Source organism: Ischnura elegans, unplaced genomic scaffold, assembly GCF_921293095.1.
Source record: "Ischnura elegans unplaced genomic scaffold, ioIscEleg1.1, whole genome shotgun sequence".
Classification (NCBI taxonomy): Eukaryota; Metazoa; Arthropoda; class Insecta; order Odonata; family Coenagrionidae; genus Ischnura; species Ischnura elegans.
In genome coordinates, this window is record NW_025791724.1 from 17,047 (window position 1) to 159,991 (window position 142,945).

Here is a 142,945-nt window from a genome sequence, read left to right on the forward strand (position 1 = left end):
TGGAGTGCCGGCGGATGTCGGCTGAGGTACAGTGGGAGTAGGTCTTGGGCGAGGCTGGGCTAGAAGGGGAAAGCCACTTTGGTCCTTTTCGGGACCTCGTGACCAAGGATTGAAGGCAGGGGCAGGAGCAGGTTGAAAAGTTTTCCCTTGGGCTGATCCTTGGGATTTATTTTCGCGAGCCAATTTCTGTTTTTGCGCAAACTTAAAAGCCGCGCAACCCTGGTAATTGGCAGTATGTTCTCCTCCGCAATTAACACACTTCGGTGGTGTGGAGCGGTCAACTCGCAGACATTCAGCCGTTTCATGCGACCCGGCGCACTTAACGCAACGTGGCCGAATGTTGCAGTAATTATTTGAATGCCCGAAACCCTGGCACTTATGGCACTGTAAAACACCTTTAGGCTTTTGGTAGTGAGATACTTTAACACGCATGCCAAGCAAGTAAAAAGGTTGATCAAGATTAATTTTGTTAGATTCTTTGGTAAATATGACATGGTACACGGGCGTGAGGCGCTTCGCGACCGAATTAACTCCTCGGTCTCTGTCTCTCTGAGTGGGCCTCGTAGTTGTCAATTGGACAACCGATTTAGGGAGAAAACCTTTTTTCTCTAGAGCTTCCTTCACTGCGTCAGCCGGGGTGTTCCGCTGAATGTCACGGAAACAGTAATCCGTCAGCTTATCCTCGGTAGCTTGGTAGGAATGGAACTCCATCTTCCTTCCCGTCAGCACCTTCCTGGCCTCGTTGTAATCTCTCGGGGATGAAGTTGAGATTACCACCGTAGTAGGGCCTCTCAGTTGACATTTTGGCGGAACCACCAGAGTTTCCTCCAGTGCAGCATACAATGGGACCCACTCAGAGACTCCATATACCGTAATGTTAGGCATTTTTGGGGACTTAGGTTGTTCAATTGTCCCAATTGGGGACTCAACAGCATTATCAGTTAACGTTTGAAACGAGTTTGCCGTGGGGACGGGCGCAACCGGAGCTACTCGGTTCCGCATGCTAGCGGCCTTTTTCCCTGAGACGACAGTGTAGCCGTCGTCTCCTTGGACATGCGCGGTTTGCGTAGTGTCGTGCGGCAATGAACGTGCAATAGGGGGGGCAGTACTCACCGCCGAAGAGGTGTATTTGGCCTTTCTCGGGTCCTTGGCGGCCTGTCTGGCGTATTTAGCGGCTGCTGCGGCGGCTGGAGAAGGCGGCATCTGGGGCGTGGTGACCGGCATTGCTGCGGTGGATGTCCCGGCAACAGGGAGGCCAGGGGTGGCTTCAGGGGCGGCTACAGGCGCCGCCTGGATGTCCGACTGGACTGTTGGGTTGGCCAGTTGGCATGGAAGTGGCCCAATCAGCGTCGTGGTGGAGGCAGCTGCAGATGATGGTGCAGTAATTGCCAGTTGGCACTGTTGTCTCGCCTTGTCCATGATCCACATCACCTCAGGAGTCACCGGCGGTGGGCTAGGCATGGTCTCGGCGCCAGAGGCGCAGAGGCCGGAAGGTGGACCGCAGTCCGTATATAATTAGAAAAATTTCCGTCGGAAATTTTACGTGAACGGTCTCCGAAATGGTACGATACCCTCAGTACCCACGGACCGCTATCCTTAAGTTGCGAGAACGGTCTCCGAAATGGTACGATATCCTCAGTACCCACGGACCGCCATCCGTAAAGCGAATAGCGGTCTCCGAAATGGTCCGATACTTTAACTATGGTCTCGGAAGAAAATTTAAATTTTTGCAGGTTTACGGAAACGGATTAAGCGTTTAGATCCTTAAACCGGCAGAATCGTTGCGTAAATTCACCACGACGACGACGATCCTCAATTTTAACGGGCTTTTATACCCTTGATTCGTCCAACCTCCGGTGCGTATATATACCACCTCTCCGGCTGTGGTGAATTTACGCAAGTGCGTAAAAAGGGAATTTGACTCAACAAGTGTATAGGGACCAGTGTAACCTTTCCAGTGTAAGTGAAGGAGAATTAGAAAGACAGGCTTCTAGTGAGCGCGTGCAAAAGCACTCTAAAAATTAATAAGACTACAAACTAACGGCATCGGAAGCCGGGAACGGCCCTTAATGGCCCCAAAATGACATTACAATTTTTACAATAATTATTTTTGAGCTTTTATTATTTTTATCATTTTTTTTGTCGCATACAATGCGTGTTTGCTCATTTTATATTTTTTTTTGGTTCATTTTATCAGTTTTAATATTTTTTTTGTCTGATTTTCAGCATTTTTATATTTTTTTTTTGTTTAAGTTTTTCCATTTTCTTTTCAAACCACAATATAATTAATACCATAACAATGATTAAATTTTTGAAAGAAAAGACATAGGATAGAATTCGTTATCAGCGAAATAATATTTCTTTTGGAAGTCTGTAGCTTTTGAAGCGTTTTGAATGTACAGGGTAATCCCATAGTGTTTTTGTAAGCGTGTTACGTGGAAGGGAGTTCTGTAGTCTCACAGCTTGTGACTTGATGAACTCGTGTATTTTGGGTACTTTGTGAGCGCGTCTTATTTCAGTCATTGGCATGAGTCTACGTTGGTTTGTGATGTAGCGCAGAGTACGATTCTGGAATGTTTCTAAGTGTTTGATATTCGTGAGGGAAGTGTTGCCGAACACTTCGCACCCGTAAAGCAGCCGAGGACGAATATAAGATTTATACAGCGTCACCTTGTCCTGTCTAGAGATCCTAGATCTATTGTTAAGCATGCAGCTAAGAGAGATTTTAGCTGCAATGGCAGATTTCAAGGCTTGCTTTACGTGCAAGGACCAGAGCAATTTGTTATCGAAATGTAACCCTAAGAATTTGTGTGATGAAACCGTTGGTACTTTACAGGAATTGAAGGTAAGGGATTGGGAGATAGGTTTTTTTCGCCGTTGAAAGACGACAAGGCTGCTTTTGGCAGCGTTGATTGTCATCTTCGACGAAACAGTCCACTTTTCAAGAAGAGAAAGATGGGTTTGGATTTTACGCAAAGCGTAAATGCCGTTCCAGGATTGAGCCGCTATTGCGGTATCATCGGCAAACATGAAAGTTTGAGTTTGTGGAGAAGAAGGAAGGTCATTGACATATAGGTTGAAAATGGTAGGTGACAAAATGGCGCCCTGGGGAACGCCACAGTTCGTTTCTCTCGCTTGCGACAATTCACCGCCTTCGGCTATCTGGAATTTCCTCTTGTATAGGAAGCTCTGAATGAGTTTCGAAAGAGAGGGCGGAATGTTTGCCCTGCAAAGCTTGAGGATTAGGCCCTTGTGCCACACTTGGTCGAATGCCTTGGCGACGTCTAGGAAAACCGCTGCCGTATACCTACGGCGTTGAAAACCTTGGGCAACAAATTCGGCTAGTCTTAGGACTTGGTGCAAAGTTGAGATTCCTTGGCGGAATCCCATTTGCTCCGGGCGGAGAACGTCATTTGTCCGTAAGTAAATGTCGAGACGTTTTTTGATGACTTTTTCGAACATTTTTGAGATGTTCGAAAGCAAGGAAATAGGACGGCGGTTGAGGGGAATGGTAGGATCTTTGCCAGGTTTAGGAATTAGGACTATTCGCGCTGCTTTCCATGCAGATGGAAAATAACTGGCGGCCATGCAGTTATTAAACAGCGCTAGGAGGTGGAGAATGACAGGTCTAGGTGCATTCATCAATTGTCTGTTCGACACCTCGTCGAGTCCAGACGCTTTTCCAGGATTGAGATACTTGACGAGTAATCTCAATTCCGTCTCAGTCACAGGAATAAATGGAGGAGTTGGAGTATTCGCAAGTGCGGTATACTCTATTTCTGCTTCTTGGTCGTCGTCAGTCACCGACCAATCAGCTTTCATCGTCATTGTGGCCTGAAAGGCGTCAGCTAATATCTCTGCTTTGTCTTTAGCGTCATGGATGAACATGTCGTTTTGTCGTAAAGGAACCTGAGAAGGCCCTTTCTTTGATAGGTATCGCGCCAACTTCCAAATGGAGTTGTCGCTAACGGAAAGAGAATTAATTTTGTTCATCCATAATTCCCTACGATGTCGTCCAATTTCTTGCTTCACACGAGCGGCAAGGAAATTGTAAAGTCTTCTGTCAGTGACGTCATGTCTCCGAATCCAACGTCTACGCACTCGGTTTCGTTCCTTCATGAGTTCTAGGGTATGATCGGGAAGGATATTTGGATCGGCCGGTGGCCGGAAATATGGAAGGGAAGAAAGGGCATGGGCGTCAAGGAGTTTTGATGTTATTAACTCGACATGCGCGTCAATTGCATCAGGAGTGGCTGAGTTTGGGATAGGAATTTGGGAAAAGGAATCGTTGGAGTGATTGACAAAAAATTGCCAATTCGTTTTCGCTGAAGGCGAAGGAATGAACTCTTCCGGCGAACACCAAATATGCATTTGGATTGGAAAGTGGTCGCTTGAAAGATCGTCAATTACTTTGGGAGTGGAAAGTCGGTGGATATTTTTAGTCACACAGAGATCGAGAATATCCATGTTGCCGAAGGTATCAACATGCGTCGCCGAGAGCGGCACTTCGACATTACACTCGCCATCAGAGACAAAACTATTAAGAATCATCCCACGCGAGTTAGTGCGTTGACAGCCCCAATCAACATGCTTTGCATTCCAGTCGCCGGCAGCTATGATTCTATGGTCGGCGGATAATAAGAAACGAACTTCGTCACTCAGGAGAGGTTTGGCCGCGGATTGGTACACAGAATACATATATAAATCACCCGTTGGAGTAGGAATACAAATACAGCGCACTGAAACAATGGCGACGCACCCAAGACCCCATCGTGCGGAACTTATATAAGGCCCTTAGGAACCGAGTAACGTCAGCCATAAGAACCCACCGACAGAAGCTGTGGGACGACAAAATTGCATCATTGTCCCACAAGGATCATTCCGTATGGCAGCTTGCCAGATCCCTCCGAAATCGAAAAACCCCTCCCCCCCCGGTGAACTTCAACGGCACACAAGCCACCACGGACGAAGATAAGGCAAATCTATTCGCCAAACAACTGGCGGAAACGTTCCGTGACGCTGAACACTCTGACGCTAATGAAGAATGCGAAGAGTCCAACTTGTCCATTTCTCTTTGCCCTAGCCCAACATTCCCTCCAGTTTCTCCAACCGAACTCCAGTCACTTATTCAACAACTACCAAAGAAGAAAGCCCCAGGACCGGATAACTTTACCAACCATCTGACCAAACAGCTCCCCCCGAACTTTCTCCTCTACCTTCGCCACCTCTTCAATACCTGTTACAAGATGTCATACTTTCCAAAAGACTGGAAATCCGCCAAGGTTATCCATATTCCGAAACCGGGGAAACCTCCAAATGACCCGAACAACTATAGGCCCATCAGCTTACTATCGGTTTTCGGCAAACTACTGGAAAAATCCATCCTACTCCGATTACTCCCAGAACTTCAAGAACATCACCTCATCCGGGACGAGCAGGCAGGTTTTCGCTCCAGCCACTCCACCGCTCACCAAATTACCAGGCTCGTCGCAGCAATCCAATTCAGCTTCAACATAAAAAAGTACGTCGTAGGTGTCTTCCTGGACCAGTCCAAGGCTTTCGATCGTGTATGGCACAAAGGTCTCCTCCACAAACTTCACTCCACTCCCATTTCCATGTACCTAACAAAAATTATTCAATCCTATCTATCCGACCGTACCTTCTTCTCCTCCGTTAACCTCGCACAATCCCCACTACAACCAATCTCCTCCGGAGTCCCACAAGGCTCCATCCTTTCCCCATTCCTCTTTAACATCTACATCAATGACATTCCCTCCCATCCGAATACAGAAACCTTCCTCTATGCTGACGACCTTGCCATAATATCCAAATCGTTCGACCCAGACACGGCCGCGGACCGGATCCAGGAACACCTCGACGACATCGAAGACTGGATGTCAACCTGGAAACTGAAGCTCAACCCGGCAAAAAGCCAAGTGATGCAGTTCGCCAAAAAGACCAAACGATCACTATCAACCCCGATTTATTACGGCAACAGCCGTATTCCACGCAGCAACACAACCAAATTTCTGGGCGTTATCCTGGATGAAAAGCTTACATGGAGCGCAAACACCAAAGCAGCAGTGCAAAAGGCAAAGAGTGCGTCTGCAGCCATATTCCCACTCCTCAAAAGTCCCCACCTGGGTCTACACACCAAGAAAATACTCTACACGGCCATGATCAGGCCGATACTCACATATGGCTATCCAGCGTGGGGATCCATAGCCAAAACACATTCACATAAACTCACAGTAACACAAAACAAAACACTAAGAACAATCACGGGAGCTCCCTGGTTCGTTCGAAATTCTTACATACACGATAACCTAAAAATTAAAACAATGACACAATACCTAAACGACATAGCAAAATCATTCGAACAATCACTCCATAAAACACAAAACGACCTACTGACTCCTCTATGGAACTACACAGACAATCCACACTTCAAACACCAAAGACCTAAAACAGCACTTACACACCCGATGCAATAATCTCATAAAAGCCACTTAACACAAAACCGCCAACTTCAAAAATAACGCCAAAACGACGATTACCAGCAACGGCTGAACATCGGAAACATAACTGCAATGCAGTTACCAATACAGCGTCAGCGTCAGCGGAATACAAATACCAATGGTTTCTAGTGTGCTAAAGGCATTCGTAGGCAGTGCTTTGTGTTTGATGGAAGATTTTACTGCGATCAGCACTCCACCTCCACGGATGGAGCGATCACGCCGATAGAGTTTGAAATTAGGAATGTGGATATGCTGTGAGGGAATTAGATGCGTCTCCTGAAGGGCGATCACATCAAAAGTGCCAGAGTTAATAAAATTTAGAAATTCCTGTTGGCGGCGTCGGATACCGTTGCAATTCCAACAGAAAAAGTTAATACCGCTGAGACGATTAATTGTCATTCTCGAGCAGGGCGCACATCTGCCTGAGAAGAAACAATTTCTTCTCATTGGTCGTCTTTAGAAGACTCAATTGATCACTGATGGTCAAGAAGAAGGTGAAAAGGTTGTCGGAGGAGTTGTTTTCGGGTTGTTGGGTCGGGCAAGATGGAGTGCCGGCGGATGTCGGCTGAGGTACAGTGGGAGTAGGTCTTGGGCGAGGCTGGGCTAGAAGGGGAAAGCCACTTTGGTCCTTTTCGGGACCTCGTGACCAAGGATTGAAGGCAGGGGCAGGAGCAGGTTGAAAAGTTTTCCCTTGGGCTGATCCTTGGGATTTATTTTCGCGAACCAATTTCTGTTTTTGCGCAAACTTAAAAGCCGCGCAACCCTGGTAATTGGCAGTATGTTCTCCTCCGCAATTAACACACTTCGGTGGTGTGGAGCGGTCAACTCGCAGACATTCAGCCGTTTCATGCGACCCGGCGCACTTAACGCAACGTGGCCGAATGTTGCAGTAATTTTTTGAATGCCCGAAACCCTGGCACTTATGGCACTGTAAAACACCTTTAGGCTTTTGGTAGTGAGATACTTTAACACGCATGCCAAGCAAGTAAAAAGGTTGATCAAGATTAATTTTGTTAGATTCTTTGGTAAATATGACATGGTACACGGGCGTGAGGCGCTTCGCGACCGAATTAACTCCTCGGTCTCTGTCTCTCTGAGTGGGCCTCGTAGTTGTCAATTGGACAACCGATTTAGGGAGAAAACCTTTTTTCTCTAGAGCTTCCTTCACTGCGTCAGCCGGGGTGTTCCGCTGAATGTCACGGAAACAGTAATCCGTCAGCTTATCCTCGGTAGCTTGGTAGGAATGGAACTCCATCTTCCTTCCCGTCAGCACCTTCCTGGCCTCGTTGTAATCTCTCGGGGATGAAGTTGAGATTACCACCGTAGTAGGGCCTCTCAGTTGACATTTTGGCGGAACCACCAGAGTTTCCTCCAGTGCAGCATACAATGGGACCCACTCAGAGACTCCATATACCGTAATGTTAGGCATTTTTGGGGACTTAGGTTGTTCAATTGTCCCAATTGGGGACTCAACAGCATTATCAGTTAACGTTTGAAACGAGTTTGCCGTGGGGACGGGCGCAACCGGAGCTACTCGGTTCCGCATGCTAGCGGCCTTTTTCCCTGAGACGACAGTGTAGCCGTCGTCTCCTTGGACATGCGCGGTTTGCGTAGTGTCGTGCGGCAATGAACGTGCAATAGGGGGGGCAGTACTCACCGCCGAAGAGGTGTATTTGGCCTTTCTCGGGTCCTTGGCGGCCTGTCTGGCGTATTTAGCGGCTGCTGCGGCGGCTGGAGAAGGCGGCATCTGGGGCGTGGTGACCGGCATTGCCGCGGTGGATGTTCCTGCAACAGGGAGGCCAGGGGTGGCTTCAGGGGCGGCTGCAGGCGCCGCCTGGATGTCCGACTGGACTGTTGGGTTGGCCAGTTGGCATGGAAGTGGCCCAATCAGCGTCGTGGTGGAGGCAGCTGCAGATGATGGTGCAGTAATTGCCAGTTGGCACTGTTGTCTCGCCTTGTCCATGATCCACATCACCTCAGGAGTCACCGGCGGTGGGCTAGGCATGGTCTCGGCGCCAGAGGCGCAGAGGCCGGAAGGTGGACCGCAGTCCGTATATAATTAGAAAAATTTCCGTCGGAAATTTTACGTGAACGGTCTCCGAAATGGTACGATACCCTCAGTACCCACGGACCGCTATCCGTAAGTTGCGAGAACGGTCTCCGAAATGGTACGATAACCTCAGTACCCACGGACCGCCATCCGTAAAGCGAATAGCGGTCTCCGAAATGGTCCGATACTTTAACTATGGTCTCGGAAGAAAATTTTCGAAAATTTTTGCAGGTTTACGGAAACGGATTAAGCGTTTAGATCCTTAAACCGGCTGCGTAAATTCACCACGACGACGACGATCCTCAATTTTAACGGGCTTTTATACCCTTGATTCGTCCAATCTCCGGTGCGTATATATACCACCTCTCCGGCTGTGGTGAATTTACGCAAGTGCGTAAAAAGGGAATTTTGACTCAACAAGTGTATAGGGACCAGTGTAACCTTTCCAGTGTAAGTGAAGGAGAGTGAGAAAGACAGGCTTCTAGTGAGCGCGTGCAAAAGCACTCTAAAAATTAATAAGACTACAAACTAACGGCATCGGAAGCCGGGAACGGCCCTTAATGGCCCCAAAATGACATTACAATTTTTACAATAATTATTTTTGAGCTTTTATTATTTTTATCATTTTTTTTGTCGCATACAATGCGTGTTTTGCTCATTTTATATTTTTTTTTGGTTCATTTTATCAGTTTTAATATTTTTTTGTCTGATTTTTAGCATTTTTATATTTTTTTGTTTAAGTTTTTCCATTTTCTTTTCAAACCACAATATAATTATTACCATAACATTGATTAAATTTTTGAAAGAAAAGACATAGGATAGAATTCGTTATCAGCGAAATAATATTTCTTTTGGAAGTCTGTAGCTTTTGAAGCGTTTTGAATGTACAGGGTAATCCCATAGTGTTTTTGTAAGCGTGTTACGTGGAAGGGAGTTCTGTAGTCTCACAGCTTGTGACTTGATGAACTCGTGTATTTTGGGTACTTTGTGAGCGCGTCTTATTTCAGTCATTGGCATGAGTCTACGTTGGTTTGTGATGTAGCGCAGAGTACGATTCTGGAATGTTTCTAAGTGTTTGATATTCGTGAGGGAAGTGTTGCCGAACACTTCGCACCCGTAAAGCAGCCGAGGACGAATATAAGATTTATACAGCGTCACCTTGTCCTGTCTAGAGATCCTAGATCTATTGTTAAGCATGCAGCTAAGAGAGATTTTGGCTGCAATGGCAGATTTCAAGGCTTGCTTTACGTGCGCGGACCAGAGCAATTTGTTATCGAAATGTAACCCTAAGAATTTGTGTGATGAAACCATTGGTACTTTACAGGAATTGAAGGTAAGGGATTGGGAGATAGGTTTTTTTCGCCGTTGAAAGACGTCAAGGCTGCTTTTGGCAGCGTTGATTGTCATCTTCGACGAAACAGTCCACTTTTCAAGAAGAGAAAGATGGGTTTGGATTTTACGCAAAGCGTAAATGCCGCTCCAGGATTGAGCCGCTATTGCGGTATCATCGGCAAACATGAAAGTTTGAGTTTGTGGAGAAGAAGGAAGGTCATTGACATATAGGTTGAAAATGGTAGGTGACAAAATGGCGCCCTGGGGAACGCCACAGTTCGTTTCTCTCGCTTGCGACAATTCACCGCCTTCGGCTATCTGGAATTTCCTCTTGTATAGGAAGCTCTGAATGAGTTTCGAAAGAGAGGGCGGAATGTTTGCCCTGCAAAGCTTGAGGATTAGGCCCTTGTGCCACACTTGGTCGAATGCCTTGGCGACGTCGAGGAAAACCGCTGCCGTATACCTACGGCGTTGAAAACCTTGGGCAACAAATTCGGCTAGTCTTAGGACTTGGTGCAAAGTTGAGATTCCTTGGCGGAATCCCATTTGCTCCGGGCGGAGTACGTCATTTGTCCGTAAGTAAATGTCGAGACGTTTTTTGATGACTTTTTCGAACATTTTTGAGATGTTCGAAAGCAAGGAAATAGGACGGCGGTTGAGGGGAATGGTAGGATCTTTGCCAGGTTTAGGAATTAGGACTATTCGCGCTGCTTTCCATGCAGATGGAAAATAACTGGCGGCCATGCAGTTATTAAACAGCGCTAGGAGGTGGAGAATGGCAGGTCTAGGTGCATTCATCAATTGTCTGTTCGACACCTCGTCGAGTCCAGACGCTTTTCTAGGATTGAGATACTTGACGAGTAATCTCAATTCCGTCTCAGTCACAGGAATAAATGGAGGAGTTGGAGTATTCGCAAGTGCGGTATACTCTATTTCTGCTTCTTGGTCGTCGTCAGTCACCGACCAATCAGCTTTCATCGTCATTGTGGCCTGAAAGGCGTCAGCTAATATCTCTGCTTTGTCTTTAGCGTCATGGATGAACATGTCGTTTTGTCGTAAAGGAACCTGAGAAGGCCCTTTCTTTGATAGGTATCGCGCCATCTTCCAAATGGAGTTGTCGCTAACGGAAAGAGAATTAATTTTGTTCATCCATAATTCCCTACGATGTCGTCCAATTTCTTGCTTCACACGAGCGGCAAGGAAATTGTAAAGTCTTCTGTCAGTGACGTCATGTCTCCGAATCCAACGTCTACGCACTCGGTTTCGTTCCTTCATGAGTTCTAGGGTATGATCGGGAAGGATATTTGGATCGGCCGGTGGCCGGAAATATGGAAGGGAAGAAAGGGCATGGGCGTCAAGGAGTTTTGATGTTATTAACTCGACATGCGCGTCAATTGCATCAGGAGTGGCTGAGTTTGGGATAGGAATTTGGGAAAAGGAATCGTTGGAGTGATTGACAAAAAATTGCCAATTCGTTTTCGCTGAAGGCGAAGGAATGAACTCTTCCGGCGAACACCAAATATGCATTTGGATTGGAAAGTGGTCGCTTGAAAGATCGTCAATTACTTTGGGAGTGGAAAGTCGGTGGATATTTTTAGTCACACAGAGATCGAGAATATCCATGTTGCCGAAGGTATCAACATGCGTCGCCGAGAGCGGCACTTCGACATTACACTCGCCATCAGAGACAAAACTATTAAGAATCATCTCACCACAGCCGGAGAGGTGGTATATATACGCACCGGAGGTTGGACGAATCAAGGGTATAAAAGCCCGTTAAAATTGAGGATCGTCGTCGTCGTCGCAACCACGATTCTCTCACCGAGACAGCAGCAACATGACCGGACGTGGCAAGGGAGGAAAAGGCTTGGGGAAAGGAGGCGCCAAGCGTCATCGCAAGGTTCTTCGCGACAACATCCAGGGCATCACCAAGCCGGCCATTCGCCGTTTGGCCCGCCGTGGAGGAGTCAAGCGTATCTCCGGACTCATCTACGAGGAGACCCGCGGTGTCCTCAAGGTGTTCCTGGAGAACGTGATCCGTGACGCCGTCACCTACACCGAACACGCCAAGAGGAAGACCGTGACCGCCATGGACGTCGTGTACGCCCTCAAGCGCCAGGGACGCACCCTGTACGGATTCGGTGGTTAGATTTCCATCGCGGCAGCAGCCCATTACATCTGGCAGCTGCAGCATCATCGAATAACAAAGGTCCTTGTCAGGACCATAGAACATGCAGGATATTATTTGCCATTGCTTACACTCGTCGCAATCACAGAAATGTGATGTCATCGATAATACATGAGAACTAAGGTACTGGTTGAGTAAAGAAAATAAAATGGATGGAATTGTCACATGACAAGTTACTATTATGCGAGTAAACCAAATACTTTCATTCATATTGAAAGTTGATTGAGTAAACTGCTGAGGGACGATCAATATGTTTCTATTTCTTAATCCAACCCATATTACCGACTTCAACAATAATGGTCACTAAGTGTTCTATTTCCGGTAGTTATTGTTACATTTTAAAGCGGCACAAGCCGTTAACAATGTCGTCCATTGATAGTGTTACTTAGCAACGACCAAACGCCTTCGTCGATTTTCAAACTATTCTTCGACCGAATGCGGTGATTATGACACATTGTTAGACATCGCCTACCTGTTGCTAAGAAACGCACTGCTGCCAACATATTTTCAAACGGCTACATAGTATTCGGACTTTTTGGATATCCATTCAAATGTTCCTTTTACAAGGCGAAGCTATGGTATTGCAACATGTTTTTCCCCCATCATAATACTAATCCCTTAATTACTGTTCATTCATCATCACAGTTTCTCTAACTCTGTTTTTTCCACAGAGCTTTTTCTTCGGTGTTGGTATGCTTTCGTCACACTTGCTATCGTTCTATTATGTTATAATTTTCAAATTTTATAACCACTTGACAACTCGATCCACGACCTCTCCACCAGAGAAACAGAAAGTAATTTCTAGACTTTTTATGTGCACATTCTGGGAAGAGTACCAAATTCTTTGACATAGTCGTAAGACTGACAGACCTAGATGGTTTGCGGTCCTAAAAAGGACCATTTTTTTATTCTCTTCGTAAGAAGAGAACGCTTAAGCCTTCTTCTCGGTCTTCTTGGGCAGAAGCACGGCCTGGATGTTGGGCAAGACACCACCCTGGGCGATGGTGACGCCAGACAGGAGCTTGTTCAACTCCTCGTCGTTGCGGATGGCCAGCTGAAGATGATGGGGAATGATCCTCGTCTTCTTGTTGTCACGGGCAGCGTTGCCTGCCAATTCCAGGACTTCGGCGGCCAGGTACTCCATGACGGCGGCGAGGTACACGGGGGCACCGGCACCAACGCGCTCGGCGTAGTTGCCCTTGCGGAGCAGACGGTGGATACGTCCCACGGGGAACTGAAGTCCGGCCCTGCTGGAACGGGACTTGGACTTTCCCTTGACTTTGCCTCCTTTTCCGCGTCCAGACATGTTGAATCGAGTTGCTTTCGGCGGTACGGTGTAGACCTCTCGACGAAATGTTGATTAGAACCTAACGCATTAATTGATGCGCCGAAGGCGCGATTATAGCTGTACCGGTGAACCCAATTCACCCTAACCAGCCAGGTTACATTAGAACAATTTTTGTGCGCAGTTGTTTGTGTTGTGAGGGTAGTGATTTGTTTGTGTGAGCAGAAACTTAAAACTATTGAGGAGGTAGATATTTAAATTGGGATTAATTTAATACAATATTACATAATAACAGGTTATCTTTACCTTGATGATAAGGAGTTTGTTACATTTTGCTATGGATGATGAGGGTGGAGTTACTTTACTCTCTTTTTATACATCTTTATATTTTTTTTTTTTATTTTATGTTTTCTTTTATAATTTTTTATTTTTGTTTTCCATATTTTATCATTTTTTTTTCCTTTCTTTTCTTTTTATATTATTTAATTTTTTTTATTATTTTATTTTATATTTATTTTTTATTTTTATTTATTTTTTTTTCTTTTCTTTTCGTTTTATAATATCATCATTAATTGTTAGATTAGATATGACATTTTTTTTTTTTTTTTTTTTTTTTTAATTAAACTTTCTATTGAGAATTACATATTGTAATGTCTTTTTACAGTATTACTATAAACCGTTAAACGAGGTGACTAAATCTACAAGAAGGAAAGATACAAGATAGACTCATAGGCGAGTAATTTGTTGAGGCAGTTTGTATGTGGTGAGGGTAGTTGGGTCATAGTCCCATAAATCTGTAATTGAAGTGTTATGAGTTGCCCCGAGCCTGGACTTAAAATTGTTGGCTAATTTAGAAATGAATTGGGTTACTGTGGGAAGGTTGTGAAATTTAAGAACGTCTGCGATTCTGACATATCTAGATAAGTTTAGGAGATGGCGAAGGGAAATGTTTTGGAAGCTTTCCAATTTACGTCTTATTGTTGGGGAGAGTGCAAATATCTCGCAGCCATATAGAAGAGTAGGTCTAACCGTGGAGGTGTAGAGTTTGACTCTGCCGCTGTGAGAGAGGGGGGAGGTTTTGGAGCATAGTGCGACAATTGCCTGTCTAACTCCTCTGGCTTTGTTGGTGCAGTATTTCAAGTGAGGGTTGTATGATAACTTTTCGTCTAGCAGAACTCCAAGGAATTTGTGGGTTGATGCTCTTGGTATTCGAGTTTTGTTTATGAAGGGTGATGTTTGTGGTGCGAATTTACGTCTTTGTGAGAAATGAATATGTGTGCTTTTGGCGGCGTTGATTTTTATTTTCCATGTTTTTGTCCAGTTGTTGATGTGTTTTAAGTGAGTGTTAAGTTTGTTAATGTTGGTGTCTCCCCGCCGTGACGTCGCCGCTATGGCGGTGTCATCAGCGTACATGTGAAGTGAAGTGTTTGATGTATGTGGCATGTCGTTTACGAATAGTGTAAATAGTAGTGGACTGAGAATTGATCCTTGCGGAACTCCTGCCTCCATTGGTCTGAGGGATGAATGTGTTTTAGCTTCGGCGACTAGGAATTGTCTCTTGAGAAGGTATTCCCTTATGAATAGTATGTCAGGAAGAGGTAGTTTTATTTGATTAAGTTTGAATAATAAGCCTTTATGCCAGACTTTGTCGAATGCGCGCGCAACATCTAGGAACACCGCGTCCGTTACAAGGCGGCGGTTGAAATTATGGCTTATTTTCTCAACAAGTCTGAGTATTTGGTGGAGGGCTGAGGTGTGTTTTCTAAACCCATGCTGTTCGGGTCTGATTATGTTGTTATCAGCGGTGAATGAGTCGAGTCTGTTGAGTACTAGGATTTCAAGTATCTTGGAGAGATTTGATAACAGGGATATAGGGCGAGAGTTGCCCGGGATTTTTGGGTCTTTCCCTGGTTTGGGAAGAAGAACGACTTTGGCTTTTTTCCAGGTTGCAGGGAAGTGTGGAAGATTGAAACAGTGGTTGAGTAGGTTAGAAAGGAGAAGGGGGAATTTTGGACATCTGGCGGCAAATCTGAGTTGAGAGTTACTGATATTGTCGAGGCCTGGAGCTTTTTTAACTGGGAGAGAATTTAACAGAGCTAGGATTTCGGAAGGAGTGGCAAGAGTGATGCTGGCGTTGGAGCTTAGAGGCAGATTTTTCGTAAAGTTGTTGACCTCAACTTCAATTGGTGAGGAGGATTTGTCCAGTGACATGGTCATTTGTAGATGATCTGCTTGAATCTCGACTTTTTTACTGGGATCGAAGATAAGAGTAGAGTTTACTGATAAGGGATGGTACATAGTTTTATTTGTTTGTTTTAAGGATTTAACAGTTTTCCAGATGGGTATTTTGCCGTTAGGGACAGGGTTGTCAAATGTTAGTTTTTGTATGTGTCTTTCCCAGTGGTGACGTTTCACGATGCAAATTTCAGACTTGACTTGAGTAGAAAGGCGGTTGTATAAGGTCTTGTCTAGGGGATCTCTGTGGATTTGCCATAAACGGCGAGCAATGTTGCGGCGCTTTATGAGGTCGACTAAATACTGGGGGTGTTTGTCGTGGCATTTGTTACGGGGAGTGAATGAGCGTGAGGCTCTTTGTTTGGCTGAGTTCAGAGCGGATGTAATAAGGTTGACTTGGGTGTCAATGGTTGCAGGGGTTGGAATTTCAATAGTGTTGATTTTAGAAAGGGAGTCATTGAGGTATGTGATGTATTTGTCCCAGTCCGTGACGTTCATTTCGGATGGTGCAATGGGGTAATAGTGTAAAGGAAGTGAGAAATATAAGGGGAGGTGGTCAGATGTGAAGGAGTAGATTACAGAGGGAGTGAATGAGGTTGGGAGATTGTGAGCAAGACCAAAGTCAATCACGTCACATGATTTTCGGGCATAGTGAGTAGGGGAGAGTGGAGCTAAGATTTGAAAATTTTTGTTTTTTATGTAGGAGTGTAAGATTTTTCCGTGCTTGTTAGACGTGTTACTATTCCAAGCTGGGTGTTTGCAATTCCAGTCGCCGAAGTATATGCCGTTTTGGGTGGAGAACAGGTGATCCAGATCGTCCACTGAAAATTTTGTGTGTGGTCTGCGGTATAAAGAGTAAAGGTGTAACGGACCGTCTTTAGTGTTTATCGAAATACCAAGAGCTTCGAATTTGTTTGGGTCAGGTGAGTTTAGAAGGGCGTGGGGAATGTGTTTACGGATTAGGATGGCTACTCCTCCGCCTCGTGTTAGGCGGTCCAGTCTGTAAGTGTTGAAGTGTGGTGCGTATAACGATTTGTTTGGTGTCAGGTGAGTTTCCTGTAACAAGATAATGTCAGTGTTGTTGTCAAGGGCGTACTGGAGGAGTTCATGTTTTTTAGCCAGTACGCCGTTGCAATTCCAGGAGATAACGTTTAGTGTATTCGTGTTTTTTTGGTGTGTGTTCATGATTGGTCCTGGAGGAGTAGCAGTTAATTCAGGAGGAATTGTTTCTTTTCCACTTTTGAGTGGAGGGAGGAGAGGTGGGTGCTAATGTTGCTGAACCACGTGAATAGTTCGTTGTCAGCGGGTTGTGGAGTGGCGGATGGATCAAGTGGAGGGAATTCGTGAGCGGAGGCGGCGGCGTATGAACGAAGTAGTGAGGGAGGATTGGGAGTGGTTTGGTTGGTTGAGTTTGCTAGACGTCGGGCTGCCATAGCGGCTTTTGCCGCTCGATGTTTTTCACACCCTCGGTAACTGGCGGTGTGATCAGAGGTGCAGAGAGCGCATTTGGCTGGTTCCTTGTCAGTTTTTGTGCATTCAGACGACATGTGGTCGCCTGCGCATTTCACACATTTAGGGGGGAGGCAGCAATGGTTCTTGGTGTGACCTATGGCCTGACACCTATGGCATTGAACGGGAATGGCTGGTTTTTTGAAGGTATCTATTTTAATACCGAGACCAACAAGATGGTTGATTGCCATGAATTTGGCTGCGTCTATTGTGTGTTCTGTTATTACATGGACAACCTTTGTTGGGTATTTGGGGACTGAGGTATGACCTAGGTCTCGCTGCATTTTAGACGGTCGGGTGGAGAAGATTCTGGAGCATGAGATTACAGGGAATCCTAGATTTTGTAGTTCGGTTAGTATTTCATTGTCATCAACTGAGGCGAATGTACCTCGCAGAGAAAATTCTCTGCGCCTGTTTTCTTGCAGGCAGTATGTGTTGTAGGGGATATTTAGGTTGTTCAATGTTGCTTTGGCTGCAATGAAGTCGGCTACGTTAGAGCACTTGATAATTGCAGAAGAGTTCGATGTAGCGTGGGAGATTGGAGGAAATTGGCAGTTTTTAATTAAATGGGCATGTAGAACTGGCCATTTGGAAGTATCTGCTATTTGAATGGGGGGAATTTTCTGTTTTTTATTGACTGCCATCGTTGAGTGAAGCTCCTCTTGTGGGGTGGATGCATTGCAATCCATTAGATCGCCTGTTGTGGGGTTGACATTGGTGCTTTTAGCGGCCATTGTGGTATTTACCGTGTTAGGAGGTGTAAGCATGTGATTGGCAGGTATGGATTGGGTACCAGAGGGCGTTTTTGCTGATTTTGTGATTTTGGCCCTCTTAAGGGCCTCTACTGGAATGGCTTGTCCGAGGGCCTCGGGAGTGGTATCGTTGGACTTGTCATTGTGTGGGGGTTCAGTTTCAGTAACAATCTGGTAATTGGCCCTCTTAAGGGCCTCTACTGGAATGGCTTGTCCTAGGACCTCGGGAGTGGTATCGTTGGAATTGTCATTGTGTGGGGGTTCAGTTTCAATAACAATCTGGTAATTGGTCCCCTTAAGGGCCGTGTCACTTATGGCTTGGTTAGGCACAGTGGTGGGAGTTTTTTGTCTTTGGGGTTTAGGTACTTGGTTGGTGGTCGCTTTTGACTTAGAGTTGGATTTTTTGATCGTCGTTTTGTTGTTGACGTCTTTAGTATTGGCGCTGTCGCCATTGACTTGTGCCAGAGGGGCAAATTTGTTTTTGTCAGCAAATATGGGTGTGATTGTGATTTGCTTTCCGCGGTTACGTGCGGAAGCCGACTGAAAGGTAGAGTCCAGACTCTGACATGGGGCCTGCGCGGACCTTCTCTGGCTGGCCGGGTTTGCTGGCGGGTTTAGAGTGGTTGGTGTAGGAACAGATGGTGACGCGGCCGGAACTGGGATGGCCGGAGTGGAGGAATTCGGGTTTACTGCTGGTACCGAGTTGAAAAAGGTCCCCATAAGGTCCTGTATGGCGTCTGCCGGCAGTTTAGCGAGCAGTTCCTTTACTGTCCGCAGCATGGCATTGGTGTCCTCAGCGGCTGATGACGCAGAGCTCATTGGGGCCGCCATGGACTCCATGGCGGCCTGATGGTAGCGTTGGGGAGGGCAGGGAGGGCTGTTTGGGGTCCCTAATAAGTGGACCCGGCCGCTTTCCCCGGGGGTGCAATGGGCGATTCTAACGGCCCAGAAGCCCGGGTACTAACGGCCAGGAAGACCAAGGGAATTTGCCGCAGGTGAAAAGACGCCACCCGAAGGTGAGAACCGCGACGGCTACGCCCAAATTTAGGTACAGGCGCAGCCAGCCGCAGCCCTTCGGGCGCTCTTTTGGCGACTAGGGAGTAGGCGTTTAGCCGATTGCGTTGTCTTCTTCCCACAGGGGGTTGCGTGAAGTCCGCGGCCGGAGCAGTTGATGGCGCGGCTTCTTCTGGGGTTGCTTCTGCCCAAGGTTTCAGATCGGAAGGCTCAAGCGTGTTGACGTTGCTCAACCGTGTCTGTGTGGCTTATACATTTTATGGCCTGCCGCTGGCCGACTGCTCCGTCTACTCGACCAATCCGGTGTCGGCGAGTCCCGACTTCACGGCATATAATAAAAATCTAGCCAAAAATTTTCATTCTCGCTGCTACGCAACGTTGGTACCAACATGCCACCCAAGACTAGCGGAAAGGCTGCCAAGAAGGCCGGCAAGGCCCAGAAGAACATCTCCAAGGGAGACAAGAAGAAGAAGCGCAGGAGGAAGGAGAGCTACGCAATCTACATCTACAAGGTCTTGAAGCAGGTCCACCCTGACACCGGTATCTCCTCCAAGGCCATGAACATCATGAACTCCTTCGTCAACGACATCTTCGAGAGGATCGCCGCCGAGGCTTCCCGTCTCGCTCATTACAACAAGCGCTCCACCATCACCTCCAGGGAGGTGCAGACCGCCGTCAGGCTCCTGCTCCCCGGTGAACTGGCCAAGCACGCCGTGTCTGAGGGCACCAAGGCTGTGACCAAGTACACCAGCTCCAAGTAAATTACTTGGTAGCGCCCCAACGGCCCTTTTTAGGGCCCTACATCATTCAGTGTGATGTTTCCATTGCTTACTTCAACGACAAAAACGAAGTTCCACTTTAAAATTCACAACGGTAGTCCATATCTCATTTTCAGTGCTCAGAAGGTCCTAATTGTTATGATTACTCCTTGGTTGCCATAGCAACAGATTGTTGATCATTCATCAGTTATTTCATTCCAACAGTCGGTGATTGTTGGCGTCGCATTGTCAAAGCGAAGTGTGACGGTGTCTCCGGGCTCTCTCAAATGTTCAAGTTCAAAAATCGTTTTTCCACGAGCATAACAGATACAATGTTCCCACAAATTAATAATTTATGCAACATTATTTTCTCTTTCCTTATCTTCATGGCAGATGTTTTTCCTTTCCCTCTATCGCGTACATGAATTTCTACTATCGCTATATGTAAAGTCCTCCGTAACGTCTCCACAGTTCCTCGTTGCATGACAATCCGTCCAGTGCGTTCAAATTTTGTCTACTTGCAGCCGCACGAGACGATCGTTAACGTTATTTCCTTGTTATGACAACAAAAGGCACTTTGTAACTCAGAAAACTGGTGGGACTGTTTCTCTTACGTCAAACCGTTTGTCCGTTATTCCATCATTTTCAGTTCACTCCATATTCCACGTTGGCAGCCCATTGTAATCCATCTTCGAAAGCCTCTACTTTGTCACGGGAGGTCCGCGCTTCAGCTGTCTTCCTTTCCGCAACATTTATGAAAACTAACTCTTACAGATCCATTTCCGAAACTGATACTTTTGAAATGGAAATTTTTTATGCGCCGTTGATGCTCAATTTCATTCCTGTATGACATTTCACTCCAAATTGTTACAAAGTCAGATAGTGAACTATCGAATCTAATCACCGAATGAGTATAACATTCTTCAAAAGCCATACATATCTTCGCCAACGGCCATACCGGACGGACGTGTCTGCGACGAGCTCCGTCGACACGCTCGAGCGCACACCGAAGCGAGACCGGTTTTCTCTCTGCCCGGCGTTTGCTTAGGCATCGCCGGGCTCCGCTGGCCTGGGAAAAGGCGATCGTGTTTTGTTTTTGCGATCTTGCGGCGCAGTTTTTGCGCTTTTAAAAGTTGTTTTTTGCTAGTGCGCGGAAACGCGACGGCGTGAAAGTCTGTCAGTATGCCGACAGAAAGAGTAGCAACAATCAAGATAAATCTTGCGGAAGTGGTTAACGATTTAACGAGCTATGAGCTCATGATTTTCCTTGAAGAAGAGTTGGGCGTGAAGGACGAAGAGATCGTCGGGATTCAGTTTGGACCATTTAAGAAGTCGGTGTTCCTCAAGATGGTAACCGAGGAAGCGATGCAGAGGATACTTCAGGAAGCGGAAGGTCTTGTGCCCTACCCATCCAAACATCGAAAAAGAGGACTCGTGAGAGTAGAGCCGGCCACGCGAAGGGCATCATACGTGAGGATATGCATGCTGCCCTTTGAGATCACCCGAGAGCAGGTATGTGGTGTTTTGGGAGACTACGGAAAAATTTTGGATTATTCTGAGTCAAGATGGGGGGGAGAGCACAGATTCAAGAAATGGAATGGAAACCGATCAGTTAAAATGATTGTAGAAAAAAACATCCCAAGTTATATTAATGTGTCTGGGGAAAGGGCGGTGATATATTATGATGGGCAGATTCAAACCTGCTCCAGATGTGGTAGCACCGAACACTTACGTATTAATTGTCCAAATTTAAATACTGTGTTAAAAAGGGGCTATAGTGATGCCGCAAAGTCAATCACAGTAGAGGAGGAAGAGGAGATGGAAGTTAGCTATAGACAAGCTGATTTTGGAGGGGAAGGGAGTGGTATTAAAACACTGGGTACAATTAAAAAGACAAGTGCAGGGAGTGAGGGCTTGGTAAATAAGGACTTGTCTCAAGAGAAAAAAAAGGGGGCAAGAAGAGGGGAAAGGGGAAAGAGGGAAGGGAGAGTGAGGAATCTTAGTGGTGTTTCGGACTCATCCTCTTGCACGAACGGTGATTTAGAAATTATAAGCAAAGATCAAAATGTCACTAAAAAAATGAGAATTGACGGGAAAAGCGTGGAATTTTCCATGACGCGAAATAAGGTACCTGGCTTTCAGAACCGTTTGGGGGAGGGTAAGGAGTCCTCGAGTGAGAAGGAGGGGGACTCAGACATTGGAATTTTCCACATGGACTGGGTCACTGGAATGGCAGGGGACGGAGGGGGAGAGAGGAAAGAGTGTGTCTCGGCCGACATAACGGGAAATCCTGGTGGTGAGAAGGCGGAGGGGAAGGGAAGTGTGTGCGGGGAGGAAAGTGCATCTGCCGTCACGCTTGGTCGACCGCGGGAGAAGCCGGGTGAGGGGAAGGAGGAGTGCGCTCTGGCCGCCACGTGCGTCGAGCTGCGGGATGGGAAGGGAACGGAGGGGGAAAAACCTGTTTATGAGGAGAGTGGCGTTTGTGAGTTGGTCGCTGAGGAAAAAGAACTCCGAGGCGATCAGCTGTTGAACGAGAGAGTCGAGTCCAAAACAGCTGAGAATCGTGAAGAAACGATCTCAAAAGTGGATCATAAGGATGATGATTATTGGGATAAACAGAAAACGAAAAGGAGAAGTGCTCCTATAGTCAAGGGCTTAGTTATTAGGGATTCTCAAAAGAGTCCTAATGAATAAATTAAAAGTCGGGTCCTTAAACATACGCGGTATATCCGCATTGAATAAGGTGCAGGAGGTAATAAATTGTTTCTTGGTGAACAACTTTGATATCCTATTGTTGCAGGAGGTTATTCCTGCTGATTGTTGGAGTGGTTGTATTGCTAATTGTAAATTTATATGTAATTCTAACGGTAACAGGGGAACTGGGCTTTTATTTAAAAATAATTTGAAACCTATTGATGTTTGTTTAAGCCCGGACGGTAGAATACTAGTAGTGGAATTTAAATTTGTAAAAATCATAAATGTGTATGCTCCGGCGGGCAGTAGATTGTACAAAGAGAGGAAAGAGTTCTTCTCAACTACCTTGCCTTTTTATTTAAATGGGTTCACGAAAAAGACAATTTTGGGGGGAGATTTTAATGCGATAACAGAGGCAAAAGATAGTTATAATAATGATAAAAAAATAATTTACCCGTTGAACAAAGAATTAAAAAGTTTACTCAACACTATAAACGCAGTAGACACAAATGAGCTAGTAGACGCTTCAGAAAAAATAGATTATACTTTAATCACAAGAACATATGCCACGAGAATAGACAGATTCTACCTCCGAAAGAACTCGGATGTTAGCCTGGAGACACAGGAAAGCCTCTCAGTAACATGCAGTGACCATAACTTGGTCATTTTAAAAGTATCAATAAATAACAACCTTTCACATACGAAACTGGGCCGTGATAAAAAAATAAATATTAATCTTTTGCAGGACAAAAATCTGCAAGAGATCTTTAGAAATAAATGGAGAGAGTGGAATTGCAGATTTGAACATCTAAACCCGGGGTTGAAATGGGAAATCTTAAAAACAAAATCAAGGGAATTTTACGCTCAACAGGGTGTAAAGAAAATAAGGAATATTAAATCTTTGCTAAATTTTTATAAAAAAGCCCTGAGAGGCTGTCTCAGCTTAAGGGATAACCTAGAGATGGCATATAAAATAAAAAAGAAAATAGAATACCTGGAGAAAGAAAGACAGGACTTTTGCACTGTTAAAAACAGTAGGGATTACATGGAGGGAGAAAATAAATCTTTGTTTCACTTCGTGAGAGAACATAAAGAAAGAATGGAAACAGAAATAAAAAGTCTTTATAGCCCAGACGACAACATTACATTAACAGATGAAAATGAAATAAAAGATTTTGTGTGTAATTATTTCCAAAATACGCTCTCGGTGGGCAGTAAAATTGAAAAGAAAGACTTTACCTTAGAGCATAAACTTTCTGAAGATGGAATCGAAAATATAGAAGGGGATTTTACGTTGGGGGATTTAAGGGGCGCAATTTTGGAATTAAAAGCAGGGAAAGCGGCAGGAACTGACGGCCTTGGGTCGGAATTTTACATAATCTTTAGTACTTTAATAGAAAACAGTTTATTTGAGGCCCTCACCTATAACATTAGGAAAGGTGTTTTAACAAAGTCCCAGAGAGAGGGGAAAGTAATTTTGATTCCAAAATGTAAATCCCCGAAAAATATAAAAGATTATCGCCCAATCACTGTTTTAAATACGGACTACAAGGTTTTGGCAAAAATTATAAAAAATAGAATAATGTTAAAGAGTGAAGAATTCATGCATCCGCTACAATTTGCGGTTAAAACAGGAGGTGACAATATCATTACCGCAACGGGAATAATTAGGGACATTATAACATCAAAGGATACTTTAGAAGAGGGGAATCTACAGCTGATAGGGGTAGATTTTGAGAAAGCTTTCGACAGAGTAAACATGGATTTCCTCTTTGAGGTTATGAGGAAAATGGAATTTCCGACTAGTATCATAAACCTAATAAAAACCCTATATAATGACTCCCAGGTAAAAATTAAAATTAAACCATCGGTATATACAAATTGGATTCCAGTCCAAAAATCTCTGAGGCAAGGTTGTCCTCTCTCAATGTTGCTGTTTTGCGTTCAGCTAAATCCCCTGTTGGATATGCTGATGCAAAGGGGGCTGGGAATACGCATTGAAAATAGAATGCTGCCGGCAATAGCATACGCTGATGATGTGACCATTTTGGCACGGGAAGCCCAGCATCATAGTATAATAAGTGAGGTTTTGGAAACATATTGTAAAATGAGTGGAATGAATGTGAATAGAGATAAAACCAGTTTTTTAAATTTAAGAAGTGAAGGTACCTTCTGTACCAACTTTTGGAAGGAAAACGCAACAATTAAAATTTTAGGGATTCATTGGGAGAGGGATATTGGGAATACAGTGAGGAAAAACTGGGAATTCCTGAAAAATTATATGGTAGGAGAATGCTTTCGATTAAACGATAGAAAATTAAATATTTTACAAAGGGTAGCTTTACTAAATTTAAAAATTCTGAGCAAAATGTGGTATGTCGGCCACGTATTACCGCCCCCAAACGACATTGCCGCTAGTATTATAAAATATATAAACTTCTTCACATGGAAAGAATATATCTTTAAAATTAATAAACAAAGAGCCATTCAGAAATGGGGTGAGGGGGGAATAGGCCTCATCGATTTCCCCAGCAAGGCGAAAGCCCTATTTTACGCTGCCATTGTAAAGACCATAGATGGAGAGAACGAATATAAAAAAGCTCTGTTAAAAAAATCTCTTAACGTGATGGAATCAACGGAAATTTTCAAAATCTATGTGAAAGATTTGAAAGAGATCATCCCAAAGATGGAAATGGCTGAGCTGATTGTTACAAAAAAGGTTTACAAATACCTAGTCAGTCTCAGACAGGATACTAGCATAAAACAAAGACCAAATAAGAAAACGTGGGAAAATTTAAAAAAGGTAAATATGCCAATGGAGTATAAAATAGCGATTTTTAATGTTGTAAATGATTTAGTAATCACGAAAGAAAAATTGTTTAAAATAGGGAAAGAGTTATCGGGTAAATGTACTCAGTGTAATATGGTGGAAGATTTAAAGCACAAGTTCATAAATTGTTTAAGTGTTAGGGAAGAATGGAAAAAAATTAAAAGGGCATTTAAAAATATAAATCTATTTGGTGATGGAGATACAGATAGTTGGAATATTTTATCGTTAAACTTTAAAGTGTTCCCATCGTACAAAAATGAAGTGATAGTGTTCATAATTGGTAGATACATTTATGATATAATAAATCGAAGTGGGGAAGTAAATAAAAAGGTAAATGAAAAAGAAATTATATTTTTAAACAAGGATGCTAAAAACTTATTACTTCAGTTTTACTCCGGCTAAAATGTACTGCTTAATGTTTAACTTTAGGAAAGAAATATTATGTATATGGTTCTTTTAAAGTGTATTACTAATGTATGAAATTAATTTTAACCCTGAAAAAAAAAAAAGGAAACCTCTTTCCTGTGTAAACATTGATTCATTGAGTGCTTTATATTTTCACCTAAATTGTAATATTGAATCTGAATTATGCATTTAATAATAATAAAATGGATCATAAAGACCTACCACGTATGTAGTGAGAAATTTCTTGGGGTTGGTTAAGAGACCGCGGTGGCCTGGTGGATAGAAGCCCGGCCGGCAAACGGAGGAGATGGTCGGTCGGGTGTTCGAGTCCCCAGGCCTCCAAAATATTTTATTGTGTTAATTGGTCAAGGAATGGTGTAATGTATACTATAAACTTTGTGGAATGTATAATTGTTTAAAAATTTGTAACTGTAAGTGTTACAAGATAATAAGAAATTCCGGTAAAAAAAAATAATAAAATTTTTGTTTCATATGACCATTTTGGACTTTATAAAAAGCTCATAGGACGTGTTTTAAGTGTGAATGAATGCAAGTGACGGTGGCCTGGTGGATCGACGTCCGGCCAGTGAAGAGTGAAGTGCAGTGAGTGAGACCGGACGTTCGAATCCCCAGGCCTCCTACTTCAAGATAATAGAAGAAAAGAGAGCTAAAAAAAAAAAAAATGGTCATAATCTGTATGAAAAGTTTTTTATACATTCAAAATTTTTCTTTTTTTCTACTTTTTGTATGTAAAAAAAAATTATTAAGGGCATTGAAGTGACTTGTATTATGTTCTATTTTGTATTGTTTTTGAATTCTGACATTAAAATATTTAAAAAAAAAAAAATACCACGTTGAATACACCGGTTCTCGTCCGATCACCGAAGTTAAGCAACGTCGGGCCCGGATAGTACTTGGATGGGTGACCGCCTGGGAACACCGGGTGCTGTTGGTATCACTTTTTATTTTTTTCCCCTATCCTTATGATAACTAATTACAAGTTATTCACCACATGCATGCGTTGAAGGATGTGCATTGCATTTTCTTTCGCGTGAAATGGCAGTACTCCCACTTCCTTCAAGTGAAACGATTGAAACACGCCACTTCAGTTTTCCCAGTTAACTTTTCCTTATCGCGCAGAACGCTGCCTTTGTGCAGTCCATGCCATTTCTTAGGCCCATACCATTCCTTCCGTATTCTACACGTAAGTTACTCACATCGTACATACTGAAAAAAATCATATCGCTCGAGTAAATTCCGTAAGTGTAGTAAATGACATCTCATGAAGGAAACGTCGGTGATTACAGCGAAAATTATATTGTTCCACGAACGATCGATATAACTTTTTTATTCACCACTCTTGGATAATATATTTCTGTTCCTAGGTTGATACATTCGTTATGTCATTCATAGAGAAACCGCGCTTAAAACAGTCAAGCCCGGAAAATTTAAATAAAGTAATGTAACGCCGAACAATATACTTCTCGAAATTATTCCTTGAGAGAACTGCTTTTCCTGTCTGCATTCCATAATGCTCCATTTCCAGCGAATCCATTTTTAAAATTGAATGCATACCCAAAATAATTTCGATCATGAAACAGTTGACACAACAACAGGCGACATTTACTAAGCGATGGGAGCTGAAAGAAATCGCCATTACAGTAACAAGCACACCGTTGCTACAGACATTTTTCAGAAACACATTTTCAAATATCGAGTACATGAAATAACGGAATTGAGAGACACTAAAGCACATCCGACTACTGCGGGAAACTGGCAACTATTAAACTTAAAAAAATATTTTAACTCAGCTACCACGAGCTATGCATTGCCAGAAAATGCCGAGAAAAATTCTTTAAAAAAAGAAGACGAAGGTCAATTTGTGAAATGCTTTCAACGATTAGTATTCTCCTTTTAGATTTTCTGGAAACGAAAATTAATTCATAGCGTAATAATTAAAACCCTGCTACGTGCGATTCCCTTCATTAACCGGATCGGCTATTGATCATTCATCATTCCTTTTCTTACACGTGTGTAGCGTCAAAAGGTGGAAGATACAAACGACGTAATGTCAGCTGTCACTGACAAACTTGCAACAATGTAATAATTAATCTCGTCATCCGCATCCCGGGACAAGTATTGCATCGTGAGTGCTCAAAAAGTAACACGCGCTGCCGCTAGATGGTGCGAGGGAGGCCACTCCGCAGTCCGGTGCCTGCCTCGCCGGGCGCGTGCAAACACAAGTTTGAACGTTCGATCCCCCGAGGGAGAGCGCACCCGGGCTATTGTTTACGACCGAGGTCAACAATGCCAATGCATACGCTGTCGAGTCCTCGGATCTTGACTGTCTCGAACAATTGCTATTAATGACAGCAATGGCACATAGCCTTTTCGTCCGAAGACGCAAAGCTTGCGTCCGTTTCGCACGTAAAATCACTTTTAAATTCAATCTATGAACACATCATTGTAAACCTGCACATTTCTCTCATTTCTCATCGTTGGTGAATGTTAATTTTGACTGAAGGAAATTAAATCCGGGCAATGCTATTAACTGCCGACCACCGAGCGTCGCTCGGCGTATCGCATTTCATTTTCGCGTTCAAAACTAGCGGACCACTTCCACTCCCATACGAATTGAGTTCCTGCAAGTCTCGACACGCACACTGACTAGGCAGCCGGTATCGGGGGTGTCGAGCCTGGAGAAAAGCAAAACAAAATGCTGCCGTCCGAACTTGCGTGTCATGCGATGGATAAAATTGTGCTCCCGGAACATGAAGGACGCAATTTCTTTCTTTCATTATGTCTCGTTTACGTTGTAATGGCACGCTTGCAATCGGTTAAACGGACAAAGCTTGCAGATGCATTCGAGAAATATATTAATCGCGGAGTTGTTTCGTGAACGATTCATTACATCAATTCAATTACAGATTTATTGTAACAGTTACTCATCAAACGCACGACGTCCTACGAAGCACAATTTCGACGGCCTATCAAAGACAATGAAACGCAAACGTACGATACTTACTATCGATACTTAATTCGCAACAATAAGAATTTTTCAATGCAAGCAATTAGTAGTGGTACACTTCCCACACGCAAATCGGTGCAACAACTTCAGCGTTAGTACTTGTTCAAACAATTGAAAACAACAGCAATGAAACCAGCAAACACCCGGTTGCTAAGGATAATTAGCACGTCAACAATCACATTTCTCATTCCCTTTCCCGGGAAAGACCAGCGATTAAAAAGTTTGATGTAATGACATCGAGTAATTATCACCCATGGCGAAAGCTTTTGAAATTTCGATCCCCTACGGTTACCTCGTAACAATCAGTAACGCATTGAAAGAGCACAGTTTACATTTTTTCCCGAAAATCATAACACATGCGGTGTGCGAAAATGAGTGTCGAGGACTTAAAATAGTCTTCGACGCTTTGCACAATGCGTTCCCACATTTCCGATAACCAACGATGAACATAATTTTGCAAAATCACAAATAAACTTGCGTATGAGTGCCGCTACTTACAACATTTCACGGTTTCCATTCAATCATATGACAATGGCGTTTTGCTGGTCTCCAATTTCACGAGTCTGAGGAAACGTTTGTGATTTGACGTTTTACAATTAATTCCTTTTCCATATCCGATAAAATTCTTTTGGCCTCCGTGATGCTAACACTACGCTTTTCAAGTCACATGTCAAATCAACACAGCATTACCATGGAATGTTATCGTTGCCCTAATTAATTATGTAGTTCCGCTGCGAAGAAGTTATGAAATATCACACAAGGAATTATATTCGGACGAAAGGCACGTTAACAATAATCAACGCCGGCTGACATTGGAAATGCGGTGTTCACTATTCGACATCGCTGACTGCTTTCATAACAGCAGTCCAAATACATAGCATTACACTTATTATTAATCCGGATCTGCCAATGTACATAACTTCACACATACAGAGTATACGACCACGATGTAACACCGTAAACACTTCCATTAAAATATTCCGTAATAAATTTTGTGAAACCAAACAATCCGTTGCTAAGGAATTCGCGAAAAATGTTCTTCCTTCAACTCCTTCGTCAACATTTCAAACAGTGCACAGTGCCTAAGATACAAAGTGCAAGGGAAAACCATCAACGTCTTAGCACATTCAAAGGCAAACACTTTTAAATTATGCCACGATTCACTCAACTTGTAACAATTAAGGACGCCACGACTAATTTATGTTTTCTTACGATGCACAATTAAACGCTGGGATCAATCAACCGTCATCATCGTCAAACAGTGTATTAATCACATCACAGTTCACTTTTCTACACAAAAGAGAAAGCCAAGGAATAACACAGACAACGATTATGAATGTAAAAAGTAGAAAAATAAGTAACAGCGTACTTACTCGGCTCTTCGGCTGTAGATCACAATCGCTGTTGTCAACACACTTCATTCCCGTACATTTAACTAACTTTTCCTATGCATCCAGCGACACAAACACTTTCAATCCTTTCCTCACGATTGCCAAGCGTCACAAAGAACACTACAGAACCGGCGTTATGTCAGTTACAGCTGATAAACATTATACAATTATCACTGATATTAGTTACTCGCGACGTCTTCTCACTACAGCTGCCGCAGCAAGAGCGATCGAGTGGTAATACAGATTCGGCCGCTAGATGGTGCGGGGGGAACCTCCAGCAGTCCACTGCGCGCATCGCTGTTGGGAATTAGGAATCGCGCGTGGGAAAGCAATTGGGATAATTATTCGCAACGCAGCGGCAAAATGCGAATCCTTGCCATACCTAATGAACCATCGATTGTCATTGGTCGTGAACTATTAATGTTCTCCACAACAATGGCACATCGAACGACCAAATCCCCGCCTTAAAGTCGCATATAATATCGTAAATTAAGCCAAGATTCAAGCGCAATGTGGTGAACATTTGCATAATTGGAATATAGAGTACTCTTGTACCTCAAAATATCCACCAAAACGTACCTCATGATGCAGAGTCTTACGTGGTTTTCGACGATTTCCAAGCGATTTTAAACCAATATATCAAGTACGGATGTCACTGTTAACATTCGTATGGCGAAGGAAATGATGTAGCAATCAGGAATTACTGAAAGAGGCAGTACAATCTGGGAAATGTTTGTGAGTTTGCCTTTGACGTTTGAAAAGTAATTCCTCTACTACGTCCGATAACATTCCTTGGGCTCCGTTATGCTAACAGTTCGCTTTTAAAATCACATGTTAAGTTATCACAGCTTACCATTAAACTGCCCAAATTATTTACGTTATAATATCCCTGCCCTAATATTTACGTTATTCCGCTGCCAAGAAAAAATGAAATAGCACAAAAGGAATTACATTCCCACGAAAGGAACGTTAAGAATAACCAACGACGCCTGACGGTAGGAATGGGACGTGTAATCGTCAACATCGTTAATTGTTCTTTCATTGCACTTGCTAGACTTAGCATTGACACGTATTACTAATCAAGATCTGCCAATTAAAATCACTTCACTCATGCAAATTTAAGGACGACGATATAACACGCTAAACACTTCCATTTAATTATTCCGTATTCACTAATGTGAAACCAGCAATCCGTTGCTAAGGAAAAAATTAGCGAAAAATATTCTTCCTTCCACTCTTTCGTCAACATTTCAAACAGTGCACAGTGCCTAACATACAAAGTGCAAGGGATAACCATCAACGCCTTAGCACAGAAAAGGCAAACAGTTTTAAATTAAGCCACGATTCACTCAACTTGTAACAATTAAGGACGCCACGAATAATTTCGGTTTTCTTAGGATACACAATTACACGTTGGGATCAATCAACCGTCATCATCGTCAAACAGTGAATTAATCACTACACAGTTTACTTTTCCACACGAAAGAGAAACGAAAGGAACAACACAGTCAACGAATACGAGCGTGAAAAGTGTTTAAATAAGTAATAGCGTACTTACTCGGCTCGCTGGTTGTGGATCACAGTATTCACCTGCACGGCTATCAGAATCGCTGTTTTCATCACACTATTGATTCTCGTGCATTTCACTCACTTTTCCTATACATCCATCGACACAGACACTTTCACTCATTTCCTCGCGTTTGCTGTGCGTCACAAAGAACACTACATAACCGGCGTTATGTGATTAACCACTGATAAACATGGACTAATTATAACTGATAATAATTATTCGCGTCGTCTTCTCACGACAGCTACCGCTGATCGAGTAGTAATTCAGAATCCGCCGACAGATGGCGCGGGAGGCCTTTTCGCAGTCGCTCGCCGTGGACGTCCAGAGCGGAATTTGAAATATCGTCTCTCGGTGGGATTTCTATCCCGGATTGCGACTCGGCGCAAATATGCGAACGCTAGCCACGATGAATGATTTATCGACTCATCCGCGGTCAATTGTCGTGAAATGCGGAAAAACAAATGTTGTCATTTACAACAATGAAACACCGCACTGTATTCCAACGACGCGAAGCACGGAATATATGTAAATAATCCATTCATCAAACACAGTATCGTTTAAACGTACATGATCGGAACACGACCGCCTCGTAAATGATCATCTGCCAGTGAAGTGACGACTGTCAAGCGGTGTCTTTCCTCCGCCCGCGATTTGCATTTCATTTCGGCGTTCGGAGGGAGCGGACCGCTTCGACTCCAGGCAGGAATACACTCCGTGCGGCTGACGATTCTCGGCATCGCGGGTGCAGGGCAGGGGGGCCGCGAGGCAGAGAACATCTCGGACGTAGGTGCTCGTCGCGATAACACGGATAAGCGGGGAAAGAACTCGGCTCGGTTATACCTTAGGTTAGGTGATTAGAAGTGATTCATTGATTAGCCGTAAATACCGGACCATTTCATTAGCATATCGATTCCGCGACGAATGCAGTGAGCGATTTAACTGTTTGTCACCGTTCCTTCCTACTCTGAAAATGTTTCGTGCCCGAGTTGCTGCCCGCAGTTGTCCACGATTCAATTTTACATTTTCCCTAACGGTACCGTAAGTTCTTACTACATTTTTGCATGCCACGGTGAATGACAATCGTTCTCCAGTCTCTTTGCCATCGGAGTGAAGCGGAAATTACATCCTTTCGCGAGCGATCGAAGAATTTCCTTATGCGAATTAATTATTCCTCGTGAGTAGTCAGGTCTACTTTCCTTCCTCGATTGCACCCTACATACGTCAAATATCCTTCCTCTTCTCAATAAGTGATATCGTCACTGTCTGCCAGTGTCAACGACTTATCCTTAAACCGAACTCCCATAGTTGTACATATTCGCAGTACACGAGAAAAGTTCGCAGATTTTCGGAGTATAGCCGTACATTTAGTCAGTAAAGGGAGAGAACCGATTAATTAATATCTCATGAGTAGGCAATCCACATTTCTCTACACTGTATTAAAACGCACGGAACGACTTAATCCGTAGCAATAAATTTCCGTGCCTTCTGCCTTGAGTATATGTTAATGAACACACTCGTCTCTTCCACAATGATTTTCAAAGCATAACTCAATTATTTGGAAAGCTTTTCGTGACATTGAGCAGTTTCGCTTGAGCGCTGAACGATATAGTTACCCTTAGTAACGAAGTTATTTGGTTTCCTGTTGGCTGTTTGCTACACATAAACATTTCAATGCAAGACGTAACGCGAGTACAGCAAATAATGGAAACTTTGCATCGCTAATTCTTTCAACGTTACGTGCGACGTAACATAGCAACCAACGGTGGAAAATCATGGAATTCGCTTATCAAAAATGCCACTTCTTGCAAGTACTGCTAATTTTTATTAATAGGGGAATGTTGTCTGCTTAATATAAATTGCCTCCCGAAGACATATAAGACACGGGAAAAAAAATTCTGTGGCCTGTAAGTTGACAAATAGCAATCCAATTTCATACACTTTACCCAAATCCTTTGCTGATTTCTACCAAATATTTTGATGTCCCTCGTGAACCGAAAACTTTGATAAATTTAGTCATAACTCCATAATTCTAACATAATTTTTTTTCGTGCACCGCATTGGAAACCATTCTTGCCATTGTGTTACTTCAGCATGTTAATTAGGAATGGTTTGCAAGGGAAATGCAGAAAAAGCGAGAATGTTATTGATATTCTCCCCTTCTTCGGTTACTAGTGAATGACTGCGTCTCGTATTAATATACCATAAATTAACTAATAACAAGCTGGTCGCCTATTTCGCACTTGGCTGCGAACTGTCTGAGTATGGTTCCGCCGCCGCCGCTAGATGGTGCGGCGTGCTTCTCCCGGCGATTCACAGACTTTCTCTGCGCACATCGGCCGACGGAAAGGCGGCTACTGAAATAAGAAACATTCCTTCGGGTAACCGCGCGGGTGAGAAAATCCCAGAGCGCCTATTTTCCCCTTCATTAAATCACGGGAATGAAAGAAAATTCTAAAATGTGATGCATCATTCCCAATGCAGTCCCCCGTGACTTTGAAATAAATTTTTAGCCGTGGTGGACACGGAATATCGCAAACACCTTTTCCATACACACCGGAGTCGCGTTAAATGCCGGAATCGTCTAAAATTATGCTCCCTCGTCACGAGCATTTTCTTTCGTTGCAGTTGGAAAGTATTACTTGGCGAATCAGATTATTCAGCGTCCTTAGTGGAAGATGTATTTGTATCCCTCATTCTCTAATTCATTGATGAAGACTGTTTCAGAAAAAACCAGTGCGACGTAATCCATTTCGTGCAGTCAGTTATAAACATTTCCCTCCATACCGTTTCAAAGTTTTATTCGTCCACAAATTTTATGTAACGCACTCTCTCTTCGTGCGAAGTACCGCCACGTGGAAAGAATCCGGGGGTGGGGAAATTCTTGGGTCAACGAAGACAACTTTCCTGGGAACCCGTGTGTGGGGTAGTTCCCACGCTTGGATCCGGGTGGTGGGGGACGGGTTCCCCCACCACGAACCTAAACGCAGCGAGTGGGGCAGGGGACGCCGGGAAGAAAAAAAGAAGTTCCAACGGGCGAATTTTTCAAAAGACGCAATGGCCTCCTTCGTTTGTTTCCCGTCGACGTAAAAAGTGAGTAAGTGTTTTCTATTCATGGCATCATTCAATACCTGCCGTATCGAAAGACTTGCAGGCGAGGATAATCACTCCAATGACAGCAACACATACTTTCATGGCATAGCACCATTAAAAATGTTGGAAAGGTAATCGACTGCCATTAATGGAAGTAGGGTTTTGCAAGGCTTCGAGATAACGTGTAATACTTGAAAAAAAGAAAAAACGCTCAATGTATACCGTTCCTTCGTCAACAGTACACTTTCATTACTTTCACGCAATAGTCATGTCGAGGAATTTATCAATCAATGATCGGTGTACACGTCCAATGAAGTGTTTCCATAGCGCAAGTGAAATTTTAGGGTTGGAAATATTTCCGTCGGGCATACGTTTCACGAAAGCAAATGCCAGTCGCCCGCCTGTATGGGAACATGAAGGGGACTCTTGTTCCCACGGTCGGAAATGGTGGTGGGGGAAGGTACGTCTCCCCGACCGAGAAGCGGCAGCGTGTGACGTAAGCAAGTGTCGGTAGGGGAGAACTTTGAATCGAGGTCGGCTCCCTGCCAACGGACAGTTTTTTTGAAGGGGCGCACTATCGTTCGTCATTCCTCCACGTAAATGTTACGAAATCGGTTCGCATCACAGGGGCAGTAATGCCACCTCATAATCGCAATTGGGAAAAAGAGTGAAGCGCGATAAGCGAGGAAGGATAATAATTTCCTATTCCGTAATATAACTCGGAGTAAAACCACGAATTCCTGTCTCCGTGGCAGTGTGTTGGCATTGGGAGATAGATAAATGACATAAAGAAAAATGTATGAATGTAGGGAAAAACATTTTTTGTTCCAAGAATGGTGAAAACGATTTTTTACACATTGCTTAACCAACAAAGAGCATAACACCGTCAAGTCCGGAAAATGTAGATGAAGAAATTGGAACGACAAGAATTATCTTTCTCAAATTAATTCCCTCGTTACGCATTACATAATCATCTTTTGCCAGAAAATTTCTTTGAAGAAGTAAATGCATCCCTTGCGTTACATCGATCATTAAACAGTCGAAACAACAACAGGCGACATTTACCAATGGATTAAAGCTGAAACGAATCGCCATTACACCAACAAGCACACCGTTACGAAAGACATTTTTCATAAACACATTTTCAAAGATGGACCAAAAGATATAACGGAATTGAGAATTGCTTAAGCATAAAGGGACTGTTGTCTGGAAATGGTAACTATTCAACAGAAACAAAAGCAGATACAACCGCGAAGAAACCAGATCTTCCTTCGATTCTCAAGTCATGATAACTTTTTGAGGATTCGGTCATGTACTCGCCAACGGCCACACCACGTACAATTCACCGGTTCTCGTTCGATCACCGAAGTTAAACTACGTAGGGCACGGATAGTACTTGGACGGGTGACCGCCTGGGAATACCGGGTGCTGTTGGCATTACTTTTATTCTTCAACTTGTTTAAAAAAAATATTTTCAATCACCTACCGCGAGCAATGCAGAGCAGGAATATGCCGCGAAAATTTCTTTTGAGAAAGAAATGTCACTATGTGAAATATTTTCTACATATTTTATTCGCGTGTTTCAAGAGTGACATTAATGTAGCGTTGGAGAGGAAAGGCTTTGGGAAAAATCCATTTTCAGTCATTACTGCAATCACTTCCTCGGAATTTATTCCCTAATGCGAGAGTTTCGTTGATTCCGATATGTGGTGAATGAGAGAAATAGGTTTGGGAATAATTTTAATTTGCATGCCACGCGACATTTTCCTTCGATCCTCGGTTATCACAGCGGGATTACATACTCTAAAGGCATGGAAATCGGCTTCCGCTTCCCGGTGTCCATTGGGAGATGGCGTGCAGAGGGTTTTTCATTGAATTATTAGAAATAGTTTAAACTACCCAAGTAATTAATAACGGTCATTTTCAGAAAAGATAAGGTTTGAAGATTGTTATCATACCATCGATGTTCAACGGTACATCTCCCTAACCATCCCACGGTACGTTTTCGCGAAAGCACGAAATTTCGATGCTCGATCAACAATACGCCATTACCTTGGCAACGAGGCAAGACGAGAATCAACAACACAGGCGTACGGGTAATGACAGCGCAGCACTCATTGACGTGGAATTAGTTACATTTCTTGGTTAAACGTGGCATTCTCGGATGGTATAATACATTGTATCGTATGCTGGACTCATCGCCTGCCGTTTCACGGAACCGTGTCTCGGGAGGTGGTGCGCCCTAGTGGCAGTTGCGGAACTATCGGCTAGGATTCTTGCATCACGCAAGAACCTCACGGAATTTGAGTAAAAATTGTAGGTATTAAAACGCAATGTGGAAGTGGTACTCGTCGCAAACACTGTGACAAGTGTTCCCTAATGTGCAAGTGAAGTCCCCGTGTCGATGTTGTCCCCGTGTTTGTGAAATGTATGGTAGAAGAAAGGCGGCGCAAAGTGAAGTGTTGGAAGGCGACAGAGGAAAAATTCGGAAAATAAATCCGTTATTGCGTGTGACTGAGAAAATGTGTTAACGCGAAGAAATTGGTAGTGCATACTTTCATGTGAATGTGGTAATTATGTCGTTGCATTGCAAATACAACCAATACATCATTTGTTTGTTCAGGCTGAAGTTGGCCGATGTGTAGGAGTTTGCTGATAAGAAAGGCAAACGATAGGGAAATGTGGGGCGTAATGCAGTGAATTCATACATTAATTCTTTCCATAAATTACTGATCATGTTATTAGTTAAAGGCTGGGCGTCGTTAGGGAAATATAATTTTCATGGTTAAATGTTGGAATGAGCTGTTATGTTGTCAACGCTTCGAGAGTACACAAACTGTGTCATTATGGAAATTAGTTTGTTTTATGCAATTAAACTGGTCAGGAATAAGTGGTTTACCTTTCTTAGCATTTGAAAAGGTATGTGATGGAAATCGATACCCAAGGAGAGATATCATGATAGGTGAAGTTTGCAATTTGAAAACAAGTCTTAATTGTCGGGGCATTATGCAGAATAACATTGCTATTTGATGTTCGGAAATTGTAAAACTTGACTGGAGTATGCGTTTTAGGAAGTGTATCAATGGAAGCGTTAGTCCATGGCGATAGTTTGGGAATAGAATGATGATTGGGGGAATGTTGATATGTGCAGTTGTGGCATCAGGGCTTGGAGATTACATAATATGTGATATAAATGAAATTGTAATGAGTCGTGCAATGAAACTCGTCAGGAATACGTGCATTAACTCTTCCTTCGTTTTAAAAGTGAACTGGTGTTAATCCGTGAAAGAACATAGTTTTGATAAGGGAACGGCAGACATTTGTGTGGCTGAGTAAATGAAATTCCAATTGTGATATTCAAAATTATTCATAAAAACCATAATTACCGAGGGATTCTGACGGGATGCGTTCTAAAACGTTAACAATAGTAAAACATACATTAGTGTCGAGTTTCGTAGCGTTAGAGTAATTAGTTTAAAAAATATTCCGGTTGAAGTGACTGAAATATTGCAGAGGCTAAATATTGAATAACAACATTATGTCCTATAGACAGTGAAAACCAGCGGATTCTGGTGGGACAAGTTTTAAAACAATAGGAGAGATAAGGCAATTGTCGGTGACGAGTGTCAGTGCGATTGAATCAATGGTTGAATTAATATGTTACAATGTGTGTATGACATAATGACATTAAATGTGTCATACTCAAAATTATTCATAAAAACCATAATTACCGAGGGATTTTGACGGGATGCGTTTTAAAACGTTAACAATAGTAAAACATACGTTAGTGTCGAGTTTCGTAGCGTTAGAGTAATTAGTTTAAAAAATATTCCAGTTGAAGTGACTGAAATATTGCACAGGCTAAATAATGAATAACAACATTATGTCCTATAAACAGTGAAAACCAGCGGATTTTGGTGGGACAAGTTTTAAAACAATAGGAGAAATAAGGCAATTGTCGGTGACGAGTGTCAGTGCGATTGAATCAATGGTTGAATTAATATGTTACAATGTGTGTATGACATAATGACATTAAATGTGTCATACTCAAAATTATTCATAAAAACCATAATTACCGAGGGATTTTGACGGGATGCGTTTTAAAACGTTAACAATAGTAAAACATACGTTAGTGTCGAGTTTCGTAGCGTTAGAGTAATTAGTTTAAAAAAATATTCCGGTTGAAGTGACTGAAATATTGCAGAGGCTAAATATTGAATAACAACATTATGTCCTATAAACAGTGAAAACCAGCGGATTTTGGTGGGACAAGTTTTAAAACAATAGGAGAGATAAGGCAATTGTCGGTGACGAGTGTCAGTGCGATTGAGTCAATGGTTTAATTAATATGTTACAATGTGTGAATGACAAAATGACATTAAATGTGTCACACTCAAAATTATTCATAAAAACCATAATTACCGAGGGATTTTGACGGGATGCGTTTTAAAACGTTAACAATAGTAAAACATACGTTAGTGTCGAGTTTCGTATCGTTAGAATAATTAGTTTTAAAAATATTCCAGTAGAAGTGCCTGAAAAATTGCAGAGGATAAATATTGAATAACAACATTATGTCCTATAAACAGTGAAAACCAGCGGATTTTGGTGGGACAAGTTTTAAAACAATAGAAGAAATAAGGCAATTGTTGGTGACGAGTGTCAGTGCGATTGAGTCAATGGTTTAATTGATATGTTACATTGTGTGTATGACAAAATGACATTAAATGTGTCACACTCAAAATTATTCATAAAAACCATAATTACCGAGGGATTTTGACGGGATGCATTTTAAAACGTTCACAATAGTAAAACATACGTTAGTGTCGAGTTTCGTAGCGTTAGAATAATTAGTTTAAAAAATATACCGGTTGAAGTGACTGAAATATTGCAGAGGCTAAATATTGAATAACAACATTATGTCCTATAAACAGTGAAAACCAGCGGATTTTGGTGGGACAAGTTTTAAAACAATAGAAGAAATAAGGCAATTGTCGGTGACGAGTGTCAGTGCGATTGAATTAATGGTTGAATTAATATGTTACAATGTGTGTATGACATAATGACATTAAATGTGTCATACTCAAAATTATTCATAAAAACCATAATTACCGAGGGATTTTGACGGGATGCGTTTTAAAACGTTAACAATAGTAAAACATACGTTAGTGTCGAGTTTCGTAGCGTTAGAGTAATTAGTTTAAAAAATATTCCGGTTGAAGTGACTGAAATATTGCAGAGGCTAAATATTGAAAAACAACATTATGTCCTATAGACAGTGAAAACCAGCGGATTTTGGTGGGACAAGTTTTAAAACAATAGGAGAGATAAGGCAATTGTCGGTGACGAGTGTCAGTGCGATTGAATGAATGGTTGAATTAATATGTTACAATGTGTGTATGACATAATGACATTAAATGTGTCATACTCAAAATTATTCATAAAAACCATAATTACCGAGGGATTTTGACGGGATGCGTTTTAAAACGTTAACAATAGTAAAACATACGTTAGTGTCGAGTTTCGTAGCGTTAGAGTAATTAGTTTAAAAAATATACCGGTTGAAGTGACTGAAATATTGCAGAGGCTAAATATTGAAAAACAACATTATGTCCTATAGACAGTGAAAACCAGCGGATTTTGGTGGGACAAGTTTTAAAACAATAGGAGAGATAAGGCAATTGTCGGTGACGTGTGTCAGTGCGATTGAATGAATGGTTGAATTAATATGTTACAATGTGTGTATGACATAATGACATTAAATGTGTCATACTCAAAATTATTCATAAAAACCATAATTACCGAGGGATTTTGACGGGATGCGTTTTAAAACGTTAACAATAGTAAAACATACGTTAGTGTCGAGTTTCGTAGCGTTAGAGTAATTAGTTTAAAAAATATTCCGGTTGAAGTGACTGAAATATTGCAGAGGCTAAATATTGAATAACAACATTATGTCCTATAAACAGTGAAAACCAGCGGATTTTGGTGGGACAAGTTTTAAAACAATAGGAGAGATAAGGCAATTGTTGGTGACGAGTGTCAGTGCGATTGAGTCAATGGTTTAATTAATATGTTACAATGTGTGTATGACAAAATGACATTAAATGTGTCACACTCAAAATTATTCATAAAAACCATAATTACCGAGGGATTTTGACGGGATGCGTTTTAAAACGTTAACAATAATAAAACATACGTTAGTGTCGAGTTTCGTAGCGTTAGAATAATTAGTTTGAAAAATATTCCGGTTGAAGTGACTGAAATATTGCAGAGGCTAAATATTGAAAAACAACATTATGTCCTATAGACAGTGAAAACCAGCGGATTTTGGTGGGACAAGTTTTAAAACAATAGGAGAAATAAGGCAATTGTCGGTGACGAGTGTCAGTGCGATTGAATGAATGGTTGAATTAATATGTTACAATGTGTGTATGACATAATGACATTAAATGTGTCATACTCAAAATTATTCATAAAAACCATAATTACCGAGGGATTTTGACGGGATGCGTTTTAAAACGTTAACAATAGTAAAACATACGTTAGTGTCGAGTTTCGTAGCGTTAGAGTAATTAGTTTAAAAAATATACCGGTTGAAGTGACTGAAATATTGCAGAGGCTAAATATTGAAAAACAACATTATGTCCTATAGACAGTGAAAACCAGCGGATTTTGGTGGGACAAGTTTTAAAACAATAGGAGAAATAAGGCAATTGTCGGTGACGTGTGTCAGTGCGATTGAATGAATGGTTGAATTAATATGTTACAATGTGTGTATGACATAATGACATTAAATGTGTCATACTCAAAATTATTCATAAAAACCATAATTACCGAGGGATTTTGACGGGATGCGTTTTAAAACGTTAACAATAGTAAAACATACGTTAGTGTCGAGTTTCGTAGCGTTAGAGTAATTAGTTTAAAAAATATTCCGGTTGAAGTGACTGAAATATTGCAGAGGCTAAATATTGAATAACAACATTATATCCTATAAACAGTGAAAACCAGCGGATTTTGGTGGGACAAGTTTTAAAACAATAGGAGAGATAAGGCAATTGTTGGTGACGAGTGTCAGTGCGATTGAGTCAATGGTTTAATTAATATGTTACAATGTGTGTATGACAAAATGACATTAAATGTGTCACACTCAAAATTATTCATAAAAACCATAATTACCGAGGGATTTTGACGGGATGCGTTTTAAAACGTTAACAATAATAAAACATACGTTAGTGTCGAGTTTCGTAGCGTTAGAATAATTAGTTTGAAAAATATTCCGGTTGAAGTGACTGAAATATTGCAGAGGCTAAATATTCAATAACAACGTTATGTCCTATAAACAGTGAAAACCAGCGGATTTTGGTGGGACAAGTTTTAAAACAATAGGAGAGATAAGGCAATTGTCGGTGACGAGTGTCAGTGCGATTGAATTAATGGTTGAATTAATATGTTACAATGTGTGTATGACAAAATGACATTAAATGTGTCATACTCAAAATTATTCATAAAAACCATAATTACCGAGGGATTTTGACGGGATGCGTTTTAAAACGTTAACAATAGTAAAACATACGTTAGTGTCGAGTTTCGTAGCGTTAGAGTAATTAGTTTAAAAAATATACCGGTTGAAGTGACTGAAATATTGCAGAGGCTAAATATTGAAAAACAACATTATGTCCTATAGACAGTGAAAACCAGCGGATTTTGGTGGGACAAGTTTTAAAACAATAGGAGAAATAAGGCAATTGTCGGTGACGAGTGTCAGTGCGATTGAATTAATGGTTGAATTAATATGTTACAATGTGTGTATGACAAAATGACATTAAATGTGTCATACTCAAAATTATTCATAAAAACCATAATTACCGAGGGATTTTGACGGGATGCGTTTTAAAACGTTAACAATAGTAAAACATACGTTAGTGTCGAGTTTCGTAGCGTTAGAGTAATTAGTTTAAAAAATATTCCGGTTGAAGTGACTGAAATATTGCAGAGGCTAAATATTGAAAAACAACATTATGTCCTATAGACAGTGAAAACCAGCGGATTTTGGTGGGACAATTTTAAAACAATAGGAGAAATAAGGCAATTGTCGGTGACGAGTGTCAGTGCGATTGAATGAATGGTTGAATTAATATGTTACAATGTGTGTATGACATAATGACATTAAATGTGTCATACTCAAAATTATTCATAAAAACCATAATTACCGAGGGATTTTGACGGGATGCGTTTTAAAACGTTAACAATAGTAAAACATACGTTAGTGTCGAGTTTCGTAGCGTTAGAGTAATTAGTTTAAAAAATATTCCGGTTGAAGTGACTGAAATATTGCAGAGGCTAAATATTGAATAACAACATTATGTCCTATAAACAGTGAAAACCAGCGGATTTTGGTGGGACAAGTTTTAAAACAATAGGAGAAATTAGGCAATTGTCGGTGACGAGTGTCAGTGCGATTGAATTAATGGTTTAATTAATATGTTACACTCCCTGGCTGTCGACATGAAATTCCTAGGGTCAAACTCAATATTATTTATAAAAACCATAATTACCGAGGGATTTTGATGGGAGACATTTTAAAACGTTCTTAAAGTGAAAACAGACATTATTGAGGAGTATCATAGTCTCTGAATGAATACTTTCAAAATACGCCATTTTTTGGGTTGAAAGTAAGCGAAGACTGAATTTTCAATATCAGCATTATGTCATATGAACAGTAAAAACCAGTGGATTTTGATGGGACCGGTTTTAAAACGACAAGAAAATTAAGACAAATATTCGTGACAAGTGTCAGTGCAACGGAGTAAATAGTTTTAAAAATGTGTTACAGTTGCTAATGAGTTAATCAAATTTCCATTTTCATACTCAAAATTATTTCTAAAAACCATAATTACCGTGGGATTTGGACGGGAGACGTTTCAAAACTTAGGTGTATTCAAAAAGAACATTATAGCGGAGTTCCGTAGCCACAGAATGAATACTTTGAAAAATATCCCATATTATGTGTCTGACAGCAAATGCTGATTTTTCAATATCAACGTTATGTCATATGAACAGTAAAAACCAGTGAATTTTGATGGGACCGGTTTTAAAACGACAAGGAAATTAAGGCAATTATTCGTGACTAGTGTCAGTGCGACTGATTCCATGGTTTAAGAAATATATTGTAATCCGTTGCTGACAAAAACAAATTTCCAATGCCATACTCCAAATTATTCATAAAAAGCAATAATTACAGAGGGATTTGGACGGGAGACGTTTTAGAACGTTAACATAAATTGAAACAAACATTATCGTGGACCTTCAGTGCGACGGAATTGAAAATTTCAACAATGTTCCATGCTCTGTGCCCGTCACATTGCAAAGTGTCCGTTTAAACTCAACAAGTGAGCGTGGAAACCACACTTCCGGTCGGATTTTCATGAGGCACGTTTTAAAACGTGCAGAAAAATGACAATTAATTATTTGGAGACAAAGTTCGACAGAATAATAGCTACGTTAATGCCACATACGTGGCTACTGCGACAGCGCACGATGTATTCGTCGTAGGCGTGTGACATTTCGTCATAACATGCAGATTGTCACTTCATGCATTGCAATAGGGATATGTGAAGTTCGAAAGGAATAACTCCGAAGTCGTACTCGCTCTTTTCCTTCGTAATTCCGCAATCAGACAGTGAAATGCATCGGAAATATTGACAAACGAAGTAAGTCAAAGGAAAATTGATTTGCCAAAAGAGGTAATTGTAAGAATGCCGAAACAACAAATACCACGTTTCAGGAAATAGCAAAGTTAGGTTTAAAACTTGGACGTTACCGTAGAGAGTGGAATTAATCCACAGAACAATGTACGAAAAACTAACAAAGGGAAAGTTATCGATCGGCGATGTGAAGAGTACATCTTTTCCCTTGCACGTCCGCATTCACGAATACACGTTCCTGCGGGAAAGACACATCATTTCCAATCCCGAAGTGGCGTGTGGTAATTTAAGTAATACGTGTAACGCGCTACGTCGTCACAATGTTGTAGGGAACGGTAATTCATTTTCACAAAAGTCATTCAAAATCAGCCTTCTCACACACAGAAAATCGCAGTCATCAATTTCCAGAATCGCACGCTAGACCAGAAATATCCTGCGACTCGAGTATGGAAAAGCCAGCCTCACTCGACAATCCCTCCCGTCGAGGCGTAATTTTTTTTTCACCAACCTTTCGCAATCCCTGCCCAGGAATCAAATTCACCACATTCCCCCCCAGAATAGGCACAGAAAGCGCACGGAGTGAAACGAACGGGGCGAACCGAAAACCGTAGGAGCGTCAAACGGAGTCATTCCATTTCCTTCGAATATCACGACTCGCGGCGCAATCGGAATACTCTCGCGACATTCAGCCCCCGCCGGAAAGGGGAAACGATAATCGAGTGCCGCCGTTTGTGGAATAACGGCACGAGAACAAAAATTATGGACATTCGTCCGCTTCTCCCGGGGATCGCGGGTTCGCGGCAGCGCGAACGATCGCAGTCGCACGCGGAAAGAGTGATTTCGGCGTCGCGAAAAGGCGAGATCGAGGGAAACAGTCGCGTTTCGGCGACGCCGAAGTGGCGTCTCGATCGTCGATCGAAATCGCCGCAAACTCGGATCGAAAAGTGCAACAGACGAATGCACAACCGCGGATCGAGTCGTCGCGACACGACGCCGATCCGTCCGACAGGCACATCTTCCGACCATCGTTCTCCGTCCGCGGGGCGCCGTCCAGACCGGCGCCGGCGTGCCGGCACACGCAGGAAGGTTCAGAGAAACGGCGAGGCAGGTCGCCGATCGACCACGCGAACCCGCGACGCCACGGCGACACTTTAATTATCGGGTCGGAAGGTGACATGCCGTATTTCGCTCGGGCGCCGCGGCGCCCGCGACGTTCCGGTCGCCGACGGCGGGCCGCCCGCGCGCGGCCGGGACTGTCGCCTCGCGCGTCGAGATCGGACGCCGACGTCGGAGCCGCCGGCGCCGTCCGAAACGATAAAGTGCGAGACGAAGTCGAGTACAAAGATTCGAAGGAGAACGCCGACGACAAGTTCGACAGCGGCGAACGCGCTCCGAAATGGTACGATATCTCGAAGGTGGGAAACGCGAAAATTTCATCGCTTCATACCTCTCGTCCGAGACCATGGCAGACGCTACCGCAGCAGCCGCAGCAGCGCCCCCGGCGGCCCAGCCGTCCGGCACCGCAGCCGTCAAGCCCCTGCCCGCCGCCTCCGCAGCATCCAAGAAGGCCAGCAAGGGCGCCGCCTCCAAGAAGGCCCGCGCAAAGCCCTCGCATCCACCGACCTCCGAGATGGTCAACAACGCCGTCAAGAGCCTCAAGGAACGCGGCGGCTCCTCCCTCCAGGCCATCAAGAAGTACATCGCCGCCTCCTACAAGGTCGACGCCGAGAAGCTCTCCCCCTTCATCAAGAAGTACCTCAAGTCCGCCGTCACCTCCGGCACACTCGTGCAGACCAAGGGCAAGGGAGCGTCGGGGTCCTTCAAGCTGAGCTCCACCACGCTGAAGGACAAGGCTGCACCCGCTGCAGCCAAGGCGAAGAAGACCGCAGCCAAGAAGACCGCCGCGGCCAAGAAGCCGAAGCCCGCGAAGAAGGAGAAGGCTGCCACCAAGCGGTCCGCGCCCAAGGAGCGCTCCAAGTCCGCGCCTCCTGCGAAGAAGGCAAAGAAAGCAGACAAGCCCAAGAAGAAGCCCGCAGCAGCCAAGCCAGCGGCGAAGGCAGCAAAGTCCCCATCGAAGGCAAAGAAGGCGCCCACCAAGCCCAAGGCGCCCAAGCCCAAGAAGACGCCCACCAAGCCCAAGCCCGCGGCAGCAAAGAAGGCCGCCGCCGCCCCCAAGAAGAAGTGAGCGACCGAACCTCGCAGGTTCACCGAACTTCGATGTACGCGAAGTTCAATTTAGGCCCTCTTAAGGGCCATCAAGTCATACAGATGACTATTTTCCATGCTTAAAACAAAATTCCAAACTCCTTCACCTTACCCAATAAAGTTTCAAACCTTACCCATTGAAGGAAATGAGTAGATGGACAATATTCCTTCTACAAAACCGCTAATTTTACGTCAAATTAATGCACCTTCCATTGAAGGTTGTCAGATAATTTTTTGGCAGTAAAAATTTACCTATGAACCTAAGTTTCGAAAGAGACGTCTGCTGCAGCAGAAAGCCTGATTGCTCAAAAGAATGAAGTATTTGCGTTTCACATATTTGCAACCAAGACGGTCGATTGTTGAAAACAATGAAATCTTGGCGAATGTCATTGTTGCATTAGTATTTTCCGTGACAAAACTGCTGGCGGAAAACAATCGTCGCGCATGGCAACATCTCCTGACGACATTTTTTGAGTTCGAGAGATGCCTACATTGTCGTAACTCGATAAACGATTGAGTGTACTCCTGACTTTGTTATTCTGAAAGAACTTCGAAATTTCCGTTACTTATGAAATTTAAATTGCCATTCTGTAAAGATAACATTTTCCGTCAGGAAACTGCCAGGATGCCAAGCACTCCATCTGCAAAAAAACATCTTTTCATAAGTTATATTCATACCTTCCAGTATTTTTCTATACTATTTTTCATTAGTTAATTATAATTATCATTAATTACAACTTTATTATTTTTTCATTCTCTTTCAGCTTTTCTTTATGAAATATTATTTCATTCTCGTCGATGAAAGCAATGGGAAACAATCGTCTGTATGACGTCTAGTCCTGAAAAGGACTTTTGTTTTTGTGCCGACAAGAAGTCGACAGCGACGACGATCTAAGCGCGCTCTCCGCGGATACGGCGTGCCAGCTGGATGTCCTTTGGCATGATGGTGACGCGCTTGGCGTGGATGGCGCACAGGTTGGTGTCCTCGAAAAGACCCACGAGGTAGGCCTCGGACGCCTCCTGCAAAGCCATGACGGCGGAGCTCTGGAAGCGGAGGTCGGTCTTGAAGTCCTGGGCGATCTCACGGACCAGGCGCTGGAAGGGCAGCTTGCGGATCAGAAGCTCGGTGCTCTTCTGGTATCTCCTGATCTCTCGGAGGGCCACGGTACCTGGGCGATACCTGTGGGGCTTCTTCACTCCACCGGTGGCCGGCGCGCTCTTGCGAGCGGCCTTGGTGGCCAGCTGCTTCCTGGGGGCTTTGCCTCCGGTCGACTTACGGGCTGTCTGCTTGGTACGTGCCATTTTCCTGTCGGGAAAGTAACTGAAGCGGCCGATTTCTCGACCCAATATATTGGCATGAGTGTGTAGACTCTTACATGTGCCGAAATGTGATTGGCTGAGAGTGCGAGACCGTCGAAAGACGTTATAAAATGGAAAGCCGAAAGTCAAGCAAGCACGATTCTCTCACCGAGACAGCAGCAACATGACCGGACGAGGCAAGGGAGGAAAAGGCTTGGGGAAAGGAGGCGCCAAGCGTCATCGCAAGGTTCTTCGCGACAACATCCAGGGCATCACCAAGCCGGCCATTCGCCGTCTGGCCCGCCGCGGAGGTGTCAAGCGTATCTCCGGACTCATCTACGAGGAGACCCGCGGTGTCCTCAAGGTGTTCCTTGAGAACGTGATCCGTGACGCCGTCACCTACACCGAACACGCCAAGAGGAAGACCGTGACCGCCATGGACGTCGTGTACGCCCTCAAGCGCCAGGGACGCACCCTGTACGGATTCGGTGGTTAGATTTCCATCGCGGCAGCAGCCCATTACATCTGGCAGCTGCAGCATCATCGAATAACAAAGGTCCTTTTCAGGACCATAGAACATGCAGGATATTATTTGCCATTGCTTACACTCGTCGCAATCACAGAAATGTGATGTCATCGATAATACATGAGAACTAAGGTACTGGTTGAGTAAAGAAAAAAAAAATTGATGGAATTGTCACATGACAAGTTACTATTATGCTAGTAAACCAAATACTTTCATTCATATTGAAAGTTGATTGAGTAAACTGCTGAGGGACGATCAATTTGTTTCTATTTCTTAATCCAACCCATATTACCGACTTCAACAATAATGGTCACTAAGTGTTCTATTTCCGGTAGTTATTGTTACATTTTACAGCGGCACAAGCCGTTAACAATGTCGTCCATTGATAGTGTTACTTAGCAACGACCAAACGCCTTCGTCGATTTTCAAACAATTCTTCGACCGAATGCGGTGACTATGACACATTGTTATACATCGCCTATCTGTTGCTTAGAAACGCACTGCTGCCAACATATTTTCAAACTGCTACATAGCATTCGGACTTTTTGGATATCCATTCAAATGTTCCTTTTACAAGGCGAAGCTATGGTATTGCAACATGTTTTTCCCCCATCATAATACTAATCCCTTAATTACTATTCATTCATCATCACAGTTTCTCTAACTCTGTTGGTATGCTTTCGTCACACTTGCTATCGTTCTATTATGTTATAATTTTCAAATTTTATAACCACTTGACAACTCGATCCACGACCTCTCCACCAGAGAAACAGAAAGTAATTTCTAGACTTTTTATGTGCACATTCTGGGAAGAGTACCAAATTCTTTGACATAGTCGTAAGACTGACAGACCTAGATGGTTTGCGGTCCTAAAAAGGACCATTTTTTTATTCTCTTCGTAAGAAGAGAACGCTTAAGCCTTCTTCTCGGTCTTCTTGGGCAGAAGCACGGCCTGGATGTTGGGCAAGACACCACCCTGGGCGATGGTGACGCCAGACAGGAGCTTGTTCAACTCCTCGTCGTTGCGGATGGCCAGCTGAAGATGACGGGGAATGATCCTCGTCTTCTTGTTGTCACGGGCAGCGTTGCCTGCCAATTCCAGGACTTCGGCGGCCAGGTACTCCATGACGGCGGCGAGGTACACGGGGGCACCGGCACCAACGCGCTCGGCGTAGTTGCCCTTGCGGAGCAGACGGTGGATACGTCCCACGGGGAACTGAAGTCCGGCCCTGCTGGAACGGGACTTGGACTTTCCCTTGACTTTGCCTCCTTTTCCGCGTCCAGACATGTTGAATCGAGTTGCTTTCGGCGGTACGGTGTAGACCTCTCGACGAAATGTTGATTAGAACCTACCTAACGCATTAATTGATGCGCCGAAGGCGCGATTATAGCTGTACCGGTGAACCCAATTCACCCTAACCAGCCAGGTTACATTAGAACAATTTTTGTGCGCAGTTGTTTGTGTTGTGAGGGTAGTGATTTGTTTGTGTGAGCAGAAACTTAAAACTATTGAGGAGGTAGATATTTACATTGGGATTACTTTAATACAATATTACATAATAACAGGTTATCTTTACCTTGATGATAAGGAGTTTGTTACATTTGCTATGGATGATGAGGGTGGAGTTACTTTACTCTCTTTTTATACATATATAAATATTTTTTTTTTCTTTTGATTTTTTTTTTATAATCTTTTATAATATTTTATTTTTTATTTTTGTATTCCATTTTTTTGTGTTTTTTATCATTTTTTTTATGTTTTCTTTTCTTTATATATATATTTTTTTTTCTTTTCTTTTCATATTATATTGTCATCGTCAATGTTAGATTAGATATGACATTTTATAAACCTTTAATTAGAGTGAATGAATGACTAATTTTCTAGAAGAAAGACATAGGAAAGACTCATAGGCGAGTAATGAATTGAGGCAGTTTGTATGTAGTAGGGATTTTTGGGTTATAATCCCAGATGTATTGGAGAAGTGTATTATGGGTTGCCCCGAGTCTGGACTTGTTTATGGTTGGTCCTGTAGGAGTAGCAGTTGATTCAGGAGGAATTGTTTCTTTTCCACTTTTGAGTGGAGAGAGGAGAGGTGTGTGCTAATGTTACTGAACCACGTGAATAGTTCGTTGTCAGCAGGTTGGGGAATAGCGGATGGATCAAGTGGGGGGAATCCGCGATTGGTGGCGGCGGCGTATGAACGAGGTAGTGAGGGAGGAAGGGGAGTGGCTTGGTTGGTTGAGTTTGCAAGACGACGGGCTGCCATTGCAGCTTTTGCCGCTCGATGTTTTTCGCAGCCTCTGTAGCTGGCGGTGTGATCAGAAGAGCAGAGAGCGCATTTAGCTGGTTCCTTGTCAGTTTTTGTGCATTCTGACGACGCGTGGTCGCCTGCGCATTTCACACATTTGGGGGGAAGGCAGCAGTGGTTCTTGGTGTGACCTATGGCCTGACACCTATGACATTGAACGGGAATAGCTGGTTTTTTGAAGGTATCTATTTTAACGCCGAGACCGACGAGGTGATTGATTGCCATGAATTTAGCTGCGTCTATTGTGTGTTCTGTTATTACATGGACAACCTGTGTTGGGTATTTGGGGACTGAGGTATGGCCTAGGTCTCGCTGCCTTTGAGACGGTCGGGTGGAGAAGATTCTGGAGCATGAGATTACAGGGAATCCTAGATTTTGCAGATCTGTTAGTATTTCATTGTCATCAACTGAGGCAAAAGTACCTCGCAGAGAGAATTCTCTGCGCCTGTTTTCTTGCAGGCAATATGTGCTGTAGGGGATATTTAGGTTGTTCAATGTTGCTTTGGCTGCAATGAAGTCGGCTACGTTAGAGCACTTGATAATTGCAGAAGAGTTCGATGTTGCGTGAGAGATTGGAGGAAATTGGCAATTTTTAATTAATTGGGCATGTAGGGCTGGCCATTTGGAAGTATCTGCTACTTGAATGGGAGGTATTTTCTGTTTTTTATTGACTGCCATCGTTGAGTGAAGCTCATCTTGTGGGGTGGATGCATTGCAATCCATTAGATCGCCTGTTGTGGGGTTGACATTGGTGCTTTTAGCGGCCATTGCGGTGTTTACCGTGTTAGGAGGTGTAAGCATGTGATTGGCAGGTTTAGATTGGCTACCAGAGGGCGTTTTTGTTGACTTTGTGATTTTGGCCCTCTTAAGGGCCTCTGCTGGAACGGCTTGTCCTAGGACCTCGGGAGTGGTATCGTTGGAATTGTCATTGTGTGGGGGTTCAGTTTCAATAACAATCTGGTAATTGGCCCTCTTAAGGGCCTCTACTGGAATGGCTTGTCCTAGGACCTCGGGAGTGGTATCGTTGGAATTGTCATTGTGTGGGGGTTCAGTTTCAATAACAATCTGGTAATTGGTCCCCTTAAGGGCCGTGTCACTTATGGCTTGGTTTGGCACAGTGGTGGGAGTTTTTTGTCTTTGGGGTTTAGGTTCATGGTTGGTGGTCGCTTTTGACTTAGAGTTGGACTTTTTGATCGTCGATTTGTTGTTGACGTCTTTAATTTTGGCGCTGTCGCCATTGACTTGTGCCAGAGGGGCAAATTTGTTTTTGTCAGCAAATATGGGTGTGATTGTGATTTGCTTTCCGCGGTTGCGTGCGGAAGCTGACTGAAAGGTAGAGTCCAGACTCTGACAAGGGGCCTGCGCGGACCTCCTCTGGCTGGCCGGGTTTGCTGGTGGGTTTAGAGTGGTGGGTGTAGGAACAGATGGTGACGCGGCCGGAACTGGGATGGCCGGAGTGGTGGAATTCGGGTTTACTGCTGATACCGAGTTGAAAATGGTCCCCATAAGGTCCTGTCTGACGTCTGCCGGCAGTTTAGCGATCAGTTCCTTTACTGTCCGCAGCAGGGCATTGGTGTCCTCGGCGGCTGATGACGCAGAGCTCGTTGTGGCCGCCATGGACTCCATGGCGGCCTGATGGTAGCGTTGGGGAGGGCAGGGAGGGCTGTTTGGGGTCCCTAATAAGTGGACCCGGCCGCTTTCCCCGGGGGTGCAATGGGCGATTCTAACGGCCCAGAAGCCCGGGTACTAACGGCCAGGAAGACCAAGGGAATTTGTCGCAGGTGAAAAGACGCCACCCGAAGGTGAGAACCGCGACGGCTACGCCCAAATTTAGGTACAGGCGCAGCCAGCCGCAGCCCTTCGGGCGCTCTTTTGGCGACTAGGGAGTAGGCGTTTAGCCGATTGCGTTGTCTTCTTCCCACAGGGGGTTGCGTGAAGTCCGCGGCCGGAGCAGTTGATGGCGCGGCTTCTTCTGGGGTTGCTTCTGCCCAAGGTTTCAGATCGGAAGGCTCAAGCGTGTTGACGTTGATTAGAACCTAACGCATTAATTGATGCGCCGAAGGCGCGATTATAGCTGTACCGGTGAACCCAATTCACCCTAACCAGCCAGGTTACATTAGAACAATTTTTGTGCGCAGTTGTTTGTGTTGTGAGGGTAGTGATTTGTTTGTGTGAGCAGAAACTTAAAACTATTGAGGAGGTAGATATTTACATTGGGATTACTTTAATACAATATTACATAATAACAGGTTATCTTTACCTTGATGATAAGGAGTTTGTTACATTTGCTATGGATGATGAGGGTGGAGTTACTTTACTCTCTTTTTATACATATATAAATATTTTTTTTTTCTTTTGATTTTTTTTTTATAATCTTTTATAATATTTTATTTTTTATTTTTGTATTCCATTTTTTTGTGTTTTTTATCATTTTTTTTTATGTTTTCTTTTCTTTATATATATATATTTTTTTTTCTTTTCTTTTCATATTATATTGTCATCGTCAATGTTAGATTAGATATGACATTTTATAAACCTTTAATTAGAGTGAATGAATGACTAATTTTCTAGAAGAAAGACATAGGAAAGACTCATAGGCGAGTAATGAATTGAGGCAGTTTGTATGTAGTAGGGATTTTTGGGTTATAATCCCAGATGTATTGGAGAAGTGTATTGTGGGTTGCCCCGAGTCTGGACTTGTTTATGGTTGGTCCTGTAGGAGTAGCAGTTGATTCAGGAGGAATTGTTTCTTTTCCACTTTTGAGTGGAGAGAGGAGAGGTGTGTGCTAATGTTACTGAACCACGTGAATAGTTCGTTGTCAGCAGGTTGGGGAATAGCGGATGGATCAAGTGGGGGGAATCCGTGATTGGTGGCGGCGGCGTATGAACGAGGTAGTGAGGGAGGAAGGGGAGTGGCTTGGTTGGTTGAGTTTGCAAGACGACGGGCTGCCATTGCAGCTTTTGCCGCTCGATGTTTTTCGCAGCCTCTGTAGCTGGCGGTGTGATCAGAAGAGCAGAGAGCGCATTTAGCTGGTTCCTTGTCAGTTTTTGTGCATTCTGACGACGCGTGGTCGCCTGCGCATTTCACACATTTGGGGGGAAGGCAGCAGTGGTTCTTGGTGTGACCTATGGCCTGACACCTATGACATTGAACGGGAATAGCTGGTTTTTTGAAGGTATCTATTTTAACGCCGAGACCGACGAGGTGATTGATTGCCATGAATTTAGCTGCGTCTATTGTGTGTTCTGTTATTACATGGACAACCTGTGTTGGGTATTTGGGGACTGAGGTATGGCCTAGGTCTCGCTGCCTTTGAGACGGTCGGGTGGAGAAGATTCTGGAGCATGAGATTACAGGGAATCCTAGATTTTGCAGATCTGTTAGTATTTCATTGTCATCAACTGAGGCAAAAGTACCTCGCAGAGAGAATTCTCTGCGCCTGTTTTCTTGCAGGCAATATGTGCTGTAGGGGATATTTAGGTTGTTCAATGTTGCTTTGGCTGCAATGAAGTCGGCTACGTTAGAGCACTTGATAATTGCAGAAGAGTTCGATGTTGCGTGAGAGATTGGAGGAAATTGGCAATTTTTAATTAATTGGGCATGTAGGGCTGGCCATTTGGAAGTATCTGCTACTTGAATGGGAGGTATTTTCTGTTTTTTATTGACTGCCATCGTTGAGTGAAGCTCATCTTGTGGGGTGGATGCATTGCAATCCATTAGATCGCCTGTTGTGGGGTTGACATTGGTGCTTTTAGCGGCCATTGCGGTGTTTACCGTGTTAGGAGGTGTAAGCATGTGATTGGCAGGTTTAAATTGGCTACCAGAGGGCGTTTTTGTTGACTTTGTGATTTTGGCCCTCTTAAGGGCCTCTGCTGGAACGGCTTGTCCTAGGACCTCGGGAGTGGTATCGTTGGAATTGTCATTGTGTGGGGGTTCAGTTTCAATAACAATCTGGTAATTGGCCCTCTTAAGGGCCTCTACTGGAATGGCTTGTCCTAGGACCTCGGGAGTGGTATCGTTGGAATTGTCATTGTGTGGGGGTTCAGTTTCAATAACAATCTGGTAATTGGTCCCCTTAAGGGCCGTGTCACTTATGGCTTGGTTTGGCACAGTGGTGGGAGTTTTTTGTCTTTGGGGTTTAGGTTCATGGTTGGTGGTCGCTTTTGACTTAGAGTTGGACTTTTTGATCGTCGATTTGTTGTTGACGTCTTTAATTTTGGCGCTGTCGCCATTGACTTGTGCCAGAGGGGCAAATTTGTTTTTGTCAGCAAATATGGGTGTGATTGTGATTTGCTTTCCGCGGTTGCGTGCGGAAGCTGACTGAAAGGTAGAGTCCAGACTCTGACAAGGGGCCTGCGCGGACCTCCTCTGGCTGGCCGGGTTTGCTGGTGGGTTTAGAGTGGTGGGTGTAGGAACAGATGGTGACGCGGCCGGAACTGGGATGGCCGGAGTGGTGGAATTCGGGTTTACTGCTGATACCGAGTTGAAAATGGTCCCCATAAGGTCCTGTCTGACGTCTGCCGGCAGTTTAGCGATCAGTTCCTTTACTGTCCGCAGCAGGGCATTGGTGTCCTCGGCGGCTGATGACGCAGAGCTCGTTGTGGCCGCCATGGACTCCATGGCGGCCTGATGGTAGCGTTGGGGAGGGCAGGGAGGGCTGTTTGGGGTCCCTAATAAGTGGACCCGGCCGCTTTCCCCGGGGGTGCAATGGGCGATTCTAACGGCCCAGAAGCCCGGGTACTAACGGCCAGGAAGACCAAGGGAATTTGTCGCAGGTGAAAAGACGCCACCCGAAGGTGAGAACCGCGACGGCTACGCCCAAATTTAGGTACAGGCGCAGCCAGCCGCAGCCCTTCGGGCGCTCTTTTGGCGACTAGGGAGTAGGCGTTTAGCCGATTGCGTAGTCTTCTTCCCACAGGGGGTTGCGTGAAGTCCGCGGCCGGAGCAGTTGATGGCGCGGCTTCTTCTGGGGTTGCTTCTGCCCAAGGTTTCAGATCGGAAGGCTCAAGCGTGTTGACGTTGTGTTGTTGCTTCGTTCGTTGATTAGAACCGTGTCTGTGTGGCTTATACATTTTATGGCCTGCCGCTGGCCGACTGCTCCGTCTACTCGACCAATCCGGTGTCGGCGAGTCCCGACTTCACGGCATATAATAAAAATCTAGCCAAAAATTTTCATTCTCGCTGCTACGCAACGTTGGTACCAACATGCCACCCAAGACTAGCGGAAAGGCTGCCAAGAAGGCCGGCAAGGCCCAGAAGAACATCTCCAAGGGAGACAAGAAGAAGAAGCGCAGGAGGAAGGAGAGCTACGCAATCTACATCTACAAGGTCTTGAAGCAGGTCCACCCTGACACCGGTATCTCCTCCAAGGCCATGAACATCATGAACTCCTTCGTCAACGACATCTTCGAGAGGATCGCCGCCGAGGCTTCCCGTCTCGCTCATTACAACAAGCGCTCCACCATCACCTCCAGGGAGGTGCAGACCGCCGTCAGGCTCCTGCTCCCCGGTGAACTGGCCAAGCACGCCGTGTCTGAGGGCACCAAGGCTGTGACCAAGTACACCAGCTCCAAGTAAATTACTTGGTAGCGCCCCAACGGCCCTTTTTAGGGCCCTACATCATTCAGTGTGATGTTTCCATTGCTTACTTCAACGACAAAAACGAAGTTCCACTTTAAAATTCACAACGGTAGTCCATATCTCATTTTCAGTGCTCAGAAGGTCCTAATTGTTATGATTACTCCTTGGTTGCCATAGCAACAGATTGTTGATCATTCATCAGTTATTTCATTCCAACAGTCGGTGATTGTTGGCGTCGCATTGTCAAAGCGAAGTGTGACGGTGTCTCCGGGCTCTCTCAAATGTTCAAGTTCAAAAATCGTTTTTCCACGAGCATAACAGATACAATGTTCCCACAAATTAATAATTTATGCAACATTATTTTCTCTTTCCTTATCTTCATGGCAGATGTTTTTCCTTTCCCTCTATCGCGTACATGAATTTCTACTATCGCTATATGTAAAGTCCTCCGTAACGTCTCCACAGTTCCTCGTTGCATGACAATCCGTCCAGTGCGTTCAAATTTTGTCTACTTGCAGCCGCACGAGACGATCGTTAACGTTATTTCCTTGTTATGACAACAAAAGGCACTTTGTAACTCAGAAAACTGGTGGGACTGTTTCTCTTACGTCAAACCGTTTGTCCGTTATTCCATCATTTTCAGTTCACTCCATATTCCACGTTGGCAGCCCATTGTAATCCATCTTCGAAAGCCTCTACTTTGTCACGGGAGGTCCGCGCTTCAGCTGTCTTCCTTTCCGCAACATTTATGAAAACTAACTCTTACAGATCCATTTCCGAAACTGATACTTTTGAAATGGAAATTTTTTATGCGCCGTTGTTGCTCAATTTCATTCCTGTATGACATTTCACTCCAAATTGTTACAAAGTCAGATAGTGAACTATCGAATCTAATCACCGAATGAGTATAACATTCTTCAAAAGCCATACATATCTTCGCCAACGGCCATACCGGACGGACGTGTTTGCGGAGCGCTCTGCTAGCCCGAACGCGAGATAAGACACCCGGCCGGGAGGCCTGCCTCGGCCGCCCGCGCGAGGCGACGATCGCCCGTTCTGGCGATCGTCTTTTGTTTTTTCGTGTGTTTGACGATCGGAAAAAATTTCCGGATCAACCATGTGATTTCTGTTTTTTCTCTCTACCGACCTACGGGCTATAGTTTAGCCACAGTGAAACAGTGTTTGAAGGTTTTTCTTTAGTTTATTCTACGAGTGGTGATTAAGTTACTTTTTTCTTTGTTTTGGTGAGTAGCGGAGTGTGCTCGCCCCTGCCTGCGCGCAGTCTGCGCCGGGCAGGATTATCATCAGCGATCCCCTTCTTCTTTCTCCCCAATTTGTTTCGTGTTCTTCCCCCCCCAATGTGCTTATGTTAGTGTGATGATGGAAGTCAATCGCACTAACACGATCGTCATCACGACGGAGGAAACGGCGAGATTCGCTACACCGCTGGAGGCGCACGTTTTTGTAAAGAAGACGTTGGGCCTCGCGGTGGAGGATGTCGACGGTATTCAGATCGGTTATAACCGAAGGAACATATATTTGAAGTTGAAAAATGAAATTATCCTGAAGAAGGTCTTAGAAATGAAAACGAGAACGCTACCTTTTCCCACCCAGGAGGGAAAAATCATGACGGCCAACATAGACTCCACGGACGACGCCCCTGTCCTCGTAAAAATCATGTGCCTGCCGCTAGAGATGCCCATCGCAGTGGTCACCGACGAGCTCAGGCGTTTTGGTGACATCAAATCATGCTGGGAAGGGGTGTGGAGGGGCAAGGACCTCCTCGGTGGCACCAGAACTGGCACCTTTTTTGTAAAAATGGTTGTTAAAGCAAATATCCCCTCCTACCTCAACTTCAGAGGCCACAGGGCCCTGATACTCTACGAGGGGCAAAAGAAGACGTGTGCCCGGTGCCACGAGGAGGGCCACGTTCGTAAGAACTGTCCGCGAAACGACTTTGGAAGGCGTTTTGCGGATGTGGCAGCCCGTTCCCCCTCTGCACCCGCGGATGATGAAGAGACAACAGCTGACATCGCTCAGCATCTGTCAACGATGGAGGATGAACCGTCGAAGCCTGCCCCCTCAAATCCGAAGAGACCCCCTTCCCCGGCTGACATCATCCCTGACCTCAACCCCGACAGCTCAAAAAAGCAGAAAATAGCCGACGAGGCCTCAAAGGTCTCATACTATACGCCCACAGAATATCCCCCCCTCCCCCAACGAGTGCCGGCCCCTGACCATACAAATCGTCATATCCTCGCGTCTGTTCGGGTCATCGAGTCCTTTGACCAGCAGACCGATGACGAAGGCGACCCAAAGTCTTCCAAAGAAGGGCTGACGGACACCAGCGGTGCGGAACCTGCTACAGAACACGTGGCAGATAACGCAGCGGAATATGAGGGTGAAATAATAGAAGACCTTTTCACCCCAAACGAAGTAATTACCATCAGCACCGTCACTTCCCCCTCCACCTCCCCTACCTCCCTTTCCCTTCACAACTCCCTCTCCGACCTCTCGCATATCAGCGAGAGCGACCCCATCCCATCCCTCACCCTCGACATGGCGGAGAAAGGCGACCGGCAGGCGACGACCTCCCCCACACGCTCGCCGTCCCACGGAGCTGTCCCTCCCAGCGGGAGTCTAAGTGGCAGCGATGCCGAACCGGAGCGGGGTGTGGGAGAAGGCGGAAGCAGCCAAGAGCAGCCGACGGATTCTCGACGCTCACGCCGCCGATCCCATAACGGGTCGTCGAGACGAAAGAGCAAACAAAAGACGGAAGACGTGCCCCCTTATTCAAGTTCGATTCCCACGTGAGTCTTTCTTCCCACTGGCCCGTAATGAAAATTCTTTCCTTAAACATTGCGGGGATTTATAATCCCCTTAAGATAAATTTAATTCTAAATTTCATAAAAACACAAAATATAGACATCGCATGTATTCAAGAGTCATTAGAGGGGATCATTTGGCCTGACCCCCTCTACCGGTCCTTCGCCAATTGCGACGGGCCGGGCCGAGGTACGACTATTTTAATTAAATCCGGGCTTCCGGTAAGAAATATCAGATTCCACCCCTCAGGGAGAATAACCTCCCTAACTGTATTCGACATCCATGTGGTAAACGTCTACGCTCCTGCGCATGTTGAGCGGAGGGTGGACAGAGATTTGTTTTTAAATGAAACACTGTTGCCGTATTTACATGTTTTTACTGGGAAAGCCATTCTCGCGGGGGATTTTAATTGTACTTATCGCGGCGAAGATCGTCAATCTTCCCGCGCTCGTATCGAACCTCCGAGCCGGGCTTTTAAAATTTTAATAGATTCTGTATGTTTAACAGATAGTTTTTTAAATTCCAATTCTGACACTGTGCCATTCACGCGCACGGGCCCAACATCGCGCTCGAGAATTGACTTCATCTTTTTATCCAAAGCCCTTAAATCCTTCCCTCGAACCCCGTATTTATTGCCAGTGTCTCTCTCTGACCACTGTGCCCTTATTCTAGACCTCTCCCTACCCTTACCTTCCCTCACCCCGGTCATTTCCAATGCAACTCCCTTTTGGCGTCTAGATACTCGACTCTTAGGAATGTCTGAGTACATTGAGTTAATCAGGGCGAAGGTAGTTCAGCTGGCTGACTCCTTCGACCCAAACATGGACGCAATTATATGGTGGGAGAGCATCTTCAAGCCCAAGGCTACCCTCTTGCTGAGGAAAATGTCCAGGCAATGGAAAAAACGGAAAGATGCCACAATAAAATTTTATAGGTTGGCTTTGAAAGAGCTCATTACCTTGCCTCGCCGGCCTGATAACTATTACGCCATGGTGCGAGAATTGAAAGGCACTATTCTAACCCATGAAATTGCTCGTTACTCTCCCCGCAGCTGGCAGCGGGAGATAGATAAGGAGGGGTGGGGCCCGCTATCCCTCTCTGAGCTCAAGCGAGTAATAAGAATGAAAAATAAGCACTCCACTGCAAATATCGACCGCCTCATGAGTGAGGCGGAGGGACATTTCAAGGGCACATATGACCGCTACCCTGCTTGGAGTGATGCGCACTGCCCCCCACTCCCCGCCTTACCCACGCTCCCGCCTGATGAGTCCCTCGAGCTCGAGAGCGCGATCCGAGGGGAGGAGGTGGAGCTGGTTCTCCGCTCCCTCCCCAAGGGTAAGTCACCCGGCTCGGACGGGCTTCCCTACGAGTTTTATGCCGCATGCTGGGACATTTTAACTCCGGTGTTGACGCGAATTTTTAATGATTTTTATATTTCTGGCGGCGAGTTGGCTCCAAGTCAGCGGACCGCGGTGATTACCTTATTGCCAAAGAAGGATCGGCCGAAGTCGTGTAACGACCTACGGCCGATCGCCCTATTAAACTGTGATATTAAAATTTTTAGCCGAATTTTAAAAAACAGATTCTCGGCCGTTGCCGATTTGATTTTAGACAAATCCCAGTATGCGGTCTCTAAAGAACGTAGCATCCTGGATGCTTCGGCTTTGCTGAGAGACCTTTTTATCACGCCAAACAGTAATCCTTTTTATTGTGTTTTAGCTATAGATCTCAGCAAAGCCTTTGATTTTATTAGGATCGAGTTCATTTTAACTGTTTTAAAACGAATGGCTTTTCCTGATATTTTTACTAATGTTATTAAATTATTATACACTGACGCCACTGCCTGTCTTCGGGTTGGGGGAGGGTTTTCAGGGCCCTTTTTAGTCAGGAATTCAGTCCGTCAGGGGTGCCCCCTATCTATGGCTCTCTTCGCGGTAGCCATGGACCCTCTAATTAGAGGATTACAGCTGGCGGGGGTTGGCATTGAGCGTTTCGGCTCAAGATATACCGGGATTGTGTACGCCGATGACATTACTCTTTTCATCGACAATCACGAGCAGATGGAGTCTGCTCGTGAGGTAATCGAGGCGTATACGGCGGGGGGAGTGGAAATTAACCACGTTAAAAGTAAGGCGATTGTCTTACAAGGGACACCCCCGTCTAATCCCTGCTGGAAGGTGACGCAGGATCCAGTCAAGATTCTCGGTATATGGTGGGAGAAGCCAATCCCCGCCATGCTCGAGCATAATTGGGATGAGGTCCTTCAGACAATAACTTTTAATATTCGTAAATACACTTGTGTCTCCCTGCCCCTGACGGCTAGGGTTAAATTAATTAATACATTGATTTATCCGAAGATTTGGTACGTGGCGCATACATGGCCATTAACACGAAAGCACCATGCACAACTTGTTACACTTACAAACAGCATGGTGTGGCACAAAATGCCACGAAAAGTGAAACGGCAACAGCTGTATTTGAGTCGCGATAAGGGGGGGCTTGACCTTATTAATGCTGAAATAAAAGCGCGAGTGATCCATTGTAAGATCGCTTTTAAGATTCTGGGAGGGGACTCGCCGGAGAGGAGCGCGTTGCTCAAGGCGGCATGGGCTGCCGGCAGCGCCTCCTCTCACGAGTTAAAAAAATCGCTCGCATCAGCGCGGGCGGTTGCCGACATTGTTCGCCCGGGCGAGGCATTCTTGGTCAAGCGCTTGTATGAACGGGTTTTAAGGGGAGGGGAGGGGGGTTCTGCGCCCCCCTCCGCCAACTCGTGGAGGAACTGGGCGGCATGCAGGGTGGAGGAGTGTGTCGCCAGTGTTATGTTTGGCGTGATTGCGGGCCTTCAGCTCACAAGGGTAAATCTTTTTAAAATGGGTCTGGCTGACGCGCCCCTCTGCCCTGTGTGTAATCACATGGATGACCTGCCCCACCATGTCCTCGGCTGTGGCGATAGCCCGAGGGCATGGAGGGCTATTAGAGATATTTTTTTTCATCTAGATTCCTTTGGTACTTGTCCTCGGCTTGACGACCATACACTCTTAACTTTGAATTTCAAACTTTTTCCTTCTTTTAAAACCAATGCACTTTCGGCCATCATTTCTAAATTTACCTTCTTAACATTACAAAGAAAGCCAGTGGGAGAAGGGCTCCTAAGTTTCGTGTTGTGTGCTCCATTACCCGGCGCACCGCCGAACTTTCGTTCCTTTTTAAAAAATGTTTTCATGGAGATCGTGGACTTTGACCCCGGTTAATTCAACGCCCAGATGGACAAACAAATGATGTGAATGAGAAATGGAATGACAGAATAAATTTAGGGAAAAACCAGATGGGAAGCTCTTAGAGCGCATTTTATGCTTGTGAGCTCAGAAAGTTACGGTGGCCTGGTGGATCGGCGCCCGGCCAGTAAGGAGAAGTATGGAGTGTCTGGTCCGGGTGTTCGAATCCCCAGGCTCCCTTGTCCAATTTTTTCTGTTAAAAACATTTCTTAGAAGATTTCAATAGGGAAGAATCTTTACAAATATGTAACAATTGTTTCATTCTTAATTAAAAATGATTGTTTATTTGCTTTATTCAAGGAAGAGAAAAAAAAGAACTTTTTTTTGTAACCGCATCGTGAGTGCATTCTGAAGCTTTTATTGGTTGTTTTTCCCATCTCGAGTGTAAAGCAGCGATGGCCTAGTGGATCGACGCCCGGCTGGTGTGCGAAGTGCTGTGTTTTAGCTGGGTGTTCGAGTCCCCGGGCCGCCAACTTTGGAAGAAAAGAAATTATTTTTTCTTTTTTAATATGCCAATAATTTTTGCCCTTTATCTGTTGCAATGGGAAAAAAAAGAGGACTTTAAAAGGCTTTAATTTAACTGTACAATTTTGTTGTTGTGCAGCTTCCCATTCTCTTATGTACGAATGTTTTTTTTTTTTTTTCCATGATGTATGTATTTTGATATTTGAAATAATAAATGTTTTGAATCATACCACGTTGAATACACCGGTTCTCGTCCGATCACCGAAGTTAAGCAACGTCGGGCCCGGATAGTACTTGGATGGGTGACCGCCTGGGAACACCGGGTGCTGTTGGTATCACTTTTTATTTTTTTCCCCTATCCTTATGATAACTAATTACAAGTTATTCACCACATGCATGCGTTGAAGGATGTGCATTGCATTTTCTTTCGCGTGAAATGGCAGTACTCCCACTTCCTTCAAGTGAAACGATTGAAACACGCCACTTCAGTTTTCCCAGTTAACTTTTCCTTATCGCGCAGAACGCTGCCTTTGTGCAGTCCATGCCATTTCTTAGGCCCATACCATTCCTTCCGTATTCTACACGTAAGTTACTCACATCGTACATACTGAAAAAAATCATATCGCTCGAGTAAATTCCGTAAGTGTAGTAAATGACATCTCATGAAGGAAACGTCGGTGATTACAGCGAAAATTATATTGTTCCACGAACGATCGATATAACTTTTTTATTCACCACTCTTGGATAATATATTTCTGTTCCTAGGTTGATACATTCGTTATGTCATTCATAGAGAAACCGCGCTTAAAACAGTCAAGCCCGGAAAATTTAAATAAAGTAATGTAACGCCGAACAATATACTTCTCGAAATTATTCCTTGAGAGAACTGCTTTTCCTGTCTGCATTCCATAATGCTCCATTTCCAGCGAATCCATTTTTAAAATTGAATGCATACCCAAAATAATTTCGATCATGAAACAGTTGACACAACAACAGGCGACATTTACTAAGCGATGGGAGCTGAAAGAAATCGCCATTACAGTAACAAGCACACCGTTGCTACAGACATTTTTCAGAAACACATTTTCAAATATCGAGTACATGAAATAACGGAATTGAGAGACACTAAAGCACATCCGACTACTGCGGGAAACTGGCAACTATTAAACTTAAAAAAATATTTTAACTCAGCTACCACGAGCTATGCATTGCCAGAAAATGCCGAGAAAAATTCTTTAAAAAAAGAAGACGAAGGTCAATTTGTGAAATGCTTTCAACGATTAGTATTCTCCTTTTAGATTTTCTGGAAACGAAAATTAATTCATAGCGTAATAATTAAAACCCTGCTACGTGCGATTCCCTTCATTAACCGGATCGGCTATTGATCATTCATCATTCCTTTTCTTACACGTGTGTAGCGTCAAAAGGTGGAAGATACAAACGACGTAATGTCAGCTGTCACTGACAAACTTGCAACAATGTAATAATTAATCTCGTCATCCGCATCCCGGGACAAGTATTGCATCGTGAGTGCTCAAAAAGTAACACGCGCTGCCGCTAGATGGTGCGAGGGAGGCCACTCCGCAGTCCGGTGCCTGCCTCGCCGGGCGCGTGCAAACACAAGTTTGAACGTTCGATCCCCCGAGGGAGAGCGCACCCGGGCTATTGTTTACGACCGAGGTCAACAATGCCAATGCATACGCTGTCGAGTCCTCGGATCTTGACTGTCTCGAACAATTGCTATTAATGACAGCAATGGCACATAGCCTTTTCGTCCGAAGACGCAAAGCTTGCGTCCGTTTCGCACGTAAAATCACTTTTAAATTCAATCTATGAACACATCATTGTAAACCTGCACATTTCTCTCATTTCTCATCGTTGGTGAATGTTAATTTTGACTGAAGGAAATTAAATCCGGGCAATGCTATTAACTGCCGACCACCGAGCGTCGCTCGGCGTATCGCATTTCATTTTCGCGTTCAAAACTAGCGGACCACTTCCACTCCCATACGAATTGAGTTCCTGCAAGTCTCGACACGCACACTGACTAGGCAGCCGGTATCGGGGGTGTCGAGCCTGGAGAAAAGCAAAACAAAATGCTGCCGTCCGAACTTGCGTGTCATGCGATGGATAAAATTGTGCTCCCGGAACATGAAGGACGCAATTTCTTTCTTTCATTATGTCTCGTTTACGTTGTAATGGCACGCTTGCAATCGGTTAAACGGACAAAGCTTGCAGATGCATTCGAGAAATATATTAATCGCGGAGTTGTTTCGTGAACGATTCATTACATCAATTCAATTACAGATTTATTGTAACAGTTACTCATCAAACGCACGACGTCCTACGAAGCACAATTTCGACGGCCTATCAAAGACAATGAAACGCAAACGTACGATACTTACTATCGATACTTAATTCGCAACAATAAGAATTTTTCAATGCAAGCAATTAGTAGTGGTACACTTCCCACACGCAAATCGGTGCAACAACTTCAGCGTTAGTACTTGTTCAAACAATTGAAAACAACAGCAATGAAACCAGCAAACACCCGGTTGCTAAGGATAATTAGCACGTCAACAATCACATTTCTCATTCCCTTTCCCGGGAAAGACCAGCGATTAAAAAGTTTGATGTAATGACATCGAGTAATTATCACCCATGGCGAAAGCTTTTGAAATTTCGATCCCCTACGGTTACCTCGTAACAATCAGTAACGCATTGAAAGAGCACAGTTTACATTTTTTCCCGAAAATCATAACACATGCGGTGTGCGAAAATGAGTGTCGAGGACTTAAAATAGTCTTCGACGCTTTGCACAATGCGTTCCCACATTTCCGATAACCAACGATGAACATAATTTTGCAAAATCACAAATAAACTTGCGTATGAGTGCCGCTACTTACAACATTTCACGGTTTCCATTCAATCATATGACAATGGCGTTTTGCTGGTCTCCAATTTCACGAGTCTGAGGAAACGTTTGTGATTTGACGTTTTACAATTAATTCCTTTTCCATATCCGATAAAATTCTTTTGGCCTCCGTGATGCTAACACTACGCTTTTCAAGTCACATGTCAAATCAACACAGCATTACCATGGAATGTTATCGTTGCCCTAATTAATTATGTAGTTCCGCTGCGAAGAAGTTATGAAATATCACACAAGGAATTATATTCGGACGAAAGGCACGTTAACAATAATCAACGCCGGCTGACATTGGAAATGCGGTGTTCACTATTCGACATCGCTGACTGCTTTCATAACAGCAGTCCAAATACATAGCATTACACTTATTATTAATCCGGATCTGCCAATGTACATAACTTCACACATACAGAGTATACGACCACGATGTAACACCGTAAACACTTCCATTAAAATATTCCGTAATAAATTTTGTGAAACCAAACAATCCGTTGCTAAGGAATTCGCGAAAAATGTTCTTCCTTCAACTCCTTCGTCAACATTTCAAACAGTGCACAGTGCCTAAGATACAAAGTGCAAGGGAAAACCATCAACGTCTTAGCACATTCAAAGGCAAACACTTTTAAATTATGCCACGATTCACTCAACTTGTAACAATTAAGGACGCCACGACTAATTTATGTTTTCTTACGATGCACAATTAAACGCTGGGATCAATCAACCGTCATCATCGTCAAACAGTGTATTAATCACATCACAGTTCACTTTTCTACACAAAAGAGAAAGCCAAGGAATAACACAGACAACGATTATGAATGTAAAAAGTAGAAAAATAAGTAACAGCGTACTTACTCGGCTCTTCGGCTGTAGATCACAATCGCTGTTGTCAACACACTTCATTCCCGTACATTTAACTAACTTTTCCTATGCATCCAGCGACACAAACACTTTCAATCCTTTCCTCACGATTGCCAAGCGTCACAAAGAACACTACAGAACCGGCGTTATGTCAGTTACAGCTGATAAACATTATACAATTATCACTGATATTAGTTACTCGCGACGTCTTCTCACTACAGCTGCCGCAGCAAGAGCGATCGAGTGGTAATACAGATTCGGCCGCTAGATGGTGCGGGGGGAACCTCCAGCAGTCCACTGCGCGCATCGCTGTTGGGAATTAGGAATCGCGCGTGGGAAAGCAATTGGGATAATTATTCGCAACGCAGCGGCAAAATGCGAATCCTTGCCATACCTAATGAACCATCGATTGTCATTGGTCGTGAACTATTAATGTTCTCCACAACAATGGCACATCGAACGACCAAATCCCCGCCTTAAAGTCGCATATAATATCGTAAATTAAGCCAAGATTCAAGCGCAATGTGGTGAACATTTGCATAATTGGAATATAGAGTACTCTTGTACCTCAAAATATCCACCAAAACGTACCTCATGATGCAGAGTCTTACGTGGTTTTCGACGATTTCCAAGCGATTTTAAACCAATATATCAAGTACGGATGTCACTGTTAACATTCGTATGGCGAAGGAAATGATGTAGCAATCAGGAATTACTGAAAGAGGCAGTACAATCTGGGAAATGTTTGTGAGTTTGCCTTTGACGTTTGAAAAGTAATTCCTCTACTACGTCCGATAACATTCCTTGGGCTCCGTTATGCTAACAGTTCGCTTTTAAAATCACATGTTAAGTTATCACAGCTTACCATTAAACTGCCCAAATTATTTACGTTATAATATCCCTGCCCTAATATTTACGTTATTCCGCTGCCAAGAAAAAATGAAATAGCACAAAAGGAATTACATTCCCACGAAAGGAACGTTAAGAATAACCAACGACGCCTGACGGTAGGAATGGGACGTGTAATCGTCAACATCGTTAATTGTTCTTTCATTGCACTTGCTAGACTTAGCATTGACACGTATTACTAATCAAGATCTGCCAATTAAAATCACTTCACTCATGCAAATTTAAGGACGACGATATAACACGCTAAACACTTCCATTTAATTATTCCGTATTCACTAATGTGAAACCAGCAATCCGTTGCTAAGGAAAAAATTAGCGAAAAATATTCTTCCTTCCACTCTTTCGTCAACATTTCAAACAGTGCACAGTGCCTAACATACAAAGTGCAAGGGATAACCATCAACGCCTTAGCACAGAAAAGGCAAACAGTTTTAAATTAAGCCACGATTCACTCAACTTGTAACAATTAAGGACGCCACGAATAATTTCGGTTTTCTTAGGATACACAATTACACGTTGGGATCAATCAACCGTCATCATCGTCAAACAGTGAATTAATCACTACACAGTTTACTTTTCCACACGAAAGAGAAACGAAAGGAACAACACAGTCAACGAATACGAGCGTGAAAAGTGTTTAAATAAGTAATAGCGTACTTACTCGGCTCGCTGGTTGTGGATCACAGTATTCACCTGCACGGCTATCAGAATCGCTGTTTTCATCACACTATTGATTCTCGTGCATTTCACTCACTTTTCCTATACATCCATCGACACAGACACTTTCACTCATTTCCTCGCGTTTGCTGTGCGTCACAAAGAACACTACATAACCGGCGTTATGTGATTAACCACTGATAAACATGGACTAATTATAACTGATAATAATTATTCGCGTCGTCTTCTCACGACAGCTACCGCTGATCGAGTAGTAATTCAGAATCCGCCGACAGATGGCGCGGGAGGCCTTTTCGCAGTCGCTCGCCGTGGACGTCCAGAGCGGAATTTGAAATATCGTCTCTCGGTGGGATTTCTATCCCGGATTGCGACTCGGCGCAAATATGCGAACGCTAGCCACGATGAATGATTTATCGACTCATCCGCGGTCAATTGTCGTGAAATGCGGAAAAACAAATGTTGTCATTTACAACAATGAAACACCGCACTGTATTCCAACGACGCGAAGCACGGAATATATGTAAATAATCCATTCATCAAACACAGTATCGTTTAAACGTACATGATCGGAACACGACCGCCTCGTAAATGATCATCTGCCAGTGAAGTGACGACTGTCAAGCGGTGTCTTTCCTCCGCCCGCGATTTGCATTTCATTTCGGCGTTCGGAGGGAGCGGACCGCTTCGACTCCAGGCAGGAATACACTCCGTGCGGCTGACGATTCTCGGCATCGCGGGTGCAGGGCAGGGGGCCGCGAGGCAGAGAACATCTCGGACGTAGGTGCTCGTCGCGATAACACGGATAAGCGGGGAAAGAACTCGGCTCGGTTATACCTTAGGTTAGGTGATTAGAAGTGATTCATTGATTAGCCGTAAATACCGGACCATTTCATTAGCATATCGATTCCGCGACGAATGCAGTGAGCGATTTAACTGTTTGTCACCGTTCCTTCCTACTCTGAAAATGTTTCGTGCCCGAGTTGCTGCCCGCAGTTGTCCACGATTCAATTTTACATTTTCCCTAACGGTACCGTAAGTTCTTACTACATTTTTGCATGCCACGGTGAATGACAATCGTTCTCCAGTCTCTTTGCCATCGGAGTGAAGCGGAAATTACATCCTTTCGCGAGCGATCGAAGAATTTCCTTATGCGAATTAATTATTCCTCGTGAGTAGTCAGGTCTACTTTCCTTCCTCGATTGCACCCTACATACGTCAAATATCCTTCCTCTTCTCAATAAGTGATATCGTCACTGTCTGCCAGTGTCAACGACTTATCCTTAAACCGAACTCCCATAGTTGTACATATTCGCAGTACACGAGAAAAGTTCGCAGATTTTCGGAGTATAGCCGTACATTTAGTCAGTAAAGGGAGAGAACCGATTAATTAATATCTTATGAGTAGGCAATCCACATTTCTCTACACTGTATTAAAACGCACGGAACGACTTAATCCGTAGCAATAAATTTCCGTGCCTTCTGCCTTGAGTATATGTTAATGAACACACTCGTCTCTTCCACAATGATTTTCAAAGCATAACTCAATTATTTGGAAAGCTTTTCGTGACATTGAGCAGTTTCGCTTGAGCGCTGAACGATATAGTTACCCTTAGTAACGAAGTTATTTGGTTTCCTGTTGGCTGTTTGCTACACATAAACATTTCAATGCAAGACGTAACGCGAGTACAGCAAATAATGGAAACTTTGCATCGCTAATTCTTTCAACGTTACGTGCGACGTAACATAGCAACCAACGGTGGAAAATCATGGAATTCGCTTATCAAAAATGCCACTTCTTGCAAGTACTGCTAATTTTTATTAATAGGGGAATGTTGTCTGCTTAATATAAATTGCCTCCCGAAGACATATAAGACACGGGAAAAAAAATTCTGTGGCCTGTAAGTTGACAAATAGCAATCCAATTTCATACACTTTACCCAAATCCTTTGCTGATTTCTACCAAATATTTTGATGTCCCTCGTGAACCGAAAACTTTGATAAATTTAGTCATAACTCCATAATTCTAACATAATTTTTTTTCGTGCACCGCATTGGAAACCATTCTTGCCATTGTGTTACTTCAGCATGTTAATTAGGAATGGTTTGCAAGGGAAATGCAGAAAAAGCGAGAATGTTATTGATATTCTCCCCTTCTTCGGTTACTAGTGAATGACTGCGTCTCGTATTAATATACCATAAATTAACTAATAACAAGCTGGTCGCCTATTTCGCACTTGGCTGCGAACTGTCTGAGTATGGTTCCGCCGCCGCCGCTAGATGGTGCGGCGTGCTTCTCCCGGCGATTCACAGACTTTCTCTGCGCACATCGGCCGACGGAAAGGCGGCTACTGAAATAAGAAACATTCCTTCGGGTAACCGCGCGGGTGAGAAAATCCCAGAGCGCCTATTTTCCCCTTCATTAAATCACGGGAATGAAAGAAAATTCTAAAATGTGATGCATCATTCCCAATGCAGTCCCCCGTGACTTTGAAATAAATTTTTAGCCGTGGTGGACACGGAATATCGCAAACACCTTTTCCATACACACCGGAGTCGCGTTAAATGCCGGAATCGTCTAAAATTATGCTCCCTCGTCACGAGCATTTTCTTTCGTTGCAGTTGGAAAGTATTACTTGGCGAATCAGATTATTCAGCGTCCTTAGTGGAAGATGTATTTGTATCCCTCATTCTCTAATTCATTGATGAAGACTGTTTCAGAAAAAACCAGTGCGACGTAATCCATTTCGTGCAGTCAGTTATAAACATTTCCCTCCATACCGTTTCAAAGTTTTATTCGTCCACAAATTTTATGTAACGCACTCTCTCTTCGTGCGAAGTACCGCCACGTGGAAAGAATCCGGGGGTGGGGAAATTCTTGGGTCAACGAAGACAACTTTCCTGGGAACCCGTGTGTGGGGTAGTTCCCACGCTTGGATCCGGGTGGTGGGGGACGGGTTCCCCCACCACGAACCTAAACGCAGCGAGTGGGGCAGGGGACGCCGGGAAGAAAAAAAGAAGTTCCAACGGGCGAATTTTTCAAAAGACGCAATGGCCTCCTTCGTTTGTTTCCCGTCGACGTAAAAAGTGAGTAAGTGTTTTCTATTCATGGCATCATTCAATACCTGCCGTATCGAAAGACTTGCAGGCGAGGATAATCACTCCAATGACAGCAACACATACTTTCATGGCATAGCACCATTAAAAATGTTGGAAAGGTAATCGACTGCCATTAATGGAAGTAGGGTTTTGCAAGGCTTCGAGATAACGTGTAATACTTGAAAAAAAGAAAAAACGCTCAATGTATACCGTTCCTTCGTCAACAGTACACTTTCATTACTTTCACGCAATAGTCATGTCGAGGAATTTATCAATCAATGATCGGTGTACACGTCCAATGAAGTGTTTCCATAGCGCAAGTGAAATTTTAGGGTTGGAAATATTTCCGTCGGGCATACGTTTCACGAAAGCAAATGCCAGTCGCCCGCCTGTATGGGAACATGAAGGGGACTCTTGTTCCCACGGTCGGAAATGGTGGTGGGGGAAGGTACGTCTCCCCGACCGAGAAGCGGCAGCGTGTGACGTAAGCAAGTGTCGGTAGGGGAGAACTTTGAATCGAGGTCGGCTCCCTGCCAACGGACAGTTTTTTTGAAGGGGCGCACTATCGTTCGTCATTCCTCCACGTAAATGTTACGAAATCGGTTCGCATCACAGGGGCAGTAATGCCACCTCATAATCGCAATTGGGAAAAAGAGTGAAGCGCGATAAGCGAGGAAGGATAATAATTTCCTATTCCGTAATATAACTCGGAGTAAAACCACGAATTCCTGTCTCCGTGGCAGTGTGTTGGCATTGGGAGATAGATAAATGACATAAAGAAAAATGTATGAATGTAGGGAAAAACATTTTTTGTTCCAAGAATGGTGAAAACGATTTTTTACACATTGCTTAACCAACAAAGAGCATAACACCGTCAAGTCCGGAAAATGTAGATGAAGAAATTGGAACGACAAGAATTATCTTTCTCAAATTAATTCCCTCGTTACGCATTACATAATCATCTTTTGCCAGAAAATTTCTTTGAAGAAGTAAATGCATCCCTTGCGTTACATCGATCATTAAACAGTCGAAACAACAACAGGCGACATTTACCAATGGATTAAAGCTGAAACGAATCGCCATTACACCAACAAGCACACCGTTACGAAAGACATTTTTCATAAACACATTTTCAAAGATGGACCAAAAGATATAACGGAATTGAGAATTGCTTAAGCATAAAGGGACTGTTGTCTGGAAATGGTAACTATTCAACAGAAACAAAAGCAGATACAACCGCGAAGAAACCAGATCTTCCTTCGATTCTCAAGTCATGATAACTTTTTGAGGATTCGGTCATGTACTCGCCAACGGCCACACCACGTACAATTCACCGGTTCTCGTTCGATCACCGAAGTTAAACTACGTAGGGCCCGGATAGTACTTGGACGGGTGACCGCCTGGGAATACCGGGTGCTGTTGGCATTACTTTTATTCTTCAACTTGTTTAAAAAAAATATTTTCAATCACCTACCGCGAGCAATGCAGAGCAGGAATATGCCGCGAAAATTTCTTTTGAGAAAGAAATGTCACTATGTGAAATATTTTCTACATATTTTATTCGCGTGTTTCAAGAGTGACATTAATGTAGCGTTGGAGAGGAAAGGCTTTGGGAAAAATCCATTTTCAGTCATTACTGCAATCACTTCCTCGGAATTTATTCCCTAATGCGAGAGTTTCGTTGATTCCGATATGTGGTGAATGAGAGAAATAGGTTTGGGAATAATTTTAATTTGCATGCCACGCGACATTTTCCTTCGATCCTCGGTTATCACAGCGGGATTACATACTCTAAAGGCATGGAAATCGGCTTCCGCTTCCCGGTGTCCATTGGGAGATGGCGTGCAGAGGGTTTTTCATTGAATTATTAGAAATAGTTTAAACTACCCAAGTAATTAATAACGGTCATTTTCAGAAAAGATAAGGTTTGAAGATTGTTATCATACCATCGATGTTCAACGGTACATCTCCCTAACCATCCCACGGTACGTTTTCGCGAAAGCACGAAATTTCGATGCTCGATCAACAATACGCCATTACCTTGGCAACGAGGCAAGACGAGAATCAACAACACAGGCGTACGGGTAATGACAGCGCAGCACTCATTGACGTGGAATTAGTTACATTTCTTGGTTAAACGTGGCATTCTCGGATGGTATAATACATTGTATCGTATGCTGGACTCATCGCCTGCCGTTTCACGGAACCGTGTCTCGGGAGGTGGTGCGCCCTAGTGGCAGTTGCGGAACTATCGGCTAGGATTCTTGCATCACGCAAGAACCTCACGGAATTTGAGTAAAAATTGTAGGTATTAAAACGCAATGTGGAAGTGGTACTCGTCGCAAACACTGTGACAAGTGTTCCCTAATGTGCAAGTGAAGTCCCCGTGTCGATGTTGTCCCCGTGTTTGTGAAATGTATGGTAGAAGAAAGGCGGCGCAAAGTGAAGTGTTGGAAGGCGACAGAGGAAAAATTCGGAAAATAAATCCGTTATTGCGTGTGACTGAGAAAATGTGTTAACGCGAAGAAATTGGTAGTGCATACTTTCATGTGAATGTGGTAATTATGTCGTTGCATTGCAAATACAACCAATACATCATTTGTTTGTTCAGGCTGAAGTTGGCCGATGTGTAGGAGTTTGCTGATAAGAAAGGCAAACGATAGGGAAATGTGGGGCGTAATGCAGTGAATTCATACATTAATTCTTTCCATAAATTACTGATCATGTTATTAGTTAAAGGCTGGGCGTCGTTAGGGAAATATAATTTTCATGGTTAAATGTTGGAATGAGCTGTTATGTTGTCAACGCTTCGAGAGTACACAAACTGTGTCATTATGGAAATTAGTTTGTTTTATGCAATTAAACTGGTCAGGAATAAGTGGTTTACCTTTCTTAGCATTTGAAAAGGTATGTGATGGAAATCGATACCCAAGGAGAGATATCATGATAGGTGAAGTTTGCAATTTGAAAACAAGTCTTAATTGTCGGGGCATTATGCAGAATAACATTGCTATTTGATGTTCGGAAATTGTAAAACTTGACTGGAGTATGCGTTTTAGGAAGTGTATCAATGGAAGCGTTAGTCCATGGCGATAGTTTGGGAATAGAATGATGATTGGGGGAATGTTGATATGTGCAGTTGTGGCATCAGGGCTTGGAGATTACATAATATGTGATATAAATGAAATTGTAATGAGTCGTGCAATGAAACTCGTCAGGAATACGTGCATTAACTCTTCCTTCGTTTTAAAAGTGAACTGGTGTTAATCCGTGAAAGAACATAGTTTTGATAAGGGAACGGCAGACATTTGTGTGGCTGAGTAAATGAAATTCCAATTGTGATATTCAAAATTATTCATAAAAACCATAATTACCGAGGGATTCTGACGGGATGCGTTCTAAAACGTTAACAATAGTAAAACATACATTAGTGTCGAGTTTCGTAGCGTTAGAGTAATTAGTTTAAAAAATATTCCGGTTGAAGTGACTGAAATATTGCAGAGGCTAAATATTGAATAACAACATTATGTCCTATAGACAGTGAAAACCAGCGGATTCTGGTGGGACAAGTTTTAAAACAATAGGAGAGATAAGGCAATTGTCGGTGACGAGTGTCAGTGCGATTGAATCAATGGTTGAATTAATATGTTACAATGTGTGTATGACATAATGACATTAAATGTGTCATACTCAAAATTATTCATAAAAACCATAATTACCGAGGGATTTTGACGGGATGCGTTTTAAAACGTTAACAATAGTAAAACATACGTTAGTGTCGAGTTTCGTAGCGTTAGAGTAATTAGTTTAAAAAATATTCCAGTTGAAGTGACTGAAATATTGCACAGGCTAAATAATGAATAACAACATTATGTCCTATAAACAGTGAAAACCAGCGGATTTTGGTGGGACAAGTTTTAAAACAATAGGAGAAATAAGGCAATTGTCGGTGACGAGTGTCAGTGCGATTGAATCAATGGTTGAATTAATATGTTACAATGTGTGTATGACATAATGACATTAAATGTGTCATACTCAAAATTATTCATAAAAACCATAATTACCGAGGGATTTTGACGGGATGCGTTTTAAAACGTTAACAATAGTAAAACATACGTTAGTGTCGAGTTTCGTAGCGTTAGAGTAATTAGTTTAAAAAATATTCCGGTTGAAGTGACTGAAATATTGCAGAGGCTAAATATTGAATAACAACATTATGTCCTATAAACAGTGAAAACCAGCGGATTTTGGTGGGACAAGTTTTAAAACAATAGGAGAGATAAGGCAATTGTCGGTGACGAGTGTCAGTGCGATTGAGTCAATGGTTTAATTAATATGTTACAATGTGTGAATGACAAAATGACATTAAATGTGTCACACTCAAAATTATTCATAAAAACCATAATTACCGAGGGATTTTGACGGTATGCGTTTTAAAACGTTAACAATAGTAAAACATACGTTAGTGTCGAGTTTCGTATCGTTAGAATAATTAGTTTTAAAAATATTCCAGTAGAAGTGCCTGAAAAATTGCAGAGGATAAATATTGAATAACAACATTATGTCCTATAAACAGTGAAAACCAGCGGATTTTGGTGGGACAAGTTTTAAAACAATAGAAGAAATAAGGCAATTGTTGGTGACGAGTGTCAGTGCGATTGAGTCAATGGTTTAATTGATATGTTACATTGTGTGTATGACAAAATGACATTAAATGTGTCACACTCAAAATTATTCATAAAAACCATAATTACCGAGGGATTTTGACGGGATGCATTTTAAAACGTTAACAATAGTAAAACATACGTTAGTGTCGAGTTTCGTAGCGTTAGAGTAATTAGTTTAAAAAATATACCGGTTGAAGTGACTGAAATATTGCAGAGGCTAAATATTGAAAAACAACATTATGTCCTATAGACAGTGAAAACCAGCGGATTTTGGTGGGACAAGTTTTAAAACAATAGGAGAAATAAGGCAATTGTCGGTGACGAGTGTCAGTGCGATTGAATTAATGGTTGAATTAATATGTTACAATGTGTGTATGACATAATGACATTAAATGTGTCATACTCAAAATTATTCATAAAAACCATAATTACCGAGGGATTTTGACGGGATGCGTTTTAAAACGTTAACAATAGTAAAACATACGTTAGTGTCGAGTTTCGTAGCGTTAGAGTAATTAGTTTAAAAAATATTCCGGTTGAAGTGACTGAAATATTGCAGAGGCTAAATATTGAAAAACAACATTATGTCCTATAGACAGTGAAAACCAGCGGATTTTGGTGGGACAAGTTTTAAAACAATAGGAGAGATAAGGCAATTGTCGGTGACGAGTGTCAGTGCGATTGAATGAATGGTTGAATTAATATGTTACAATGTGTGTATGACATAATGACATTAAATGTGTCATACTCAAAATTATTCATAAAAACCATAATTACCGAGGGATTTTGACGGGATGCGTTTTAAAACGTTAACAATAGTAAAACATACGTTAGTGTCGAGTTTCGTAGAGTTAGAGTAATTAGTTTAAAAAATATACCGGTTGAAGTGACTGAAATATTGCAGAGGCTAAATATTGAAAAACAACATTATGTCCTATAGACAGTGAAAACCAGCGGATTTTGGTGGGACAAGTTTTAAAACAATAGGAGAGATAAGGCAATTGTCGGTGACGTGTGTCAGTGCGATTGAATGAATGGTTGAATTAATATGTTACAATGTGTGTATGACATAATGACATTAAATGTGTCATACTCAAAATTATTCATAAAAACCATAATTACCGAGGGATTTTGACGGGATGCGTTTTAAAACGTTAACAATAGTAAAATATACGTTAGTGTCGAGTTTCGTAGCGTTAGAGTAATTAGTTTAAAAAATATTCCGGTTGAAGTGACTGAAATATTGCAGAGGCTAAATATTGAATAACAACATTATGTCCTATAAACAGTGAAAACCAGCGGATTTTGGTGGGACAAGTTTTAAAACAATAGGAGAGATAAGGCAATTGTTGGTGACGAGTGTCAGTGCGATTGAGTCAATGGTTTAATTAATATGTTACAATGTGTGTATGACAAAATGACATTAAATGAGTCACACTCAAAATTATTCATAAAAACCATAATTACCGAGGGATTTTGACGGGATGCGTTTTAAAACGTTAACAATAATGAAACATACGTTAGTGTCGAGTTTCGTAGCGTTAGAATAATTAGTTTGAAAAATATTCCGGTTGAAGTGACTGAAATATTGCAGAGGCTAAATATTGAAAAACAACATTATGTCCTATAAACAGTGAAAACCAGCGGATTTTGGTGGGACAAGTTTTAAAACAATAGGAGAAATAAGGCAATTGTCGGTGACGAGTGTCAGTGCGATTGAATCAATGGTTGAATTAATATGTTACAATGTGTGTATGACATAATGACATTAAATGTGTCATACTCAAAATTATTCATAAAAACCATAATTACCGAGGGATTTTGACGGGATGCGTTTTAAAACGTTAACAATAGTAAAACATACGTTAGTGTCGAGTTTCGTAGCGTTAGAGTAATTAGTTTAAAAAATATTCCGGTTGAAGTGACTGAAATATTGCAGAGGCTAAATATTGAATAACAACATTATGTCCTATAAACAGTGAAAACCAGCGGATTTTGGTGGGACAAGTTTTAAAACAATAGGAGAGATAAGGCAATTGTCGGTGACGAGTGTCAGTGCGATTGAGTCAATGGTTTAATTAATATGTTACAATGTGTGAATGACAAAATGACATTAAATGTGTCACACTCAAAATTATTCATAAAAACCATAATTACCGAGGGATTTTGACGGGATGCGTTTTAAAACGTTAACAATAGTAAAACATACGTTAGTGTCGAGTTTCGTATCGTTAGAATAATTAGTTTTAAAAATATTCCAGTAGAAGTGCCTGAAAAATTGCAGAGGATAAATATTGAATAACAACATTATGTCCTATAAACAGTGAAAACCAGCGGATTTTGGTGGGACAAGTTTTAAAACAATAGGAGAAATAAGGCAATTGTTGGTGACGAGTGTCAGTGCGATTGAGTCAATGGTTTAATTGATATGTTACATTGTGTGTATGACAAAATGACATTAAATGTGTCACACTCAAAATTATTCATAAAAACCATAATTACCGAGGGATTTTGACGGGATGCATTTTAAAACGTTAACAATAGTAAAACATACGTTAGTGTCGAGTTTCGTAGCGTTAGAGTAATTAGTTTAAAAAATATACCGGTTGAAGTGACTGAAATATTGCAGAGGCTAAATATTGAAAAACAACATTATGTCCTATAGACAGTGAAAACCAGCGGATTTTGGTGGGACAAGTTTTAAAACAATAGGAGAAATAAGGCAATTGTCGGTGACGAGTGTCAGTGCGATTGAATTAATGGTTGAATTAATATGTTACAATGTGTGTATGACATAATGACATTAAATGTGTCATACTCAAAATTATTCATAAAAACCATAATTACCGAGGGATTTTGACGGGATGCGTTTTAAAACGTTAACAATAGTAAAACATACGTTAGTGTCGAGTTTCGTAGCGTTAGAGTAATTAGTTTAAAAAATATTCCGGTTGAAGTGACTGAAATATTGCAGAGGCTAAATATTGAAAAACAACATTATGTCCTATAGACAGTGAAAACCAGCGGATTTTGGTGGGACAAGTTTTAAAACAATAGGAGAGATAAGGCAATTGTCGGTGACGAGTGTCAGTGCGATTGAATGAATGGTTGAATTAATATGTTACAATGTGTGTATGACATAATGACATTAAATGTGTCATACTCAAAATTATTCATAAAAACCATAATTACCGAGGGATTTTGACGGGATGCGTTTTAAAACGTTAACAATAGTAAAACATACGTTAGTGTCGAGTTTCGTAGAGTTAGAGTAATTAGTTTAAAAAATATACCGGTTGAAGTGACTGAAATATTGCAGAGGCTAAATATTGAAAAACAACATTATGTCCTATAGACAGTGAAAACCAGCGGATTTTGGTGGGACAAGTTTTAAAACAATAGGAGAGATAAGGCAATTGTCGGTGACGAGTGTCAGTGCGATTGAATGAATGGTTGAATTAATATGTTACAATGTGTGTATGACATAATGACATTAAATGTGTCATACTCAAAATTATTCATAAAAACCATAATTACCGAGGGATTTTGACGGGATGCGTTTTAAAACGTTAACAATAGTAAAACATACGTTAGTGTCGAGTTTCGTAGCGTTAGAGTAATTAGTTTAAAAAATATACCGGTTGAAGTGACTGAAATATTGCAGAGGCTAAATATTGAAAAACAACATTATGTCCTATAGACAGTGAAAACCAGCGGATTTTGGTGGGACAAGTTTTAAAACAATAGGAGAAATAAGGCAATTGTCGGTGACGTGTGTCAGTGCGATTGAATGAATGGTTGAATTAATATGTTACAATGTGTGTATGACATAATGACATTAAATGTGTCATACTCAAAATTATTCATAAAAACCATAATTACCGAGGGATTTTGACGGGATGCGTTTTAAAACGTTAACAATAGTAAAACATACGTTAGTGTCGAGTTTCGTAGCGTTAGAGTAATTAGTTTAAAAAATATTCCGGTTGAAGTGACTGAAATATTGCAGAGGCTAAATATTGAATAACAACATTATGTCCTATAAACAGTGAAAACCAGCGGATTTTGGTGGGACAAGTTTTAAAACAATAGGAGAGATAAGGCAATTGTTGGTGACGAGTGTCAGTGCGATTGAGTCAATGGTTTAATTAATATGTTACAATGTGTGTATGACAAAATGACATTAAATGTGTCACACTCAAAATTATTCATAAAAACCATAATTACCGAGGGATTTTGACGGGATGCGTTTTAAAACGTTAACAATAATAAAACATACGTTAGTGTCGAGTTTCGTAGCGTTAGAACAATTAGTTTGAAAAATATTCCGGTTGAAGTGACTGAAATATTGCAGAGGCTAAATATTCAATAACAACGTTATGTCCTATAAACAGTGAAAACCAGCGGATTTTGGTGGGACAAGTTTTAAAACAATAGGAGAGATAAGGCAATTGTCGGTGACGAGTGTCAGTGCGATTGAATTAATGGTTGAATTAATATGTTACAATGTGTGTATGACAAAATGACATTAAATGTGTCATACTCAAAATTATTCATAAAAACCATAATTACCGAGGGATTTTGACGGGATGCGTTTTAAAACGTTAACAATAGTAAAACATACGTTAGTGTCGAGTTTCGTAGCGTTAGAGTAATTAGTTTAAAAAATATACCGGTTGAAGTGACTGAAATATTGCAGAGGCTAAATATTGAAAAACAACATTATGTCCTATAGACAGTGAAAACCAGCGGATTTTGGTGGGACAAGTTTTAAAACAATAGGAGAAATAAGGCAATTGTCGGTGACGAGTGTCAGTGCGATTGAATTAATGGTTGAATTAATATGTTACAATGTGTGTATGACAAAATGACATTAAATGTGTCATACTCAAAATTATTCATAAAAACCATAATTACCGAGGGATTTTGACGGGATGCGTTTTAAAACGTTAACAATAGTAAAACATACGTTAGTGTCGAGTTTCGTAGCGTTAGAGTAATTAGTTTAAAAAATATTCCGGTTGAAGTGACTGAAATATTGCAGAGGCTAAATATTGAAAAACAACATTATGTCCTATAGACAGTGAAAACCAGCGGATTTTGGTGGGACAAGTTTTAAAACAATAGGAGAAATAAGGCAATTGTCGGTGACGAGTGTCAGTGCGATTGAATTAATGGTTGAATTAATATGTTACAATGTGTGTATGACAAAATGACATTAAATGTGTCATACTCAAAATTATTCATAAAAACCATAATTACCGAGGGATTTTGACGGGATGCGTTTTAAAACGTTAACAATAGTAAAACATACGTTAGTGTCGAGTTTCGTAGCGTTAGAGTAATTAGTTTAAAAAATATTCCGGTTGAAGTGACTGAAATATTGCAGAGGCTAAATATTGAAAAACAACATTATGTCCTATAGACAGTGAAAACCAGCGGATTTTGGTGGGACAAGTTTTAAAACAATAGGAGAAATAAGGCAATTGTCGGTGACGAGTGTCAGTGCGATTGAATGAATGGTTGAATTAATATGTTACAATGTGTGTATGACATAATGACATTAAATGTGTCATACTCAAAATTATTCATAAAAACCATAATTACCGAGGGATTTTGACGGGATGCGTTTTAAAACGTTAACAATAGTAAAACATACGTTAGTGTCGAGTTTCGTAGCGTTAGAGTAATTAGTTTAAAAAATATTCCGGTTGAAGTGACTGAAATATTGCAGAGGCTAAATATTGAATAACAACATTATGTCCTATAAACAGTGAAAACCAGCGGATTTTGGTGGGACAAGTTTTAAAACAATAGGAGAAATTAGGCAATTGTCGGTGACGAGTGTCAGTGCGATTGAATTAATGGTTTAATTAATATGTTACACTCCCTGGCTGTCGACATGAAATTCCTAGGGTCAAACTCAATATTATTTATAAAAACCATAATTACTGAGGGATTTTGATGGGAGACATTTTAAAACGTTCTTAAAGTGAAAACAGACATTATTGAGGAGTATCATAGTCTCTGAATGAATACTTTCAAAATACGCCATTTTTTGGGTTGAAAGTAAGCGAAGACTGAATTTTCAATATCAGCATTATGTCATATGAACAGTAAAAACCAGTGGATTTTGATGGGACCGGTTTTAAAACGACAAGAAAATTAAGACAAATATTCGTGACAAGTGTCAGTGCAACGGAGTAAATAGTTTTAAAAATGTGTTACAGTTGCTAATGAGTTAATCAAATTTCCATTTTCATACTCAAAATTATTTCTAAAAACCATAATTACCGTGGGATTTGGACGGGAGACGTTTCAAAACTTAGGTGTATTCAAAAAGAACATTATAGCGGAGTTCCGTAGCCACAGAATGAATACTTTGAAAAATATCCCATATTATGTGTCTGACAGCAAATGCTGATTTTTCAATATCAACGTTATGTCATATGAACAGTAAAAACCAGTGAATTTTGATGGGACCGGTTTTAAAACGACAAGGAAATTAAGGCAATTATTCGTGACTAGTGTCAGTGCGACTGATTCCATGGTTTAAGAAATATATTGTAATCCGTTGCTGACAAAAACAAATTTCCAATGCCATACTCCAAATTATTCATAAAAAGCAATAATTACAGAGGGATTTGGACGGGAGACGTTTTAGAACGTTAACATAAATTGAAACAAACATTATCGTGGACCTTCAGTGCGACGGAATTGAAAATTTCAACAATGTTCCATGCTCTGTGCCCGTCACATTGCAAAGTGTCCGTTTAAACTCAACAAGTGAGCGTGGAAACCACACTTCCGGTCGGATTTTCATGAGGCACGTTTTAAAACGTGCAGAAAAATGACAATTAATTATTTGGAGACAAAGTTCGACAGAATAATAGCTACGTTAATGCCACATACGTGGCTACTGCGACAGCGCACGATGTATTCGTCGTAGGCGTGTGACATTTCGTCATAACATGCAGATTGTCACTTCATGCATTGCAATAGGGATATGTGAAGTTCGAAAGGAATAACTCCGAAGTCGTACTCGCTCTTTTCCTTCGTAATTCCGCAATCAGACAGTGAAATGCATCGGAAATATTGACAAACGAAGTAAGTCAAAGGAAAATTGATTTGCCAAAAGAGGTAATTGTAAGAATGCCGAAACAACAAATACCACGTTTCAGGAAATAGCAAAGTTAGGTTTAAAACTTGGACGTTACCGTAGAGAGTGGAATTAATCCACAGAACAATGTACGAAAAACTAACAAAGGGAAAGTTATCGATCGGCGATGTGAAGAGTACATCTTTTCCCTTGCACGTCCGCATTCACGAATACACGTTCCTGCGGGAAAGACACATCATTTCCAATCCCGAAGTGGCGTGTGGTAATTTAAGTAATACGTGTAACGCGCTACGTCGTCACAATGTTGTAGGGAACGGTAATTCATTTTCACAAAAGTCATTCAAAATCAGCCTTCTCACACACAGAAAATCGCAGTCATCAATTTCCAGAATCGCACGCTAGACCAGAAATATCCTGCGACTCGAGTATGGAAAAGCCAGCCTCACTCGACAATCCCTCCCGTCGAGGCGTAATTTTTTTTTCACCAACCTTTCGCAATCCCTGCCCAGGAATCAAATTCACCACATTCCCCCCCAGAATAGGCACAGAAAGCGCACGGAGTGAAACGAACGGGGCGAACCGAAAACCGTAGGAGCGTCAAACGGAGTCATTCCATTTCCTTCGAATATCACGACTCGCGGCGCAATCGGAATACTCTCGCGACATTCAGCCCCCGCCGGAAAGGGGAAACGATAATCGAGTGCCGCCGTTTGTGGAATAACGGCACGAGAACAAAAATTATGGACATTCGTCCGCTTCTCCCGGGGATCGCGGGTTCGCGGCAGCGCGAACGATCGCAGTCGCACGCGGAAAGAGTGATTTCGGCGTCGCGAAAAGGCGAGATCGAGGGAAACAGTCGCGTTTCGGCGACGCCGAAGTGGCGTCTCGATCGTCGATCGAAATCGCCGCAAACTCGGATCGAAAAGTGCAACAGACGAATGCACAACCGCGGATCGAGTCGTCGCGACACGACGCCGATCCGTCCGACAGGCACATCTTCCGACCATCGTTCTCCGTCCGCGGGGCGCCGTCCAGACCGGCGCCGGCGTGCCGGCACACGCAGGAAGGTTCAGAGAAACGGCGAGGCAGGTCGCCGATCGACCACGCGAACCCGCGACGCCACGGCGACACTTTAATTATCGGGTCGGAAGGCGCGCCGGTGACATGCCGTATTTCGCTCGGGCGCCGCGGCGCCCGCGACGTTCCGGTCGCCGACGGCGGGCCGCCCGCGCGCGGCCGGGACTGTCGCCTCGCGCGTCGAGATCGGACGCCGACGTCGGAGCCGCCGGCGCCGTCCGAAACGATAAAGTGCGAGACGAAGTCGAGTACAAAGATTCGAAGGAGAACGCCGACGACAAGTTCGACAGCGGCGAACGCGCTCCGAAATGGTACGATATCTCGAAGGTGGGAAACGCGAAAATTTCATCGCTTCATACCTCTCGTCCGAGACCATGGCAGACGCTACCGCAGCAGCCGCAGCAGCGCCCCCGGCGGCCCAGCCGTCCGGCACCGCAGCCGTCAAGCCCCTGCCCGCCGCCTCCGCAGCATCCAAGAAGGCCAGCAAGGGCGCCGCCTCCAAGAAGGCCCGCGCAAAGCCCTCGCATCCACCGACCTCCGAGATGGTCAACAACGCCGTCAAGAGCCTCAAGGAACGCGGCGGCTCCTCCCTCCAGGCCATCAAGAAGTACATCGCCGCCTCCTACAAGGTCGACGCCGAGAAGCTCTCCCCCTTCATCAAGAAGTACCTCAAGTCCGCCGTCACCTCCGGCACACTCGTGCAGACCAAGGGCAAGGGAGCGTCGGGGTCCTTCAAGCTGAGCTCCACCACGCTGAAGGACAAGGCTGCACCCGCTGCAGCCAAGGCGAAGAAGACCGCAGCCAAGAAGACCGCCGCGGCCAAGAAGCCGAAGCCCGCGAAGAAGGAGAAGGCTGCCACCAAGCGGTCCGCGCCCAAGGAGCGCTCCAAGTCCGCGCCTCCTGCGAAGAAGGCAAAGAAAGCAGACAAGCCCAAGAAGAAGCCCGCAGCAGCCAAGCCAGCGGCGAAGGCAGCAAAGTCCCCATCGAAGGCAAAGAAGGCGCCCACCAAGCCCAAGGCGCCCAAGCCCAAGAAGACGCCCACCAAGCCCAAGCCCGCGGCAGCAAAGAAGGCCGCCGCCGCCCCCAAGAAGAAGTGAGCGACCGAACCTCGCAGGTTCACCGAACTTCGATGTACGCGAAGTTCAATTTAGGCCCTCTTAAGGGCCATCAAGTCATACAGATGACTATTTTCCATGCTTAAAACAAAATTCCAAACTCCTTCACCTTACCCAATAAAGTTTCAAACCTTACCCATTGAAGGAAATGAGTAGATGGACAATATTCCTTCTACAAAACCGCTAATTTTACGTCAAATTAATGCACCTTCCATTGAAGGTTGTCAGATAATTTTTTGGCAGTAAAAATTTACCTATGAACCTAAGTTTCGAAAGAGACGTCTGCTGCAGCAGAAAGCCTGATTGCTCAAAAGAATGAAGTATTTGCGTTTCACATATTTGCAACCAAGACGGTCGATTGTTGAAAACAATGAAATCTTGGCGAATGTCATTGTTGCATTAGTATTTTCCGTGACAAAACTGCTGGCGGAAAACAATCGTCGCGCATGGCAACATCTCCTGACGACATTTTTTGAGTTCGAGAGATGCCTACATTGTCGTAACTCGATAAACGATTGAGTGTACTCCTGACTTTGTTATTCTGAAAGAACTTCGAAATTTCCGTTACTTATGAAATTTAAATTGCCATTCTGTAAAGATAACATTTTCCGTCAGGAAACTGCCAGGATGCCAAGCACTCCATCTGCAAAAAAACATCTTTTCATAAGTTATATTCATACCTTCCAGTATTTTTCTATACTATTTTTCATTAGTTAATTATAATTATCATTAATTACAACTTTATTATTTTTTCATTCTCTTTCAGCTTTTCTTTATGAAATATTATTTCATTCTCGTCGATGAAAGCAATGGGAAACAATCGTCTGTATGACGTCTAGTCCTGAAAAGGACTTTTGTTTTTGTGCCGACAAGAAGTCGACAGCGACGACGATCTAAGCGCGCTCTCCGCGGATACGGCGTGCCAGCTGGATGTCCTTTGGCATGATGGTGACGCGCTTGGCGTGGATGGCGCACAGGTTGGTGTCCTCGAAAAGACCCACGAGGTAGGCCTCGGACGCCTCCTGCAAAGCCATGACGGCGGAGCTCTGGAAGCGGAGGTCGGTCTTGAAGTCCTGGGCGATCTCACGGACCAGGCGCTGGAAGGGCAGCTTGCGGATCAGAAGCTCGGTGCTCTTCTGGTATCTCCTGATCTCTCGGAGGGCCACGGTACCTGGGCGATACCTGTGGGGCTTCTTCACTCCACCGGTGGCCGGCGCGCTCTTGCGAGCGGCCTTGGTGGCCAGCTGCTTCCTGGGGGCTTTGCCTCCGGTCGACTTACGGGCTGTCTGCTTGGTACGTGCCATTTTCCTGTCGGGAAAGTAACTGAAGCGGCCGATTTCTCGACCCAATATATTGGCATGAGTGTGTAGACTCTTACATGTGCCGAAATGTGATTGGCTGAGAGTGCGAGACCGTCGAAAGACGTTATAAAATGGAAAGCCGAAAGTCAAGCAAGCACGATTCTCTCACCGAGACAGCAGCAACATGACCGGACGAGGCAAGGGAGGAAAAGGCTTGGGGAAAGGAGGCGCCAAGCGTCATCGCAAGGTTCTTCGCGACAACATCCAGGGCATCACCAAGCCGGCCATTCGCCGTCTGGCCCGCCGCGGAGGTGTCAAGCGTATCTCCGGACTCATCTACGAGGAGACCCGCGGTGTCCTCAAGGTGTTCCTTGAGAACGTGATCCGTGACGCCGTCACCTACACCGAACACGCCAAGAGGAAGACCGTGACCGCCATGGACGTCGTGTACGCCCTCAAGCGCCAGGGACGCACCCTGTACGGATTCGGTGGTTAGATTTCCATCGCGGCAGCAGCCCATTACATCTGGCAGCTGCAGCATCATCGAATAACAAAGGTCCTTTTCAGGACCATAGAACATGCAGGATATTATTTGCCATTGCTTACACTCGTCGCAATCACAGAAATGTGATGTCATCGATAATACATGAGAACTAAGGTACTGGTTGAGTAAAGAAAAAAAAAATTGATGGAATTGTCACATGACAAGTTACTATTATGCTAGTAAACCAAATACTTTCATTCATATTGAAAGTTGATTGAGTAAACTGCTGAGGGACGATCAATTTGTTTCTATTTCTTAATCCAACCCATATTACCGACTTCAACAATAATGGTCACTAAGTGTTCTATTTCCGGTAGTTATTGTTACATTTTACAGCGGCACAAGCCGTTAACAATGTCGTCCATTGATAGTGTTACTTAGCAACGACCAAACGCCTTCGTCGATTTTCAAACAATTCTTCGACCGAATGCGGTGACTATGACACATTGTTATACATCGCCTATCTGTTGCTTAGAAACGCACTGCTGCCAACATATTTTCAAACTGCTACATAGCATTCGGACTTTTTGGATATCCATTCAAATGTTCCTTTTACAAGGCGAAGCTATGGTATTGCAACATGTTTTTCCCCCATCATAATACTAATCCCTTAATTACTATTCATTCATCATCACAGTTTCTCTAACTCTGTTGGTATGCTTTCGTCACACTTGCTATCGTTCTATTATGTTATAATTTTCAAATTTTATAACCACTTGACAACTCGATCCACGACCTCTCCACCAGAGAAACAGAAAGTAATTTCTAGACTTTTTATGTGCACATTCTGGGAAGAGTACCAAATTCTTTGACATAGTCGTAAGACTGACAGACCTAGATGGTTTGCGGTCCTAAAAAGGACCATTTTTTTATTCTCTTCGTAAGAAGAGAACGCTTAAGCCTTCTTCTCGGTCTTCTTGGGCAGAAGCACGGCCTGGATGTTGGGCAAGACACCACCCTGGGCGATGGTGACGCCAGACAGGAGCTTGTTCAACTCCTCGTCGTTGCGGATGGCCAGCTGAAGATGACGGGGAATGATCCTCGTCTTCTTGTTGTCACGGGCAGCGTTGCCTGCCAATTCCAGGACTTCGGCGGCCAGGTACTCCATGACGGCGGCGAGGTACACGGGGGCACCGGCACCAACGCGCTCGGCGTAGTTGCCCTTGCGGAGCAGACGGTGGATACGTCCCACGGGGAACTGAAGTCCGGCCCTGCTGGAACGGGACTTGGACTTTCCCTTGACTTTGCCTCCTTTTCCGCGTCCAGACATGTTGAATCGAGTTGCTTTCGGCGGTACGGTGTAGACCTCTCGACGAAATGTTGATTAGAACCTAACGCATTAATTGATGCGCCGAAGGCGCGATTATAGCTGTACCGGTGAACCCAATTCACCCTAACCAGCCAGGTTACATTAGAACAATTTTTGTGCGCAGTTGTTTGTGTTGTGAGGGTAGTGATTTGTTTGTGTGAGCAGAAACTTAAAACTATTGAGGAGGTAGATATTTACATTGGGATTACTTTAATACAATATTACATAATAACAGGTTATCTTTACCTTGATGATAAGGAGTTTGTTACATTTGCTATGGATGATGAGGGTGGAGTTACTTTACTCTCTTTTTATACATATATAAATATTTTTTTTTTTTCTTTTGATTTTTTTTTATAATCTTTTATAATATTTTATTTTTTTTATTTTTGTATTCCATTTTTTTGTGTTTTTTATCATTTTTTTTATGTTTTCTTTTCTTTATATATATATTTTTTTCTTTTCTTTTCATATTATATTGTCATCGTCAATGTTAGATTAGATATGACATTTTATAAACCTTTAATTAGAGTGAATGAATGACTAATTTTCTAGAAGAAAGACATAGGAAAGACTCATAGGCGAGTAATGAATTGAGGCAGTTTGTATGTAGTAGGGATTTTTGGGTTATAATCCCAGATGTGTTGGAGAAGTGTATTGTGGGTTGCCCCGAGTCTGGACTTGTTTATGGTTGGTCCTGTAGGAGTAGCAGTTGATTCAGGAGGAATTGTTTCTTTTCCACTTTTGAGTGGAGAGAGGAGAGGTGTGTGCTAATGTTACTGAACCACGTGAATAGTTCGTTGTCAGCAGGTTGGGGAATAGCGGATGGATCAAGTGGGGGGAATCCGTGATTGGTGGCGGCGGCGTATGAACGAGGTAGTGAGGGAGGAAGGGGAGTGGCTTGGTTGGTTGAGTTTGCAAGACGACGGGCTGCCATTGCAGCTTTTGCCGCTCGATGTTTTTCGCAGCCTCTGTAGCTGGCGGTGTGATCAGAAGAGCAGAGAGCGCATTTAGCTGGTTCCTTGTCAGTTTTTGTGCATTCTGACGACGCGTGGTCGCCTGCGCATTTCACACATTTGGGGGGAAGGCAGCAGTGGTTCTTGGTGTGACCTATGGCCTGACACCTATGACATTGAACGGGAATAGCTGGTTTTTTGAAGGTATCTATTTTAACGCCGAGACCGACGAGGTGATTGATTGCCATGAATTTAGCTGCGTCTATTGTGTGTTCTGTTATTACATGGACAACCTGTGTTGGGTATTTGGGGACTGAGGTATGGCCTAGGTCTCGCAGCCTTTGAGACGGTCGGGTGGAGAAGATTCTGGAGCATGAGATTACAGGGAATCCTAGATTTTGCAGATCTGTTAGTATTTCATTGTCATCAACTGAGGCAAAAGTACCTCGCAGAGAGAATTCTCTGCGCCTGTTTTCTTGCAGGCAATATGTGCTGTAGGGGATATTTAGGTTGTTCAATGTTGCTTTGGCTGCAATGAAGTCGGCTACGTTAGAGCACTTGATAATTGCAGAAGAGTTCGATGTTGCGTGAGAGATTGGAGGAAATTGGCAATTTTTAATTAATTGGGCATGTAGGGCTGGCCATTTGGAAGTATCTGCTACTTGAATGGGAGGTATTTTCTGTTTTTTATTGACTGCCATCGTTGAGTGAAGCTCATCTTGTGGGGTGGATGCATTGCAATCCATTAGATCGCCTGTTGTGGGGTTGACATTGGTGCTTTTAGCGGCCATTGCGGTGTTTACCGTGTTAGGAGGTGTAAGCATGTGATTGGCAGGTTTAAATTGGCTACCAGAGGGCGTTTTTGTTGACTTTGTGATTTTGGCCCTCTTAAGGGCCTCTGCTGGAACGGCTTGTCCTAGGACCTCGGGAGTGGTATCGTTGGAATTGTCATTGTGTGGGGGTTCAGTTTCAATAACAATCTGGTAATTGGCCCTCTTAAGGGCCTCTACTGGAATGGCTTGTCCTAGGACCTCGGGAGTGGTATCGTTGGAATTGTCATTGTGTGGGGGTTCAGTTTCAATAACAATCTGGTAATTGGTCCCCTTAAGGGCCGTGTCACTTATGGCTTGGTTTGGCACAGTGGTGGGAGTTTTTTGTCTTTGGGGTTTAGGTTCATGGTTGGTGGTCGCTTTTGACTTAGAGTTGGACTTTTTGATCGTCGATTTGTTGTTGACGTCTTTAATTTTGGCGCTGTCGCCATTGACTTGTGCCAGAGGGGCAAATTTGTTTTTGTCAGCAAATATGGGTGTGATTGTGATTTGCTTTCCGCGGTTGCGTGCGGAAGCTGACTGAAAGGTAGAGTCCAGACTCTGACAAGGGGCCTGCGCGGACCTCCTCTGGCTGGCCGGGTTTGCTGGTGGGTTTAGAGTGGTGGGTGTAGGAACAGATGGTGACGCGGCCGGAACTGGGATGGCCGGAGTGGTGGAATTCGGGTTTACTGCTGATACCGAGTTGAAAATGGTCCCCATAAGGTCCTGTCTGACGTCTGCCGGCAGTTTAGCGATCAGTTCCTTTACTGTCCGCAGCAGGGCATTGGTGTCCTCGGCGGCTGATGACGCAGAGCTCGTTGTGGCCGCCATGGACTCCATGGCGGCCTGATGGTAGCGTTGGGGAGGGCAGGGAGGGCTGTTTGGGGTCCCTAATAAGTGGACCCGGCCGCTTTCCCCGGGGGTGCAATGGGCGATTCTAACGGCCCAGAAGCCCGGGTACTAACGGCCAGGAAGACCAAGGGAATTTGTCGCAGGTGAAAAGACGCCACCCGAAGGTGAGAACCGCGACGGCTACGCCCAAATTTAGGTACAGGCGCAGCCAGCCGCAGCCCTTCGGGCGCTCTTTTGGCGACTAGGGAGTAGGCGTTTAGCCGATTGCGTTGTCTTCTTCCCACAGGGGGTTGCGTGAAGTCCGCGGCCGGAGCAGTTGATGGCGCGGCTTCTTCTGGGGTTGCTTCTGCCCAAGGTTTCAGATCGGAAGGCTCAAGCGTGTTGACGGTTGAGTTGTGTCGGGAAAGTAACTGTTGATTAGAACCTAACGCATTAATTGATGCGCCGAAGGCGCGATTATAGCTGTACCGGTGAACCCAATTCACCCTAACCAGCCAGGTTACATTAGAACAATTTTTGTGCGCAGTTGTTTGTGTTGTGAGGGTAGTGATTTGTTTGTGTGAGCAGAAACTTAAAACTATTGAGGAGGTAGATATTTAAATTGGGATTAATTTAATACAATATTACATAATAACAGGTTATCTTTACCTTGATGATAAGGAGTTTGTTACATTTTGCTATGGATGATGAGGGTGGAGTTACTTTACTCTCTTTTTATACATCTTTATATTTTTTTTTTTTATTTTATGTTTTCTTTTATAATTTTTTATTTTTGTTTTCCATATTTTATCATTTTTTTTTCCTTTCTTTTCTTTTTATATTATTTAATTTTTTTTATTATTTTATTTTATATTTATTTTTTATTTTTATTTATTTTTTTTTTCTTTTCTTTTCGTTTTATAATATCATCATTAATTGTTAGATTAGATATGACATTTTTTTTTTTTTTTTTTTTTTTTTAATTAAACTTTCTATTGAGAATTACATATTGTAATGTCTTTTTACAGTATTACTATAAACCGTTAAACGAGGTGACTAAATCTACAAGAAGGAAAGATACAAGATAGACTCATAGGCGAGTAATTTGTTGAGGCAGTTTGTATGTGGTGAGGGTAGTTGGGTCATAGTCCCATAAATCTGTAATTGAAGTGTTATGAGTTGCCCCGAGCCTGGACTTAAAATTGTTGGCTAATTTAGAAATGAATTGGGTTACTGTGGGAAGGTTGTGAAATTTAAGAACGTCTGCGATTCTGACATATCTAGATAAGTTTAGGAGATGGCGAAGGGAAATGTTTTGGAAGCTTTCCAATTTACGTCTTATTGTTGGGGAGAGTGCAAATATCTCGCAGCCATATAGAAGAGTAGGTCTAACCGTGGAGGTGTAGAGTTTGACTCTGCCGCTGTGAGAGAGGGGGGAGGTTTTGGAGCATAGTGCGACAATTGCCTGTCTAACTCCTCTGGCTTTGTTGGTGCAGTATTTCAAGTGAGGGTTGTATGATAACTTTTCGTCTAGCAGAACTCCAAGGAATTTGTGGGTTGATGCTCTTGGTATTCGAGTTTTGTTTATGAAGGGTGATGTTTGTGGTGCGAATTTACGTCTTTGTGAGAAATGAATATGTGTGCTTTTGGCGGCGTTGATTTTTATTTTCCATGTTTTTGTCCAGTTGTTGATGTGTTTTAAGTGAGTGTTAAGTTTGTTAATGTTGGTGTCTCCCCGCCGTGACGTCGCCGCTATGGCGGTGTCATCAGCGTACATGTGAAGTGAAGTGTTTGATGTATGTGGCATGTCGTTTACGAATAGTGTAAATAGTAGTGGACTGAGAATTGATCCTTGCGGAACTCCTGCCTCCATTGGTCTGAGGGATGAATGTGTTTTAGCTTCGGCGACTAGGAATTGTCTCTTGAGAAGGTATTCCCTTATGAATAGTATGTCAGGAAGAGGTAGTTTTATTTGATTAAGTTTGAATAATAAGCCTTTATGCCAGACTTTGTCGAATGCGCGCGCAACATCTAGGAACACCGCGTCCGTTACAAGGCGGCGTTTGAAATTATGGCTTATTTTCTCAACAAGTCTGAGTATTTGGTGGAGGGCTGAGGTGTGTTTTCTAAACCCATGCTGTTCGGGTCTGATTATGTTGTTATCAGCGGTGAATGAGTCGAGTCTGTTGAGTACTAGGATTTCAAGTATCTTGGAGAGATTTGATAACAGGGATATAGGGCGAGAGTTGCCCGGGATTTTTGGGTCTTTCCCTGGTTTGGGAAGAAGAACGACTTTGGCTTTTTTCCAGGTTGCAGGGAAGTGTGGAAGATTGAAACAGTGGTTGAGTAGGTTAGAAAGGAGAAGGGGGAATTTTGGACATCTGGCGGCAAATCTGAGTTGAGAGTTACTGATATTGTCGAGGCCTGGAGCTTTTTTAACTGGGAGAGAATTTAACAGAGCTAGGATTTCGGAAGGAGTGGCAAGAGTGATGCTGGCGTTGGAGCTTAGAGGCAGATTTTTCGTAAAGTTGTTGACCTCAACTTCAATTGGTGAGGAGGATTTGTCCAGTGACATGGTCATTTGTAGATGATCTGCTTGAATCTCGACTTTTTTACTGGGATCGAAGATAAGAGTAGAGTTTACTGATAAGGGATGGTACATAGTTTTATTTGTTTGTTTTAAGGATTTAACAGTTTTCCAGATGGGTATTTTGCCGTTAGGGACAGGGTTGTCAAATGTTAGTTTTTGTATGTGTCTTTCCCAGTGGTGACGTTTCACGATGCAAATTTCAGACTTGACTTGAGTAGAAAGGCGGTTGTATAAGGTCTTGTCTAGGGGATCTCTGTGGATTTGCCATAAACGGCGAGCAATGTTGCGGCGCTTTATGAGGTCGACTAAATACTGGGGGAGTTTGTCGTGGCATTTGTTACGGGGAGTGAATGAGCGTGAGGCTCTTTGTTTGGCTGAGTTCAGAGCGGATGTAATAAGGTTGACTTGGGTGTCAATGGTTGCAGGGGTTGGAATTTCAATAGTGTTGATTTTAGAAAGGGAGTCATTGAGGTATGTGATGTATTTGTCCCAGTCCGTGACGTTCATTTCGGATGGTGCAATGGGGTAATAGTGTAAAGGAAGTGAGAAATATAAGGGGAGGTGGTCAGATGTGAAGGAGTAGATTACAGAGGGAGTGAATGAGGTTGGGAGATTGTGAGCAAGACCAAAGTCAATCACGTCACATGATTTTCGGGCATAGTGAGTAGGGGAGAGTGGAGCTAAGATTTGAAAATTTTTGTTTTTTATGTAGGAGTGTAAGATTTTTCCGTGCTTGTTAGACGTGTTACTATTCCAAGCTGGGTGTTTGCAATTCCAGTCGCCGAAGTATATGCCGTTTTGGGTGGAGAACAGGTGATCCAGATCGTCCACTGAAAATTTTGTGTGTGGTCTGCGGTATAAAGAGTAAAGGTGTAACGGACCGTCTTTAGTGTTTATCGAAATACCAAGAGCTTCGAATTTGTTTGGGTCAGGTGAGTTTAGAAGGGCGTGGGGAATGTGTTTACGGATTAGGATGGCTACTCCTCCGCCTCGTGTTAGGCGGTCCAGTCTGTGATTAGAACCGTGTCTGTGTGGCTTATACATTTTATGGCCTGCCGCTGGCCGACTGCTCCGTCTACTCGACCAATCCGGTGTCGGCGAGTCCCGACTTCACGGCATATAATAAAAATCTAGCCAAAAATTTTCATTCTCGCTGCTACGCAACGTTGGTACCAACATGCCACCCAAGACTAGCGGAAAGGCTGCCAAGAAGGCCGGCAAGGCCCAGAAGAACATCTCCAAGGGAGACAAGAAGAAGAAGCGCAGGAGGAAGGAGAGCTACGCAATCTACATCTACAAGGTCTTGAAGCAGGTCCACCCTGACACCGGTATCTCCTCCAAGGCCATGAACATCATGAACTCCTTCGTCAACGACATCTTCGAGAGGATCGCCGCCGAGGCTTCCCGTCTCGCTCATTACAACAAGCGCTCCACCATCACCTCCAGGGAGGTGCAGACCGCCGTCAGGCTCCTGCTCCCCGGTGAACTGGCCAAGCACGCCGTGTCTGAGGGCACCAAGGCTGTGACCAAGTACACCAGCTCCAAGTAAATTACTTGGTAGCGCCCCAACGGCCCTTTTTAGGGCCCTACATCATTCAGTGTGATGTTTCCATTGCTTACTTCAACGACAAAAACGAAGTTCCACTTTAAAATTCACAACGGTAGTCCATATCTCATTTTCAGTGCTCAGAAGGTCCTAATTGTTATGATTACTCCTTGGTTGCCATAGCAACAGATTGTTGATCATTCATCAGTTATTTCATTCCAACAGTCGGTGATTGTTGGCGTCGCATTGTCAAAGCGAAGTGTGACGGTGTCTCCGGGCTCTCTCAAATGTTCAAGTTCAAAAATCGTTTTTCCACGAGCATAACAGATACAATGTTCCCACAAATTAATAATTTATGCAACATTATTTTCTCTTTCCTTATCTTCATGGCAGATGTTTTTCCTTTCCCTCTATCGCGTACATGAATTTCTACTATCGCTATATGTAAAGTCCTCCGTAACGTCTCCACAGTTCCTCGTTGCATGACAATCCGTCCAGTGCGTTCAAATTTTGTCTACTTGCAGCCGCACGAGACGATCGTTAACGTTATTTCCTTGTTATGACAACAAAAGGCACTTTGTAACTCAGAAAACTGGTGGGACTGTTTCTCTTACGTCAAACCGTTTATCCGTTATTCCATCATTTTCAGTTCACTCCATATTCCACGTTGGCAGCCCATTGTAATCCATCTTCGAAAGCCTCTACTTTGTCACGGGAGGTCCGCGCTTCAGCTGTCTTCCTTTCCGCAACATTTATGAAAACTAACTCTTACAGATCCATTTCCGAAACTGATACTTTTGAAATGGAAATTTTTTATGCGCCGTTGATGCTCAATTTCATTCCTGTATGACATTTCACTCCAAATTGTTACAAAGTCAGATAGTGAACTATCGAATCTAATCACCGAATGAGTATAACATTCTTCAAAAGCCATACATATCTTCGCCAACGGCCATACCACGTTGAATACGCGAGGCGAGAGGACGTCTAGAGAGAGAGCTCCCGACCGTATTTTGTTTTTCGTGGATTTCGGAACCGGTTCTAAGCCCCGGCGATCGCACCCTGCGATCGCCGGGAGCCTTGCTGAGTGCGGGCTCGGACAGTTTTGCGATTTTGTGACGCGACTAAAAAAACGTGTGACACACGTAAGTGTGTTTAAACAAGTTAAACTCTAGTGCAACAGGGGTTAGCCATGGAATACCCAAAGGTCAACACCCTATGTTTGGAGTTTGAGAAGAATTTTGAAGCACCACAGCCCCTAGAGATCCATGATTTCATCATGTCAGAGCTCGGGGTTCGGATCGAAGAGGCAGTAGCGGTAGTAATAACAAACAAAAGAAGAACGATTTTTTTGAAATTGAAGACGGAGGGAAGAATGGAAGAAATACTCGCCGCAGGCGAGTCAAGGAAGATGGGCAACAGGGAGGTGAAGATTACATCGGCGAGTAGAAGAGTGACAATTGTTAAAGTTCACCTGCTGAATATCGAGGTACCGAGGGAGGAGGTGTTGAAGGCACTTGCGCCTTACGGAAAGATAATCGACTACCAACTAAACACTTGGGCTGGCCCGAAAACGTTAGCGGGCACTTACACGGGTGCCCGCAGCGTCAAAATGGAATTGACAAAAGACATCCCGTCGTATCTACAGGTGGCTAGATACAGAGCAGCGATTTATTATTACGGGCAAAAGCCGACGTGCTCTAGGTGTGGGGAGACATCGCATTTGAGGATAAACTGCCCACTCATACTAAGTGTGGGCCCCAACTCTACGTACGCCGAGAGGGTGAGGGGGGAAGATCCCATGGAAGTGAGCGAAATAGGTAAAGAACAAACTCAAATGGAAGAAGAGGTGGAGAGAGCGGTGCGGGAGCAAAGCGAGAACACGCAGGAAGGAGAAGAAACCAAGGGGGGAAACATTCCGGCGGTGGAAGAGCAACAAGGGACTGAGATGAAAGTGGACAAGAGTGACATCGAAGAAGTTTCCGGGGGGAGTGGAAAAACAGAGGGTGCAGGAGCTACTCCGGAAGCAGAGAATATGGAGTCGGACAACAACACAACACGAAGAAGACGAAAAAGAAACAGCGGAAGGCGAGGAAAAAGAAAAAATTCAACGTCGCCGACAGGGTCGGGAGGAGGCACAGAAGAGGGAGAGAGGAACATAGACGAATATTCGTCGAACACATCAAATGCTGAGATGGAGGTCGAGGAAATAATTATAGAAGACGAGGAAGACAAGGAGGAAGAGGCCGAAACGAAAGAGGGTTGGACCGTTCCCAAGACTTCTTTCCCCGTGCCGAAAGATTTTACTTTTACCATGGGGAGGGAGACTGACGAAGAAACAACAGAAGAAGAAGAAGAACCAGGAGTGTCAAGATTGTGGCAGAAGAGTGGACATAGAATGACAAAACTACAAAGTGAAACAGAAACACTTAAAAAAGCATTTCTTAAACAAAACACTGATTCCGAAAAGAGAGAGCTAAAGAAAACGAAAAAACACAAGGCACAACAGAAATGAAAGACAGAAAATCACACATAAATTCGGGGGGGTTGGGGGAAATAGGAAAAGTACGCTGTACTGATATCATTTTCTCAAAATTTATTACAGGACAAAAGATGCAGCCTTGCTGGGGGAGCGGAAACGGGAGCAAGAAGTCCGGTGAATCGACGAGAGCTGAGATTCTACACACCAAGGTTGGCAGCCCGTGCTGCAGAGGCCAGAGCAACGAGACACCGAGGGCTATTTTTAGCCTCAGAGTCGGAGAAAACCCGTTACGTGACCCACTTCGGTGCGAGGAATGCCGAGCAGCGGGAACAAAGCAGGCTGACACATCACAATGGCGAAGCAAAGGCAAGAAACGAGAATGTGTTTTGATAAGATACAACTATGCACTAATGTTTAAAATAGAAAATGCAAATCGAGTTTTATCTATATGTTCGATGTTAATGACCGTAAGGTATTTTTATTACGGGTTCACTTTAAAAACAAATGAACACGAAAAAGTAAGAGGAAGTTTTAAGACTAAAAATACAATGTTTGCCTCATACGCCCAGTTAGCCCAGGGGATGTGTCGCGGGCTACCGCCCAGATTTGTGGGAAAACGCAGGTTCGAACCCAAGCAAGAACTTTCAAAGATGTGTTTTTTCCGCTCAATTTCCTTTCTAAATTTTATATCTTCTTTGTGTCTTTTATTGGTATTAATGATCATAGTGTGTTCCTATTACGAGCTCAATTTAAAAACAAATGAACACGAAAAAGTAAGAGGAAGTTTTAAGACTAAAAATACAGTGTTTGCCTCAAGCGCCCAGTTAGCCCAGGGGATGTGTCGCGGGCTACTGCCAAGACCTGTGGGAAAACGCAGGTTCGAACCCAAGCAAGGACTTTCAAAGATGTGTTTTTTACGCTCAATTTCCTTTCTAAATTTTGTATCTTCTTTGTGTACTTTATTAGTATTAATGATCATAGTGTGTTCCTATTACGAGCTCAATTTAAAAACTAATGAACACGAAAAAGTAAGAGGAAGTTTTAAGACCAAAACTACAGTGTTTACCTCATGCGCCCAGATAGCCCAGGGGATGTGTCGCGGGATACTGCCAAGACCTGTGGGAAAACGCAGGTTCGAACCCAGGCAAGGACTTTCAAAGATGTATTTTTTACGCTCAATTTTCCTACTAATTTTTATATCTTCTTTTTGTCTGTTATTGGTTTTCTCCTTTTCACGATATGATGGTTAACTTATATCACGTCAAAACATTTCATGGAAATCGTAACATTTAACGCAGCGGGTATTATAAATCCTGCAAAAAATAAACAAATATTTTAAATGAGTGACTGTTTGAGCTAAAAGCTGAATATGTTAATTTATCTTTCACGATTTTTGTAGATTTTGTTTTATAACCTCGTAATATGTGAATTTGTGAAAAGTTTTGTTGCTCGGTTTACTATTCCGAACATAAGAGCAGTGATAGCCTAGTGGATCGACGTCCGGCTGGTGAGGGGAGAGTTTTGCTGTGTTCGGCCGGGCGTTCAAATCAAATTTTGCTTTTTGGAATATTGCAAACCTAGTGGTATCATATGTCCTTTATGTCTTGTTTATAAAAAGAGGTCTAAATTCAAATGTTAAAAATTTTGTCTGTAATGTTTTGTGGAAAAGAACAATAAAAAAAAAATTTTGAATCAATACACCGGTTCTCGTCCGATCACCGAAGTTAAGCAACGTCGGGCCCGGATAGTACTTGGATGGGTGACCGCCTGGGAACACCGGGTGCTGTTGGTATCACTTTTTATTTTTTTCCCCTATCCTTATGATAACTAATTACAAGTTATTCACCACATGCATGCGTTGAAGGATGTGCATTGCATTTTCTTTCGCGTGAAATGGCAGTACTCCCACTTCCTTCAAGTGAAACGATTGAAACACGCCACTTCAGTTTTCCCAGTTAACTTTTCCTTATCGCGCAGAACGCTGCCTTTGTGCAGTCCATGCCATTTCTTAGGCCCATACCATTCCTTCCGTATTCTACACGTAAGTTACTCACATCGTACATACTGAAAAAAATCATATCGCTCGAGTAAATTCCGTAAGTGTAGTAAATGACATCTCATGAAGGAAACGTCGGTGATTACAGCGAAAATTATATTGTTCCACGAACGATCGATATAACTTTTTTATTCACCACTCTTGGATAATATATTTCTGTTCCTAGGTTGATACATTCGTTATGTCATTCATAGAGAAACCGCGCTTAAAACAGTCAAGCCCGGAAAATTTAAATAAAGTAATGTAACGCCGAACAATATACTTCTCGAAATTATTCCTTGAGAGAACTGCTTTTCCTGTCTGCATTCCATAATGCTCCATTTCCAGCGAATCCATTTTTAAAATTGAATGCATACCCAAAATAATTTCGATCATGAAACAGTTGACACAACAACAGGCGACATTTACTAAGCGATGGGAGCTGAAAGAAATCGCCATTACAGTAACAAGCACACCGTTGCTACAGACATTTTTCAGAAACACATTTTCAAATATCGAGTACATGAAATAACGGAATTGAGAGACACTAAAGCACATCCGACTACTGCGGGAAACTGGCAACTATTAAACTTAAAAAAATATTTTAACTCAGCTACCACGAGCTATGCATTGCCAGAAAATGCCGAGAAAAATTCTTTAAAAAAAGAAGACGAAGGTCAATTTGTGAAATGCTTTCAACGATTAGTATTCTCCTTTTAGATTTTCTGGAAACGAAAATTAATTCATAGCGTAATAATTAAAACCCTGCTACGTGCGATTCCCTTCATTAACTGGATCGGCTATTGATCATTCATCATTCCTTTTCTTACACGTGTGTAGCGTCAAAAGGTGGAAGATACAAACGACGTAATGTCAGCTGTCACTGACAAACTTGCAACAATGTAATAATTAATCTCGTCATCCGCATCCCGGGACAAGTATTGCATCGTGAGTGCTCAAAAAGTAACACGCGCTGCCGCTAGATGGTGCGAGGGAGGCCACTCCGCAGTCCGGTGCCTGCCTCGCCGGGCGCGTGCAAACACAAGTTTGAACGTTCGATCCCCCGAGGGAGAGCGCACCCGGGCTATTGTTTACGACCGAGGTCAACAATGCCAATGCATACGCTGTCGAGTCCTCGGATCTTGACTGTCTCGAACAATTGCTATTAATGACAGCAATGGCACATAGCCTTTTCGTCCGAAGACGCAAAGCTTGCGTCCGTTTCGCACGTAAAATCACTTTTAAATTCAATCTATGAACACATCATTGTAAACCTGCACATTTCTCTCATTTCTCATCGTTGGTGAATGTTAATTTTGACTGAAGGAAATTAAATCCGGGCAATGCTATTAACTGCCGACCACCGAGCGTCGCTCGGCGTATCGCATTTCATTTTCGCGTTCAAAACTAGCGGACCACTTCCACTCCCATACGAATTGAGTTCCTGCAAGTCTCGACACGCACACTGACTAGGCAGCCGGTATCGGGGGTGTCGAGCCTGGAGAAAAGCAAAACAAAATGCTGCCGTCCGAACTTGCGTGTCATGCGATGGATAAAATTGTGCTCCCGGAACATGAAGGACGCAATTTCTTTCTTTCATTATGTCTCGTTTACGTTGTAATGGCACGCTTGCAATCGGTTAAACGGACAAAGCTTGCAGATGCATTCGAGAAATATATTAATCGCGGAGTTGTTTCGTGAACGATTCATTACATCAATTCAATTACAGATTTATTGTAACAGTTACTCATCAAACGCACGACGTCCTACGAAGCACAATTTCGACGGCCTATCAAAGACAATGAAACGCAAACGTACGATACTTACTATCGATACTTAATTCGCAACAATAAGAATTTTTCAATGCAAGCAATTAGTAGTGGTACACTTCCCACACGCAAATCGGTGCAACAACTTCAGCGTTAGTACTTGTTCAAACAATTGAAAACAACAGCAATGAAACCAGCAAACACCCGGTTGCTAAGGATAATTAGCACGTCAACAATCACATTTCTCATTCCCTTTCCCGGGAAAGACCAGCGATTAAAAAGTTTGATGTAATGACATCGAGTAATTATCACCCATGGCGAAAGCTTTTGAAATTTCGATCCCCTACGGTTACCTCGTAACAATCAGTAACGCATTGAAAGAGCACAGTTTACATTTTTTCCCGAAAATCATAACACATGCGGTGTGCGAAAATGAGTGTCGAGGACTTAAAATAGTCTTCGACGCTTTGCACAATGCGTTCCCACATTTCCGATAACCAACGATGAACATAATTTTGCAAAATCACAAATAAACTTGCGTATGAGTGCCGCTACTTACAACATTTCACGGTTTCCATTCAATCATATGACAATGGCGTTTTGCTGGTCTCCAATTTCACGAGTCTGAGGAAACGTTTGTGATTTGACGTTTTACAATTAATTCCTTTTCCATATCCGATAAAATTCTTTTGGCCTCCGTGATGCTAACACTACGCTTTTCAAGTCACATGTCAAATCAACACAGCATTACCATGGAATGTTATCGTTGCCCTAATTAATTATGTAGTTCCGCTGCGAAGAAGTTATGAAATATCACACAAGGAATTATATTCGGACGAAAGGCACGTTAACAATAATCAACGCCGGCTGACATTGGAAATGCGGTGTGCACTATTCGACATCGCTGACTGCTTTCATAACAGCAGTCCAAATACATAGCATTACACTTATTATTAATCCGGATCTGCCAATGTACATAACTTCACACATACAGAGTATACGACCACGATGTAACACCGTAAACACTTCCATTAAAATATTCCGTAATAAATTTTGTGAAACCAAACAATCCGTTGCTAAGGAATTCGCGAAAAATGTTCTTCCTTCAACTCCTTCGTCAACATTTCAAACAGTGCACAGTGCCTAAGATACAAAGTGCAAGGGAAAACCATCAACGTCTTAGCACATTCAAAGGCAAACACTTTTAAATTATGCCACGATTCACTCAACTTGAAACAATTAAGGACGCCACGAGTAATTTATGTTTTCTTACGATGCACAATTAAACGCTGGGATCAATCAACCGTCATCATCGTCAAACAGTGTATTAATCACATCACAGTTCACTTTTCTACACAAAAGAGAAAGCCAAGGAATAACACAGACAACGATTATGAATGTAAAAAGTGGAAAAATAAGTAACAGCGTACTTACTCGGCTCTTCGGCTGTAGATCACAATCGCTGTTGTCAACACACTTCATTCCCGTACATTTCACTAACTTTTCCTATGCATCCAGCGACACAGACACTTTCAATCCTTTCCTCACGATTGCCAAGCGTCACAAAGAACACTACAGAACCGGCGTTATGTCAGTTACAGCTGATAAACATTATACAATTATCACTGATATTAGTTACTCGCGACGTCTTCTCACCACAGCTGCCGCAGCAAGAGCGATCGAGTGGTAATACAGATTCGGCCGCTAGATGGTGCGGGGGGAACCTCCAGCAGTCCACTGCGCGCATCGCTGTTGGGAATTAGGAATCGCGCGTGGGAAAGCAATTGGGATAATTATTCGCAACGCAGCGGCAAAATGCGAATCCTTGCCATACCTAATGAACCATCGATTGTCATTGGTCGTGAACTATTAATGTTCTCCACAACAATGGCACATCGAACGACCAAATCCCCGCCTTAAAGTCGCATATAATATCGTAAATTAAGCCAAGATTCAAGCGCAATGTGGTGAACATTTGCATAATTGGAATATAGAGTACTCTTGTACCTCAAAATATCCACCAAAACGTACCTCATGATGCAGAGTCTTACGTGGTTTTCGACGATTTCCAAGCGATTTTAAACCAATATATCAAGTACGGATGTCACTGTTAACATTCGTATGGCGAAGGAAATGATGTAGCAATCAGGAATTACTGAAAGAGGCAGTACAATCTGGGAAATGTTTGTGAGTTTGCCTTTGACGTTTGAAAAGTAATTCCTCTACTACGTCCGATAACATTCCTTGGGCTCCGTTATGCTAACAGTTCGCTTTTAAAATCACATGTTAAGTTATCACAGCTTACCATTAAACTGCCCAAATTATTTACGTTATAATATCCCTGCCCTAATATTTACGTTATTCCGCTGCCAAGAAAAAATGAAATAGCACAAAAGGAATTACATTCCCACGAAAGGAACGTTAAGAATAACCAACGACGCCTGACGGTAGGAATGGGACGTGTAATCGTCAACATCGTTAATTGTTCTTTCATTGCACTTGCTAGACTTAGCATTGACACGTATTACTAATCAAGATCTGCCAATTAAAATCACTTCACTCATGCAAATTTAAGGACGACGATATAACACGCTAAACACTTCCATTTAATTATTCCGTATTCACTAATGTGAAACCAGCAATCCGTTGCTAAGGAAAAAATTAGCGAAAAATATTCTTCCTTCCACTCTTTCGTCAACATTTCAAACAGTGCACAGTGCCTAACATACAAAGTGCAAGGGATAACCATCAACGCCTTAGCACAGAAAAGGCAAACAGTTTTAAATTAAGCCACGATTCACTCAACTTGTAACAATTAAGGACGCCACGAATAATTTCGGTTTTCTTAGGATACACAATTACACGTTGGGATCAATCAACCGTCATCATCGTCAAACAGTGAATTAATCACTACACAGTTTACTTTTCCACACGAAAGAGAAACGAAAGGAACAACACAGTCAACGAATACGAGCGTGAAAAGTGTTTAAATAAGTAATAGCGTACTTACTCGGCTCGCTGGTTGTGGATCACAGTATTCACCTGCACGGCTATCAGAATCGCTGTTTTCATCACACTATTGATTCTCGTGCATTTCACTCACTTTTCCTATACATCCATCGACACAGACACTTTCACTCATTTCCTCGCGTTTGCTGTGCGTCACAAAGAACACTACATAACCGGCGTTATGTGATTAACCACTGATAAACATGGACTAATTATAACTGATAATAATTATTCGCGTCGTCTTCTCACGACAGCTACCGCTGATCGAGTAGTAATTCAGAATCCGCCGACAGATGGCGCGGGAGGCCTTTTCGCAGTCGCTCGCCGTGGACGTCCAGAGCGGAATTTGAAATATCGTCTCTCGGTGGGATTTCTATCCCGGATTGCGACTCGGCGCAAATATGCGAACGCTAGCCACGATGAATGATTTATCGACTCATCCGCGGTCAATTGTCGTGAAATGCGGAAAAACAAATGTTGTCATTTACAACAATGAAACACCGCACTGTATTCCAACGACGCGAAGCACGGAATATATGTAAATAATCCATTCATCAAACACAGTATCGTTTAAACGTACATGATCGGAACACGACCGCCTCGTAAATGATCATCTGCCAGTGAAGTGACGACTGTCAAGCGGTGTCTTTCCTCCGCCCGCGATTTGCATTTCATTTCGGCGTTCGGAGGGAGCGGACCGCTTCGACTCCAGGCAGGAATACACTCCGTGCGGCTGACGATTCTCGGCATCGCGGGTGCAGGGCAGGGGGCCGCGAGGCAGAGAACATCTCGGACGTAGGTGCTCGTCGCGATAACACGGATAAGCGGGGAAAGAACTCGGCTCGGTTATACCTTAGGTTAGGTGATTAGAAGTGATTCATTGATTAGCCGTAAATACCGGACCATTTCATTAGCATATCGATTCCGCGACGAATGCAGTGAGCGATTTAACTGTTTGTCACCGTTCCTTCCTACTCTGAAAATGTTTCGTGCCCGAGTTGCTGCCCGCAGTTGTCCACGATTCAATTTTACATTTTCCCTAACGGTACCGTAAGTTCTTACTACATTTTTGCATGCCACGGTGAATGACAATCGTTCTCCAGTCTCTTTGCCATCGGAGTGAAGCGGAAATTACATCCTTTCGCGAGCGATCGAAGAATTTCCTTATGCGAATTAATTATTCCTCGTGAGTAGTCAGGTCTACTTTCCTTCCTCGATTGCACCCTACATACGTCAAATATCCTTCCTCTTCTCAATAAGTGATATCGTCACTGTCTGCCAGTGTCAACGACTTATCCTTAAACCGAACTCCCATAGTTGTACATATTCGCAGTACACGAGAAAAGTTCGCAGATTTTCGGAGTATAGCCGTACATTTAGTCAGTAAAGGGAGAGAACCGATTAATTAATATCTCATGAGTAGGCAATCCACATTTCTCTACACTGTATTAAAACGCACGGAACGACTTAATCCGTAGCAATAAATTTCCGTGCCTTCTGCCTTGAGTATATGTTAATGAACACACTCGTCTCTTCCACAATGATTTTCAAAGCATAACTCAATTATTTGGAAAGCTTTTCGTGACATTGAGCAGTTTCGCTTGAGCGCTGAACGATATAGTTACCCTTAGTAACGAAGTTATTTGGTTTCCTGTTGGCTGTTTGCTACACATAAACATTTCAATGCAAGACGTAACGCGAGTACAGCAAATAATGGAAACTTTGCATCGCTAATTCTTTCAACGTTACGTGCGACGTAACATAGCAACCAACGGTGGAAAATCATGGAATTCGCTTATCAAAAATGCCACTTCTTGCAAGTACTGCTAATTTTTATTAATAGGGGAATGTTGTCTGCTTAATATAAATTGCCTCCCGAAGACATATAAGACACGGGAAAAAAAATTCTGTGGCCTGTAAGTTGACAAATAGCAATCCAATTTCATACACTTTACCCAAATCCTTTGCTGATTTCTACCAAATATTTTGATGTCCCTCGTGAACCGAAAACTTTGATAAATTTAGTCATAACTCCATAATTCTAACATAATTTTTTTTCGTGCACCGCATTGGAAACCATTCTTGCCATTGTGTTACTTCAGCATGTTAATTAGGAATGGTTTGCAAGGGAAATGCAGAAAAAGCGAGAATGTTATTGATATTCTCCCCTTCTTCGGTTACTAGTGAATGACTGCGTCTCGTATTAATATACCATAAATTAACTAATAACAAGCTGGTCGCCTATTTCGCACTTGGCTGCGAACTGTCTGAGTATGGTTCCGCCGCCGCCGCTAGATGGTGCGGCGTGCTTCTCCCGGCGATTCACAGTCTTTCTCTGCGCACATCGGCCGACGGAAAGGCGGCTACTGAAATAAGAAACATTCCTTCGGGTAACCGCGCGGGTGAGAAAATCCCAGAGCGCCTATTTTCCCCTTCATTAAATCACGGGAATGAAAGAAAATTCTAAAATGTGATGCATCATTCCCAATGCAGTCCCCCGTGACTTTGAAATAAATTTTTAGCCGTGGTGGACACGGAATATCGCAAACACCTTTTCCATACACACCGGAGTCGCGTTAAATGCCGGAATCGTCTAAAATTATGCTCCCTCGTCACGAGCATTTTCTTTCGTTGCAGTTGGAAAGTATTACTTGGCGAATCAGATTATTCAGCGTCCTTAGTGGAAGATGTATTTGTATCCCTCATTCTCTAATTCATTGATGAAGACTGTTTCAGAAAAAACCAGTGCGACGTAATCCATTTCGTGCAGTCAGTTATAAACATTTCCCTCCATACCGTTTCAAAGTTTTATTCGTCCACAAATTTTATGTAACGCACTCTCTCTTCGTGCGAAGTACCGCCACGTGGAAAGAATCCGGGGGTGGGGAAATTCTTGGGTCAACGAAGACAACTTTCCTGGGAACCCGTGTGTGGGGTAGTTCCCACGCTTGGATCCGGGTGGTGGGGGACGGGTTCCCCCACCACGAACCTAAACGCAGCGAGTGGGGCAGGGGACGCCGGGAAGAAAAAAAGAAGTTCCAACGGGCGAATTTTTCAAAAGACGCAATGGCCTCCTTCGTTTGTTTCCCGTCGACGTAAAAAGTGAGTAAGTGTTTTCTATTCATGGCATCATTCAATACCTGCCGTATCGAAAGACTTGCAGGCGGGGATAATCACTCCAATGACAGCAACACATACTTTCATGGCATAGCACCATTAAAAATGTTGGAAAGGTAATCGACTGCCATTAATGGAAGTAGGGTTTTGCAAGGCTTCGAGATAACGTGTAATACTTGAAAAAAAGAAAAAACGCTCAATGTATACCGTTCCTTCGTCAACAGTACACTTTCATTACTTTCACGCAATAGTCATGTCGAGGAATTTATCAATCAATGATCGGTGTACACGTCCAATGAAGTGTTTCCATAGCGCAAGTGAAATTTTAGGGTTGGAAATATTTCCGTCGGGCATACGTTTCACGAAAGCAAATGCCAGTCGCCCGCCTGTATGGGAACATGAAGGGGACTCTTGTTCCCACGGTCGGAAATGGTGGTGGGGGAAGGTACGTCTCCCCGACCGAGAAGCGGCAGCGTGTGACGTAAGCAAGTGTCGGTAGGGGAGAACTTTGAATCGAGGTCGGCTCCCTGCCAACGGACAGTTTTTTTGAAGGGGCGCACTATCGTTCGTCATTCCTCCACGTAAATGTTACGAAATCGGTTCGCATCACAGGGGCAGTAATGCCACCTCATAATCGCAATTGGGAAAAAGAGTGAAGCGCGATAAGCGAGGAAGGATAATAATTTCCTATTCCGTAATATAACTCGGAGTAAAACCACGAATTCCTGTCTCCGTGGCAGTGTGTTGGCATTGGGAGATAGATAAATGACATAAAGAAAAATGTATGAATGTAGGGAAAAACATTTTTTGTTCCAAGAATGGTGAAAACGATTTTTTACACATTGCTTAACCAACAAAGAGCATAACACCGTCAAGTCCGGAAAATGTAGATGAAGAAATTGGAACGACAAGAATTATCTTTCTCAAATTAATTCCCTCGTTACGCATTACATAATCATCTTTTGCCAGAAAATTTCTTTGAAGAAGTAAATGCATCCCTTGCGTTACATCGATCATTAAACAGTCGAAACAACAACAGGCGACATTTACCAATGGATTAAAGCTGAAACGAATCGCCATTACACCAACAAGCACACCATTACGAAAGACATTTTTCATAAACACATTTTCAAAGATGGACCAAAAGATATAACGGAATTGAGAATTGCTTAAGCATAAAGGGACTGTTGTCTGGAAATGGTAACTATTCAACAGAAACAAAAGCAGATACAACCGCGAAGAAACCAGATCTTCCTTCGATTCTCAAGTCATGATAACTTTTTGAGGATTCGGTCATGTACTCGCCAACGGCCACACCACGTACAATTCACCGGTTCTCGTTCGATCACCGAAGTTAAACTACGTAGGGCCCGGATAGTACTTGGACGGGTGACCGCCTGGGAATACCGGGTGCTGTTGGCATTACTTTTATTCTTCAACTTGTTTAAAAAAAATATTTTCAATCACCTACCGCGAGCAATGCAGAGCAGGAATATGCCGCGAAAATTTCTTTTGAGAAAGAAATGTCACTATGTGAAATATTTTCTACATATTTTATTCGCGTGTTTCAAGAGTGACATTAATGTAGCGTTGGAGAGGAAAGGCTTTGGGAAAAATCCATTTTCAGTCATTACTGCAATCACTTCCTCGGAATTTATTCCCTAATGCGAGAGTTTCGTTGATTCCGATATGTGGTGAATGAGAGAAATAGGTTTGGGAATAATTTTAATTTGCATGCCACGCGACATTTTCCTTCGATCCTCGGTTATCACAGCGGGATTACATACTCTAAAGGCATGGAAATCGGCTTCCGCTTCCCGGTGTCCATTGGGAGATGGCGTGCAGAGGGTTTTTCATTGAATTATTAGAAATAGTTTAAACTACCCAAGTAATTAATAACGGTCATTTTCAGAAAAGATAAGGTTTGAAGATTGTTATCATACCATCGATGTTCAACGGTACATCTCCCTAACCATCCCACGGTACGTTTTCGCGAAAGCACGAAATTTCGATGCTCGATCAACAATACGCCATTACCTTGGCAACGAGGCAAGACGAGAATCAACAACACAGGCGTACGGGTAATGACAGCGCAGCACTCATTGACGTGGAATTAGTTACATTTCTTGGTTAAACGTGGCATTCTCGGATGGTATAATACATTGTATCGTATGCTGGACTCATCGCCTGCCGTTTCACGGAACCGTGTCTCGGGAGGTGGTGCGCCCTAGTGGCAGTTGCGGAACTATCGGCTAGGATTCTTGCATCACGCAAGAACCTCACGGAATTTGAGTAAAAATTGTAGGTATTAAAACGCAATGTGGAAGTGGTACTCGTCGCAAACACTGTGACAAGTGTTCCCTAATGTGCAAGTGAAGTCCCCGTGTCGATGTTGTCCCCGTGTTTGTGAAATGTATGGTAGAAGAAAGGCGGCGCAAAGTGAAGTGTTGGAAGGCGACAGAGGAAAAATTCGGAAAATAAATCCGTTATTGCGTGTGACTGAGAAAATGTGTTAACGCGAAGAAATTGGTAGTGCATACTTTCATGTGAATGTGGTAATTATGTCGTTGCATTGCAAATACAACCAATACATCATTTGTTTGTTCAGGCTGAAGTTGGCCGATGTGTAGGAGTTTGCTGATAAGAAAGGCAAACGATAGGGAAATGTGGGGCGTAATGCAGTGAATTCATACATTAATTCTTTCCATAAATTACTGATCATGTTATTAGTTAAAGGCTGGGCGTCGTTAGGGAAATATAATTTTCATGGTTAAATGTTGGAATGAGCTGTTATGTTGTCAACGCTTCGAGAGTACACAAACTGTGTCATTATGGAAATTAGTTTGTTTTATGCAATTAAACTGGTCAGGAATAAGTGGTTTACCTTTCTTAGCATTTGAAAAGGTATGTGATGGAAATCGATACCCAAGGAGAGATATCATGATAGGTGAAGTTTGCAATTTGAAAACAAGTCTTAATTGTCGGGGCATTATGCAGAATAACATTGCTATTTGATGTTCGGAAATTGTAAAACTTGACTGGAGTATGCGTTTTAGGAAGTGTATCAATGGAAGCGTTAGTCCATGGCGATAGTTTGGGAATAGAATGATGATTGGGGGAATGTTGATATGTGCAGTTGTGGCATCAGGGCTTGGAGATTACATAATATGTGATATAAATAAAATTGTAATGAGTCGTGCAATGAAACTCGTCAGGAATACGTGCATTAACTCTTCCTTCGTTTTAAAAGTGAACTGGTGTTAATCCGTGAAAGAACATAGTTTTGATAAGGGAACGGCAGACATTTGTGTGGCTGAGTAAATGAAATTCCAATTGTGATATTCAAAATTATTCATAAAAACCATAATTACCGAGGGATTCTGACGGGATGCGTTCTAAAACGTTAACAATAGTAAAACATACATTAGTGTCGAGTTTCGTAGCGTTAGAGTAATTAGTTTAAAAAATATTCCGGTTGAAGTGACTGAAATATTGCAGAGGCTAAATATTGAATAACAACATTATGTCCTATAGACAGTGAAAACCAGCGGATTCTGGTGGGACAAGTTTTAAAACAATAGGAGAGATAAGGCAATTGTCGGTGACGAGTGTCAGTGCGATTGAATCAATGGTTGAATTAATATGTTACAATGTGTGTATGACATAATGACATTAAATGTGTCATACTCAAAATTATTCATAAAAACCATAATTACCGAGGGATTTTGACGGGATGCGTTTTAAAACGTTAACAATAGTAAAACATACGTTAGTGTCGAGTTTCGTAGCGTTAGAGTAATTAGTTTAAAAAATATTCCAGTTGAAGTGACTGAAATATTGCACAGGCTAAATAATGAATAACAACATTATGTCCTATAAACAGTGAAAACCAGCGGATTTTGGTGGGACAAGTTTTAAAACAATAGGAGAAATAAGGCAATTGTCGGTGACGAGTGTCAGTGCGATTGAATCAATGGTTGAATTAATATGTTACAATGTGTGTATGACATAATGACATTAAATGTGTCATACTCAAAATTATTCATAAAAACCATAATTACCGAGGGATTTTGACGGGATGCGTTTTAAAACGTTAACAATAGTAAAACATACGTTAGTGTCGAGTTTCGTAGCGTTAGAATAATTAGTTAAAAAATATTCCGGTTGAAGTGACTGAAATATTGCAGAGGCTAAATATTGAAAAACAACATTATGTCCTATAGACAGTGAAAACCAGCGGATTTTGGTGGGACAAGTTTTAAAACAATAGGAGAGATAAGGCAATTGTCGGTGACGAGTGTCAGTGCGATTGAGTCAATGGTTTAATTAATATGTTACAATGTGTGAATGACAAAATGACATTAAATGTGTCACACTCAAAATTATTCATAAAAACCATAATTACCGAGGGATTTTGACGGGATGCGTTTTAAAACGTTAACAATAGTAAAACATACGTTAGTGTCGAGTTTCGTATCGTTAGAATAATTAGTTTTAAAAATATTCCAGTAGAAGTGCCTGAAAAATTGCAGAGGATAAATATTGAATAACAACATTATGTCCTATAAACAGTGAAAACCAGCGGATTTTGGTGGGACAAGTTTTAAAACAATAGAAGAAATAAGGCAATTGTTGGTGACGAGTGTCAGTGCGATTGAGTCAATGGTTTAATTGATATGTTACATTGTGTGTATGACAAAATGACATTAAATGTGTCACACTCAAAATTATTCATAAAAACCATAATTACCGAGGGATTTTGACGGGATGCATTTTAAAACGTTCACAATAGTAAAACATACGTTAGTGTCGAGTTTCGTAGCGTTAGAATAATTAGTTTAAAAAATATACCGGTTGAAGTGACTGAAATATTGCAGAGGCTAAATATTGAAAAACAACATTATGTCCTATAGACAGTGAAAACCAGCGGATTTTGGTGGGACAAGTTTTAAAACAATAGGAGAAATAAGGCAATTGTCGGTGACGAGTGTCAGTGCGATTGAATTAATGGTTGAATTAATATGTTACAATGTGTGTTTGACATAATGACATTAAATGTGTCATACTCAAAATTATTCATAAAAACCATAATTACCGAGGGATTTTGACGGGATGCGTTTTAAAACGTTAACAATAGTAAAACATACGTTAGTGTCGAGTTTCGTAGCGTTAGAGTAATTAGTTTAAAAAATATTCCGGTTGAAGTGACTGAAATATTGCAGAGGCTAAATATTGAAAAACAACATTATGTCCTATAGACAGTGAAAACCAGCGGATTTTGGTGGGACAAGTTTTAAAACAATAGGAGAGATAAGGCAATTGTCGGTGACGAGTGTCAGTGCGATTGAATGAATGGTTGAATTAATATGTTACAATGTGTGTATGACATAATGACATTAAATGTGTCATACTCAAAATTATTCATAAAAACCATAATTACCGAGGGATTTTGACGGGATGCGTTTTAAAACGTTAACAATAGTAAAACATACGTTAGTGTCGAGTTTCGTAGCGTTAGAGTAATTAGTTTAAAAAATATACCGGTTGAAGTGACTGAAATATTGCAGAGGCTAAATATTGAAAAACAACATTATGTCCTATAGACAGTGAAAACCAGCGGATTTTGGTGGGACAAGTTTTAAAACAATAGGAGAGATAAGGCAATTGTCGGTGACGTGTGTCAGTGCGATTGAATGAATGGTTGAATTAATATGTTACAATGTGTGTATGACATAATGACATTAAATGTGTCATACTCAAAATTATTCATAAAAACCATAATTACCGAGGGATTTTGACGTGATGCGTTTTAAAACGTTAACAATAGTAAAACATACGTTAGTGTCGAGTTTCGTAGCGTTAGAGTAATTAGTTTAAAAAATATTCCGGTTGAAGTGACTGAAATATTGCAGAGGCTAAATATTGAATAACAACATTATGTCCTATAAACAGTGAAAACCAGCGGATTTTGGTGGGACAAGTTTTAAAACAATAGGAGAGATAAGGCAATTGTTGGTGACGAGTGTCAGTGCGATTGAGTCAATGGTTTAATTAATATGTTACAATGTGTGTATGACAAAATGACATTAAATGTGTCACACTCAAAATTATTCATAAAAACCATAATTACCGAGGGATTTTGACGCGATGCGTTTTAAAACGTTAACAATAATAAAACATACGTTAGTGTCGAGTTTCGTAGCGTTAGAATAATTAGTTTGAAAAATATTCCGGTTGAAGTGACTGAAATATTGCAGAGGCTAAATATTGAAAAACAACATTATGTCCTATAGACAGTGAAAACCAGCGGATTTTGGTGGGACAAGTTTTAAAACAATAGGAGAGATAAGGCAATTGTCGGTGACGAGTGTCAGTGCGATTGAATGAATGGTTGAATTAATATGTTACAATGTGTGTATGACATAATGACATTAAATGTGTCATACTCAAAATTATTCATAAAAACCATAATTACCGAGGGATTTTGACGGGATGCGTTTTAAAACGTTAACAATAGTAAAACATACGTTAGTGTCGAGTTTCGTAGCGTTAGAGTAATTAGTTTAAAAAATATACCGGTTGAAGTGACTGAAATATTGCAGAGGCTAAATATTGAAAAACAACATTATGTCCTATAGACAGTGAAAACCAGCGGATTATGGTGGGACAAGTTTTAAAACAATAGGAGAAATAAGGCAATTGTCGGTGACGTGTGTCAGTGCGATTGAATGAATGGTTGAATTAATATGTTACAATGTGTGTATGACATAATGACATTAAATGTGTCATACTCAAAATTATTCATAAAAACCATAATTACCGAGGGATTTTGACGGGATGCGTTTTAAAACGTTAACAATAGTAAAACATACGTTAGTGTCGAGTTTCGTAGCGTTAGAGTAATTAGTTTAAAAAATATTCCGGTTGAAGTGACTGAAATATTGCAGAGGCTAAATATTGAATAACAACATTATGTCCTATAAACAGTGAAAACCAGCGGATTTTGGTGGGACAAGTTTTAAAACAATAGGAGAGATAAGGCAATTGTTGGTGACGAGTGTCAGTGCGATTGAGTCAATGGTTTAATTAATATGTTACAATGTGTGTATGACAAAATGACATTAAATGTGTCACACTCAAAATTATTCATAAAAACCATAATTACCGAGGGATTTTGACGGGATGCGTTTTAAAACGTTAACAATAATAAAACATACGTTAGTGTCGAGTTTCGTAGCGTTAGAATAATTAGTTTGAAAAATATTCCGGTTGAAGTGACTAAAATATTGCAGAGGCTAAATATTCAATAACAACGTTATGTCCTATAAACAGTGAAAACCAGCGGATTTTGGTGGGACAAGTTTTAAAACAATAGGAGAGATAAGGCAATTGTCGGTGACGAGTGTCAGTGCGATTGAATTAATGGTTGAATTAATATGTTACAATGTGTGTATGACAAAATGACATTAAATGTGTCATACTCAAAATTATTCATAAAAACCATAATTACCGAGGGATTTTGACGGGATGCGTTTTAAAACGTTAACAATAGTAAAACATACGTTAGTGTCGAGTTTCGTAGCGTTAGAGTAATTAGTTTAAAAAATATACCGGTTGAAGTGACTGAAATATTGCAGAGGCTAAATATTGAAAAACAACATTATGTCCTATAGACAGTGAAAACCAGCGGATTTTGGTGGGACAAGTTTTAAAACAATAGGAGAAATAAGGCAATTGTCGGTGACGAGTGTCAGTGCGATTGAATTAATGGTTGAATTAATATGTTACAATGTGTGTATGACAAAATGACATTAAATGTGTCATACTCAAAATTATTCATAAAAACCATAATTACCGAGGGATTTTGACGGGATGCGTTTTAAAACGTTAACAATAGTAAAACATACGTTAGTGTCGAGTTTCGTAGCGTTAGAGTAATTAGTTTAAAAAATATTCCGGTTGAAGTGACTGAAATATTGCAGAGGCTAAATATTGAAAAACAACATTATGTCCTATAGACAGTGAAAACCAGCGGATTTTGGTGGGACAAGTTTTAAAACAATAGGAGAAATAAGGCAATTGTCGGTGACGAGTGTCAGTGCGATTGAATGAATGGTTGAATTAATATGTTACAATGTGTGTATGACATAATGACATTAAATGTGTCATACTCAAAATTATTCATAAAAACCATAATTACCGAGGGATTTTGACGGGATGCGTTTTAAAACGTTAACAATAGTAAAACATACGTTAGTGTCGAGTTTCGTAGCGTTAGAGTAATTAGTTTAAAAAATATTCCGGTTGAAGTGACTGAAATATTGCAGAGGCTAAATATTGAATAACAACATTATGTCCTATAAACAGTGAAAACCAGCGGATTTTGGTGGGACAAGTTTTAAAACAATAGGAGAAATAAGGCAATTGTCGGTGACGAGTGTCAGTGCGATTGAATTAATGGTTTAATTAATATGTTACACTCCCTGGCTGTCGACATGAAATTCCTAGGGTCAAACTCAATATTATTTATAAAAACCATAATTACCGAGGGATTTTGATGGGAGACATTTTAAAACGTTCTTAAAGTGAAAACAGACATTATTGAGGAGTATCATAGTCTCTGAATGAATACTTTCAAAATACGCCATTTTTTGGGTTGAAAGTAAGCGAAGACTGAATTTTCAATATCAGCATTATGTCATATGAACAGTAAAAACCAGTGGATTTTGATGGGACCGGTTTTAAAACGACAAGAAAATTAAGACAAATATTCGTGACAAGTGTCAGTGCAACGGAGTAAATAGTTTTAAAAATGTGTTACAGTTGCTAATGAGTTAATCAAATTTCCATTTTCATACTCAAAATTATTTCTAAAAACCATAATTACCGTGGGATTTGGACGGGAGACGTTTCAAAACTTAGGTGTATTCAAAAAGAACATTATAGCGGAGTTCCGTAGCCACAGAATGAATACTTTGAAAAATATCCCATATTATGTGTCTGACAGCAAATGCTGATTTTTCAATATCAACGTTATGTCATATGAACAGTAAAAACCAGTGAATTTTGATGGGACCGGTTTTAAAACGACAAGGAAATTAAGGCAATTATTCGTGACTAGTGTCAGTGCGACTGATTCCATGGTTTAAGAAATATATTGTAATCCGTTGCTGACAAAAACAAATTTCCAATGCCATACTCCAAATTATTCATAAAAAGCAATAATTACAGAGGGATTTGGACGGGAGACGTTTTAGAACGTTAACATAAATTGAAACAAACATTATCGTGGACCTTCAGTGCGACGGAATTGAAAATTTCAACAATGTTCCATGCTCTGTGCCCGTCACATTGCAAAGTGTCCGTTTAAACTCAACAAGTGAGCGTGGAAACCACACTTCCGGTCGGATTTTCATGAGGCACGTTTTAAAACGTGCAGAAAAATGACAATTAATTATTTGGAGACAAAGTTCGACAGAATAATAGCTACGTTAATGCCACATACGTGGCTACTGCGACAGCGCACGATGTATTCGTCGTAGGCGTGTGACATTTCGTCATAACATGCAGATTGTCACTTCATGCATTGCAATAGGGATATGTGAAGTTCGAAAGGAATAACTCCGAAGTCGTACTCGCTCTTTTCCTTCGTAATTCCGCAATCAGACAGTGAAATGCATCGGAAATATTGACAAACGAAGTAAGTCAAAGGAAAATTGATTTGCCAAAAGAGGTAATTGTAAGAATGCCGAAACAACAAATACCACGTTTCAGGAAATAGCAAAGTTAGGTTTAAAACTTGGACGTTACCGTAGAGAGTGGAATTAATCCACAGAACAATGTACGAAAAACTAACAAAGGGAAAGTTATCGATCGGCGATGTGAAGAGTACATCTTTTCCCTTGCACGTCCGCATTCACGAATACACGTTCCTGCGGGAAAGACACATCATTTCCAATCCCGAAGTGGCGTGTGGTAATTTAAGTAATACGTGTAACGCGCTACGTCGTCACAATGTTGTAGGGAACGGTAATTCATTTTCACAAAAGTCATTCAAAATCAGCCTTCTCACACACAGAAAATCGCAGTCATCAATTTCCAGAATCGCACGCTAGACCAGAAATATCCTGCGACTCGAGTATGGAAAAGCCAGCCTCACTCGACAATCCCTCCCGTCGAGGCGTAATTTTTTTTTCACCAACCTTTCGCAATCCCTGCCCAGGAATCAAATTCACCACATTCCCCCCCAGAATAGGCACAGAAAGCGCACGGAGTGAAACGAACGGGGCGAACCGAAAACCGTAGGAGCGTCAAACGGAGTCATTCCATTTCCTTCGAATATCACGACTCGCGGCGCAATCGGAATACTCTCGCGACATTCAGCCCCCGCCGGAAAGGGGAAACGATAATCGAGTGCCGCCGTTTGTGGAATAACGGCACGAGAACAAAAATTATGGACATTCGTCCGCTTCTCCCGGGGATCGCGGGTTCGCGGCAGCGCGAACGATCGCAGTCGCACGCGGAAAGAGTGATTTCGGCGTCGCGAAAAGGCGAGATCGAGGGAAACAGTCGCGTTTCGGCGACGCCGAAGTGGCGTCTCGATCGTCGATCGAAATCGCCGCAAACTCGGATCGAAAAGTGCAACAGACGAATGCACAACCGCGGATCGAGTCGTCGCGACACGACGCCGATCCGTCCGACAGGCACATCTTCCGACCATCGTTCTCCGTCCGCGGGGCGCCGTCCAGACCGGCGCCGGCGTGCCGGCACACGCAGGAAGGTTCAGAGAAACGGCGAGGCAGGTCGCCGATCGACCACGCGAACCCGCGACGCCACGGCGACACTTTAATTATCGGGTCGGAAGGCGCGCCGGTGACATGCCGTATTTCGCTCGGGCGCCGCGGCGCCCGCGACGTTCCGGTCGCCGACGGCGGGCCGCCCGCGCGCGGCCGGGACTGTCGCCTCGCGCGTCGAGATCGGACGCCGACGTCGGAGCCGCCGGCGCCGTCCGAAACGATAAAGTGCGAGACGAAGTCGAGTACAAAGATTCGAAGGAGAACGCCGACGACAAGTTCGACAGCGGCGAACGCGCTCCGAAATGGTACGATATCTCGAAGGTGGGAAACGCGAAAATTTCATCGCTTCATACCTCTCGTCCGAGACCATGGCAGACGCTACCGCAGCAGCCGCAGCAGCGCCCCCGGCGGCCCAGCCGTCCGGCACCGCAGCCGTCAAGCCCCTGCCCGCCGCCTCCGCAGCATCCAAGAAGGCCAGCAAGGGCGCCGCCTCCAAGAAGGCCCGCGCAAAGCCCTCGCATCCACCGACCTCCGAGATGGTCAACAACGCCGTCAAGAGCCTCAAGGAACGCGGCGGCTCCTCCCTCCAGGCCATCAAGAAGTACATCGCCGCCTCCTACAAGGTCGACGCCGAGAAGCTCTCCCCCTTCATCAAGAAGTACCTCAAGTCCGCCGTCACCTCCGGCACACTCGTGCAGACCAAGGGCAAGGGAGCGTCGGGGTCCTTCAAGCTGAGCTCCACCACGCTGAAGGACAAGGCTGCACCCGCTGCAGCCAAGGCGAAGAAGACCGCAGCCAAGAAGACCGCCGCGGCCAAGAAGCCGAAGCCCGCGAAGAAGGAGAAGGCTGCCACCAAGCGGTCCGCGCCCAAGGAGCGCTCCAAGTCCGCGCCTCCTGCGAAGAAGGCAAAGAAAGCAGACAAGCCCAAGAAGAAGCCCGCAGCAGCCAAGCCAGCGGCGAAGGCAGCAAAGTCCCCATCGAAGGCAAAGAAGGCGCCCACCAAGCCCAAGGCGCCCAAGCCCAAGAAGACGCCCACCAAGCCCAAGCCCGCGGCAGCAAAGAAGGCCGCCGCCGCCCCCAAGAAGAAGTGAGCGACCGAACCTCGCAGGTTCACCGAACTTCGATGTACGCGAAGTTCAATTTAGGCCCTCTTAAGGGCCATCAAGTCATACAGATGACTATTTTCCATGCTTAAAACAAAATTCCAAACTCCTTCACCTTACCCAATAAAGTTTCAAACCTTACCCATTGAAGGAAATGAGTAGATGGACAATATTCCTTCTACAAAACCGCTAATTTTACGTCAAATTAATGCACCTTCCATTGAAGGTTGTCAGATAATTTTTTGGCAGTAAAAATTTACCTATGAACCTAAGTTTCGAAAGAGACGTCTGCTGCAGCAGAAAGCCTGATTGCTCAAAAGAATGAAGTATTTGCGTTTCACATATTTGCAACCAAGACGGTCGATTGTTGAAAACAATGAAATCTTGGCGAATGTCATTGTTGCATTAGTATTTTCCGTGACAAAACTGCTGGCGGAAAACAATCGTCGCGCATGGCAACATCTCCTGACGACATTTTTTGAGTTCGAGAGATGCCTACATTGTCGTAACTCGATAAACGATTGAGTGTACTCCTGACTTTGTTATTCTGAAAGAACTTCGAAATTTCCGTTACTTATGAAATTTAAATTGCCATTCTGTAAAGATAACATTTTCCGTCAGGAAACTGCCAGGATGCCAAGCACTCCATCTGCAAAAAAACATCTTTTCATAAGTTATATTCATACCTTCCAGTATTTTTCTATACTATTTTTCATTAGTTAATTATAATTATCATTAATTACAACTTTATTATTTTTTCATTCTCTTTCAGCTTTTCTTTATGAAATATTATTTCATTCTCGTCGATGAAAGCAATGGGAAACAATCGTCTGTATGACGTCTAGTCCTGAAAAGGACTTTTGTTTTTGTGCCGACAAGAAGTCGACAGCGACGACGATCTAAGCGCGCTCTCCGCGGATACGGCGTGCCAGCTGGATGTCCTTTGGCATGATGGTGACGCGCTTGGCGTGGATGGCGCACAGGTTGGTGTCCTCGAAAAGACCCACGAGGTAGGCCTCGGACGCCTCCTGCAAAGCCATGACGGCGGAGCTCTGGAAGCGGAGGTCGGTCTTGAAGTCCTGGGCGATCTCACGGACCAGGCGCTGGAAGGGCAGCTTGCGGATCAGAAGCTCGGTGCTCTTCTGGTATCTCCTGATCTCTCGGAGGGCCACGGTACCCGGGCGATACCTGTGGGGCTTCTTCACTCCACCGGTGGCCGGCGCGCTCTTGCGAGCGGCCTTGGTGGCCAGCTGCTTCCTGGGGGCTTTGCCTCCGGTCGACTTACGGGCTGTCTGCTTGGTACGTGCCATTTTCCTGTCGGGAAAGTAACTGAAGCGGACCGCAAGTGAGGATGTGCCCGTTCTCTCTTGGAACGGGTTTCAGCTTTCCGCCCTTCGGGCTCTCAGCCGTTGCTGCTGGTTTGTACGCGGCTTGCCGCGCTGGTGATTAATTTCTTTGGAAAATTAATCTCTCGTAGGGGGCTGGTGTTCGGCCAGGTTCGTTGCCGAAATTGGCCGCCTGTAGGTGTCCCACCATTGTGGGACGTCGTTTGATAAGCTTTTTATAATTGGGACTGTGCTGTGGGCTGCTTTCTCGTAGAACTTGAGTGCCTCTTCTCTCATCCTTGAAGTCAGGGTTTGCTCCACAGCAATCTCGTGCAGGTAGTCGTTTCCTAAACGGGGCGGGATCTTCAGGATGGTTCTTAATATTTTGCGGATGCGAATTTCTAGTTGGAGTTTGTCTCTCTTTGTTATGGAGCCGGACCATATGGGTGAGGCGTAGAGTAGGCGGGGTATGAATATTGCCCTATATATTCTGAGGCGGTCTTTTAGGTAGATGTCCTCCGAAATCAGTAGGGTTCTGAGTGTGATTTGTGCTGCGCGTATCTTCTGCAGGATGTTTGCGACGTGGCGGTGGTATCTGAGCTTTTCCTCGAGCTCGACACCTAGGTATGAGGCGTGTGTCTTCCACGGGATAGTTTGTTTCAGGAGGCGTAGCTCGGGGACTTTGGCAGGCCGTTTTCTTCCGCGAAATAGGACTGTTTGAGTTTTTGTCGCGTTTAGTGCAGTGCGCCACTTGTTGCACCAATTTTCAGCCGTTTTGAGTGCAGTCTGGAGACGTTTAGCAGCGCCTGTCATGGAATATGATTTGCTTAGGATGGCGGTGTCGTCAGCGTATAAGCTGACGGTGGTGTTCCATCCATGATCTCGGGGGAAGTCGGATGTGTAGACGGAGTACAGATGTGGGGCCAGGACGGAGCCCTGTGGGACACCAGCTCCTATTGTGCGTTCAGATGATGGCTCTCCTCTCCAGGAGACTCTGAAGGATCGGGATTCCAGAAAGCTGCGAAGGAGTTGTTGCTGCCATTCAGGGAAGCCGAGGTTTTGAAGCTTCCAAATGAGTCCTTTGTGCCAAACCTTGTCAAACGCTTTTGACACATCTAAAAATGCTGCCGCACACACCTGTTTGGAATTTAGGGCGCTGGAAATGAAGCTCGTCGCGTGGAGTAGAGCATGGAGCGTTGAGTGATCCCTCCTGAACCCAAATTGGAATGATGGCAAGATGTTTTTGTCTGCTAAGAATTTTAGCAAGTGTGGCAGCATTAATTTCTCTAGGAGTTTTCCCAAATTGTCTAGGAGAGAAATTGGTCTATAGCTGTCGACTTTCGAGGGCGGCTTTCCTGGTTTTGGTAGGCATATGATTTTAGCCTTCTTCCATGCTGCTGGGAAGTAGCCAAGTTTGATGCAGGCGGAGAATATGATTGCTAGGAAAGATGCAGCTCCGATGGGAAGTTGCTTTAGGTGCTCGTGTCGAATGGCGTCCGGTCCTGGCGACTTCTTTGAAGGCAGTGATTTTATTACCGCAATTACTTCCTGAGTGGAGATGTTAGGCGGATTTTCTTCTGTTGCTGGCGGATGTGGAGTCTGCTCCGTGAGGAGTTGGAGATCCGCTGTGTCGGGTGTTTGAGGGTTTGGCTTGAAGGCGTTCTCCAGATAGTCTGCCGCTGCTTCGGCTTTTTCCGCATCGCTGCAGGCCTGGCCGTTTGGTGTTTTTATAGGTGGAGTCCGGACATGTTTGCTCTGCAGGGAGCGGGCCATTTTCCAGATGCTGCCATCTTCTTGGTTCAGGGACGCAAGTTTATTGTTCCAGGCTTTCTGGCGGAATTCGCGAACTTCTGCCGCAACGTTTCTTTTGAGGGTTTGGTAGAGGCGTTTGGTATCGGGGTTTTGGTGCTTTTGGAAACGTCTCCGGGCTGCGTTTTTCTTGTGGATGACTTTTGTTATGCTGGTGGGCAGGGAGAGGTAGTCAGGGACTTGATGTCTGGTGAGAGGAATGCAGGTATTTGCGGCAGAAGTTATTGCGGTTGTTATCAGGGAGACTGCTTCGTCTACTTGATCGGGTTCGCCCAGGTCTGGTTTTGATGGTGGTAGCAGGTCGATAATGCGTTGCCGGTAGGCTGGCCAGTCCGCTCTACAGAAGCTTCTGTGCAGTGGTGGTGGCATCCGGGTAGGTCTCAGCCCGATATAGAGGAGGACCGGGAGATGGTCGCTTTCTAGAGCTGTTGTGGTGTGACAGGAGAGGGACATGTTGGTTTCCGTAAGTAGAAATATGTCCAGGACATCTGATGTTCCATTTGTGTGGTAGTGCGTCGGCTGCCTTGGTCCAAGCGCCCGAAGTTTCTTTACATTTAGCCATTTTCGGAGTTTGTCTCCTCTTGGGTTTGGGGAAACAGAATGCCAGGAGCCGTGTTTTGCGTTAAAGTCACCTCCTATCAGTGCCGGCATGTTGTCTGGGAATAATGCTGCGTAGCTTTCTGCAGGGAAGGTTTTTCCAGGTTTGTGGTAAACCGCTGCAATTTGGAAGGGGCCGGACGGCGTGTCAAGTTTTACAGCCGTGACTTCAAGTGGAGCAGTGTCTTGGAGACTGATTTCGTTGCCTTTAAGGCCATCTTTAAGGAGAACGGCCGTTCCCCCTGCTGCGTTATATTCTGGTGGTTTGGGTTCTCTGTCGTTCCTGATGATGGTGTATCCTGGAAGGCGCCAGTGTTTCCATGGATGTAGTTTTGTTTCTGTGACGAGGACTACGTCTACTGCGTGAGTTTTCAGAAATATTAGTAGCTCTGCAGATTTCCATTGCAAACCTCCATTTGCGTTCCACAGAGCTACTATGAGGCGGGGCAGCGTTGCTCTCCGTTCAGGGAACGGAAGGGGCCGCCAGTTTTTCGAGCATCTTCGTGAGGAGACTCGTCTGAAGCTGTAATTGTTGCTGCGTCTGTAAGGAGATCGCCAGCAGTTGTTTTAAGATGGAGCCAAGATCCAGGTTGTCCAGATCAGGAGTATAGTTCGTTGGAGGCGGAGGAGTTGCAGAGGCAGATGGCTGTTGGGCTGGGTCCTGGTTCGGAATATTTACGTCCAGTCGTTGGCGCTGGGCGTTTCTAGGGCGAGATGTTGGATTTTGTAATCCCGTTCCCCATGGGTTTTGACGCCCAAGGCTGGGGAATTGTGCTGCTGTCTTTTGTGGCGGGGCCGTTGGAGCGATTTCAGTGGGTTGAGGAGCTTTGGGTTGTTCCTGGGTGGTTTGTTGTGGGCCTCGTTGCTTGCGCATGCGCTCGAGGTGCTTCTTAAACACGGGACATTTCCGTGACATGGCCGGGTGGTTTCCCTTGCAGTTACAGCATGTTGCTGGCTCCTCTTTGGCGAGGGTGCATTTTGTGCCATAATGATCTCCGGCGCATTTCCAGCATCGTGGAGTCGCTGTGCAGTAAGTACTTGAGTGCCCGAACCTGTTACAGTTGAAACACATCTGTGGTCTGTCGTGTTGGTATGGCTTAAGATAGAATTTTACGAAGCCAACCTTCTTGAGTTTGCCAATGCGCTTCGCCGGCCACTCTTCAGTGGGACGGACGGTGAGCTGATGTAGATCTTTCTTTTCTCCGTTTCGTGCACGGATGGTTCTGAGGGATGTGACTGGGACCCCTTCTGCCTCGAAGAGTTCCCGTAGGTACTCAATGTCGAAGTCTGCTTCTAGATTCCTGATGAGGAAGGAAGTTAGCTTGTCTTCCCTCAACGGCCAGCTGCTTGATTCAGCTTCCTCTTTTTTGAGCAAGGCCATTACGGCGGCGTGGTCCTCTGGGGTGTCCACTAGGATTCTGGTGAAATTCTTTCTGATATCTGCCGTGAATTCACCTTTGCAGACCGACTTAATGAGGGCCATGGATTCTCTGTAGTTAGATATGCTATATATCATAATCGCCGGTGGTCGGCGCCGGGCAGGTGCCCGTTGTGGTTTTCCGTTCGCTTCTGGGGCGGTATCTGGGATGATTGGAGCTGTCCTATCATCTTCCTGCGGCTGAATTGGCGTGAACCTGTTTGAGGTTGACACCGGGTGCTTTGAAAGCACGGTTGGAGGCGAGTTTGCCCCCCTTTTGCGGGTTTTTTTCATGATAAATGCTCCTGATGGAGTTGACGAGGGCCTTAAGAGGGCCGTTGATGACCCGGATGATGCTAGGGACTCATCGTGGTCCATTTCTTCCACCTGGGAAGCGTTTGCCGCGTTTGAGGCCCTAAAGAGGGCCGATGATAAGGACCTTAAGAGGGCCGTTGAGGTTTCCCCCGTTTCTACGGAGCCTCGTGAGTCGGAGGGTTTGTGCGATGGTGGCATCTGGTTGCCCTGTCCATGGGGCAGGTCCTGGGCTGCCATCCGGGCGCTGTAGAGCGTCGAATGTCCGCCAAATGGTGCCTTGGTGTGAGAGCCGGTTGGCCGAGGTGCTGCTGGTGTGGAGCCGGAGGTTGCATGGGCCGCCATGGATTCCATGGCGGCCAGATGGCTCGTTGGGGAGGACAGGGAGGGCTTGTTTGGGGCCTAACACCCTAACGAGGGGACCCGACCGTGTCCCCCAGGCGTGCAATGAGTTAGACTCTAGTGCCTGGGGTAGCGGCCGAGACAACCTGGGCGTGTCGCTTTGGGCAAAGGCACCACCCGGAGGTGATAACCACAGTGACCGGGTTCGAAAGTAACTGAAGCGGCCGATTTCTCGACCCAATATATTGGCATGAGTGTGTAGACTCTTACATGTGCCGAAATGTGATTGGCTGAGAGTGCGAGACCGTCGAAAGACGTTATAAAATGGAAAGCCGAAAGTCAAGCAAGCACGATTCTCTCACCGAGACAGCAGCAACATGACCGGACGAGGCAAGGGAGGAAAAGGCTTGGGGAAAGGAGGCGCCAAGCGTCATCGCAAGGTTCTTCGCGACAACATCCAGGGCATCACCAAGCCGGCCATTCGCCGTCTGGCCCGCCGCGGAGGTGTCAAGCGTATCTCCGGACTCATCTACGAGGAGACCCGCGGTGTCCTCAAGGTGTTCCTTGAGAACGTGATCCGTGACGCCGTCACCTACACCGAACACGCCAAGAGGAAGACCGTGACCGCCATGGACGTCGTGTACGCCCTCAAGCGCCAGGGACGCACCCTGTACGGATTCGGTGGTTAGATTTCCATCGCGGCAGCAGCCCATTACATCTGGCAGCTGCAGCATCATCGAATAACAAAGGTCCTTTTCAGGACCATAGAACATGCAGGATATTATTTGCCATTGCTTACACTCGTCGCAATCACAGAAATGTGATGTCATCGATAATACATGAGAACTAAGGTACTGGTTGAGTAAAGAAAAAAAAAATTGATGGAATTGTCACATGACAAGTTACTATTATGCTAGTAAACCAAATACTTTCATTCATATTGAAAGTTGATTGAGTAAACTGCTGAGGGACGATCAATTTGTTTCTATTTCTTAATCCAACCCATATTACCGACTTCAACAATAATGGTCACTAAGTGTTCTATTTCCGGTAGTTATTGTTACATTTTACAGCGGCACAAGCCGTTAACAATGTCGTCCATTGATAGTGTTACTTAGCAACGACCAAACGCCTTCGTCGATTTTCAAACAATTCTTCGACCGAATGCGGTGACTATGACACATTGTTATACATCGCCTATCTGTTGCTTAGAAACGCACTGCTGCCAACATATTTTCAAACTGCTACATAGCATTCGGACTTTTTGGATATCCATTCAAATGTTCCTTTTACAAGGCGAAGCTATGGTATTGCAACATGTTTTTCCCCCATCATAATACTAATCCCTTAATTACTATTCATTCATCATCACAGTTTCTCTAACTCTGTTGGTATGCTTTCGTCACACTTGCTATCGTTCTATTATGTTATAATTTTCAAATTTTATAACCACTTGACAACTCGATCCACGACCTCTCCACCAGAGAAACAGAAAGTAATTTCTAGACTTTTTATGTGCACATTCTGGGAAGAGTACCAAATTCTTTGACATAGTCGTAAGACTGACAGACCTAGATGGTTTGCGGTCCTAAAAAGGACCATTTTTTTTTTCTCTTCGTAAGAAGAGAACGCTTAAGCCTTCTTCTCGGTCTTCTTGGGCAGAAGCACGGCCTGGATGTTGGGCAAGACACCACCCTGGGCGATGGTGACGCCAGACAGGAGCTTGTTCAACTCCTCGTCGTTGCGGATGGCCAGCTGAAGATGACGGGGAATGATCCTCGTCTTCTTGTTGTCACGGGCAGCGTTGCCTGCCAATTCCAGGACTTCGGCGGCCAGGTACTCCATGACGGCGGCGAGGTACACGGGGGCACCGGCACCAACGCGCTCGGCGTAGTTGCCCTTGCGGAGCAGACGGTGGATACGTCCCACGGGGAACTGAAGTCCGGCCCTGCTGGAACGGGACTTGGACTTTCCCTTGACTTTGCCTCCTTTTCCGCGTCCAGACATGTTGAATCGAGTTGCTTTCGGCGGTACGGTGTAGACCTCTCGACGAAATGTTGATTAGAACCTAACGCATTAATTGATGCGCCGAAGGCGCGATTATAGCTGTACCGGTGAACCCAATTCACCCTAACCAGCCAGGTTACATTAGAACAATTTTTGTGCGCAGTTGTTTGTGTTGTGAGGGTAGTGATTTGTTTGTGTGAGCAGAAACTTAAAACTATTGAGGAGGTAGATATTTACATTGGGATTAATTTAATACAATATTACATAATAACAGGTTATCTTTACCTTGATGATAAGGAGTTTGTTACATTTGCTATGGATGATGAGGGTGGAGTTACTTTACTCTCTTTTTATACATATATAAATATTTTTTTTTTCTTTTGATTTTTTTTTATAATCTTTTATAATATTTTATTTTTTATTTTTGTATTCCATTTTTTTGTGTTTTTTATCATTTTTTTTATGTTTTCTTTTCTTTATATATATATTTTTTTTTCTTTTCTTTTCATATTATATTGTCATCGTCAATGTTAGATTAGATATGACATTTTATAAACCTTTAATTAGAGTGAATGAATGACTAATTTTCTAGAAGAAAGACATAGGAAAGACTCATAGGCGAGTAATGAATTGAGGCAGTTTGTATGTAGTAGGGATTTTTGGGTTATAATCCCAGATGTATTGGAGAAGTGTATTGTGGGTTGCCCCGAGTCTGGACTTGTTTATGGTTGGTCCTGTAGGAGTAGCAGTTGATTCAGGAGGAATTGTTTCTTTTCCACTTTTGAGTGGAGAGAGGAGAGGTGTGTGCTAATGTTACTGAACCACGTGAATAGTTCGTTGTCAGCAGGTTGGGGAATAGCGGATGGATCAAGTGGGGGGAATCCGTGATTGGTGGCGGCGGCGTATGAACGAGGTAGTGAGGGAGGAAGGGGAGTGGCTTGGTTGGTTGAGTTTGCAAGACGACGGGCTGCCATTGCAGCTTTTGCCGCTCGATGTTTTTCGCAGCCTCTGTAGCTGGCGGTGTGATCAGAAGAGCAGAGAGCGCATTTAGCTGGTTCCTTGTCAGTTTTTGTGCATTCTGACGACGCGTGGTCGCCTGCGCATTTCACACATTTGGGGGGAAGGCAGCAGTGGTTCTTGGTGTGACCTATGGCCTGACACCTATGACATTGAACGGGAATAGCTGGTTTTTTGAAGGTATCTATTTTAACGCCGAGACCGACGAGGTGATTGATTGCCATGAATTTAGCTGCGTCTATTGTGTGTTCTGTTATTACATGGACAACCTGTGTTGGGTATTTGGGGACTGAGGTATGGCCTAGGTCTCGCTGCCTTTGAGACGGTCGGGTGGAGAAGATTCTGGAGCATGAGATTACAGGGAATCCTAGATTTTGCAGATCTGTTAGTATTTCATTGTCATCAACTGAGGCAAAAGTACCTCGCAGAGAGAATTCTCTGCGCCTGTTTTCTTGCAGGCAATATGTGCTGTAGGGGATATTTAGGTTGTTCAATGTTGCTTTGGCTGCAATGAAGTCGGCTACGTTAGAGCACTTGATAATTGCAGAAGAGTTCGATGTTGCGTGAGAGATTGGAGGAAATTGGCAATTTTTAATTAATTGGGCATGTAGGGCTGGCCATTTGGAAGTATCTGCTACTTGAATGGGAGGTATTTTCTGTTTTTTATTGACTGCCATCGTTGAGTGAAGCTCATCTTGTGGGGTGGATGCATTGCAATCCATTAGATCGCCTGTTGTGGGGTTGACATTGGTGCTTTTAGCGGCCATTGCGGTGTTTACCGTGTTAGGAGGTGTAAGCATGTGATTGGCAGGTTTAAATTGGCTACCAGAGGGCGTTTTTGTTGACTTTGTGATTTTGGCCCTCTTAAGGGCCTCTGCTGGAACGGCTTGTCCTAGGACCTCGGGAGTGGTATCGTTGGAATTGTCATTGTGTGGGGGTTCAGTTTCAATAACAATCTGGTAATTGGCCCTCTTAAGGGCCTCTACTGGAATGGCTTGTCCTAGGACCTCGGGAGTGGTATCGTTGGAATTGTCATTGTGTGGGGGTTCAGTTTCAATAACAATCTGGTAATTGGTCCCCTTAAGGGCCGTGTCACTTATGGCTTGGTTTGGCACAGTGGTGGGAGTTTTTTGTCTTTGGGGTTTAGGTTCATGGTTGGTGGTCGCTTTTGACTTAGAGTTGGACTTTTTGATCGTCGATTTGTTGTTGACGTCTTTAATTTTGGCGCTGTCGCCATTGACTTGTGCCAGAGGGGCAAATTTGTTTTTGTCAGCAAATATGGGTGTGATTGTGATTTGCTTTCCGCGGTTGCGTGCGGAAGCCGACTGAAAGGTAGAGTCCAGACTCTGACAAGGGGCCTGCGCGGACCTCCTCTGGCTGGCCGGGTTTGCTGGTGGGTTTAGAGTGGTGGGTGTAGGAACAGATGGTGACGCGGCCGGAACTGGGATGGCCGGAGTGGTGGAATTCGGGTTTACTGCTGATACCGAGTTGAAAATGGTCCCCATAAGGTCCTGTCTGACGTCTGCCGGCAGTTTAGCGATCAGTTCCTTTACTGTCCGCAGCAGGGCATTGGTGTCCTCGGCGGCTGATGACGCAGAGCTCGTTGTGGCCGCCATGGACTCCATGGCGGCCTGATGGTAGCGTAGGGGAGGGCAGGGAGGGCTGTTTGGGGTCCCTAATAAGTGGACCCGGCCGCTTTCCCCGGGGGTGCAATGGGCGATTCTAACGGCCCAGAAGCCCGGGTACTAACGGCCAGGAAGACCAAGGGAATTTGTCGCAGGTGAAAAGACGCCACCCGAAGGTGAGAACCGCGACGGCTACGCCCAAATTTAGGTACAGGCGCAGCCAGCCGCAGCCCTTCGGGCGCTCTTTTGGCGACTAGGGAGTAGGCGTTTAGCCGATTGCGTTGTCTTCTTCCCACAGGGGGTTGCGTGAAGTCCGCGGCCGGAGCAGTTGATGGCGCGGCTTCTTCTGGGGTTGCTTCTGCCCAAGGTTTCAGATCGGAAGGCTCAAGCGTGTTGACGGTTGAGTGTGTTGTTGCGTTGATTAGAACCTAACGCATTAATTGATGCGCCGAAGGCGCGATTATAGCTGTACCGGTGAACCCAATTCACCCTAACCAGCCAGGTTACATTAGAACAATTTTTGTGCGCAGTTGTTTGTGTTGTGAGGGTAGTGATTTGTTTGTGTGAGCAGAAACTTAAAACTATTGAGGAGGTAGATATTTACATTGGGATTACTTTAATACAATATTACATAATAACAGGTTATCTTTACCTTGATGATAAGGAGTTTGTTACATTTGCTATGGATGATGAGGGTGGAGTTACTTTACTCTCTTTTTATACATATATAAATATTTTTTTTTTCTTTTGATTTTTTTTTATAATCTTTTATAATATTTTATTTTTTATTTTTGTATTCCATTTTTTTGTGTTTTTTATCATTTTTTTTATGTTTTCTTTTCTTTATATATATCTTTTTTTTTTCTTTTCTTTTCATATTATATTGTCATCGTCAATGTTAGATTAGATATGACATTTTATAAACCTTTAATTAGAGTGAATGAATGACTAATTTTCTAGAAGAAAGACATAGGAAAGACTCATAGGCGAGTAATGAATTGAGGCAGTTTGTATGTAGTGGGGATTTTTGGGTTATAATCCCAGATGTATTGGAGAAGTGTATTGTGGGTTGCCCCGAGTCTGGACTTGTTTATGGTTGGTCCTGTAGGAGTAGCAGTTGATTCAGGAGGAATTGTTTCTTTTCCACTTTTGAGTGGAGAGAGGAGAGGTGTGTGCTAATGTTACTGAACCACGTGAATAGTTCGTTGTCAGCAGGTTGGGGAATAGCGGATGGATCAAGTGGGGGGAATCCGTGATTGGTGGCGGCGGCGTATGAACGAGGTAGTGAGGGAGGAAGGGGAGTGGCTTGGTTGGTTGAGTTTGCAAGACGACGGGCTGCCATTGCAGCTTTTGCCGCTCGATGTTTTTCGCAGCCTCTGTAGCTGGCGGTGTGATCAGAAGAGCAGAGAGCGCATTTAGCTGGTTCCTTGTCAGTTTTTGTGCATTCTGACGACGCGTGGTCGCCTGCGCATTTCACACATTTGGGGGGAAGGCAGCAGTGGTTCTTGGTGTGACCTATGGCCTGACACCTATGACATTGAACGGGAATAGCTGGTTTTTTGAAGGTATCTATTTTAACGCCGAGACCGACGAGGTGATTGATTGCCATGAATTTAGCTGCGTCTATTGTGTGTTCTGTTATTACATGGACAACCTGTGTTGGGTATTTGGGGACTGAGGTATGGCCTAGGTCTCGCAGCCTTTGAGACGGTCGGGTGGAGAAGATTCTGGAGCATGAGATTACAGGGAATCCTAGATTTTGCAGATCTGTTAGTATTTCATTGTCATCAACTGAGGCAAAAGTACCTCGCAGAGAGAATTCTCTGCGCCTGTTTTCTTGCAGGCAGTATGTGCTGTAGGGGATATTTAGGTTGTTCAATGTTGCTTTGGCTGCAATGAAGTCGGCTACGTTAGAGCACTTGATAATTGCAGAAGAGTTCGATGTTGCGTGAGAGATTGGAGGAAATTGGCAATTTTTAATTAATTGGGCATGTAGGGCTGGCCATTTGGAAGTATCTGCTACTTGGATGGGAGGTATTTTCTGTTTTTTGTTGACTGCCATCGTTGAGTGAAGCTCATCTTGTGGGGTGGATGCATTGCAATCCATTAGATCGCCTGTTGTGGGGTTGACATTGGTGCTTTTAGCGGCCATTGCGGTGTTTACCGTGTTAGGAGGTGTAAGCATGTGATTGGCAGGTTTAAATTGGCTACCAGAGGGCGTTTTTGTTGACTTTGTGATTTTGGCCCTCTTAAGGGCCTCTGCTGGAACGGCTTGTCCTAGGACCTCGGGAGTGGTATCGTTGGAATTGTCATTGTGTGGGGGTTCAGTTTCAATAACAATCTGGTAATTGGCCCTCTTAAGGGCCTCTACTGGAATGGCTTGTCCTAGGACCTCGGGAGTGGTATCGTTGGAATTGTCATTGTGTGGGGGTTCAGTTTCAATAACAATCTGGTAATTGGTCCCCTTAAGGGCCGTGTCACTTATGGCTTGGTTTGGCACAGTGGTGGGAGTTTTTTGTCTTTGGGGTTTAGGTTCATGGTTGGTGGTCGCTTTTGACTTAGAGTTGGACTTTTTGATCGTCAATTTGTTGTTGACGTCTTTAATTTTGGCGCTGTCGCCATTGACTTGTGCCAGAGGGGCAAATTTGTTTTTGTCAGCAAATATGGGTGTGATTGTGATTTGCTTTCCGCGGTTGCGTGCGGAAGCTGACTGAAAGGTAGAGTCCAGACTCTGACAAGGGGCCTGCGCGGACCTCCTCTGGCTGGCCGGGTTTGCTGGTGGGTTTAGAGTGGTGGGTGTAGGAACAGATGGTGACGCGGCCGGAACTGGGATGGCCGGAGTGGTGGAATTCGGGTTTACTGCTGATACCGAGTTGAAAATGGTCCCCATAAGGTCCTGTCTGACGTCTGCCGGCAGTTTAGCGATCAGTTCCTTTACTGTCCGCAGCAGGGCATTGGTGTCCTCGGCGGCTGATGACGCAGAGCTCGTTGTGGCCGCCATGGACTCCATGGCGGCCTGATGGTAGCGTTGGGGAGGGCAGTTGATTAGAACCGTGTCTGTGTGGCTTATACATTTTATGGCCTGCCGCTGGCCGACTGCTCCGTCTACTCGACCAATCCGGTGTCGGCGAGTCCCGACTTCACGGCATATAATAAAAATCTAGCCAAAAATTTTCATTCTCGCTGCTACGCAACGTTGGTACCAACATGCCACCCAAGACTAGCGGAAAGGCTGCCAAGAAGGCCGGCAAGGCCCAGAAGAACATCTCCAAGGGAGACAAGAAGAAGAAGCGCAGGAGGAAGGAGAGCTACGCAATCTACATCTACAAGGTCTTGAAGCAGGTCCACCCTGACACCGGTATCTCCTCCAAGGCCATGAACATCATGAACTCCTTCGTCAACGACATCTTCGAGAGGATCGCCGCCGAGGCTTCCCGTCTCGCTCATTACAACAAGCGCTCCACCATCACCTCCAGGGAGGTGCAGACCGCCGTCAGGCTCCTGCTCCCCGGTGAACTGGCCAAGCACGCCGTGTCTGAGGGCACCAAGGCTGTGACCAAGTACACCAGCTCCAAGTAAATTACTTGGTAGCGCCCCAACGGCCCTTTTTAGGGCCCTACATCATTCAGTGTGATGTTTCCATTGCTTACTTCAACGACAAAAACGAAGTTCCACTTTAAAATTCACAACGGTAGTCCATATCTCATTTTCAGTGCTCAGAAGGTCCTAATTGTTATGATTACTCCTTGGTTGCCATAGCAACAGATTGTTGATCATTCATCAGTTATTTCATTCCAACAGTCGGTGATTGTTGGCGTCGCATTGTCAAAGCGAAGTGTGACGGTGTCTCCGGGCTCTCTCAAATGTTCAAGTTCAAAAATCGTTTTTCCACGAGCATAACAGATACAATGTTCCCACAAATTAATAATTTATGCAACATTATTTTCTCTTTCCTTATCTTCATGGCAGATGTTTTTCCTTTCCCTCTATCGCGTACATGAATTTCTACTATCGCTATATGTAAAGTCCTCCGTAACGTCTCCACAGTTCCTCCTTGCATGACAATCCGTCCAGTGCGTTCAAATTTTGTCTACTTGCAGCCGCACGAGACGATCGTTAACGTTATTTCCTTGTTATGACAACAAAAGGCACTTTGTAACTCAGAAAACTGGTGGGACTGTTTCTCTTACGTCAAACCGTTTGTCCGTTATTCCATCATTTTCAGTTCACTCCATATTCCACGTTGGCAGCCCATTGTAATCCATCTTCGAAAGCCTCTACTTTGTCACGGGAGGTCCGCGCTTCAGCTGTCTTCCTTTCCGCAACATTTATGAAAACTAACTCTTACAGATCCATTTCCGAAACTGATACTTTTGAAATGGAAATTTTTTATGCGCCGTTGATGCTCAATTTCATTCCTGTATGACATTTCACTCCAAATTGTTACAAAGTCAGATAGTGAACTATCGAATCTAATCACCGAATGAGTATAACATTCTTCAAAAGCCATACATATCTTCGCCAACGGCCATACCACGTTGAATACGCGAGGCGAGAGGACGTCTAGAGAGAGAGCTCCCGACCGTATTTTGTTTTTCGTGGTTTTCGGAACCGGTTCTAAGCCCCGGCGATCGCACCCTGCGATCGCCGGGAGCCTTGCTGAGTGCGGGCTCGGACAGTTTTGCGATTTTGTGACGCGACTAAAAAACGTGTGACACACGTAAGTGTGTTTAAACAAGTTAAACTCTAGTGCAACAGGGGTTAGCCATGGAATACCCAAAGGTCAACACCCTATGTTTGGAGTTTGAGAAGAATTTTGAAGCACCACAGCCCCTAGAGATCCATGATTTCATCATGTCAGAGCTCGGGGTTCGGATCGAAGAGGCAGTAGCGGTAGTAATAACAAACAAAAGAAGAACGATTTTTTTGAAATTGAAGACGGAGGGAAGAATGGAAGAAATACTCGCCGCAGGCGAGTCAAGGAAGATGGGCAACAGGGAGGTGAAGATTACATCGGCGAGTAGAAGAGTGACAATTGTTAAAGTTCACCTGCTGAATATCGAGGTACCGAGGGAGGAGGTGTTGAAGGCACTTGCGCCTTACGGAAAGATAATCGACTACCAACTAAACACTTGGGCTGGCCCGAAAACGTTAGCGGGCACTTACACGGGTGCCCGCAGCGTCAAAATGGAATTGACAAAAGACATCCCGTCGTATCTACAGGTGGCTAGATACAGAGCAGCGATTTATTATTACGGGCAAAAGCCGACGTGCTCTAGGTGTGGGGAGACATCGCATTTGAGGATAAACTGCCCACTCATACTAAGTGTGGGCCCCAACTCTACGTACGCCGAGAGGGTGAGGGGGGAAGATCCCATGGAAGTGAGCGAAATAGGTAAAGAACAAACTCAAATGGAAGAAGAGGTGGAGAGAGCGGTGCGGGAGCAAAGCGAGAACACGCAGGAAGGAGAAGAAACCAAGGGGGGAAACATTCCGGCGGTGGAAGAGCAACAAGGGACTGAGATGAAAGTGGACAAGAGTGACATCGAAGAAGTTTCCGGGGGGAGTGGAAAAACAGAGGGTGCAGGAGCTACTCCGGAAGCAGAGAATATGGAGTCGGACAACAACACAACACGAAGAAGACGAAAAAGAAACAGCGGAAGGCGAGGAAAAAGAAAAAATTCAACGTCGCCGACAGGGTCGGGAGGAGGCACAGAAGAGGGAGAGAGGAACATAGACGAATATTCGTCGAACACATCAAATGCTGAGATGGAGGTCGAGGAAATAATTATAGAAGACGAGGAAGACAAGGAGGAAGAGGCCGAAACGAAAGAGGGTTGGACCGTTCCCAAGACTTCTTTCCCCGTGCCGAAAGGGTTTACTTTTACCATGGGGAGGGAGACTGACGAAGAAACAACAGAAGAAGAAGAAGAACCAGGAGTGTCAAGATTGTGGCAGATGAGTGGACATAGAATGACAAAACTACAAAGTGAAACAGAAACACTTAAAAAAGCATTTCTTAAACAAAACACTGATTCCGAAAAGAGAGAGCTAAAGAAAACGAAAAAACACAAGGCACAACAGAAATGAAAGACAGAAAATCACACATAAATTCGGGGGGGTTGGGGGAAATAGGAAAAGTACGCTGTACTGATATCATTTTCTCAAAATTTATTACAGGACAAAAGATGCAGCCTTGCTGGGGGAGCGGAAACGGGAGCAAGAAGTCCGGTGAATCGACGAGAGCTGAGATTCTACACACCAAGGTTGGCAGCCCGTGCTGCAGAGGCCAGAGCAACGAGACACCGAGGGCTATTTTTAGCCTCAGAGTCGGAGAAAACCCGTTACGTGACCCACTTCGGTGCGAGGAATGCCGAGCAGCGGGAACAAAGCAGGCTGACACATCACAATGGCGAAGCAAAGGCAAGAAACGAGAATGTGTTTTGATAAGATACAACTATGCACTAATGTTTAAAATAGAAAATGCAAATCGAGTTTTATCTATATGTTCGATGTTAATGACCGTAAGGTATTTTTATTACGGGTTCAATTTAAAAACAAATGAACACGAAAAAATAAGAGGAAGTTTTAAGACTAAAAATACAATGTTTGCCTCATACGCCCAGTTAGCCCAGGGGATGTGTCGCGGGCTACCGCCCAGATTTGTGGGAAAACGCAGGTTCGAACCCAAGCAAGAACTTTCAATGATGTGTTTTTTCCGCTCAATTTCCTTTCTAAATTTTGTATCTTCTTTGTGTCTTTTATTGGTATTAATGATCATAGTGTGTTCCTATTACGAGCTCAATTTAAAAACAAATGAACACGAAAAAGTAAGAGGAAGTTTTAAGACTAAAAATACAGTGTTTGCCTCAAGCGCCCAGTTAGCCCAGGGGATGTGTCGCGGGCTACTGCCAAGACCTGTGGGAAAACGCAGGTTCGAACCCAAGCAAGGACTTTCAAGGATGTGTTTTTTACGCTCAATTTCCTTTCTAAAATTTGTATCTTTTTTGTGAACTTTAATAGTATTAATGATCATAGTGTGTTCTTATTACGAGCTCAATTTAAAAACAAATGAACACGAAAAAGTAAGAGGAAGTTTTAAGACCAAAAATACAGTGTTTGCCTCATGCGCCCAGATAGCCCAGGGGATGAGTCGCGGGATACTGCCAAGACCTGTGGGAAACGCAGGTTCGAACCCAGGCAAGGACTTTCAAAGATGTATTTTTTACGCTCAATTTTCCTACTAATTTTTATATCTTCTTTTTGTCTGTTATTGGGTTTCTCCTTTTCACGATATGATGGTTAACTTATATCACGTCAAAACATTCATGAAAATCGTAACATTTAACGCAGCGGGTATTATAAATCCTGCAAAAAATAAACAAATATTTTAAATGAGTGACTGTTTGAGCTAAAAGCTGAATATGTTAATTTATCTTTCACGATTTTTGTAGATTTTGTTTTATAACCTCGTAATATGTGAATTTGTGAAAAGTTTTGTTGCTCGGTTTACTATCCCGAACATAAGAGCAGTGATAGCCTAGTGGATCGACGTCCGGCTGGTGAGGGGAGAGTTTTGCTGTGTTCGGCCGGGCGTTCAAATCAAATTTTGCTTTTTGGATAATTGCAAACCTAGTGGTATCATATGTCCTTTATGTCTTGTTTATAAAAAGAGGTCTAAATTCAAATGTTAAAAAATTTTGTCTGTAATGTTTTGTGGAAAAGAACAATAAAAAAAAAAATTTTGAATCAATACACCGGTTCTCGTCCGATCACCGAAGTTAAGCAACGTCGGGCCCGGATAGTACTTGGATGGGTGACCGCCTGGGAACACCGGGTGCTGTTGGTATCACTTTTTATTTTTTTCCCCTATCCTTATGATAACTAATTACAAGTTATTCACCACATGCATGCGTTGAAGGATGTGCATTGCATTTTCTTTCGCGTGAAATGGCAGTACTCCCACTTCCTTCAAGTGAAACGATTGAAACACGCCACTTCAGTTTTCCCAGTTAACTTTTCCTTATCGCGCAGAACGCTGCCTTTGTGCAGTCCATGCCATTTCTTAGGCCCATACCATTCCTTCCGTATTCTACACGTAAGTTACTCACATCGTACATACTGAAAAAAATCATATCGCTCGAGTAAATTCCGTAAGTGTAGTAAATGACATCTCATGAAGGAAACGTCGGTGATTACAGCGAAAATTATATTGTTCCACGAACGATCGATATAACTTTTTTATTCACCACTCTTGGATAATATATTTCTGTTCCTAGGTTGATACATTCGTTATGTCATTCATAGAGAAACCGCGCTTAAAACAGTCAAGCCCGGAAAATTTAAATAAAGTAATGTAACGCCGAACAATATACTTCTCGAAATTATTCCTTGAGAGAACTGCTTTTCCTGTCTGCATTCCATAATGCTCCATTTCCAGCGAATCCATTTTTAAAATTGAATGCATACCCAAAATAATTTCGATCATGAAACAGTTGACACAACAACAGGCGACATTTACTAAGCGATGGGAGCTGAAAGAAATCGCCATTACAGTAACAAGCACACCGTTGCTACAGACATTTTTCAGAAACACATTTTCAAATATCGAGTACATGAAATAACGGAATTGAGAGACACTAAAGCACATCCGACTACTGCGGGAAACTGGCAACTATTAAACTTAAAAAAATATTTTAACTCAGCTACCACGAGCTATGCATTGCCAGAAAATGCCGAGAAAAATTCTTTAAAAAAAGAAGACGAAGGTCAATTTGTGAAATGCTTTCAACGATTAGTATTCTCCTTTTAGATTTTCTGGAAACGAAAATTAATTCATAGCGTAATAATTAAAACCCTGCTACGTGCGATTCCCTTCATTAACCGGATCGGCTATTGATCATTCATCATTCCTTTTCTTACACGTGTGTAGCGTCAAAAGGTGGAAGATACAAACGACGTAATGTCAGCTGTCACTGACAAACTTGCAACAATGTAATAATTAATCTCGTCATCCGCATCCCGGGACAAGTATTGCATCGTGAGTGCTCAAAAAGTAACACGCGCTGCCGCTAGATGGTGCGAGGGAGGCCACTCCGCAGTCCGGTGCCTGCCTCGCCGGGCGCGTGCAAACACAAGTTTGAACGTTCGATCCCCCGAGGGAGAGCGCACCCGGGCTATTGTTTACGACCGAGGTCAACAATGCCAATGCATACGCTGTCGAGTCCTCGGATCTTGACTGTCTCGAACAATTGCTATTAATGACAGCAATGGCACATAGCCTTTTCGTCCGAAGACGCAAAGCTTGCGTCCGTTTCGCACGTAAAATCACTTTTAAATTCAATCTATGAACACATCATTGTAAACCTGCACATTTCTCTCATTTCTCATCGTTGGTGAATGTTAATTTTGACTGAAGGAAATTAAATCCGGGCAATGCTATTAACTGCCGACCACCGAGCGTCGCTCGGCGTATCGCATTTCATTTTCGCGTTCAAAACTAGCGGACCACTTCCACTCCCATACGAATTGAGTTCCTGCAAGTCTCGACACGCACACTGACTAGGCAGCCGGTATCGGGGGTGTCGAGCCTGGAGAAAAGCAAAACAAAATGCTGCCGTCCGAACTTGCGTGTCATGCGATGGATAAAATTGTGCTCCCGGAACATGAAGGACGCAATTTCTTTCTTTCATTATGTCTCGTTTACGTTGTAATGGCACGCTTGCAATCGGTTAAACGGACAAAGCTTGCAGATGCATTCGAGAAATATATTAATCGCGGAGTTGTTTCGTGAACGATTCATTACATCAATTCAATTACAGAATTATTGTAACAGTTACTCATCAAACGCACGACGTCCTACGAAGCACAATTTCGACGGCCTATCAAAGACAATGAAACGCAAACGTACGATACTTACTATCGATACTTAATTCGCAACAATAAGAATTTTTCAATGCAAGCAATTAGTAGTTGTACACTTCCCACACGCAAATCGGTGCAACAACTTCAGCGTTAGTACTTGTTCAAACAATTGAAAACAACAGCAATGAAACCAGCAAACACCCGGTTGCTAAGGATAATTAGCACGTCAACAATCACATTTCTCATTCCCTTTCCCGGGAAAGACCAGCGATTAAAAAGTTTGATGTAATGACATCGAGTTATTATCACCCATGGCGAAAGCTTTTGAAATTTCGATCCCCTACGGTTACCTCGTAACAATCAGTAACGCATTGAAAGAGCACAGTTTACATTTTTTCCCGAAAATCATAACACATGCGGTGTGCGAAAATGAGTGTCGAGGACTTAAAATAGTCTTCGACGCTTTGCACAATGCGTTCCCACATTTCCGATAACCAACGATGAACATAATTTTGCAAAATCACAAATAAACTTGCGTATGAGTGCCGCTACTTACAACATTTCACGGTTTCCATTCAATCATATGACAATGGCGTTTTGCTGGTCTCCAATTTCACGAGTCTGAGGAAACGTTTGTGATTTGACGTTTTACAATTAATTCCTTTTCCATATCCGATAAAATTCTTTTGGCCTCCGTGATGCTAACACTACGCTTTTCAAGTCACATGTCAAATCAACACAGCATTACCATGGAATGTTATCGTTGCCCTAATTAATTATGTAGTTCCGCTGCGAAGAAGTTATGAAATATCACACAAGGAATTATATTCGGACGAAAGGCACGTTAACAATAATCAACGCCGGCTGACATTGGAAATGCGGTGTTCACTATTCGACATCGCTGACTGCTTTCATAACAGCAGTCCAAATACATAGCATTACACTTATTATTAATCCGGATCTGCCAATGTACATAACTTCACACATACAGAGTATACGACCACGATGTAACACCGTAAACACTTCCATTAAAATATTCCGTAATAAATTTTGTGAAACCAAACAATCCGTTGCTAAGGAATTCGCGAAAAATGTTCTTCCTTCAACTCCTTCGTCAACATTTCAAACAGTGCACAGTGCCTAAGATACAAAGTGCAAGGGAAAACCATCAACGTCTTAGCACATTCAAAGGCAAACACTTTTAAATTATGCCACGATTCACTCAACTTGTAACAATTAAGGACGCCACGACTAATTTATGTTTTCTTACGATGCACAATTAAACGCTGGGATCAATCAACCGTCATCATCGTCAAACAGTGTATTAATCACATCACAGTTCACTTTTCTACACAAAAGAGAAAGCCAAGGAATAACACAGACAACGATTATGAATGTAAAAAGTAGAAAAATAAGTAACAGCGTACTTACTCGGCTCTTCGGCTGTAGATCACAATCGCTGTTGTCAACACACTTCATTCCCGTACATTTAACTAACTTTTCCTATGCATCCAGCGACACAAACACTTTCAATCCTTTCCTCACGATTGCCAAGCGTCACAAAGAACACTACAGAACCGGCGTTATGTCAGTTACAGCTGATAAACATTATACAATTATCACTGATATTAGTTACTCGCGACGTCTTCTCACTACAGCTGCCGCAGCAAGAGCGATCGAGTGGTAATACAGATTCGGCCGCTAGATGGTGCGGGGGGAACCTCCAGCAGTCCACTGCGCGCATCGCTGTTGGGAATTAGGAATCGCGCGTGGGAAAGCAATTGGGATAATTATTCGCAACGCAGCGGCAAAATGCGAATCCTTGCCATACCTAATGAACCATCGATTGTCATTGGTCGTGAACTATTAATGTTCTCCACAACAATGGCACATCGAACGACCAAATCCCCGCCTTAAAGTCGCATATAATATCGTAAATTAAGCCAAGATTCAAGCGCAATGTGGTGAACATTTGCATAATTGGAATATAGAGTACTCTTGTACCTCAAAATATCCACCAAAACGTACCTCATGATGCAGAGTCTTACGTGGTTTTCGACGATTTCCAAGCGATTTTAAACCAATATATCAAGTACGGATGTCACTGTTAACATTCGTATGGCGAAGGAAATGATGTAGCAATCAGGAATTACTGAAAGAGGCAGTACAATCTGGGAAATGTTTGTGAGTTTGCCTTTGACGTTTGAAAAGTAATTCCTCTACTACGTCCGATAACATTCCTTGGGCTCCGTTATGCTAACAGTTCGCTTTTAAAATCACATGTTAAGTTATCACAGCTTACCATTAAACTGCCCAAATTATTTACGTTATAATATCCCTGCCCTAATATTTACGTTATTCCGCTGCCAAGAAAAAATGAAATAGCACAAAAGGAATTACATTCCCACGAAAGGAACGTTAAGAATAACCAACGACGCCTGACGGTAGGAATGGGACGTGTAATCGTCAACATCGTTAATTGTTCTTTCATTGCACTTGCTAGACTTAGCATTGACACGTATTACTAATCAAGATCTGCCAATTAAAATCACTTCACTCATGCAAATTTAAGGACGACGATATAACACGCTAAACACTTCCATTTAATTATTCCGTATTCACTAATGTGAAACCAGCAATCCGTTGCTAAGGAAAAAATTAGCGAAAAATATTCTTCCTTCCACTCTTTCGTCAACATTTCAAACAGTGCACAGTGCCTAACATACAAAGTGCAAGGGATAACCATCAACGCCTTAGCACAGAAAAGGCAAACAGTTTTAAATTAAGCCACGATTCACTCAACTTGTAACAATTAAGGACGCCACGAATAATTTCGGTTTTCTTAGGATACACAATTACACGTTGGGATCAATCAACCGTCATCATCGTCAAACAGTGAATTAATCACTACACAGTTTACTTTTCCACACGAAAGAGAAACGAAAGGAACAACACAGTCAACGAATACGAGCGTGAAAAGTGTTTAAATAAGTAATAGCGTACTTACTCGGCTCGCTGGTTGTGGATCACAGTATTCACCTGCACGGCTATCAGAATCGCTGTTTTCATCACACTATTGATTCTCGTGCATTTCACTCACTTTTCCTATACATCCATCGACACAGACACTTTCACTCAT

At 43.4% G+C, this 142,945-nt stretch overlaps 15 protein-coding genes, 3 non-coding genes and 2 pseudogenes across 18 annotated transcripts; 16 read left to right on the plus strand and 4 right to left on the minus strand.

The window, feature by feature from the left end:
- The first annotated feature begins 11,714 nt into the window (after window positions 1-11,714).
- On the plus strand, window positions 11,715-12,109 carry LOC124173628 (histone H4). The gene has a single exon (XM_046553050.1). The coding sequence runs from the start codon at window positions 11,738-11,740 to the stop codon at window positions 12,047-12,049; it is 312 nt and encodes a 103-aa protein (XP_046409006.1). The 5' UTR covers window positions 11,715-11,737; the 3' UTR covers window positions 12,050-12,109.
- An 857-nt stretch (window positions 12,110-12,966) lies between these two features.
- Window positions 12,967-19,250, minus strand: LOC124173614 (histone H2A-like). The gene is made up of 2 exons (XM_046553035.1): window positions 19,118-19,250; window positions 12,967-13,455 (listed from the first exon to the last, which is right to left on the minus strand). The coding sequence occupies exon 2, from the start codon at window positions 13,392-13,394 to the stop codon at window positions 13,020-13,022; it is 375 nt and encodes a 124-aa protein (XP_046408991.1). The 5' UTR covers window positions 13,395-13,455; window positions 19,118-19,250; the 3' UTR covers window positions 12,967-13,019.
- On the plus strand, window positions 19,220-19,684 carry LOC124173620 (histone H2B). Its single transcript, XM_046553041.1, has one exon. The coding sequence runs from the start codon at window positions 19,273-19,275 to the stop codon at window positions 19,642-19,644; it is 372 nt and encodes a 123-aa protein (XP_046408997.1). The 5' UTR covers window positions 19,220-19,272; the 3' UTR covers window positions 19,645-19,684.
- A 6,722-nt stretch (window positions 19,685-26,406) lies between these two features.
- LOC124173646 lies at window positions 26,407-26,525 on the plus strand (annotated as a pseudogene).
- A 9,442-nt stretch (window positions 26,526-35,967) lies between these two features.
- On the plus strand, window positions 35,968-36,086 carry LOC124173643. The gene has a single exon (XR_006868679.1). It is a non-coding gene; the product is annotated as a 5S ribosomal RNA (ribosomal RNA).
- Window positions 36,087-45,572: 9,486 nt separating this feature from the next.
- On the plus strand, window positions 45,573-46,615 carry LOC124173613 (late histone H1-like). Its single transcript, XM_046553034.1, has one exon. It carries the CDS (start codon window positions 45,756-45,758, stop codon window positions 46,542-46,544), a length of 789 nt encoding a protein of 262 aa, XP_046408990.1. The 5' UTR covers window positions 45,573-45,755; the 3' UTR covers window positions 46,545-46,615.
- A 1,410-nt stretch (window positions 46,616-48,025) lies between these two features.
- LOC124173625 (histone H4) lies at window positions 48,026-48,437 on the plus strand. Its single transcript, XM_046553046.1, has one exon. It carries the CDS (start codon window positions 48,048-48,050, stop codon window positions 48,357-48,359), a length of 312 nt encoding a protein of 103 aa, XP_046409002.1. The 5' UTR covers window positions 48,026-48,047; the 3' UTR covers window positions 48,360-48,437.
- Window positions 48,438-49,249: 812 nt separating this feature from the next.
- LOC124173616 (histone H2A) lies at window positions 49,250-49,730 on the minus strand. The gene has a single exon (XM_046553036.1). It carries the CDS (start codon window positions 49,675-49,677, stop codon window positions 49,303-49,305), a length of 375 nt encoding a protein of 124 aa, XP_046408992.1. The 5' UTR covers window positions 49,678-49,730; the 3' UTR covers window positions 49,250-49,302.
- Window positions 49,731-55,878: 6,148 nt separating this feature from the next.
- Window positions 55,879-56,316, plus strand: LOC124173621 (histone H2B). Its single transcript, XM_046553042.1, has one exon. It carries the CDS (start codon window positions 55,905-55,907, stop codon window positions 56,274-56,276), a length of 372 nt encoding a protein of 123 aa, XP_046408998.1. The 5' UTR covers window positions 55,879-55,904; the 3' UTR covers window positions 56,277-56,316.
- A 6,745-nt stretch (window positions 56,317-63,061) lies between these two features.
- Window positions 63,062-63,180, plus strand: LOC124173644 (annotated as a pseudogene).
- A 9,441-nt stretch (window positions 63,181-72,621) lies between these two features.
- LOC124173647 lies at window positions 72,622-72,740 on the plus strand. The gene has a single exon (XR_006868681.1). It is a non-coding gene; the product is annotated as a 5S ribosomal RNA (ribosomal RNA).
- A 9,910-nt stretch (window positions 72,741-82,650) lies between these two features.
- Window positions 82,651-85,347, plus strand: LOC124173612 (late histone H1-like). Its single transcript, XM_046553033.1, has one exon. It carries the CDS (start codon window positions 84,488-84,490, stop codon window positions 85,274-85,276), a length of 789 nt encoding a protein of 262 aa, XP_046408989.1. The 5' UTR covers window positions 82,651-84,487; the 3' UTR covers window positions 85,277-85,347.
- A 1,333-nt stretch (window positions 85,348-86,680) lies between these two features.
- Window positions 86,681-87,169, plus strand: LOC124173626 (histone H4). The gene has a single exon (XM_046553048.1). The coding sequence runs from the start codon at window positions 86,780-86,782 to the stop codon at window positions 87,089-87,091; it is 312 nt and encodes a 103-aa protein (XP_046409004.1). The 5' UTR covers window positions 86,681-86,779; the 3' UTR covers window positions 87,092-87,169.
- An 812-nt stretch (window positions 87,170-87,981) lies between these two features.
- On the minus strand, window positions 87,982-94,789 carry LOC124173618 (histone H2A). The gene is made up of 2 exons (XM_046553038.1): window positions 94,657-94,789; window positions 87,982-88,470 (listed from the first exon to the last, which is right to left on the minus strand). The coding sequence occupies exon 2, from the start codon at window positions 88,407-88,409 to the stop codon at window positions 88,035-88,037; it is 375 nt and encodes a 124-aa protein (XP_046408994.1). The 5' UTR covers window positions 88,410-88,470; window positions 94,657-94,789; the 3' UTR covers window positions 87,982-88,034.
- Window positions 94,759-95,223, plus strand: LOC124173624 (histone H2B). The gene has a single exon (XM_046553045.1). It carries the CDS (start codon window positions 94,812-94,814, stop codon window positions 95,181-95,183), a length of 372 nt encoding a protein of 123 aa, XP_046409001.1. The 5' UTR covers window positions 94,759-94,811; the 3' UTR covers window positions 95,184-95,223.
- Window positions 95,224-108,895: 13,672 nt separating this feature from the next.
- Window positions 108,896-109,014, plus strand: LOC124173648. The gene has a single exon (XR_006868682.1). It is a non-coding gene; the product is annotated as a 5S ribosomal RNA (ribosomal RNA).
- A 7,839-nt stretch (window positions 109,015-116,853) lies between these two features.
- Window positions 116,854-119,550, plus strand: LOC124173611 (late histone H1-like). Its single transcript, XM_046553032.1, has one exon. The coding sequence runs from the start codon at window positions 118,691-118,693 to the stop codon at window positions 119,477-119,479; it is 789 nt and encodes a 262-aa protein (XP_046408988.1). The 5' UTR covers window positions 116,854-118,690; the 3' UTR covers window positions 119,480-119,550.
- A 5,982-nt stretch (window positions 119,551-125,532) lies between these two features.
- LOC124173627 (histone H4) lies at window positions 125,533-126,060 on the plus strand. Its single transcript, XM_046553049.1, has one exon. It carries the CDS (start codon window positions 125,671-125,673, stop codon window positions 125,980-125,982), a length of 312 nt encoding a protein of 103 aa, XP_046409005.1. The 5' UTR covers window positions 125,533-125,670; the 3' UTR covers window positions 125,983-126,060.
- A 752-nt stretch (window positions 126,061-126,812) lies between these two features.
- LOC124173617 (histone H2A) lies at window positions 126,813-127,354 on the minus strand. The gene has a single exon (XM_046553037.1). It carries the CDS (start codon window positions 127,298-127,300, stop codon window positions 126,926-126,928), a length of 375 nt encoding a protein of 124 aa, XP_046408993.1. The 5' UTR covers window positions 127,301-127,354; the 3' UTR covers window positions 126,813-126,925.
- Window positions 127,355-133,123: 5,769 nt separating this feature from the next.
- Window positions 133,124-133,561, plus strand: LOC124173623 (histone H2B). The gene has a single exon (XM_046553044.1). The coding sequence runs from the start codon at window positions 133,150-133,152 to the stop codon at window positions 133,519-133,521; it is 372 nt and encodes a 123-aa protein (XP_046409000.1). The 5' UTR covers window positions 133,124-133,149; the 3' UTR covers window positions 133,522-133,561.
- The last annotated feature ends 9,384 nt before the right edge of the window (window positions 133,562-142,945 follow it).

Excerpts from the sequence above, each read along its gene's own strand:
- LOC124173628 (XM_046553050.1), top strand. The coding sequence starts at position 11,738 with ATGACCGGACGTGGCAAGGGAGGAAAAGGCTTGGGGAAAGGAGGCGCC.
- LOC124173614 (XM_046553035.1), bottom strand. The coding sequence starts at position 13,394 with ATGTCTGGACGCGGAAAAGGAGGCAAAGTCAAGGGAAAGTCCAAGTCC.
- LOC124173620 (XM_046553041.1), top strand. The coding sequence starts at position 19,273 with ATGCCACCCAAGACTAGCGGAAAGGCTGCCAAGAAGGCCGGCAAGGCC.
- LOC124173613 (XM_046553034.1), top strand. The coding sequence starts at position 45,756 with ATGGTACGATATCTCGAAGGTGGGAAACGCGAAAATTTCATCGCTTCA.
- LOC124173625 (XM_046553046.1), top strand. The coding sequence starts at position 48,048 with ATGACCGGACGAGGCAAGGGAGGAAAAGGCTTGGGGAAAGGAGGCGCC.
- LOC124173616 (XM_046553036.1), bottom strand. The coding sequence starts at position 49,677 with ATGTCTGGACGCGGAAAAGGAGGCAAAGTCAAGGGAAAGTCCAAGTCC.
- LOC124173621 (XM_046553042.1), top strand. The coding sequence starts at position 55,905 with ATGCCACCCAAGACTAGCGGAAAGGCTGCCAAGAAGGCCGGCAAGGCC.
- LOC124173612 (XM_046553033.1), top strand. The coding sequence starts at position 84,488 with ATGGTACGATATCTCGAAGGTGGGAAACGCGAAAATTTCATCGCTTCA.
- LOC124173626 (XM_046553048.1), top strand. The coding sequence starts at position 86,780 with ATGACCGGACGAGGCAAGGGAGGAAAAGGCTTGGGGAAAGGAGGCGCC.
- LOC124173618 (XM_046553038.1), bottom strand. The coding sequence starts at position 88,409 with ATGTCTGGACGCGGAAAAGGAGGCAAAGTCAAGGGAAAGTCCAAGTCC.
- LOC124173624 (XM_046553045.1), top strand. The coding sequence starts at position 94,812 with ATGCCACCCAAGACTAGCGGAAAGGCTGCCAAGAAGGCCGGCAAGGCC.
- LOC124173611 (XM_046553032.1), top strand. The coding sequence starts at position 118,691 with ATGGTACGATATCTCGAAGGTGGGAAACGCGAAAATTTCATCGCTTCA.
- LOC124173627 (XM_046553049.1), top strand. The coding sequence starts at position 125,671 with ATGACCGGACGAGGCAAGGGAGGAAAAGGCTTGGGGAAAGGAGGCGCC.
- LOC124173617 (XM_046553037.1), bottom strand. The coding sequence starts at position 127,300 with ATGTCTGGACGCGGAAAAGGAGGCAAAGTCAAGGGAAAGTCCAAGTCC.
- LOC124173623 (XM_046553044.1), top strand. The coding sequence starts at position 133,150 with ATGCCACCCAAGACTAGCGGAAAGGCTGCCAAGAAGGCCGGCAAGGCC.